Source organism: Ovis aries, chromosome 3 (genome assembly GCF_016772045.2).
Source record: "Ovis aries strain OAR_USU_Benz2616 breed Rambouillet chromosome 3, ARS-UI_Ramb_v3.0, whole genome shotgun sequence".
Lineage (NCBI taxonomy): Eukaryota > Metazoa > Chordata > Mammalia > Artiodactyla > Bovidae > Ovis > Ovis aries.
In genome coordinates this window covers 100938845-101083023 of record NC_056056.1, presented here as the reverse complement: position 1 = coordinate 101083023, position 144179 = coordinate 100938845, and the positions used below count along the sequence as shown (strand labels likewise).

At 49.1% G+C, this 144179-nt stretch overlaps 3 protein-coding genes across 4 annotated transcripts; 1 reads left to right on the top strand and 2 right to left on the bottom strand.

The window, feature by feature from the left end:
- Positions 1-31982: 31982 nt before the first annotated feature.
- On the bottom strand, positions 31983-107039 carry LONRF2 (LON peptidase N-terminal domain and ring finger 2). Its single transcript, XM_027967056.3, is given in 20 exon segments — positions 31983-81066; positions 86101-86116; positions 86118-86242; positions 88196-88227; positions 88230-88357; positions 88957-89115; positions 90292-90318; positions 90320-90431; positions 92084-92157; positions 92159-92194; positions 92733-92832; positions 94537-94738; positions 95499-95696; positions 96368-96490; positions 101191-101309; positions 105557-105706; positions 105709-105872; positions 105874-106132; positions 106233-106371; positions 106986-107039. Coding segments are annotated over 20 exon segments (2412 nt in total). The 3' UTR covers positions 31983-80871.
- LOC132659421 (uncharacterized) lies at positions 47505-49304 on the top strand. The gene is made up of 2 exons (XM_060412421.1): positions 47505-47681; positions 47841-49304. The coding sequence occupies exon 2, from the start codon at positions 47870-47872 to the stop codon at positions 48887-48889; it is 1020 nt and encodes a 339-aa protein (XP_060268404.1). The 5' UTR covers positions 47505-47681; positions 47841-47869; the 3' UTR covers positions 48890-49304.
- Positions 107040-118433: 11394 nt separating the features above from the next.
- Positions 118434-140598, bottom strand: CHST10 (carbohydrate sulfotransferase 10). Of its 2 annotated transcripts, none has more exons than XM_012173775.3 (7): positions 140313-140598; positions 138220-138286; positions 131042-131173; positions 125577-125668; positions 124562-124781; positions 121999-122104; positions 118434-120303 (listed from the first exon to the last, which is right to left on the bottom strand). In XM_012173775.3, exons 3-7 carry the CDS (start codon positions 131151-131153, stop codon positions 119766-119768), a joined length of 1068 nt encoding a protein of 355 aa, XP_012029165.1. In that variant the 5' UTR covers positions 131154-131173; positions 138220-138286; positions 140313-140598; the 3' UTR covers positions 118434-119765. The 2 variants fall into 2 exon arrangements, with proteins under 2 accessions (XP_012029165.1, XP_060268403.1); XM_060412420.1 differs by lacking the exon at positions 140313-140598 and adding an exon at positions 132582-132694 and having other exon boundaries at positions 131042-131169; positions 138220-138287.
- Between the last annotated feature and the right edge of the window lie 3581 nt (positions 140599-144179).

Genomic DNA, 144179 nt, shown 5'->3' with positions numbered 1-144179 from the left:
TGCACGGGAAGGTGGATTCTTCACCGCTGAGCCACCTGAGAAGTCCCTTAAGTGTGACTGTGGCTCATTTTCATCATTCTGGGCACCGAAACCAGAAGCTTATTTGTGACAAGCCCCAGAAGAGCTTCCATGAACACAGGATTGCACAAAGACAAAGGAAGAGTGGGTTCTTGCTCTAGAATGAGACATAAGGCAATTTTTTATATACTTAGCTTGAGCATAGACACATATAACAATCTCCGGGTAATATAAACAGATTCTGACATCAAGTTTCAACTGTCTGTGCTGCCAAAAGTAAGAACATTTTTAATGGCACATGGAGAGGAGCTGGTCTCTGCTCTAAGCTGAGCCAGATCCCTTGGCTTCAGCATTTTCTCCTCTCTGGATTTTGCTTGTTCGGCAAAGTTTGCGCTGGGACATCATTTCATTTGGGACACCGGGTTCAGGGTGAACCTCAGCAGTTTTATAGGAGGGACTGCAGAGAAGACTTGGTTCCGCCCAAGACTCTGCTATGTATCTCCCTCCATGTGGAGCACCCTGTCCTGGCGACCTGACCGCCTGCACAGCCTGGGCCCCTGGCTCTCATGGCCTCTGATCCCTCGCTCCCCACCTGAACTGTGGCCAAGACTCCAGATTCATCCTCTGCCTCTTTGGAGGGAAGAGTGTCTTCCTGACGAGGGTCTGAGCTAGGAGGGAACCCCCAGAGAGCAGGGGTCGACCTGTCCTCTCTCACACTGTGCTCAAATCACCTTCCCTCCCCGCCACAGTGTGGACTCTCCTGCCCGAGGCCCTGTGAGCGACAAGGAGATGGAGGCAGCCCTCCTGGTGGCATGTGGGTCCCTGGGCACCAGGTGAAGTGAGCTGATGAAAAGAACGTGAGGCGGGATAAAAGCGAATGGGAAAGGGGCGGGGGGCCACGGGAGGACGGACCTTCAGACAGCCAGTCATTCTTCTCTGGCTCCGTAGACAGCCTCGTGCAGGTGCTGGAACAAGGGAGGGGAGGGGAGAGGAAAGCGGAGAGGGGCGGAACTGAACCTCTTATAAATGGTCTAGTTCCCCCGGCTAGCAAGTATGTAAGATGTGAGCTGTTTCACCCGAGTAAGATAAAAACCCCATTGGGGACGCAGCCTGCAGGAGGCAGGATGCTTTCTTACCCCTCTTCACCGCCCCCTGCACTTACTAGAAAGCTCAACCTCGGAGTTTCCTAATTGCGGGCGGTGGGGTCACTTGGCTCTTTCCAAGGTAAGCAGGACATTGGCTTTAGAGCGCCAGCTGGAGGCCGAAGGGGCTCAGTACTCAGAGGGGCTCGGGTTCACTTATCCGCTCGAGGGAGACCAGGGGCGCCTCAACCTCGCCAGCCCTCCACCCCCACCCCACCCCCAGGACAGGCTCAGGCACAGCCAGGGCCCTTTAACACAATCCGGACTCAGGGAAAGGCTGGCAACCCCAGACCTCTCAGAGCTTCCTCTGGATTTTTTGGATTCTGTTTTTTCTTCCCATTTAGTCCCACCAAATGCATTCCAACCTTACAGACTCTCACAGCTCAAGGCAGAGTTGCTTATTTTTATGAACTGAGTCAACACAGAAAAGTGGGAAACGCACGCTTCTTAACCCAAATGCTATGGCTTCCCCTGATTCTTTTAAGGAGGTCATTGGGAAAAATATCAGCAACCTCAGATATGCAGATGATACCACACAGCCAAAGCGACTTAGCATGCACGCACACAAAGACTAGCTGAGTTCCTGTCTTTTGTACATGTTCCTGTGGTGCTCTGAAACATACACAGAGGTTGTTCACATTTCCACCTTTGTTTACTATCCCTCTTCCCCACAGGCTGTAAATTCCCTGAAGGCACGGCCCTGTCTCATTCACTGCTGTTCCCAGGCACTTGCACACTACACTGTCTGCGTTGGTTTTCAGGACCAGAAATGAACAGAATTGGTATCAGGTTTTCAGCTGATCACAGGAAGGGACACAGAGCTTCCAGGGGGTTGAAACCAATTCAGGGTGTATCTTCATGTGGCTCCCTCACTCCCGCCTCAGCTTTTTCTGATCATGTCCCTCCTTGGGCTCTTCATAGTGGTCAGAACAGCCATCATCAAAAGGACCACAAATAACAAATGTTGGTGGGGATGTGGAGAAAGGGGAACCCTCGTACATCGTTGGTGTGAATGGAAATGGTACAGCCACTATGGAAACAGTTCCTCAAAAAGCTAAAAATAGAATTACCATATGACCCACAATTCCACTTCTGGGTATATACCTGGAAAAAATGAAAACACTGACTTGGAAAAATACATGCACCCCAGTGTTCACAGCAGCACTGTATACAGTTGCCAAGATATGGAAGCAACCTGAGTGTCTACCAACAAATGAATAAATAAATAAGATGTGTGTGTGTGTCCGTGTGTGTGTGTGTGCGTGTGTGTGTATGGGCCTCCCTGGTGGCTCAGCAGTAAAGAATCTGCCTGCAACGCAGCAGGCCGAGGTTGGATCCCTGGGTTAAGAAGATCTGCTGCAGGAGGGCATGGCAGCCTGTTCCAGAGAATCCCATGGACTGAGGAACCTGGAAGGTTGTAGTCCATAGGGTCACACAGAATCGGACACAACTGAAGCAGTATACACACACACGCACGCTCACACTCTCGCACACACACAATGTAATACTACTCAGCCATAAGAAAAGACAAAATTTTGTTATTTGCAGCAACATGGGTGGGCTTGGAGGACATTATGCTAAGTAAAATAAAAGCCAGGTGGAGAAAGACAAACACTGCGTAATATCACTTACATGGGGAATCTAAAAAGTACCACAAACTAGCAAACGTAACAGAGAAGAAGCAGACTCACAGAGACGGAAAACAGACTAGAAGTTACCAGGGAGGAGGGGGGAGGGGCAATATAGGAATCGAGGATAAAGAGGTACAAATTGCTGGGTATGAAATAAGCTATACGGGTAGACCATACAACACAGGGAATAGAGCCAGTATTTTATACTCTATAGAGTATGACCTTTAAAAATTGTGAATCTCTATATTGTATACCTGCAACTTACATGTTTCTGTACATCAATTATACTTCAATAAATTTTAAATAAAAAGAAAGAAAGAAAGGCCTTTGAGTTTTAGGAGGCTGCCAGTCATGTGGGTTGACTCTGGAATACTGGGAGGATTCAGAGCCTTGGGATGGGGCCGATCTTAGGGGTGAATCTAGAGTGAGGAGAAACCTGGTTTTCCAGGCAGAGTATGGCCATTGACAGGGGGGACGCAGCTAAGAGATGAGCGGTCACCCAGCCCAGGTTAGGAGGCTCGTGGGCGTCTCAGGTATGCTGACAGCTGAGTGGAGCGTGGGAGCAGGGAACGCAGAGAGGACCCTCTGCAAACACTGACTCCTAGGGCAGTTGGTCTGCAAATGGCAAGACCTCATCCACCAGCTGGTGGGGCAGGTGGTTCCTCCCCCCTGCCTAGGGCTCCACACCACACCAGCCCCTCCACATCACACATTATTCACCAGATAAGACATGCATTCATGTGATATTTTCTTTGCAGTCACTTGCAGGTACTGTTTATACCAACATTTACTGAAGCTGCAGCATTTTAGCAGGATTTATGCCAGGCATTGCTAACATTCTCTCTGTCGCCCCCTGGAGGTCAGTCCTCCCCTCGAAGCCCAGGGAACGTGGAAGGTGAGGACTTGGCTCTCTCGAGGTGACACGGAGGGCTCAGAATCTAAGCCAGGGCACCTGAGCCTAAGGCACTAACGTGCCTGCCTTCTTGAGGAGAAGAGAGCTCTAACTTGGTTTAAAGAGTGTTTGTGTGTGCTGTGTATGTGTGTGTATACATGAGAGTGTGTGAGCATGTGAGACCTGTGTGTGTGTGTGTGTAGACTGTGAGTGTCTGAGACCAGGTATATATGTGTGATCGTTAGTGGTGTGCTGTGTGTGTGTACATGAGTGTGTGCAAGCGTGTGAGAGGCGTGTGTGTGCAAGTGTGTGAAACCAGGTGTATGTGTCTGCTCTATGTGTACATGAGTGTGTGAGCATGTGAGAGCCGTGTGTGTGTAGACTATATGTGAGGCCAGGTGTATGTGTGTGATTGTGAGTGTATATGTGAGTGAATTGTGTGAGTGTGTATGTAAACCTGAGATTATGTGTAAGTGTGTGAGGCTGGTGCGTGAACACGAGTGTGTGTGTAAGTGTGTGAGCTCGGGGCAGTCAGCCAGGGCCCAGGCACAGCCCTCCAAGGGGCTTCCCACAGCTCCTCGGACTTGCCAGCCCAGCGCACCCACACCATGCCCAGGACGGAGCTGAGTGCTGCGCCCAGGGGCTCCAAGCCTGGCTCGGTGCCAAGCCTCGCCTCGCCTCATGCCTCCTCCAGAGAACCCGGGCGCAGCACCGAACAGTCAAATATTTTCCTTTTCTGTCATCGCTAACGATAGCTCCGTAAGCTCCCAGATCACTGCCTTCGCTCATTGCCATAATTAGCAATTTTCTGATATCATATAAGCACTGGTTAATTATTTCCTAGGAGACAAAGCAAAGTCGTGGGATGCTGCTGTGCAGTGGATACATCCTGCTCCCGAGAGAAGCCCGGGCGCTTACACCGCAGGGCGGGCCCCAGAAGGGCACGGTGACCCCAGGCGGGCCACGGGGTGAGGGGGGTGGGTCCCAGCCCCACTGTTCACGGATGCATCAGGCAGGTCCACAACATTCCTGGCCAGGGTCCTAGTAGGATGAGAGGACATTTGTCCCCCTCCCCAAGCCACCTGTGCGTCCAGCATCATCCCCTTCCGCCGTGTTCCAACCCAGCTCGCCCATCTTCACCCTCACCCTTCACCCTCCTGCTCTGTGTCTGCTTCTTCCCCCGGGACCAGGGGAGCTGTAATCCCCTCCTGAGGGCAGGGCCTCCAGCAGCGGTCTGGACACGGGCCCCCTGTCCCCCCAGGGCCCCTGAGAGTTCTGGGGCATGTGGTCACCCAGGACACACCGCAGACCCTCTAAGCAGGTGGCTGGGTGAAAAGAAGGAAAACCACCTACGAGGCTATTTTTGTCCGGGGTAATTCTAGAGACTGGAGCGCGCACTGGGTTTCCCTCCCTGCCTTACTCAAATAACAACCCCAGTAGTGTCTTCCTTTTGCGAGCGAGAAAGTCCCTTCTGGGCGGGAAGTTTGGGCTTCTCTGTTCCCAGAACCCAGCAGGGGCCACAGGTGTGTCCTCCAGGTGCCTCCAGACAGACGGGATGCTTTCATCTCTCCCTGGCTCCCCCTGCCCCCACTCCCCTTTGCATGGGGCTCTGAGAGGCTCTCTTGTCAGCCGCATCCTGTTTGGTCGGGATGCCTCCACCTGAGCCCTGCCAGCCAGACCCCCTGGAGCCCTGTCTGGGGTGTCGGGGCTGTGCTGGGCTGCTTCCACGTGGCCCGTGTCCTGAAGGCCCAGGCATCTGGGCTGCTCCCTGACGGTCTGGGCACATGACCCGGTTTGCGGGGACAGCCCCGGCTGACACCTCCTGTCTGGGATGAATGGTTAAGAACTCCATGGAGTGCCACGGTTTGGACCACAATGACGGTCCCCCTACTGGTAAAGGGGACTTCCCAGAGGGAAAGAATCCACATGCCAATGCAGGAGACGCAGTTTCGATCCCTGGGTCAGGAAGATCCCCTGGACAAGGAAATGGCAACCTGCTCCAGTTTTCCTACCTGTAGAATTCCGTGGACAGGAGCCTGGCGGCTTACAGTCCACGGGGTCGCAAAGAGTCGGACATGACTTAGCAACTGAACAACAGCAACCTGGTGAGGAAGCTTCGAGCCCCAGCAGCGTCTCCTTGGCTCCTAAAGTCTGGCCAGCCTGCAGCACCTCCACCTCTGCTGGTGAGGGGCTGGAAGTCCTTCTGGAAGCCCGAGACGAACCGCTGTGGGCTGAGGAGAGCAGCCCCTGAGGCAGAGACCTGTAAGGCCATTGCTTCATGCCCAGCATCTGTTCAAACCTAGTTCAACCCTTCCCATGACACGGGAGTCCTGGAGCCCTGCTTCATGTCTCCAGCTGAGGCGTCCTCTCTCTGAGCCTGCAAATCCAGCCTGAGCTCCTTTCACCTCCATTGGCTCTGAGGGGCAATGTGACATCAGGCAGGTCACCTCCCTGCACTAAGCTTCCCTTCACCCACCTGTAAAACTAGAGGGTTAACAGTGCATGTCCCACAGGCTTCACTGCAGATGGCGACTGCAGCCATGAAATTAAAAGACGCTTGCTCCTTGGAAGGAAAGCTATGACAAACCTAGACAGCATATGAAAGAGCAGAGACATCATTTTGCTGACAAAGGTCTGTATAGTCAAAGCTATGGTTGTTCTAGTAGTCATGTATGGATGTGAGAGTTGGATGATACAGAGGGCTGAGCGCCAAAGAATTGATGCTTTTGAACTGTGCTGTTGGAGAAGACCCTTGAGAGTCCCTTGAACAGCAAGGAGATCAAAACCAGTCTGTCCTAAAGGAAATCAACCCTGAATATTCATTGGAAGGACTGATGCTGAAGCCAAAGCTCCAATAATTTGGTCACCTGATGTGGAAGGCCGACTCATTAGAAAAGACCTTGATGCTGGAAAAGATTGAGGGCAGGAAGAGAAGGGAGCAACAGAGGATGAGATGGTTGGATGACATCACCGACTTGATGGACATGAGTCTGAGCAAATTCTGAGAGACAGTGAAGGATAGGGAAGCCCGGTGCGCTATATAGTCCATGAGGTCACAAAGAGTCAGACACGACTTAGTGACTGAACAACAAGTACTCCCTTCCTTTCTAGACTATAAGCACCTTTTCTTTAAAAGGCAGAACCCAGAGTTATGTGTCAAGTAGAGACTGCATGCCAGTGTTTCACAGCTGCATCACCAATGCCTGGGTGTCATCAACCCATTTCACAGGTAGGGAAGAGGAGGTTCAGAGAGGTTAGCTTACTGGCCCAGGTCACACAGCTTAGCAGTTAAAAGCTCAGGGATGGTTTTGGACACAGGCCCTTCCTCCAGCTTGTCACACAATCCCATCTCCCTCCACAAAAACCTCACAATGACAAACAAACCTTTCTTCTGAAATCTACTGCAGGTTAGCCATGAAAGTGAAAGGAAGTGAAAGTGTTAGTTGCTCAGTCGTGTCTGACTCTTTGTGGCCCCACGGACTATAGCCCATCAGGCTCCTCTGTCCATGTGATTCTCCAGGCGAAAAGACTGGAGCGGGTTGCCATTCCCTTCTCCAGGGGATCTTCCTGACCCAGGGATCAAACCTGGGTCTCCTGCATTGCAGGCAATACTCCTTACTGTCTGAGCTACAAGGTTAGCCATGGAGGTGTACAACGGATGACATTTAAAATCAGCTGTGCTCTTCAAGAAAGATCGAATGGATTCCAGGCATCAACTGAAGAGAACAATCATTTACACAAGCCAAGAAACTTAAGAGCTTCAGCCAAAATCAATAGGTCACTGCTCCCTATCTTCTGCCCTTGAGAGTATGTGCCATTGAGTCTGCTCATGACCGTGACTTCTGGATCGAAGAAAAGATGTTCCAACAAGGTTTGCTATTTGCAAAAAGGGCCAGGGGATGTTGTTTCCAGGTACAAGGATTTGTGTCCAGAGAGGAAGTCTTGCCAGTCTATCCTCGACTTTGCCACTTCCCCTCTGGGCCTCAGAGTTCTCCTCTGTGCAACGGGCCTGGAGGAGCTCTGCTTCAGGACCCCTACGGCCTCCCCTCTCAGGGACCCCTGAGTCACACATCTTAGATGCTCAAGGTCTCTTCTGCTGTCTAGCAGGTTTGCATGAGCAAGTAGTAGGGTAGACTGATTGGTCCCTCCCCAAAGACAAGTCCACATCGTAATTCCCAGACCCTGTGAATATGACCTTATTTAGAAAAAGGGGAGTTTCCCTAGTGGTCCAGTGGCTAAGACTCCGAGATCCCAAAGCAAGGGACCCATGTTTGATCCCTGCTGGGAGAACTAGATCCCACGTGCTGCAAGAGTTGGCATCTTGCAGCTAAGATCTGGCACAGCCAAATTAAAAAAATAGAAAAGGGTCTTTGTGGATAAATTAATTTCAGGATTTTAAGATGAGACCATCCTGGATTACCAAAAGGGGTCCTAAATCCAATGTGGAGTATCTTTTAAGAGACACATAGAGGAGAAGGCCACGTGAAGACTGAGGTAGGGGCCTGGCTGATTTGGCCATGGATCAAGAAGCACCATCAAACCCCACCCAAAGCCAGAGGAGGCAGGGAAGACAGTCTCTCCCACAGCCTCCAGACCAACCCAGCCCCACGACACCTTGATTCTGGATTTCCGGTTTCCAGAATTGTGAGGGACTAAGTTCCCGTGGTTTCAGGCTGTCCATTTTGGGGTAACTTGTTACAGGAGCCATTCAGAAAGTAGATACCAAGAGTCTGCTATGAACACAACCCGAGGGCATGTGTGTTCACTCTCCAAATGTTGGTACAAGTCGCTTCATGGGTAAAGGTTTCTGGAAGGAACTGCTGGGTGGAATCACCGACCGAAATCAAGGTAAACCACTGCCTGTTAGAAAACCTACAGATGACCTCTAGTAAAAGGCACAGGGGCTGAACAAGTCCCTCCAGCCACTGGGTTAGTCCCCACCTTCCCCGAACACCCCCACCGCCCACTGTCATTGGGGAGCCGGCCCTGGGCTCACCTCGGACGGCTGAGAGGTCTCTCTCCTGCTTTCCCTGCTGGTCTGCGGAAAGCCCTGCCTGCCAGCCCTCCTCCTCCTCAGCCCAGCTCCTGCCCAGCACAGCAGGCCCTGCCGACCACTCCACCCAGGCCTTCGGGGACTTTCTTACGGCAAGAGCACAGGTCCTCAGCAGCCCCACTTTGCCCTGTTCCCTGGCACAGCTGGCCCTCCTTCCTTTCTGAAACCCCCCAGATCCTGATGACATGACCCTCCCCGCCTCTCAGCTGACCTGTCTTCAACCACCTTCCCAGTTTCTGTCTCCTCTGCTCCCAGCACGGTCTTCTCAGGCCTGCCCAGCCTCAGACTCACCTGGGGCAGGTGAGGGATTACTTTATGTCACCTTGCCTGGGCCATGGGGTGTCCAAACATTTAGTCAAAATTCCATAGTTATATACACGTGTATATGCAATATATGTATATATATGCACAATATATGTATATACACATATATTGTGTATATATATATATATATATATATATATATATAGTATTCACCTTCCCTCATAGCTCAGGTGGTAAAGAATCTGCCAGCAATGCAGGAGACCTGGGTTCGATCCCTGGGTCAGGAAGATCCCCTGGAGAAGGGCATGGCAACCTACTCCAGTATTCTTGCTTGGAGAATCCCATGGTCAGAGGAGCCCAGCAGGCTACAACATGGGGTTGCAACATAGGGTTGCAAAGGGTTGGACATGACTGAGCGACTAACACTTTCACTTCATATAGGTATATGTCTATGTACACATATATGCATATGTACATATAATGTTGTGTGTGCGCTTGGTCACTCAGTCATGTTCGACTCATGGACTGTAGCCCACCAGGTTCCTCCATCCATGGGATTCTCCAGGCAGGAATACAGGAGTGGGTTGCCATTTCCTTCCCCAGGGGATCTTCCCAATCCAGGGACTGAACCCACGTCTCCTGCATTTCAGATGGATTCTCTACCACTGAGCCACAGGGGAAGGCCATCTATATAAAACCAGGAGAACCATGATGTCAGCAGTCGGCAGGATTCTCGAGCGCTGCCTCAGCCCTAATGGACCCACATGTTTGGAGGCGCCCAGGAGTCTGCAGGCAGCTCAGCAGCTTCTTGTTCTCCTGTGAAGGGACACAGCTGAGCTTCGTGGCCAGCAGGGAGTCTCGGGGCTCAGGAGCCCCTCTTTCTCTCAGTCAGCAGGGCCGTAGGTCCCCTGTTGTCCCCTCTTCCTTCACCCAAAGAGGCCAGGATGGGGGCCCCAGGAAAGCAGTTAGACCAGACGTGGCAGGGCAGCCTGGGCCTGGGGTCTGCAGGCTTGGCCTCCGTTCAAGCCACTGGGGCCTCCCAGTGGAAGTCAAGAGATGGTCCATCTCTGACACTCTCAGCAGCTTTCAGGAGGATTGCCTTCTCACTGTTGACTAGACTCTGCCTTCCAGGAACACTCAGCCAAGTGGTAACACCGCCGAAAGAAAAAGACCTTTCTTCTTTGTAGGCTCGTAGAATCTGGTTGATTGAAGCCAAATGCTGCCACCACCAGCAACCCCGCCCCCAGCTGATTTCACACGCCCACAGGTGAGGCCACCACCCACAGGATGATGACGTCCACACCTGGGCCAACAGGCCAGGCTCCCCACTAATGTCTGGGGCCGAATTTCTTTCTTTTTAACTTATTTTATTGAAGTATTGTTGGCTTGCAATATTGTGTGAAGTTTCTAGTGTACAGCAAAGTGATCCAGTTATATATATATGTATGTTCTTGTTCATATTCTTTTCCATTATGGTTTATCGCAGGATATTGAATATAGTCCCCTGCACTGCACAGTAAACCTTGTTGTTTATCCATCCTATTAGTAAGAGCTTACATCTGCTGACTCCAGGTTCCCAATCCATCCTTCCCCACACCACCCCGTCTTGGCAACCACAAGAGGTTGCCTCCTAGAATTCTCCACCTGGATGTTCAGCCTGCATTCCACTCAGCATATCCAAACCCACTGTATCAGCTCCCTTCCCACGCTCTTCTCCAAGTCTGTACCTTGCTTTGGTTAATGGTAGCACCAGTCACCCACTGTTCCTGTTAACAATTCCACTGACATATTTTCTTCCCTTCCTCTCTTATCTCCCACAGCTGGTTGGTTACAGGATCTTGTCTGAGTCTCCCCTCCTCTCTCTGACACTGCAACAGCCAGATTTGGCTCAGTTCCCGTCACTTTCTGCCTGGATTCCCTATAAAAAAGGAGAGCTCTTTAAGAGGTTGTAGGTAGAGATCTGGGCTTCCCCAGTAGTTCAGGGGTAAAAACATCTGCCTCCAAGGCAGGAGAGGCAGGAGATGCAGGTTTGATCCCTGGGTTGGGAAGACCCCCTGGAGGAGGGCACGGCAATCCACTCTAGTATCCCTGCCTGGAGAATCTTATGGACAGAGGAGCCTAGTGGGCTATAGGATCGCAAAGAGTCACACACTGCTGAAGAGACTTAGCACGTGTGCACAGGTCGAGTTCTAGCATCAGACTAATCTAGGTTCAAATCCCAGCTCTGCCATTTACTGTGTGACTTTAGGTGGGTCAGTCAACTGCTCTAAGCCAGACAATTTCCTTATGTGGAAAATTCCTATTTCATAGGGTTCTGATGAGGATTAAATAGGACAGTGTTTAGCTTAGACCCTAGCACAGTGAGTCCATTCAAGGAACACCTGCACTAAATACCATCAGTTCTCCTGGGTAGACGAAGCCTTCCGCAGCCTGGATGTGGCCCTTCGCGCTCCACTGGAGCCCCCATGCTTTTCTCTCTGCCTGGAGCACCCACTCCATTGTCCATTCAGTTAACGCAGATGTGTCCTTCACAAACGAGCTTGGGTGTCACTTCTTTATGACAACATGTCAGGAGCTTGAAATTGACTGGGCTGGGAGTGTTTACACAAAGGAAATTGGCAAACACTGCAAACCAGGGGGTGATTCATTATTTGCATGATTGTCTAGACTTGAGAAAATACCGACAAACGCGTTAATAATGCAGACTAAATGTAAAAGGGGGCTGTGCCTGTAACGATTACACTGCAAATAGCTCAAAACCTGAGCAAATATTCTTCCAGTGTTTGCAAACTGTTATCTAATTCAGCAGAGAAGTTGCCTACATCACTGACAAATGAGTGACATACATCTTTGTTGGTTCACTGTCCCTTATAAACAATAGACATTTATGGTGAGGTTTTATTCATTTAGAATGATATGAGTGAGTTCTCTGCCAAATCAGATTGTAGTATGCACTTATCTGTAGCCTGATTTTGTGACACTGTTGTCGCTGATAAGATGATAAAGCCTAATAGTAGATTTTGCAAGAAATAGTGAGTCACTCGGAGAAGGCAATGGCAACCCACTCCAGTATTGCTGCCAGGGACGGGGGAGGCTGGTGGGCTGCCGTCTATGGGGTCACACAGAGTTGGACACGACTGTAGCGACTTAGCAGCAGCAGTGAGTCACTGAAGTTACAGGTATAAGCTGAAAAATAAAGTTTCTTAAAATCTATATCATTTCTAAATGTAAATAACAAGATCACAAACAGAAAACTTCGTAAATCTTCAATTGGTCTCATGAATTTCACTCACAATGTAGAATTATTTTTCAGTTTCCAGTCCCCGAAATGTCAAATGACATGGGACTTCCCTGGTGGCTAAGACTCCGCTCTCCCAGTGCCAGGGGCCCAGGTTCGATCCCTGGTCAGGGAACAAGATCCCACATGCTGCAACCAAATATTACACATGCCACAAGGAACCAATGAAAATCAAAGATCCTGAGTGCCACAACTAACACCCGGAAAGGTCAAATAAATAAATACTTAAAAAAAAGAAAAATATTTTAAAAATATCACATGACAGAGAAATTGGCTAAGCTGTTTAAATGCAAGCAAGATGAAGAGAGACAGAAAACAAGAACAAAAATCATGTAACACATCGAAACCCCTCCATTTATCACATCATCGCTGAGATTTGACCACAGGGTGGCCAAAGGTACAAGAGTTCCAGAAAAACATTCCTAGGAGTCTGTGTGGATCCCTAGCTATATAGGTTCTGCAGTAGAAGTACTGTGTATGTTATAATTTCTTTTAGATTGTGTGCTGGGGATCCTTTATGTCAGTAAAATACTCACATGGGTGAGAACTCCTTGCTGCTGTGTGTAGCCGCCAGACTTTGTACTCGGTGGTAATCATTCCTGGGATGCCTTTTACAGCTTCTTACACAGGGGGAAAACACAAATGCAATAAGTTAGACAGCAAGTGCATTGAACTTGAGTATAGTCCTCAATGTATTGGCCTGGCCAAACAGTTTGTTCGGGGTTTTCCATACGATGTCATGGGGAAATCCGAACAAACTTTTTGGCCAACCCACTATATCTATTCATACAATGGAATACTACCAGCAACAGAAAGGGCAGGACGTCCCGGGCAGAGAAAGACACGAATGTGGCACAGAGGTGCAGTGAGGGGGAGAACGGGCACAGAGGCATGCGTCCTGTGTAATCAAGAAGCTCACCGCCTCTTCCCTGAAGAATGTGACACTCTTGCCGGGGTCCTGGACTCCAGCTGATTTGCAGCTGACTCCAGGGTTGCCATGAAATGACAATGCCCGGGCATCTGTGGCGGCAGAGGGTCCACAGCAAAGCGACCAGTGGACCGCCGGGTGGGAACTCAGGCCTCACTCACCTGCCCGCAGAGGCCTCTTGGGTGAGGATTAGCCGCCTGGACCCTCGGGGGAGAAGTCCGGCTGGGACGGCCAGGATGCAGCCTCCACTCCTGCCGTCCATCCACGTCTCGGAGGGAGAGTCCCCAGACAGGGTAGGGAGAGGGCACAAAACGGCCCGGAAAATGACTACTGGACACTCTCACGTCCCTCTTCTCCATGTTTGACCCAGACAGGAGGGCAGAGAACCATGGGGGCAACTTGGGCAGTGTGGTTCCGTGGCTGACCCCCCGTCTGTGCTTCCCAAGTCTGGGCAGGTCCTCAGAGGGAAGGGCCCACCTGGCAGGAGAGCTGAGCATGCAGAGCCCTTGCTCCCCAGAATGTGGGTCTTGGGGAGCAGCGGGCAGGTGTCCCACAAGGTCGGATCTCGCCTTTCGCCAGGAAGAGACAGGAGGTCACATACGGCTACCGCCCAGGGGCTCAGCTGCCTCGGGCCCCTAGTGGGAAAGAGCTGCTCTTCCATGTAGGCGCTCGATCCCTAGGGTCTACTGAAGCCCACAGCCCAGCACGACCCTGAGGCCAGTTTCTTCCCCAGAAGGAAGCAGCGTGTGCTTGGAAACTAAACAGCGCAAACAAAGATGGAGAAGCCAAGGAGCGCCCACCAAGAGCCAAGCCTTTGGTGAGCCCGCCCGCCCCGGCCGCCCGCCCCGCCTGCTCCCATCACTCTGCTGGGAGCAGGCTCCTGCCTTTGGATCATGGGCACCGAGACACAGTAGAAACACTCCCCTTAGCATCTACCCTTCCACCCTAGGAGGCCAGCATTCTGCTTGTGCTTTTGAACCCAAGAGAATTTGCTCCCCTGGGGAAAATGGCCACGTGTCTTCAGAGCTAAATGGTACATCCATATGTCCTATTAAAAAATAAAACCACGCCAGTCAGAATGGCTGTGATCCAAAAGTCTACAAGCAATAAATGCTAGAGAGGGTGTGGAGAAAAGGGAACCCTCTTACACTCTTGGTGGGAATGCAAACTAGTACAGCCACTATGGAGAACAGTGTGGAGATTCCTTAAAAACTGCAAATAGAACTGCCTTCTGACCCAGCAATCCCAGTGCTGGGCATACACACCGAGGAAACCAGAATTGAAGGAGACACATGTACCCCAATGTTCATCACAGCACTGTTTATAATAGCCAGGACATGGAAGCAACCTAGATGTCCATCAGCAGATGAATGGATAAGACAGCTGTGGTACATACACACAATGGAGTATTACTCAGCCATTAAAAAGAATACATTTGAATCAGTTCTGATGAGATGGATGAAACTGGAGCCGATTATACAGAGTGAAGTAAGCCAGAAAGAAAAACACCAATACAGTATACTCACACATATATATGGAATTTAGAAAGATGGTAATGATAACCCTGTATGCAAGATAGCAAAAGAGACACAGATGTATAGAACAGTCTTTTGGACTCTGTGGGAGAGGGCGAGGGTGGGATGATTTGGGAGAATGGCACTGAAACATGTATAATATCATATATGAAATGAATTGCCAGTCCAGGTTTGATGCATGATACTGGAGGCTCGAGGGTGGTGCGCTGGGACGACCCAGAGGGATGTTACGGGGAAGGAGGAGGGAGGGGGATTCAGGATGGGGAACACGTGTATAACTGTGGCGGATTCATGTTGATGTATGGCAAAACCAATACAATATTGTAAAGTAATCAACCTCCAATTAAAATTAATAAATTTATATTTTAAAAAATCAGGGCTTCCCTGGTGGCTCAGCAGTAGAGAATCCGCCTGCTAATGCGGGAGGCATGGGTTCGATCCCTGGCCCGGGAAGATCCCACATGCCGTGGAGCTACTAAGCCGGTGGACCACGCCTACTGAGCATGCATGCCCTAGAGCCTGTGCTCCGCAACCCAGGGAATAGCCCCCACTCGCCACAACTAGAGAAAGCTGGTGCAGAGCAACAGAGACCCAGCACAGCCAATAAATAAATAGATAATTTACAACAACAACAAAACCAAGCAAACAGAACATCTCCAAGTGGTAAGGAGCTCTAAGCAGCCCCAACTTGACTGAGACTCATTCCACCAAGGGGTCAAGGCTTTGGGGTTTGTGGATTCTGAAGCTACTTTACACATCTGGCTATTGAGCCCATGAAGGGTGTCATGTCCCAGCCGAGATGGGTGTTGAGTTTAAAATCCATACTGGATTTCAAGTGAAATAACTCATTCTTAGTTTTATATGGATGATATATTGAATTAACATACCAAGTTAAATAAACTAGATTGTTAGCATTTATTTTGCCTGCTTCTTTCCATTTGTTAAAAGTATGACCACCAGATTACCCATGACTTGTACTATGGCTGATATTCTATTCCAGTTTTAAGGGAACGTTTCCCCACATATTCCAAGGGAATCGGGTTTTTAAAAATAACCAGAATAGTAAGAAACCAAACGAAACACTTTATTTCAATGACCTGGACATTCTAAGGGCTTCTCACCAAGGATGGTCGGGGCGTGGGGGGTGGGGGTGGGCCCTGGTGTGGGCCTCAAGGGATGCACTGTCTGCGGAGAATTTGAAAACAATGACAAAACCTAACCAGAGATCAGTCTGCCATTTATTATTGCTACTGTGTTGCTCCCGCAGTGACAGACAGTTCCCAGAGTGCCAAACCCCTCCCCAGGCGCACACGGGGATTTACCTCTGGGACACTCGCTTCTGCTGCCCGCTGCCCCCCGGGGAAGCCCCCGCCACGTGGCACACAGCCTGCCCTCTGCTTTGGTCAACAGTGACAAGGATCAGTATCCAGCCTAGGCCCTCTCGGGGCCCACAGGCCGACTTCCTCTCTGCCTTGCCCTGACCCTCACTGGTCAGGCACTCGTGTCGCGCTCCCAGGGCCTGCACCTCTCTCCACCAGCCCGCAGGGGTCGGGGAAGAGCAAACGCCCTTCTCAGGGGTGAGGGTCCACTGCACGGGGACCCCTGGGCTCACAAATGCTTCTGTTGCCCCCTGAGCTGGGTGCTACACCGATGCCCTGGAGCTACCAAAAGCATAGACTTTGCAAAGCGTTCTAGTAGTCAGGGTTCTCCGGAGCAACAGAACCAGCAGGATGTATACACGCATAGAGAGAAGGAAAGAGGCTTGTTAGAAAGAATTGGCTCAGACTTCCCTGGGGATCGAGTGCTTAAGAGGGCTTCCCAGCTAATGCTAGTGGTAAAGAATCTGCCTGCCAATCCAGGAAACATAAAAGACACGGGTTCAGTCCCTGGGTCTGGAAGATGCCCTGGAGAGGGGCATGACAACCCACTCCAGTATTCTTGTCTGGAAAATCCCCGGACAGAGGAGCCTGGCCAGCTACAGTCCACGGGGTCACAAAGAGTCAGACACAGCTGAAGCGACTTAGCACGTAGTGCTTTAAGAATCTGCCTGTCAATACAGGTTCGATCCCCGGTCTGGCAAGATCCCACAAACCATGGAGCAACTAAACCTATGCACCGCAACTACGGAGGCCACGTGCTGCAGGTACTGAAGACGTCGAGCCCCTGAACCCATGTCTAGCAGCAAGAAAAGCCGCCGCTCGCTGCAACTGGAGAAAGACCACACGCAGCAACAGAGACCCAGCACAGCCAAAGATAAATAAATAAACTACTTTTAAAATTACAAAATACAGAATTGGCTTACGTGCTGGAGGCTGTCAAACCCCAAATTTGCAGACCCACTGTCCTAGGTCAGGTCCAAAGGCTGGAAGCTACGTAGAACCAAGAGGAGCTCATGTTCCAGCTTGAAGACTTCAGGTGAGAGGTAGTCTCTTTCACTGGGGGTGGGGGTCGTCTTTTGTTCTACTCAGGCCTGCAGCTGATTGGAGGAGGCCCCCCTCACATGACTGAGGGAGGGCCCCCTGCTCTACTCACGATCTGTCAATCAAACGTTAATCTTGTCCAAAAACACCATCACAGACTCATTCAGAATAATACCTGCGCGTCATGGCCCAGCCAGGTTGACATGTAAAATGAACCCGCATAGCTCCTGAGTGCTGGAGAAGACTCTTGAGAGACCCTTGGACTGCAAGGAGATCAAACCTGTCAATCTTAAAGGAAATCAGTTCTGAATATTCATTGGAAGGACTGATGCTGAGGCTGAAGCTCCAACACTTTGGCCACCTGATGCAAATAACTGACTCATTGGAAAAGACCCTGATGCTGGGGAAGATTGAAGGCAGGAGGGGAAGGGGATGCCAGAGGACACGATGATTGGACGGCATCACTGGCTCAATGAACATGAGTTTCAGCAAGCTCCAGGAGTTGGTGGTGGACAGGGAGGCCTGGTGTGCTGCAGTTCGTGATCATGCAGATTCGGACATGACTGAGTGACTGAGCAACAGCCGAGCTCCTTACAGGTGAGCACCAGGGCAGAGATGAGAAAAGGAAGAGGCGGCTGTACGGGCGCAAACGCGGAGCTGCACCACCCCTGTTGCACAACCTCTCTGGGCTGGTGCCCCTTCCATAGACCACACCCGCCGGTGGAGAAGCTCCCGCAGCATGCCCAGGGCCGTCCTTGGCACTAACTGCTGCCACTGTTAGCTTTACACTGTGGCTGGGATGGTGGTCCCAGGAGGTGAGGAGCCGGAACAAGACAGAAGGGTAAACCAGGGAAGGCGCCCTGGGGGAGGCGGACATTCTACGTAAGCTCAAAATCACTTCCCATGGCTTTGTGGCTTATTTTCTCTCATTTGCCTCTTAACTTTTAGATCTAGGACCTTATGAAGGTGAGAATTTCATCAGCTCCCCAGAATGAGTGCAAGACTTGCTTTTCCTGGATTAAATCCACGTTTGTGGGTCAGGTAGCCAGCAGGCTGGGAGTGCCTCCCTCCACCAGGCAGGGCATTCCTGCCACTCCTGCACCTCCCAGGACCCGGGTCCTTCTAAACCTGTGTTTACTCCGGGGCTGCTGAGCTCAGATCATCTCGAGGCTCTGATCTGAGGCCTTCCCGGCTGAGTGTCTGAACTGATTCGACAGAGCGGCTACACACAGGCGCTGAAGCTAAAAATAGGCACCTTTTCAGAGCGAGAGGAGGCAGAGTCCTTAGAAGTCCCGCAGCAGGAGAAAGGCAAGCCCTGGTCCAGGCCCCCGGGGCCGCGGGTGGATGAGCGCGGGGGTCCAGTGAGTATTCATGGAGCAGTTACTGCACACGGGGTACTGAGGCCGGCGGGGGCGCGGTTAGTTCTTCCTTTCCTGGGGGCTCCGGGAGGAAGGACTCGCCCATCCTTCCTCAGGCTCCTTGACAGACGCATTGGTTAGGCCTTAGCATCCGCTGGGCCCGTTCAGTAGTCACCGTGCTCCCACCCCTCCTCTGCTCCTCGGGCCCTAACCCTAATTCTATCCCTCCTGACCAAGTGCACGGAAAGTCGCTTCAGTCGTGTCCGACTCTGTGCGACCCTATGGAGGAGCCTGCGAGGCTCCTCTACCCGTGGGATTCTCCAGGCAAGAATACTGGGGTGGGTTGCCATGCCCTCCTCCGGGGCGTGATTCCTGACCCAGGGATCGAACCCTAGTCTCTTACATCTCCTGCACTGGCAGGCGTGTTGTTTACCACTAGCGCCACCTGGGGAGCCAAGTGCAAACACGCCCATGCTCAGATTGAAATGGAGCAGGAGCCTATGGTCCTCGCCCGCCTCCCCCCCCACCTCATGACCTCAGCCTGCCTTTTGTCTGTGAAAAACTTCAGCCAAAGAATAAGTTTAATCAGAGAAGCGAGAAAATGCAGAAACAAAGGAAAACAGTCTAAGAAGATGAAATAATAATAGTCATTAAGCAAAGTTAAGGACCTTCAGTTCCTTCTCAGAGGCCATAGATAATATTCTGAGCCAGGCCCTGTGAGCTGTCTCGTAGATTCTGAAACCTCCACCAGGTGGAAGAGGTTAATTTCACGATGGCCAGACTGTAGCCATGACGTGAACTGCCACAACTCCCAGAACTGGCCTCAGAGAAGTGGAAGCAGACTGACCCTGTAACTGAAGACTCACTGTGACTGAAGACGGTTTCTGCATGTGCCCACCTCCCTTTGCCTATAAAAGCTCTTGCCCTTCGATTGGGGGAGGGCAGGAGGAGGATTGGGGGAGGGTGTCAGCCTTTGGACATGAGGCTGACCTCCCCTCCAATCTCTCCACCCCCCCACGCAGCAGAGTCAGATAGGACTGAGCATGCCTGCATCCCCTGGGCTGCTGGCTTGTGAAATGAAACAAACTTTCCTTTCTACCAACTTCCCCTCTTTGTTGGCTTTTGAGCTGGGAGAAGCCAGACCCCACTTTCAGTAACCACATCCCAGCCCATGGACTTCTCCCCAAGCCTCTCCTTCCTGAGTGCCCAACCTTGGAGGCACATGGTCACCTACTGATGGCTTTCCACGTGCTTTAGCAAACTTTAACTGCAGACCAAGGTGGAGCTCAGCGTTCCCATTTTATGCTGCTGCTGCTGCTGCTAAGTCGCTTCAGTCATGTCCGACTCTGTGCAACCCCATAGATGGCAGCCCACCAGGCTCCCCCGTCCCTGGGATTCGCAAGGCAAGAACACTGAAGTGGGTTGCCATGTCCTTCTCCAATGCATGAAAGTGAAAAGTGAAAGTGAAGTCGCCCAGTCGTGTCCGACTCTTAGCGACACCATGGACTGAAGCCTACCAGGCTCCTCCATCCATGGGATTTTCCAGGCTGGAGTGGGGTGCCATCACCTTCTCCCATTTTATAATAAGAAGAAAATCTAGTCTCCAGTAAGTGAAGTGGGCCATGCTGCCCGTGTGGGATTGAAAGCCATCCGCAGTGGCTTTGTGGGTCTCTTCATCCAGTCAGCAGGGGGCGATAGAACCTAAACTTACCATCAGGACCCTCTGAGCCACAGGCGTTCCCCTTGATTTTTCCTAGTAGGTATTTGATCTTTTCAGAGAGAGAGTGGGGTTTCCCAGGTGGCTCAGTGGTAACGAATCAGCCTGCCAAGGCAGGAGACATGGGTTTGACCCCTAAGTCGGGGGAAGATCTCCTGGAGGAGGAAATGGCAAACCACTCTAGTATTCTTACCTGGAGAACCCCATGGACAGAGGAGCCTGGAGGGCTACAGTCCATTGGGTCACAAAGAATCAGACACGACTGAGCATGCATGCCTGCGAGAAAGGATCTATAGCTTTCATCAGCTGTGAGCCAGAAAAAGATTACACAAGAATTCCAAAATCCTATAACGATGAAAACAGTAACAGTAAAACCCTGCAAGCTTGCTTTTTAGGTCAAAGACAACACTGAGACTCTTTCCTCCTGGCTGCAGCGGGGGCTCAGCTGTGCAGAAAGGAGCATCTTCCGTCCCTTCCAAGGGCAGCTCGGGCCCCAAATCCATCTCTTCATTTCTGAGTGCGCAGCGACACCGTGTGGCCATTTCTCAGTACAGCTTCTTGCTGCTCTATTATTTCATTATTTTAAAAAATCACCAGATTGATGTTTTTGCTAGACATTTTGCCTTCATCCCACTGCACAGGAGAGGCAACGGAAGCAGCTGTGACTGGGCAGAGGTCAGCCAAGCTTATGGGGACAAATGTCCTCCTGGCATGCTGCCCATGGAGACACGAGCTCAAGAAGCCGGCCGGGGGCGACCCCTTTGGGCACTGTTTGGGGGGACAGCAAGGTGGTGGTGGGACTTCAAGGTACTGAGCCAACGTTTAACCCCAAGCTGCGCTGCTGCCCTCTGCTGGCCCCTCCACGTGCCCCCTTCTTCCCCGCCTCCCACCCCGCCCCCCAGCGCTCCCCAAATCCAGGCTGCTGAAACTTGGTGGAAAGATCAAGGCAAACAGGTGAAACCAGGCCAACTCTGCCTTGGTATAACCTCCAGCCTCAGGAGGTGGAAATGGGGGCTTGTTACGTGAGAGGGGACGGTCTGGGGATGGGTCACAAAGCCCCTCCTTTATTTTAAATGTGAGTGAGGGAAACGACTTTCAGCGGTCTCTCCTGAGGGAACTGCACATGGCCGTCTATGGGGTCGTACACAGTCGGACACGACTGAAGCGACTTAGCAGCAGCAGTACTGGGAAATGGCCACACGGGGTCGCTGCCGGCATAGAGATAATGGGACGGGCTCCGGCAGGCGGGTAGAGGGAGGCTGTCTAGGTGGCTTTGGATTTGAGGAAGGATTGGCCCCTGGAAGGGATGGAAGACGCTCCTTTTGGCACAGCTCAATCCCGCACTGCAGCCAGGAGGCAAGAGTCTTAGTGTTGCCTTTGACCCAGAAAGCAAGCTTGCAGAATTTTCCCGTTTTCATTGTTATAGGATCTTGGAATTCTTGTATATCTTTTCAGGCTCACAGTTGATGAAACTTGTAGTGCCTTTTTCTCAGAAACCCACTACAAAAAATCAAGGCTGTGGCTAACATGCTTCAAGGCATGGTGGCTTAAACAAGGTAGGGTGTCGGGGGCCAGCGTGAGGAACTCCGCCCATGACAAAGGTCATGAGGAAGGAGGCTTGGCATATGCAAAGGCGTGATCAAGCCTCAGGAAACCCCTTGTTCCCGAGCATCTACCCCAAAACCAGAGTCTGTTTTATGCTCTCCCCCATAACCATTTCTCTCAGAGAAGGAGTTAACTTGCAGCTCCAAGTCAATAAAAATTCCTGGGCGTGACAAGAGTGTTTCAGCTTACAGACTCCTCTGAAGTTTATCTAGCCTGCCTGTATAGGTTCGTCCAGCCACATGTGATTGTTTACAGCCTCCCAATCTGAGAGGCATGAGATGTTTTAGACTTACTAAAGGCAAATTCTTTTGGGGAGTTGGAAATTATTAGTATAGTGGGTTGGTTAGGAATTATATTGGTGAAAGGATTTTCATTTGTTGGGCTGATGTTTGCTGCTAAATCTCCATATTCCCTGCCCTTATAATGAATATAACTAACATATAGAAGAAATAAGTATTAACCTTTAAGATTAATCATGTTAACCTTGGGTTAAATAAATTCCTTTCTTGATTGTAACTCACTACACCCTCACCCTATAGGAATGTAACTTTATTTGGAGGGTGGTGCCTGGTTTAAGAAAAAACACCCTTGGAAGAAATAAGTTTTTTTGTTATCAGAAAGAAAGGATCATAAAATGTCAGCAGGTCTCACTCATGGCCAGAAGATGATGTAAAATCCCTAAGACCTTTTTATGTGAAGCACCTGATTTTGATAAAGGTCAGGACTGCTGACCCCTGCGTGACTCTATTCATCCCTATGTGAACAAAAGGTATATAAGCAAACCCCAAAATAAAGAAATCGGATCAGTTTCCAGAAAGACTGATTCCCCCATGTTGTTTCTCCCTGTTTTTCTGGCTGAATTCCTATCTGGAGCATGGATGCTATTCCACGTAAACCAAGTTATTCAGCCTTTTTTTCTCCACTAATTTTCCTACTACACTATCTGTTTCAAACCTTTCTATATATCTGTAATTACATATGTATTTTTCCAAGGACGCCGACGCCGTCCCCACCTTCGAATCACCCTGGATCCACCGGGGCTGGACCCCGGCAGTAGGGGGTGTTTTCTCTTACATAATCTAAAGTCTGATAGAGGTACAGGTGACCCAAGGTTGCTATGGTGACTCCACCATGTCATGAGACCCTAACTGCTCTGCTTTCTGCTTCATCAATCCTGAAGTAGGTCTTCTATCCACAAGGTTACATTATGATCACAATAGGGTTGCTGGAGCTCCACCCATCAATTCTGAGTTCCAGGCAGAAAAAAGAAAGAAGTCTCGTCTGTAGTGGTGGCAATAGCTTCTATGTATTCCGTGCCTACTGTGTCTACAGGCACTGTCTCGTCTCGTCCATTCTCATAATAACCCTTCCAGATGGTGTTTATCATTCCCATCTCACAGGTGAGGGAAATGAAGTGTATTGAGGCTGTCGCTCTTGTGCCCAGTCGCTTCGGTTGGGTCCAACTCATTGTGACTCCAAGGACTGCAGCCTTGGATTCTCCAGGCAAGAATGCTGGAGTGGGTTGCCATGCCCGCCTCCAGGGGATCTTCCCGACCCAGGGACTGAACCTGTCTCTTATGTCTCCTGCATTGCAGGCGGGTTCTTTACTGCTGAGCCACCAGGGCGGCCCAGTGAGGCCGTTACCTGCACTAGGTAGCGCGTGATGGAGACAGCACCTGAGCTAGAACTGACTTCAAATTCCACGGTGTTTGCACTAGCACCAGATGAACGGGAGGAGCCACAGGACCCAGCCAGGAATTTTGCCCCAAGGGCCACCTTTCAAAGCTCCTTGCTTGGCATAGTTACTAAAGATCCTTAATTGTAAGTAGAAACGGCACCAAAATATTCTTTTTGAGGAGGAGGTTGTTGCTGCTGTGCCACCGTGGGGAAGATGGGGGAGCATTAAATAGAATGGCTTGCTGCAAAATCAGCAACTTTGCCGGGTACATCTCGCGGAGACCGTTCATCCTCCTTCTGCTCTGCTGCTGACTTGGTAGCCACAGGTGGGACCTTCCACATGACCCTGGACTGGGACTGCTCTGGTTAACATCCCATCATAGTGTCATCTTTCACTATTTGTACAGTTAGGTTCAGAGTTTTGTGAAACGCATTTAAATGTGTCCATGTGTGTGTGTTCAGTCATGTCCAGCTCTTTGAGACCCCATGGACTGAAGCCCACCAGGCTCCTCTGTCCATGGGATTCTCCAGGCAAGAACCCTGGGGTGGGTTGCCATGCCCTCCAAAAGGAAAATCCTTTTGTTTGGTTAAAAACAATTTACTCGAAGGTTCCTTTGACTGACACTCTCCAGTACTTTTAAATATATTTTTAAGGATTAACTTGGCAAAATGGTTTCCCCAGTGGCTCAGCAGTAAAGAATCTGCTGCATTGCAGGAGACCCAGGTTCAGCCCCTGGGTTGGGAAGATCCCCTGGAGGAGGGAATGTCAAACCACTCCAGTATTCTTGCCTGGAGAACCCCATGGACAGAAGAGCCTGGTGGGCTACAGTCCATGAGTTTGCAAAGAGTCAGGCACAACTGAGCACCTCATTGCTCAGAAGACAGATTCAAGAAACGCCTGAACTGTGTTCTGCTGGTCTGCAAAGTGGAGGAGGCTTATAAAGGAAAAATCCACAAAATACATAAATTGTCAAGAATAATAACTAGAGCTGGCAAGAAGGAAGGGCACTCATTAGGCAAGGGGTCTGGAATGGTTGTAGTTACAAGGGTGAGACCTTGAGGCCTTAAGGCTGCAGGTGGCAGCTGCTGGCAGATGTTTTGAGAACAGCTGGTGGTGTCCTGGAGTCTGACACAGTTCGGGAAACGTCAGTTCTCAGAGAGGCAGGAACGTGCTTGAAACCATATCCACAATGGGCACCCAGCTTCATTTTCGATGCCTGAACCACAGTGACTCCATTTTTATTTCTTAAATGCATCCTTTCCTTTCATAGTTAAAGCAGGTGTACAATGCATGTCTGATGGACCACAAAACAAACTGTTCTAGTGATCATAAAGCTCAAGCTAAATCATGGGTAAGCCAGAATGACTTCCCCCACCTGTCAACATGAAAAGTCCTTCTGTGAAGGTCAAATGTCACATAGGTCTCATTGGGCTAAAATCAACGTGTCATCAGGACTATCTTCCTTTGGAGGATCTGGGGGACAATTTGTTTCGCTGCCTTTTCCAGCTTCTCAAGGCTCCCCACACTCCTTGTTCAGGAGTCACTTCCATTTTCAAAGCCAGCTGTTCTATTGCTCTGACCTCTGCCTCCATTTCCATTGCCCCCTCTTCTTCTCTGACTTCCCTGCCTCTCTCTCTCTTTTAAGGACCCTTGTAACTGTGTGGGCCCATCTACGTAATACAGGATCATCTCCCCATCTCAAGGGGTGTATGTGTGTGTGTGTGTGTGTGTGTGTGTGTGTGTGTGAGAGAGAGAGAGAGAGAGAGAGAGAGAGAGAGTTGGTTAGTTGTGTCCAACTCTTTGTGACCCCATGGACTGTAGCCCACCAGGCTCCTCTGTCCATGGCATTTCCCAGGCAGGAATACTGGAGTGGGTTGTCATTCCCTTCTCCAGGGGATCTTCCTGACTCAGGGATCGAACCCAGGTCTCCTGCATTGGCAGGCAGATTCTTTACCACTGAGCCACGAGGGAAGCCCACGGGCCTCTTGGGGTGTCATCCTGCCTACCACCCAGGACCTCAGCACTCACCCAGTCTGCTGTGGCCAGCTGGCCTGGCCCTGAGCCCTTAGGCTCCAGGCAACAAGGACTTGGGAACCTAGGCAAGGCTTTCCTGCATGGTCCAGCCAGGTCTCTGGGTTTGGAGAAACTCTTGTTGGCCAGGGGAAGCCCACCACCCCTGCCTTGGGCCCTTGGTCTGTGCCCAGTTGCTAAGAGGCTGGCATTCTCATTTGCTCACCAGACATGCTGCCACCAGATACAGGCTTCATCGCTAACACGTCCTGCAGCCATCTATTCTACTGTTATGAGAGATGCTGCAGGCTGGGTTTTCGGAAACAGACTCTGAGATGGAGTCTTGGTGTGTGGGATGCTTGTTAAGAAATGCTCTTGGACATAGGTACATCTCTGGTTAATTTATGATGATGTACAACAGAAACCAAACCAATATTGTAAAGCAATCATCAATCAATTAAAAATAAAAAAAGAAATGCCCTCAGAGTCAACATCTACAGAAGGGAAAGGCAGGAGGCAGAAATGGGCAGAGCAGCAAAACCACAGGCTGGGCTGACCCCACGGGGAGTGCTGGAGCTGGAATGACCTCTCACAGGTGTCCTGAGCTAGGCTATGCTCACTCCCGGGTCTGAGCTGTGGGGACTCTGCAGTCAGGCAAGCCCAGAACAGGCAGAGCTGAAGGCTGGGGGCGGAGGGCACTTCCAGCCCCCAGAGCAACCTGTCCTTCGCCGAAAGGGGCCTGGGCGGCAGCACGTGGAAATGCTCACCACAGCCCACCCTGCGCCTCTCAGACACACCGCTTCCACCCTTCTTCCACTGTATGTTCTAGAAGCAGCTCCTTCAAGATTCCCACGGCCCCCTTCCTGGGGACACTTTAAAGGAGGTTCTGTGCGTGTGTGTAGAGTCACTCAGTCGTGTCCAACTCTTTGCGACCCCACAGACTGCAGCACTCCAGGCCTCCCTGTCTATCACCAACTCCTGGAGCTTACTCTAACTCATGTCCATTGAGTCAGTGATGCCATCCAACCATCTCATCCTCTGTCATCCCCTTCTCCTCCTGCCCCCAATCCCTCCCAGCATCAGGGTCTTTTCCAAGGAATCAGTTCTTTGCAACAGGTGGCCAAAGTATTGGAGTTTCAGCTTCAGCATCAGTCCTTCCAGTGAATATTCAGGACTGATTTCCTTTAGAATGGACTGGTTTGATCTTGTAGTCCAAGGGACTCTCAAGAGTTTCATCCAACACCACAGTTCAAAAGCATCAAATCTTCAGTGCTCAGGTTTCTTTATGGTCCAACTCTCACATCCACACATGACTACTGGAAAGACTATAGCTTTCACCATGCAGACCTCTGTCGGTAAATGTCTTGCTTTTTAATATGCTGTCTAGGTTTGTCACAGAGTTTCTTCATAAGATGTAAATGAGACCCTGATGCTGGCAGAGACGGAAGAGGGTGGCAGAGGATGATAGTATCACTGACTCAGTGAACATGAAATTGAGCAAACTCCAGGAGATAGCGGAAGACAGAGGAGCCTGGCATGCTGCAGTCCACGGGGTTGCAAAAGGTGGGACACGACTTAGCAACTGAACAGTAAGATGCCTCTGGTGCTGCCCTCGAGGCCACATCCGATGACCACGGTCTCCCTCCTGGACCATCCACTCCAGGCTCCCCTCACCTCGGTTAGCAACTCTGCTGGTCTCAGAGGCTTCACCGATGTGATGACCAGAACCTCATCCCTGAGACGTATGAGCCCTAGTTTACAGGCCCTTCTCAGGCTGGAGCTGATGCCTGTTCATTTACATCAACACTAAGCAAGGGGTTCCAAGAGTCTCCCGTCCGTGTGCCTCACCCGGCTTCACGTGCATCCCCCTTCTCCCCGTGTGCAGCCGCCCTGCCTCCCGCTCCTGGGCAAATACCCCCTTCAGGACGTGCCCCTGACGTGTCCAGATACAGTGACAGCTTGCGATTCAGTGAGTCTCACATGTTCCCAGGCAGAGATCTACCTTTGAGAACACAGACATCTCAATCTGCAGAGCTGAGAATTAGGAGTTTTTTCCCCTTGCTACCATTTCAAGGGGCTTCTCTGGTGGCTCAGTGATAAAGAATCTGCTTGCCCATGGTGCAGACACGGGCTCAATCCCTGGGTTGGGAAGATGCCCTGGAGAAAGGACTAGCCATGCCCTTGAGTATTCTTGCCTGAAGAATTCCACGAATGGAGGAACCAGGTGGGCTATACAGTCCATGGGGTCACAAAGAGTCGGTCATGACTGAGCTACTAAAAAGCTCTTTCAAGACCACCCTTGACTGTAGGAGTATAAAGCTGCCATCTGTTTCAGCTTCCACATGTGTACCAAGCCCACAGGACCATGGATGAGAGTCAGACTCTTCCTCCTCTGCCTGGTCGCACACAAGCTCCCAGTCAGTGTCAGGAAGGTGCTAAGGAGTCTCGCTGGCAGGAGGACGGTGGAGACAGAGACCCGGGCTATGGGTCGCATAGTTTGCTGTCCCTCTGATCCGGCTTGACTGTAGACCACGTCTACCGTAAAATGAATCTTTGTGGGCCCACCCAACCTTGTCCTGGGGCAGGTGTCAGAACCCAGCTTGTCACAGTCGTCTGTATAGCCACTATATGCTTCTTGGTCAAAGGTTCCATCTCTACCAGCCTCCTGCAGCACACTAGAACTGGTTTTGGAAAGATATGAGGCACAGGCTTGCTCTGCAGAGCAAAGGTGTGCTGTGCTTCTCCTATTGTGATTTTCCATAAACACAGCTCCTCTCCCATCGACGATACATCCGCCAGATTATACAGCCCAAATGCCAGGGATCCTTGTACCACCGCCCAGACCTCCCCACAAAGTCTGCAGGCATCTGTTTCATCTTGTCTGCAGGTGGGAGCCGAATCTCCAGATATGGAACCTGCTGCCTCCAAACCCAAGGAGGGTAACAAGATGCCATGCTGCTTTCTTCACTGTGGGAGGCACAAGATGGTGTCATGCACCCTCTCCAGGTGGGCGGTCCTGCTCTAGCACGTCTCTCACCAGCAGACTGAGGTGGCAGGCCCTGAATCCTCGGAGGGTTTATCTCCCACCTTCTGCAGTGTTTTACCCGGACCTCCCACGCACCGGCTTCTCCTTCACTCAGGTTGGTCAGGACGCTCTCAGTGGTAGTGGGTGAACGCGACGCTCTGCCCAGCTTCCACGTGGTCCAGATCTCTTCAGACCATGTAATGACGGCGGGCAGGCCAACGTTAGTCCTGGGACAAAACCCTAAGTGTGCATGTTTGCTTCGTGTGAACGCAAACTGCCTCTCTTCTGATAGGAAGTGCCAATGTCTGCACACCAGCTGCCTCCATCCAAGTTCCTACGTCCTGGCAAAGGAACAGCAGACTGGTACTGCAGGCTGCGATCGGGGTGAAAGCTCATTTCCGTTCAGGAGCATCTACTCTCCTTTTCCAGGATCCACCGGGATTTTTCAAGGGCTTGACTAGGAAGTTAAATGCAGAGTTGGTGGGACCACTACCTATGCATTCTTTTGATACTTAATGCTGATCTGTCCCTCCCCACTGGATGCGGTATTGTTTCAATTCACCATCTAAGGGAGGGGGATAGTTTCAGCAGTTTCTGATTGCCCCTCCCTGCTATCACAGCTCTTACCTCTCAGGCCAAGAGCCAACAACAGGTCTAATCTGATCACACATTCAGGAACCAGGAAAACGACCACCAGGGTGGAGGGAGTTTGTGAACCAATGGACCCAGAGGGAGCTGAGTCCTGACCAGGACTGCACACACCCCACTGCAAAAGGGGTGCCAAGGCAATGTTTGATGTACCTGGACAGGGGCTTCCCAGGTGGCACTGTGGTAAAGCATGCCTGCCAACACAGAAGATGCAGGAGGCTGGGGTTCCATCCCTGGGTTGGGAAGATCCCCTGGAGGAGGAAATGGCAACCCACTCCAGAATTTCTTTCTTAAAAAATCCCAAGGACAGAGGAGCCTGGCAGGTTAGGGTCCATGGGGTCTCAGTCAGAATACAACTCAGCGACTGAATACACACACACGCACACACAATCCTGGACAGCAAAAGAAATATGGATCCTACATGCAAGAATCTTTAAAATGTGAGCTGCTACTCTTCCCACGTTGCACTGTTGGCTGAATGACTGGCTGAAGCAACCTCTGCAGGACAGGAGAAACTTACCGTGGTGTGATGGTCCCCCTCTTCCTGGGGAGCTGGTCTCGTCTTCATTCAGCAGGTTCTGGGTATGAAACTGACTCAGATATGGAAACTGGGCAAAGGGATGTGAATTTCTACTGGGGCAACTCCCCTTGACCTCTTGGTCATCGCGCCGACTCCTCTGAGTGGTGCAGGCTGAGTGGCTCCCGTGTGGCTGCCCACCCCGGGGGCGCTCTGCTGTAATGCATCCTGTAGCCCTCTGCGGTCGGCAGCGCCTCTCCTGCACTGTGACGGCCCTCCTGCTGCCGGAAGGGGCGTGTTCCGTGGCCTCTCCTGCTTCGGAATTCTCTAATCTCAAGTGCCGTCGGTGGCATGGGTTCTGTATCACACTTCCCCACGTCAGCCCTGGGGTGGATTTTAGGGTTTCTAAAACCTCGTTCATCAAGCCACTCTCCCATTCCCTGGAGTCCTCCCAGCGTGTTTAATGGATCTGGAATCCCAACAGATTGCTCCCAGTCGTCAGCTCTCTCTTACTCAACTTCATGCTCCAATCCCTTTGTTGAAGCGCTCACAGAATCACGCACTGTCTTCCGCCTTCTGCTGGTATACGTGGATGAGGTCTTGTCCCTAGTTGGGTTTTATAGTGATTTTAACCCTAGTTATAGGCTTAGTGGGGCTTCCCAGGTACCACAGTGGTAAAGAACCTGCCTGCCAATGCAGGAGACACAAGAGATGCAGGTTCAGTCCCTGGGTCAGGAGGATCCCCTGGAGAAGAGAATGGCCACCCAATCCAGTATTCCTGCCTGGAGACCCCCGTGGACAGGGGAACCCAGTAGGCTACAGTCCACAGAGTTGCAAAGAGTCGGACCCGACTGAGCCACTGAGCACACCACCTTAGTGACAAGGAGGACAGGTGGGGTGGATTCTGAGGGGCCCATGGTGTCAGCTGCTATAGGAAAGAATACTGGCATCATCTTTAAGCTACTTCTGTAGCTAGGTCCAGGAGGAATTCCCCAGGGATTTTTATTGGCAATAAACAGTTCATAGCTTTTATCTTTGTCTAGAGCATCCGTCAGTCTTATCAATAGCTACCCAATTCCACTGTCCTTACCCAGTTCCAATGCCCTTCACCCGCATTTCTCAAAGGCCTGACAGATGGCATGAACCGGTCCTTCTGCTAGGACACCAGCTCAGTCCACCACCAGGGAAAGTTTCACAGTTAGACGGTCACTTCATGCAAGGGGCTCTCCAGCCAGGGGCAGGGATCTTCCTGCAAGAAAGTGGTGAATAATTCAACTCCAACACCTCATTTTTTTTTTTTTAATTTACAATACTGTATTGGTTTTGCCATACATCAACATGAATCTGCCACAGGTGTACCCGTGTTCCCAATCCTGAACCCCCGCCCCCTTCCTCCCTCCCCATACCATCCCTCTGGGTTATCCCAGTGCACCAGCCCCAAGCATCCTGTATCCTGCATGGAACCTAGACTGGTGATTCGTTTCATATATGATATTATACATGTTTCAATGCCATTCTCCCAAATCATCCCACCCTCGCCCTCTCCCACAGAGCCCAAAAGACTGTTCTATACATCTGCTTCTCTTCTTCTGTCTTGCATACAGGGTCATTACCATCTTTCTAAATTCCATATATATGTGTTAGTATGCTGTATTGGTGTTTTTCTTTCTGGCTTACTTCACTCTGGATAATCAGCTCCAGTTTCATCCACCTCATTAGAACTGATTCAAATGTATTCTTTTTGACGGCTGAGTAATACTCCATTGTGTATATGTACCACAGCTTTCTTATCCATTCATCTGCTGATGGACATCTAGGTTGCTTCCATGTCCTGGCTATAATCAACAGTGCTGCGATGAACATTGGGGTACACGTGTCTCTTTCAATTCTAGTTTCCTTGGTGTGTATGCCCAGCAGTGGGATTGCTGGGTCATAAGGCAGTTCTATTTGCAGTTTTTTAAGGAATTTCCACACTGTTCTCCATAGTGGCTGTACTAGTTTGCATTCCCACCAACAGTGTAAGAGGGTTCCCTTTTCTCCACACCCTCTCCAGCATTTATTGCTTGCAGACTTTTGGATCACATTCTGACTGGTGTGAAATGGTACCTCATTGTGGTCTTGATTTGCATTTCTCTGATAATGAGTGATGTGCCCAACACCTCATTTTAAGACTTGATTTCTTGGCCTGGTATGAAACCACTGCAGGCTGGCTCTAGGGAAGCAGGCTCTGAGACAAGAGTGTATCCTGCAAGACATTTATTAAGGCAGGCCCTTGGGAACAATGCCTGTGAGATCCACACCGAAGGAAGGAAGCGGGAATGGGCAGAGAGGGACATCCAGCCGGACCACAGGTGCAACAGCAGCCTCAGCTGGGCTCCCACGTGGGACCCTCTGTTGGGCTGACGCAGCCTAGACCCTTTACCCTATCACTCTGATCAGTCACTGAACGTGAGTCTCCCCAGGGAAGGATGAGACCTGGTGGGACACGGCCATCTGAAGGGGCCGACAACCAGACACTCTCCCAGCAGAAGGCCACCAGTCTCGAATTAAAGAGGACTTGGGCCACGCATCGCGGGTGGCCACCATGCATGCCTATGACACATAGGTAAAATAAATACATGACAACCTCTGCCATTTGAAGACAGTGAGGTCTGGGGGCATGCCCGTTACTGCAGCATCACTTGGTCTATCCTGAAAGATATACTGAACCTCATGCTTTCAAAGAAGCCTCAAGAATATGCAAAAGGAGCTTGTTCTAAAACTCCAGTTTCAACAGTCATTCTGAGCACACAAAGGTGGTGAGGGAGACAGTTCTTTTTGGACCTCCACATCCTCGGTTGGTTCGCCAAAGTCACTGGCTCAGGTCCCCAGTCTGCTGACACAGTCACTGGGTCTGGAGGGGGCACAAACAGAGGTGGGCCCTGGGGCTGGAAGGGGCAGATTTCTGGGTGAAAAGCCAAGGGTTAAAATGGAATTAAACAAAAATTCAGTTTCTTGGCCATACTAATTACACTAAGCGCTCAACCACCACTTGTGGCTAGCAGCTACCATATTAGCATCAATAAGCAACATTTTCGTCATCATAGAAAATTCAACTGGACAGTGATGAAGGATTTAAGGTTAGTCATCACTATACCTTGATAAAGGCCTAAATCTTACAGCTCATATATAAAAGAATCTCAGTTTAGGCTTTCCCAATGACGACAACAATCCTAACAATTTTAATAATATTACAAATAACTATTTACGAGGACTGAAAGTTCTAAATTGTGTTTTTCAACAACCAAGCTACAGACAGAATTAAAGTATCACTGAGAAACTAATACAGTACAAGGCTGCCTCAAGGAGGAGGCGGCCAAAGCATATGGAACCAACTAAAGAGGGAAGGAAAAGTATCAAAAAGGTGTCAAATAGTTAATAAGAAGAGCTTACAGTGTTTTGTGATGAGTGTGGTATGCCAGCTTTATATTTTTTTAATTCTTTAAAAATTCTAAATAAATATGCATTGTTATACCTAGCTCTGTACCTGGAATTTTATATTCCTTTTCTTAAGAAACATGACCCCCCATCCCTGGAAAAAAAAAAAAAAAGCATCAGTCTCTTATAAAATTTTTCTGTAAATCCTATAAAATAAAACCTTATCTACGCTGGACAGAACTGATTTTAACTAGTGGTTTTTGTTTTTAAAGCAAAGTCACTGAGAGCCTCTTCCCTGAGGCTCTGTGTTCCACATCTGTGCTGAGTTGCATAGTGTTCCTCCAAATTCATGTCCAACTGGAACCTGTGACTGTGACCTTCTCTGGAAACTGGGTCTTTGCCGATGTAATCAAGTTAAGATGAGGTCATGCTGAAGTGAAAATGTTAGTTGCTCAGTCATGTCTGACTCTTTGCAACCCCATGGACTGCAGCCCTCCAGGCTCCTCATGGAATCAAGTTGAGAAGAGGTCATGCGGGATCAGGGTTGGCCCTGCATCCAATGACTGGTGCCCTTCCGTAAGAAGAGGCAGATTCGGACACACAGACACTACACAGTGAAGGCGGGCACGCTGAGGACACAGATGAGCTCTGCTGCCCACAAGCCCAAGTGTGCTGGCAGCCACCAGGAGCTGGAAGATGCAGAAAACACTCCTCCAGAGGGGCCTCTGGAAAACCATGACCCTGCTGACACCTTGGTTTTGGACTTTTAACCCCAAGAACTTGAAAATGATAAATTTCTGTTGTTCACCACCACCAAGTTTGTGGTAACTGGTTGGACAGCATCCATGGAAAATCATACAATATCCTGCATATTGATTTGATCTAATTTCCATTCTATCCTATGACTTGGGTACAATTATTTATTAAAGGACATTTACAACGCTTTTATTTACAACAAATACCACATGTTAGATATACATTTCCAGTGAAAGAAAGTGAACAGGACAAGAATACATGAAGTAAACATCACAACACTGAAGTCTGGTCTCGCTTAAGCAACAAGAAGTGTCACATACTGTCATTACACCCTGAATTCTGATTTGAACTCAGGAAATAAAAGGAAAGCCAGAGGAATCATCTACATTTTATGAACGTGAAAACACATTGCCTATCTCTGAATAGAAAAAGCATGATTTGTGAGTTTATCTCCATTGACTTATGTTCAAACATGCCCTTCTGATTAAATAGAAAAAAAAATACACATCAAATTCTTAACTTGTAAAATCATTCCAAAACAATCAAATTGAGATGCTATGATGACACCATCCTCTGCTAGCATGAAAAAAGCAATATACAAATACAACTCTCTGACCTGGTAAGTTTTTTTCCCCAGAGTTCAGTGGGAAATTGTGTGTATGGGACAGGGGTGGGGAACGGGTCAGCAGGATGAGAGAAGATACGCCAGTGGGAAACTTGATCAAACCGTTCACATTACAAGAGCATATTAAACAATGAAGGTCAACCTGCAGGGTTTTAAAAGATTCCTAGAGGTAGAACGCTAGAGGTAATCCACGTTGCAAGCTCCATTCCTGCCCGTAAGGGCCACAGAGCCAAGTCAGCCTCATGAGCCAGGCCGGCTTCTTCAGGCGGCGCTACTGTCATCAGGCCTGATCTTTCTGCCCAGCAGCACCCCGCTCTGCAGAGCTGTCTCTTTGCTCCCCAACTGAAACAGTGGGTCTGCACCCACAGAGGGGGGTGCCCCAGGCTCACCCCCTGCAGAGAAATACTCATTTTGAGAGTAAAAACCTGTAGCCAGAATGCTATAATGAGCTTGTTTAATAATGTTTTTTGTATTTTGCGACACTTTGATATTTTGGGACCCTCCCTGACAGGGAAGAGATGGCCCTTCCTTGGCAGCAAATTCTTTTGGGGGGGGTCTGAATTTTTTAAAAACTCTTTTTTTGTATTGGGGTATAGCCAGTTAACAATGCTGTGACAGTTTCAGGTGAACAGCGAGGGGACTCAGCCGTGCACGTACATGAATACATTCCCTTGGCAAGCAACTCTGAGAGACAGCATCAAGAACCCATCAAGAACCATGACTCTCACAGGAAAACCAACCAATCCAGCACCCACACTCTGAGCCACCTCCTCTAATGGCTCTTACTTGCCAGGAGGCAAGACTGCTCTGCCCGAGTCACCCAGGGCCGGCACCAGACAACTGGAGGCCACCCTGCAGCCCAGGGCCCCCGACATTATTCAAACCAGCCCGCACCTTGCTGTCTCCCTGCCTTCATAATACAAGCTCCGCCCGCTCTCTCCCCTCACTCCCCTCACTCCAGGCCCGGCCTCCGCTGGACCTGCTGCTTCTCCCTGTGGCCCTGGGCAGCACGGCACCACCCTCTCCACGCTGCCACTCAGTCACCTCCGTGTCGGTTGGGACTTCCCAGGCGTTCCAGTGGTAAGAATCCACTTTGCCAGCTTCCCTGGTGGTCCAGTGGGTGGGAATCTGCCTGCCGATGCAGGGGACACAGGATCAATCCCTGGCCTGGGAGGATCCCACATGTCTCAGAGCAAGTAAGCCTCTGCACCACAGCTACTGAGCCCACGTGCTGCAACTACAGAGGCTCGCATGCCCAGAGCCCATGCTCCACCATCAAGAGAAGCCGCTGCAAAGAGAAGCCTGTGCACTGCAGCCAGAGCAGCCGCCACCGACTGCTAGAGAAAGCCCTCGTGCAGTGAAGACCCAACACAGTCAAAAAAAAAACCACTTAGAGAAATCCCCCTGAATAAATAAATCTTAAAAAAAAAAAAAAAATCCCAGGGGACCTTCATTTCATCTCTGGTCAGGAACTGAGATCCCACACACTGCGGGGCAACTAAGCCCTCATGTCACACCTAGAGAGCCTGCACTCTGCAAGTAAAGGTTCCCACATGCCGCAACTAAGACGCAATGCTTCCAGACATCTTCGTAAAAAATCCTGGGGTACGTTTTAACACAGCTGGTGCAGCGGGCAGGGCGACTCTGCCCTTGACAGAGTGGCATGCCCATGACTGCTCCTGACTCACTAGGCAGACGCCTCTGGGGGCAAGGCCAGCTGCTGGCACCCCTGGGCTCCACCGCTCCGGCTGCCATCGCTGCCGTGGTTTTCCAGCCTGAATCGTGGGCGGACCCCGCAGCCTGGCCCTCTGCGACCCTCACGCACTCTCGGGTGCTGTAGTCCAGGCTGATGTTAAAGGTAAACCACCAGTTGGCCCCCTCTGGGGTACCTACCGTCCCATTTGATTCTCTACCCAGACAGCCTCACTTCTGGGCTGGTGACCCCAAGGGTGACTAGGATAACTGGCTGACAAGGCAGCCTCCTTCCAAAAGGAGGGGGGACCTCCCTGAGCAGTCTGTGCCTGAATCTGAGTCTCAGCAACCAAGGCAACAGCCCAGCTAAGTACCCCCACCCCCCCCGTTCTATGAGTGACGGGCCCCTGCCCTGCCCTTTCAGGGGTGTCCCCAGCACAAAGCCCAGGTGTTGGTCCAGTGTGGGCAAGGCCGACACGGTGCCAGCAGCCCTCCTCAGGGAAGCCACAGAGCCTAGACGTGTAAGACTGCTTCCAGAGTGAACCTCTGCCATCGCCTGCCTTGCTGCTGCGTGGCCTGTCCCTAAGCCAGCGGGATGTTACAGATCCCTTCTGAGGAGAGCGGCAGCTCAACATCCTCTGCTCTGTGTAAACTGTAACTCAGTTTCCTAAAACAAGGAAAAGGAACTGGGGAAGGAGTGCTTTGTCCCCAGTCCCCCGGGATCTGAGGATGCTTCCCAGCCCGTGTCTGCTCCACCGAGCTCTTTGTGACCCTCTGGACTGTGGCCTGCCATGCTTCCGCTGGGCATGGAATTTCCCGGCAGTAATACTGGAGTGGGTTGTTATTTCTTCTCCAGGGGACCTTCCTGACCCAGGGATTGAACACAACTCCTGTGTCTCCTGTATTGGCAGGAGGATTCTTTACCACTGAGACACCTGGGAAGCTTCTCAGCTCATACGAGACGGCAGATCTCCTGGCCGACGTGTCTGGGCATCACGCGTGTCACTGCCTATGAAGATGCTATGAGCTTCCTCCCAAATCAGGATGCTGCACCTCCGCTCTCACAGCCCCTGTAATGTGGGCTGGGGTACCCTAGAAAGGGGGCCTCTCAAGACCATGAGGAGCTGATCAGGCCACACCAAAGGAAAAAAACGAAAAAAAGAATCATGCACAGACGACCAAAAAAAAAAAAAAGAGAAGAGAGAGAGAGAGAAAGAAAAGAGATACAAGGCATCCTGAAAAATTTTAAAGAAAAAGGGGTAAAGGGGATGGATGATGCTACAGTCAGCAGCTGTCCTGGGGAGAGGCTTCTGCCCGAGGCTCCAGGTCTCTTCTCCAGCCCCTCTCCCTCCAGTCAGACAGAAACTAAAAACCTCAAGTTCAGGGGCTAAAGGCTTGAAAGAGAAAACTATTTTTAAAAAAGAAAAACAGAAAAGGAAAAGTATCCACCTAGACACAGAGGAGAAAATAAAAGATAACTGTATAGATCTATCTGCCTATATGTGTATGTATATGCATTTCTGCATTAAAATTATATATAATTATATAGTAATTATAGGACTCCCCTGTAGCTCAAACAGTAAAGAATCTGCCTGCAACGCAGGAGACCTGGGCTTGACTCCTGGGTCAGGAGGATCCTCTAAAGAAGGGAATGGCAATCCACTCCAGCATTCTTGCTTGTAGAATCTCATAGACAGAGAAGCCTGGAGGGCTATAGTTTGTGGGGTCACAAAGAGTCGGACATGACTGAGCGACCAACACTATATATTAATTACACTATAAGTATTTTAGTTATATCATATATAATTTTAATGCAAATAAAATATATACAGTGAAACTTTTTAAAGGGAAACTTCACTAAAGTGGAGTCAGGAGGCCAGAAGGGCTGCTCATGCCATACCACTCTGACATTAATCACAGGAAGTGCCATCAATTACAGACCCCAACAGAAGAATCACCAACAAGAAGGGATCAATTCCAGGCCCCAACTGGGACAGATGTACACTGCATCTACCGGACACTGACTGCCGATAAACCAAAGTCGCTGATAAACCCCTGTTTATTTTGAAGGTCACCAGCACATATACGCAGGCTTCCCTGGCAGCTCCACGGGGTCACGAGAGAGTTGGAGACGACTTAGCTCCTGACCAACAGTCCATATACGTATGTAACTACACTAAAACAGAGGTCTACGACTTGGTCCCGTTGGAAATCCAGAATCCATACACTAAAAGTTTATATCACAAATTATCCAATTAGCGGTATTTGGTCCTGTCCAAAACACCCATGTGGACATCTGGTCCACACTCAACGGTCTTGTCAAAAACACGTTTGGTCTTGTCAAAAAACATCCAACCTTAGGAAACATCCCTGGGTTCAAACAGTCAGTAACATGTCTTTATACTTCTGGTTTACAGGATTAATACCTGAAGAATACTATCATGTTTCATTAGTCCAATAATTGTGCCGTAGCTATATTGCTGACAGTATCGCTTCTTGCCCAGTAGCCCAGCTGGTAACCGCACATGGGGTCGGGCTCAGACCCTGCAGTAGGAGCTGAGACTGGGAGCTCATGAGACATGGCGAACTAATATGTCACTGGGCTATTTTTTTTTTTTTTTGGCATTTCAATTGTGTTTTTACCTTTCTTGAAATAATAAAGCACAATATGCTGAAAATGTTGCTTTCTCTGTGATAAGGAACCCATCTGCCAACGCAGGATAAACAAGAGATGTGGGTTCAATCCCTGGGTCAGAAAGATGCCCTGGAGGAGGGCAAGCAACCTATTCCAATATTCTTGCCTGGAGAATCCCATGGACAGAGAAGTCTGGGGGGCTATAGGCCAATCAGTTGCAGAGAGTCAGACATGAGAGAAGCAACTTAGCATGTACACAAAAATTCACCAATTTCAATACTTTTTTTTAAATGCATGCTGATATGACAGCTGTCACCATACAGTGTAACAAAATTATTCTGAACGAAGTTAAAGACAACTAGGGGCTACCTGCATTTGCATGGGAAAGAAATCACATTAACCCTTTATTGTGCACGGCAGATCTCAAGATTGCAAGTATAAATGTTATTAGACAACTACCAAAAACAGAAACAAAAGGATGCTTGTTTCACTGTCACAATCATGTTGGTAAAAAGTATCTCCTTTGGGTCTAACACAAGAATATGTGACAACAGAAAGACACTCCCGTAGTGACTGGAGACTTCCACTGATGCCTTTGGAAGATGTGAATGGCCCTTCGAGTACACTGTGGAGAATGCAGAAGAAAACGTCAACGACTGAATGAATAATGCTGAAAGCGTGTACGTTTGTGGAAGGCGTGGCAGAGGCAGAAAACCGGAGCTCCAGGATTCCACTAGAAACCTGAGTGTTTATACAGCAGGACTGAATGGTGGTCAAGGGGTAAACCACACCGTGGAAGGCTGGCAAAGCACATTTCTAAAGCTGATGGCAGCGCATCCTCCTTCAGTGGAGAGGGCTACTGAAGCTGAAAAGATGAAGAGCAAAGCAATGAACAAGTCATCATCCAGACTCTTGGTGGTCACACTCAAAGACGGGCATGAACTTCATAACGATACCAACAAAATCAAGTTCACATAACCAACATTTTTAACATATGTAACTAACATAAAGCCAACAATCAGGTGAGTATGTGCGTGAGCACAGCAACTGCTCATCCACTGAAGAATAACCTCGCTGAACTTCATGATGAGGAAGAACAAGAATAAATGTGAAATCCCAATCATCATGAGCTGCAGTAAAAATAATAAAATTTTAACAAAGTGAAATGTTTGCGTTATTTGACAAATCATAGACCAAATGTCTCAAGGGACGTTTTGAGATTGTTGTTCAGTTGCTAAGCTGTGTCCTCCTCTTTGCAACCCCATGGACTGCACACACCAGGCCTCCCTACCCCTCATTATCTCCCGTAGTTGGCCCAAGGGATGTTTTGAACAGGACCAAATGTTCTGCAAGGGGTCTCTGTCATTACTGCAAAAAGCCAGGACCTTGAAAGAAATACTGCTCCATGTTTAAGTGCTCCAGGTACCTCCAGCCCTCCAGCCAGCCTCCCCAGTGTTCTCCTGTCCCCAGTGACAGGTCTCCTGAAAGGCTCCAGGGGCTCTTCCCAATCCTTCTACCAACTGTCTTGGAGAAACACCACTCTTCAGACTGGAAAAGACTCTTTCTGTCCCTACTGACACCAGAGCTACACTCTCAGTGCTCAATACTATTACCATTCAACAGTCCCTGCTTCAGAGTTCTGAACAGTTCAAATATTTGGGTCTCTAAAAAACCTCACCAGGTTTCCAGCTCTAAATTTACCCCCCTCTGCTTAGGCCTTTTTGGAGATACCCATCCTTTTCTCCTTAGCTCCTCTGCTCTTATTCATTTATTTGGTTGAGATTTAAGAAAAATATCATAACAGAAGAATATTCTTCTCCCAAAAGGTGGAAATAATTCTAGAACTTGACAGCAGCAGCAACAAAAAGAGCCGATTAGGTGAATCAAATGCCCCTTCGATATCTTTAATTTGCTCTGTTTCTAACGGCCAATTAAAGAACACTAATCATATATATCCCTATTGGATCAGCTACCACCCTCCTTAGGGACAAAATCCTCAAATGATATTGGCAGAATCCACAGTGCACCTCCTATGGAGATCCAAACAGATCCCTCAAAACCTTTCCCCAGAATTAGTTAGTATCTTATAAATAAAGAGGCCCTTTAAGACACTAATTCAGGAATACGAGACTGTAAAGGCCAGGATCTCATTATCCATTGCACCTTTCTCCACATCACTCCTATTTCACCTGTGAAGAAACCAAACAGCCAGCGAGGCAGGTTTGTCCGGGATCTCTGAGACATAATCAATATTGCTGACTATGATACTGCTGTCCTCGGCCCCACACTTTATCAGCTTTCATCCCTACCGACAACAATTTTTTCTGTGACTGATTTATGTAATGCTTTCCTTAGTACCCCAGTAGATAAAGCCAGACAGTATCTTTTCACCTTTACTTGGGAAGGACAGCAATACACCTGGAGAGTAATGCCCCAGACGGTCACTGCAAGCCCTTCTGATTTCTCATAAACTTTAAAGGCTGATCTAGATGGTATCAAGCTCCCTGAGGGTGACTTATATTTCTGCTCCCCTCCACGAGTGTTCTCACAAGAAAACATAGCCTCTATTGGCTAAACTTCTAGTCTGAAAGCGACAAAGTCTCTTGGGAAAAACGACAGTTTGTTCACACTCAAGTTCACTATTTAGGACATTTTATCTCAAAACAAGGACTGCATTTAGACAGCTTCACTGCATCCTGAACGCCCTAAAGCTCAAAACCAACTGCAAGGTTTTCCAGGATTGGCAGGTAACTGTCGCAACTAGATCCCAAACTTTTCCCTTATGAACCAACCATTATATACCTTGTTAAAAAACTACTGAACTTAACCCTATCTTCTGGGAAGATTCAGATGGCATGACTTTTAAATCTTAAAGGAATGTTTAATAAATCCCCCTGCCCTTGGATATCACAATTATCGACTTCCTGTAAGAAAGACACCCCACGTCTGCTGCTTGGCACTGAAGCGACTGTGAGGAGGTACCCCATGTCCAAGGGCAGAGAAGCACCAGCAAGACAGTAGGGGCTGGAGCAGCAGCTGCGCCAGGGTTGGAGCGACTCTGAGGAAATATCCCACGTCCAAGGGCAAAGGAAAAGCTCCAGCAAGACAAAAGGAGGGGCAAAATCGCATTTAGAATCAAACCCCATACCTGCCAGAGAGGCTCACAGGGCTCAAATATGACCTTCTGCACAACAGGACCCAGAAACTGAGCCAGAACTGTGTTTGGGTGTCTCCTGTGGGGTACGGGTCAGCTGTGGACTGCTGCAGGGCCAGGGACTCTGGGTGCTGAGACTTGGGTATGGCATGAGCCCTCTTGGAAAAGGTCGCCATTAACCCCAGCATAGAGCTGCCAGAACTTACACAGGGCTGGGAAACAGACCCTTGGAGGACACAAACAGAACCTTGTGCGCACCACCCAGGGAGAAAGGAGCAGTGATCCACAGGAGACTGTCCCGGACTTGCCCATGAGCGTCCAGGAATACCTGGCGGAAGCGTGGGTCGGCGGTGGCATGCTGCAGGGTTGGGGGCACTGAGTGTAGCAGTGTGTGCGTGGGACAGTTTAAGGAGGTCCCCACTAGCTTCACTGCCTCCACCACGGTGTGGCTTCAGGTAAAATAATGGGGAGGGAACATGGCCCTGCCCTTCAACGGAAAATTGGACTGAAGATTTACTGAGCATGGCCCTGCCCAGCAGAACAAGATACCGTATGCCCTTCAGTCAATACTTCCTACTGGGAGGTTTCCATAATCCTCTAGTCCTTCTCCATCAGAGGGAAGACAGAGAATAAGAGTCAAAGAAAATTAACCAATTTGGTCACATGGACCACAGCCTTGTCTAGCTCAGTGAAACTGTGAGCCATGCCCTGTGGGGCCATCCAAGACAGACGGATCATGGTGGTGCGGGCTCACAAAGCGTGGTCCACTGGAGAAGGGTGGCAAACCACTTCAGGATTCTTGCACGAGAGCCCCAGGAACAGTATGAAAAGGAAAACAGAAAGGACACTGAAAGATGAACTCCGCAGGTCAGTAGGTGCCCAATATGCTACTGGAGATCAGTGGAGAACTAACTGCAGAAAGAATGAAGAGATGGAGCCAAAGCAAGAACAACATCCGGTTGTGGATGTGACTGGTGATGGAAGGAAAGTCCAATGCTGTAAAGAGCAATATTGCACAAGAACCTGGAATGTTAGGTCCATGAATCAAGGCAAGTTGAGCAGCGAGCAGCCGAGATGAGATACCCCACATCCAAGGTACGGAGCGCCGGCCAAGAGGAGAAATCCCATGTTCAAGGTAAGGAGCAACTACAGCGCTTTGCTGGAGCAGCTGCGAAGAGATACCTCACATCCAAGGTAAGCGAAACCCAAGTAAGACGGTAGGAGCTGAGAGAGGGCATCAGAGGGCAGACAGACTGAAACCACAATCACAGCAAAGTAGCCAATCTGATATCATGGACCACAGCCTTGTCTAACTCAGTGAAACTAAGCCATGCCACGTAGGGCCACCCAAAACGAACGGGTCATGGTGGAAAGGTCTCATAAAATGTGTCCACTGGAGAATGGAATGGCAAACTTCTTCAGTATTCTTGCCTTGAGAGCCTATGAACAGTAAGAAAAGAAAAAAGATAGGACACTGAAAGATGAACTTCCCAGGTTGGTAGGTGCCCAAAAGGCTACTGAGATCAGTGGAGAACTAACTCCAGAAAGAATGAACACAGCCACTACAGAGAACAGTGTGGAGATTCCTTTAAAAACTGGAAATAGAACTGCCTCATGACCCAGCAATCCCACTGCTGGGCATACACACTGAGGAAACCAGAATCGAAAGAGACACGTGTACCCCACTGTTCATCACAGAACTGTTTATAATAGCCAGGACATGGAAGCAACCTAGATGTCCATCAGCAGATGAATGGATAAGAAAGCTGTGGTACATATACACAATGGTACATATACACATATACTCAGTCATTAAAAAGAATACATCTGAATCAGTTCTAATGAGGTGGATGAAACCAGAGCGGATTATACAGAGTAAAGCCAGAAAGAAAAACACCAATACAGTATACTAACACATACATATGGAGTTTAGAAAGATGGTAACAATAACCCTGTATGCGAGACAGCAAAAGAGACACAGATGTATCGAACAATCTTTTGGACTCTGTGGGAGAGGGAGAGGGTGGGATGATTTGGGAGAATGGCATTGAAACATGTATAATATCATATAAGAAATGAATCACTAGTCTAGGTTTGATGCAGGATACAGGATGCTTGGGGCTGGTGCACTGGGACGACCCAGAGAGATGGTATGGGGAGGGAGGTGGGAGGGGGTTTCAGGATTGGGAACACGTGTACACCCATGGCAGATTCATGTTGATGTATGGCAAAACCAATACAGTATTGTAAAGTTAAAAAAAAATAATAATAATAAATTAAATTAAAAAAAAAAAAAGAATGAAGGGACAGAGTCAAAGCAAAAACAAAACCCAGTTGTGGATGGGACTGGTGATGGAAGGAAAGTCCAATGCTTAAAGAGCAATACTGCACAGGTACCTTGAATATTAGGTGGCTTCCTAGTGGCTCAGAGGTTAAAGCGTCTGCCTGCAATGTGGGAGACCTGGGTTCGATTCCTGAGTCAGGAAGATGCCCTGGAGAAGGAAAGGGCAACCCACTCCAGTATTTTTGCCTGGAAAATCCCATGGACAGAGGAGCCTGGTGTGCTGCAGTCCACAGGGTCACAAAGAGTCAGACACGACTAAGCAACTTGACTCACTCACTCACCCACCTTGAACGTTAGGTACCTGAATCGAGGCAAACTGGATCAGGGAGCAGCCGAGAGGAGACACCCCATGTCTAAGGTAAGGAGCAGCAGCCGAGAGGAGACACCCTACATCCCAAGTAAGAGAAACCCAAGTAAGATGGTAGGAGCTGAGAGAGGGCATCAGAGGGCAGACAGACTGAAACCACAGTCACAGAAAACTAGCCAATCTGATCACAAGGACCACAGCCTTGTCTAACTCAATGAAACTAAGTCATGCCTTGTAGGGCCACCCAAGACGGACAGGTCATGGCGCAGAGGTCTCACAAAATGTGTCCACTGGAGAAGGGAATGGCAAACCACTTCAGTATTCTTGCCTGGAGAACCCCATGAACAGTACGAGAAGCAAAAAGATAGGACACTGAAAGATGAATTCCGCAGGTCAGTAGGTGCCAAATATGCTACTGGGGACAGTGGAGAACTAACTCCAGACAAACTGAAGAGACAAAGCCAAGGCAAAAACAACACCCGGTTGTGCATGTGACTGGTGGTGGAATGACAGTTCAATGCTGTAAAGAGCAATATTGCTAGGGACCTGGATTGTCAGGACCATGAATCAAGGCAAATTGGAGCAGCGAGAGGCTGAGAGGAGATACGCCTTGTCCAAGGTCAGGAGTGGAGGCCAAGAGGAGATACACCATGTCCAAGGACAGGAGCGTGACCAAGAGGAGATACACCATGTCCAAGGACAGGAGCGTGACCAAGAGGAGATACACCATGTCCAAGGACAGGAGCGTGACCAAGAGGAGATACCCCAGGTCCAAGGTCAGGGGCAGCGGCTGGCTTTGCTGGAGTCCCGTGAAGAGATGCCCCAAGTCCAAGGTAAGAAAAACTGCATTAAGGCAGTAGAGGCTGAGAGAAGGCTTCAGAGGGCAGACAGACTGAAACCACACTCACAGCAAAGCAGCTAATCTGGTCACATGGACCACAGCCTCATCCAACTCAAAGAACTGAAGAGCCATGCCCTGGAAGGCCACCAAGACGGACGGGTCATGCTGCAGCGTTCTGACAAAAAGTGGTCGACTGCACAAGGCAATGGGAAACCACTCCAGTATTCTTGCCTTGAGAACCCCATGAACAGTATGAAAAGTAAAAAGACAGGCCACTGAAAGATGAACTCCCCAGGTCAGTAGTTGCCCAATACGCTACTGAAGATAGGTGGAAAACTAACTCCAGAAAAAGAGTCGGAGCCAAAGCAGGAACAGCCACCAATTTGGATGTGACTGGTTATAGAAAGAAAGTCCAATGCTGTGAAGAGCAGTACTGCATAGGATCCTGGAACGTTACGACCAAGAGTCAAGGGAAAATGGAGCAGCGAGCGGCTGAGAGGAAAACCCCTTGTCCAAATTCAACCCCAGTGGCCGAGAGGAGATACTCAACGTTCAAGGTAAGGAGCCACGGCTGTGCTTTGCTTGAGCAGCGGTGAAGAGATACCCTACATCCAACATTAAGTGAAACCCAAGTAAGATGGTAAGAGCTCAGAAAGGGTATCAGAGGACAGACAGACTGAAACCACAGTCACAGCAAAGTAGCCAATCTGATATCATAGACCACAGCCTTGTCTAACTCAACGACACTAAACCATGCCATGTACGGTCACTGATGACGGACGGGTCAAGGTGGAGAGGTCACACAAAACGTGTCCACTAGACAGGGATTGGCAAACCACTTCAGTGTTCTTGCCTTGAGAACTCCATGAAGAGTATGAAAAGGAAAAATGACAGGATCATGAAATTGGAACTTCCCAGGTCAGTACGTATCCAATATGCCACTGGAGATCATTGGAGACTGAACTGCAGGAAGAATGAAGAGACGGAGCCAAGGGAAAACACCACCCAGCGGAGTGGTGAAATTCCATTGCTGTAAAGGGCAATATTACATAGGTACCTGGAATGTCAGGGACACGAATCACGGCAAATTGGAGCAGCGAGTGGCCAAGAGTAGACACCACACGTCCAAGGTAAGGAGCAGCAGCTGTGCTTTGTTGGAACTGGTGAGAAGAAATACCCCACGCTGAAAGTAAGAAGCGGCAGCGGCGCTTTGCTGGAACAGATGGGAAGAGATACCTCGTGCTCAAAGTAAGGAGCAGCAGCGGCGCTTTGCTGGAACAGATGTAAAGAGATACTCCACACCTTAAGTAAGGAGCAGCGACGGTGCTTTGCTGCAGAAGCCGTGAATACCCCACGTACAGCGTAAGAGAAACTCAAGGAAGACGGTAAGAGCTCAGAGAGGGCATCAGAGGATTGAGAGACTGAAACCACAGTCACAGCAACGTCGCCAATCAGATCACACGGACCACAGCCTTGTCTAACTCATCAAAAGAAGCCAGCTGTATAGGGCCACCCAAGTTGGACGGGTCATGGTGGAGAGTTCTGACAAAATGTGGTCCACTGGAGAAGGGAATGGCAAATCACTTCAGTGTTCTTGCCTTGATCCCCATGAACAGTATGAAAAGGAAAAAAGATAGGACACTTAAAGATGTACTCCCCAGGTGAGTAGGCGCCCAATATGCTACTTGAACGGTCGGGCATGTTGAGGCAAGCCCAGACATGTTGAGGCATGCCCGGGTGTGTTGAGGCATGCCCCGAAAAAGTGCCGCAGACAAGTCCCGGAGGCGGGCCGACAACCAAGCCGTCCAATCAGGTGCCGACACGGAGCCCTTGGACACCAACCACCGCTGAGCCCGCGCTTTCTTCCTTATATGGGAGCCCGGCCCTGGCTATAAAACCTTTCCCCACCCCTCATACCTCGCAGACTCCCTTTGCTTCCTTGCTCACCCGCCCCCGGGAGTTCTGCCTGAGAGCGACCGCCCAATAAAGGCTCTGATCAACGGTCCATAGAGGGGGCTCTTTCTTCCCGCGGCGTTTCTTACATCTGGCACCCAACGTGGGGCTCGAGGTGAGGGCCCCCGGCACTCGCCGTTGAGGCCCCCTCGAGCTCCACCGCCGCGGAAGCCCCGGACCCAGGCGGCTGACCAACCCCCCGGACGGCAGGATACGGGGTAAGTCCCTTCGGCTTTGGGGCCCGCCCTCCCTGGCGACCACCTCCTAGGGCCCGGTAACGGGTGTGCACTTACTGGGCCCTCCCGGTCACCAGCTTGTAGGGGAGACGTCCCCAGCGGCTGAGTAGACCTCTGGCTTCGGCCCTTCCCGGTCCCCAGCTCGTGAGGAAGACGTTCCGAACGGCTGCATGGACCTCCGGCTTCCCTTGGCACGTCCGAAGACGTTTGGGCAGCGGGGGTTGCCTCCACACTCTGTGGTCGCCATGGGATCGACGGCCTCCAAACCCGATCCCCAATACTCCACCCCTTTAGAGTGCCTGCTGGCTAACCTGAGGACCCTAAGACTAAAGGGATATATCCGCCCCAAGCAGCTCACTTTTCTGTGTTCACAAGCCTGGCCTCAGTATCCCCTAGATAATGGCTCGCAGTGGCCAACCACAGGGACATTTGACTTTGACGTCCTCCGTGATTTAGATAATTACTGCCGGAGAACGGGAAAATGGTCTGAGGTCCGCTATGTTCAGGCCTTCTGGGCGTTGCGCTCTCGCCCCACCCTCTCTGAGTCCTCTGCTTTCTCTGTTCCCCCGGAAGACCTGGTGGCCCCTCCTCCCTATACCTCTCCCACGGCCCCCACCCCTTCCACTCTGGCCCCTCCTACCTCCACTCCCGCCCCCGAGACTCCACCACCGGCCCCGGATCCTCCGGCCCTTAGCCCTATCTTGTATCCTCCTCTTCCCCCGGTCACTCCCTCGCCTTCTCCGGTTAGCTCCCACACCCGCTCCCACAGCAACCCTCCGGGAGCCTCCCCTCCCCCTCCCCCAGCCCCGCTACTCCCTCTTCGACAAGTAGCCGGAGCTGGAGCTGAGGGTCTAGCCCAAGTCCATGTCCCCTTCTCCCTCCAAGACTTAGCACAGATTGAGGCCAAACTGGGTTCCTTCTCCTCCAACCCCACTCAGTACATTAAGCAGTTTACTGGTCTGACCCGCGCCTACGCCTTGACATGGCAGGACATATATGTCATCCTGGGGTCTACCACCACCCCCGAAGACAGGCAGGCCATCTGGACGGCAGCCAAGGCTCAGGCCCACCAGCGGCACTATGCCAACCCCTTCCCCGAGCACCCCCCGGGGGCCCAGGCGGTTCCTGACACTGACCCTGGAGGAACTACCAGGAAGGGGGTGGCGGCCAGCTGCGAGTACGCTATATGATAGAGTGTATCCTCGATGGGATGGAAACGTCCTCTCATAAGTTTGTAAACGTCCTCAAACTAGATGAGGTGACCCAGGGGCCCGACAAAAACCCAGCCATGTTCCTTAATCGGCTGACCGAGGCCCTCGTCCAATACACCAGGCTGTCCCCTGAGTCCCCCATCGGGACGGCCACCTTGGCCAATCGTTTTATCTCCCAGTCTGCCCCCGATATCCGAAAAAAGTTGGCCAAGGCCGAGGACGGCCCTCAGACCCCTATCCCAGACCTGGTAAAAATGGCTTTTAAGGTCTACAATGCCCGCAAAGAAACTGCTGAGGCCAGCCGAAAGGCAAGGCTCAAGCAAAAGGCCGAATTTCAGGCAAGCCTCCCAAACCAGCAAACCCAGGCCTTGGTAGCGGCCCTGCGGCCGGCGGCGGGCTAGGGGCCCCAAAACCCCCCTCCGGGGGGCTGCTTCAAGTGTGGCCAAGAAGGGCACTGGGCCAAGATGTGCCCCAATTCGCGGCCTCCTTCCAAGCCGTGCCCGTTGTGCAAACGATGAGGACACTGGGCTAGTGACTGTCCCCAGGCCTCTCGGGCCCCGACCTCTAGGGGCCGGGGACCAGAGCGCCCCAGGGAGACCTCCTGCCCTCCTCCGGCTTTGGAGCTGCTGAGCTTCGACGGTGACTGACACCGCCCAGACTCGGGGACCCGAATAACCCAAGCCGAGCCCAGGGTAACACTCCAGGTAGCGGGTAAGTCCATCGATGTTTTGGTTGATACAAGGGCTACTTATTCGGTCCTTCCCTCTTTCGGAGGCACTCTACGTCCTTCCCAGGTTTCGGTTATGGGCACTGACGGCCAACCCTCGTGTCCGCTCCAAGCCCAGCCACTATCCTGTCAATTAGATTCCTGTCTATCTACCCACTCCTTTTTGGTCATCCCCTCCTGCCCTACTCCTGTCTTGGGAAGAGATATACTTGCTAAGCTCAAGGCCACTCTTCAGCTAGCTCCAGGGTCGGCTCCCACGTCAGGGGCCTTCCTAACGCTACTGGTTGACCTTCCAACCCCTTTTGTTAATCCTGAGGTCTCACAATCCAAAGCCCAACTGACTCAGACTTCTGTCGTCTATCTGGGTCTCCAAATCACTCCGACCACTAAAGCCCTGACAGCAGACCGGTGTAGCCTCCTCCAGTCCATCTGCCCTCTGGCCGACGGAGACCAGATATTGTCCTTCTTAGGACTGACGGGATTCTTCCGACACTGGGTCCCAAATTATGCTACCCTGGCCAAACCTCTATATGCGGCAGCTAAAGAGACTCCCACAGGGCCGCTGTCTTCCCCCACCGAAGTGACTCAGGCCTTCCACGCTTTACGCTCAACCCTATTGGCTGCACCTCCTCTCTTTCTCCCAAATCCCAACTATCCGCACCATCTATACACTGATGAAAAGGGAGGGATAGCCTTTGGAACCTTGGTGCAACCGATTGGCCCCGAATTGCTGCCTATTGCTTACATATCCAAACAACTTGACCCCACAGCCAGGGGATGGTTCCCCTGCCTGCAGGCACTAGCGGCAGCGACAACGTTATACGCCGATGCTAAAAAGCTGATTCATGGCCAACCCCTGACCATCTTCTCGCCTCACCATCTTGGTGACCTTTTAGCCTCTAGATTTCTTTCTGAACTCAGCGAGTCCAGGCTCCAACAATTTCAACTGGTATTCCTGGACAATCCTCAGGTTTCCGCGGGCCGCTCCCCACAATTAAACCCGCTTTTCTCGCTACCCTCACTCCCTCTCTCCTCAGAACCCCCAGCCCACTCATGCTCGGAGGTCCTTGAGTCCCTTATGCAACCACCCCACAACCTGTTCTCCAAACCTCTACCAAATCCAGAGCTAACTTTGTTCGTCAATGGGAGCTCAAAGCGAGACCCCAATGGAAACCGAAGGGCGGCTTATGCTGTGGTAACCACCCGGGAAGTCCTAGAAGCTCAGCCCTTGCCACCTGGGACGACTTCTCAGAAGGCTGAACTAAAGCCCTAACTAGAGCCTTACACCTGGCAGAGGAAAGAGGGCCAATATTTACACAGACTCCAAGTATGCCTTCTTGGTTGCCCATTCTCACGTGGCAATCTGGAAAGAACGGGGCTTCCTGACCACTAAAGGATCCCCCATCTGTAATGCCCCCCACATTACTCGACTGTTGGATGCCTTATCCCTGCCCAAAGAGGTCGCTATCATACACTGCAAGGGACACCAGAACACCCATGACACTGTCACTCTGGGTAATAGTATGGCAGATCAAGTGGCTCGACAAATCACCGTACAACAAGCCCCCGAGCCCCTGCTGACTTTGAGATCCACCCTCGACCCAGATTATTCGAGCAAGGAAGCCAGAGCCTTGCTGGCGCAAGAAGGGGCTCAGAGGCGCCCGTCGGGATGGACACTACTCCATAATAAACCGGTGCTTCCTGAGCACCAGGCTAAGGCCATAATATCCCAAATCCACAATACCCTCCATATCGGACCAAGGGCTCTCTTTTCCTTTCTCAGCCCTGTCTTCTCTCCCCAACATCTCAGACAGACCATATATACTGTCCACCGATCCTGCCTAACATGCACCTCCACCTCTCCTCAGGGAGGACTCCGACCCCCACAGGAGACTCACCAGTTTAGGGGACATATGCCTGGGCAGGATTGGCAGATAGACTTCACCCACATGCCCAGACATCGAACCTACCGCTGTCTGCTGGTCTTGGTGGACACCTTTTCAGGATGGGTCGAGGCCTTCCCCACCACCCGGGAGACGGCAGCGGCGGTGCCAGAGGTCTTGATGGCCCATCTCATTCCCAGATTTGGGTTGCCAAACTCTCTCCAGTCTGACAACGGGCCTGCATTTATCTTGCAGATCTCTCAGCAGGTGGCTGCGGCCCTGGGTATCGGCTGGCATCTCCACATCCCCTATCGGCCCCAATCGTCAGGCAAGGTAGAGCAGATGAACGGCATCATCAAGACGCATCTGACCAAGCTTGCCTCAGAGCTGCGGCTGTCTTGGGTCGACCTCCTTCCTCTGGCGCTCACTCGCACTCGCACCACACAACACTCCAAAACAGGTGTGACCCCTTTTGAACTGCTCTACGGCAGGCCCTATCTCCTGACTCACCTCCCAGAGGGAGAGGCTCCCCCACTCATGGGGTACCTCCCTGTCTTCTCCCTCCTAGGATCCTTGCTGAGGGAACACGCAGACCGGGTCCTGCCACGACCGACAGACGACGAGGGGGCCACCCAGCCTCTGGCCCCAGGAGATCAGGTACTCTAAAAACCCGAGTCCCCGCCCACTACAGCCTCGCTGGACGGGACCCCATACTGTAATCCTCACCACTCCTACAGCAGCCAAACTCCTGGGACACGAGCCCTGGTACCACCTGACCCGACTCAAACGAGCTCCCACGGGTCTCCCAGAGACAGAGGTGGCCCCGGCCCCGACCCCTTCTCCCGATCACTCCTACCGCTCCACCCTCACGGGGCCGACCAAACCGACCATCACCCGAACCCCTCTGTCGCCGATTCCTGAATGACTGAGAGACCACAGTCCAATTCGATCCGATGCTGGTCTGGCATCACCTGCTGTGGTGCTGACAATTACAGCTCTGGCCATACTTTTTACCTATACTTTCACCTCCAACAGCTAACCGAGACCTCGTGGGCCCGGGGCATATCTCAGAAAGGTCGGGTTTTACGCCTGCCCGGGACATCAGCGGGAAAACATAAAGACCTGTGAGGCAATGGTGAGCCGCTACTGTAAATCCTGGGACTGTGTCAACACGGTCCAGCTGATGGTGCTGTGACGGCAGTACCAAGGGCTTCCAACAAGCACTCCGTGACAAAATTAACGGCAGACGCCCCCTGTCATCCCGGCCACACCCTACCCCTCGCCACCCCCGTTCAGCAGGAAGTAGCCAGAGAGAACCGTCGCCCCTTGTCCTATATCACAAACGCCGGGATGAAAGGTCGGGCAAGGTTGGGCATGTTGAGGCAAGCCCAGACATGTTGAGGCACGCCCGGGTGTGTTGAGGCATGCCCCGAAAAAGTGCCGCAGACAAGTCCCGGAGGCAGGCCGACAACCAAGCCGTCCAATCAGGTGCCGACACGGAGCCCTTGGACACCAACCACCGCTGAGCCCGCGCTTTCTTCCTTATATGGGAGCCCGGCCCTGGCTATAAAACCTTTCCCCACCCCTCATACCTCGCAGACTCCCTTTGCTTCCTTGCTCACCCGCCCCCGGGAGTTCTGCCCGAGAGCGACCGCCCAATAAAGGCTCTGATCAACGGTCCATAGAGGGGGCTCTTTCTTCCCGCAGCGTTTCTTACACTACTGAGATCAGTGGAGAACTAACTCCAGAAAGAATGAAGAGACAAAGGGAAAGCAAAAACAACACCCGGTTGTGGACGTGACTGGTGATGGAAGGAAAGTCCAGTGCTGTAAAGAGCAATATTGAATAGGAACCTGGATTGTTAGCACCACGAATCAAGGCAAACTGCAGCAGCGGGAGGCCGAGAGGAGATAGGCCATGTCCAAGGTCAGGTGTGGCGGTCGAGAGGAGATACCCCACATCCACGGAAAGGAGCAGCGGCTGCGCTTTCCTGGAGCAGCCGTGAAGAGACACCTCAGGTCCAAAGTAAGAGAAATCCTAGTAAGATGGAAGGAGCTGAGAGAGGGCATCAGAGGACAGACAGACTGAACCCAGTCACAGCAAAGTAGCCAATCTGATCACATGGACCACAGCCTTGTCTAACTCAATGAAACTAAGCCATGCCGTATAGGGCCACTCAAGTCAGACGGGTCATGGTAGAGAGTTCTGACAGAATGTGGTCCACTGGAGAAGGGAATTGCTAACCACTTCAGTATTCTTCCCTTGAGAACCCCATGAACAGTATGAAAAGGAAAAAAGATAGGACACTGAAAGATGAACTCCCTAGGTCGGTAGGTGCCCAATATGCTACTGGGATCAGTGGAGAACTAACTCCAGAAAGAATGAAGAGACAAAGAGAAAGCAAACCACCACCCGGCTGTGGACGTGACTGGTGATGGAAGCAAAGTCCAGTGCTGTAAAGAGCAGCACTTCATAGGAACCTGGAATGTTAGTGTAAGGCCGGACCCTGGGGCCATGATGGGCCACCCTCCTCTCTCCCGCAGGTGAGAAAGTCCCTAACGGAAGGATCCTCCCGGATCCCAGGGAACCAATGACAGCACATTTTGCCAGCTAAGCCGCCCCACCCCAGCCACGTAGAAGGACCTATCAGCCCGCGCAACACCTCGACCTAACAACCTGTCCGAACCCCCGTCCACTAACTGTACCTTTTCTGGGTGATCTAGCCTGACCATCCCTCGCAACGAACGCATATAAACCACTCCCCAGCACAGTCCGGGCGTGGACTTCCTCGACCTGCCTCGTTCGGGTCCGGGAACCCCGCCCGGGAGCGCTTCACCATTAAAGCCTGTTAGACACTCCTTTTGGTGTGCTGGTCATCTTTTACCTAACATTAGGCGCCGAACATGGGGCTCGAGGCGAGGGCCCATCCTGGGATTTGCAGCCCCCTCGGGTCTGGCCTGCACCTGACCAGGTCACCCTGCCACCCCGCCGGGACCATCCAACCATCTGGCAGGATACGGGGTAAGTTCCACTGGTCGGGTTCTGGGGGGTGTTGCTCCCATGGCGATTATTCCTAGGGTGTCTCGGTCCTTTTAAATTGCAGCCGCATCCAGACCCCTCCACAGGCCAGGCCTGCCATTCCTTGGTGCCAGTCAACTCGGAGACGTCTGTCTTGGCTGAGTGGCCCTCTCCTCGCTGGGTTGACGCCCCGTTTGGGGACGCCTGACCGGACCACTCCCAGCCCCGCTAACGACTGGTCCAGGACCTTCATTTCATATTCACCATGCGGGCAGCTGCCTCCAAGGCCGACCAGCCCTGGTCTACACCGCTAGAATGTGTACTCGCCAACCTCAGAACTCTACATATCTCTGGAGAAATTCGCTCCAAACGCTTAGCCTTCCTCTGTTCTGAGGCATGGCCCCCATATTCTTTAGATAACGGCTCACAGTGGCCGCCAACCGGAACTTTCGATTTTAACATCCTCCGTGACTTAATTACTGCCGGAGGACGGGAAAATGGTCTGAGGTACCCTACGTACAGGCTTTCTGGCCGTTGCGCTCCCATCCCACCCTATGTACCCACTGTTCCCCTTCTGAAATTATCCTAACCATGGCTCTCCCTAGCCCTACACCACGAAGGAGGCCATCAGCGGCCCACCCAGGGATGCCCGAGGAGGAAACTTCTGCCCTCCCAGTGCCTCCAGAAGACCTGGTGGCCCCCCCACCTTACACTCCAGCCCCTGCTACTTCCTCGACCCCCTCCACCCCTGTGGGGCCCCAAGTGGAGAAACCCTTGGGCATAAGAGTAACATGCTAAGCTTGGGCTTAAAGAAAACACACGCATTGTGGTGAGAAGCTAAGATGGCACCTGCAGGGAGGAGCGAAGGCGTGGTCTATATTGTGTCAAAATTTTTGATTGGCCCTCTTGATTTCCGTGCTCGTGGACAACACGTGATCACCAGAGACCCATCATGATGTAAGCGCATGGTAATCTGACCTTTAACTTGATTAGTAGAACTATGGAAAGTCCCTTGCAAACCCCCCCACGCTTGCCTTTATAAACCAAGAGCTTACGACAATAAAGTGGAACTGCTCAGACAGAACCCCTGTCACGTCTGATTGTCTCTCGCTCGCCAGGGGGCTGGGTTGGCGGACAGCAGGCTCACCTCTCCTCGGGACCTCTCGGCCTTGATGAGGGAAGTTCCACGGCCTCTCTCTTTTTGCGGCACACCCCCCGCAAAAACTGGTGCCCAACATGGGGCTCGAAGTGGACCGACTGAGGCTGTGACACCGTGCGGCTCTGAAAGAAGAAGCGACCAATGGCCACTAAACGGGCCCCGGCGCGGCGTTTCCCTGAAGAGAAACGACACCCAGGTAAAGCCAGACTTCAAGGTGAGTCCCCCGTATAGGACAATTGGCGAAACCCTCTCTGCTCACTTTCCTTCTTCTTCTCTTTTCTGATTTATCCTTAGTTTCTTTTTTCGGGAGTTTCAGTGAACAGGCAAATGGTTGTGGAGGCAATTGACAAGTCCTGGCTAGGGCCACTCTCTGGTGGACTTTGAAGGCCCCACGACGGGTAAGCCTCAGTAGCTAGAGCCCGATCGGGTGAAACTCTCCTTCAAACATTCTGAACTGAGGACTTGGCCTAGAATCTTCCCTGTGGGCACGCGTCAGGCACTTAAAGGCCATTAGGGCGCGGGCCACTTAAAGACTCCCGTGACAGGACAAGGGGGTCATGGAACGGGCTGGAGACCCTTAGGGTGCCCGCTCCCAGCAAGAAAACTTCCGTGCAACGGTGTAGGCACATAAATAGTTCCAAAAGCATACCACAAACCCAACTTCCTGGCCGCCACCGCTCCCGGTAGGATTTCTGGTGGTTGTCCTCAGTGACTCTTCTCTCTGCTCTCCCTCGGCAGCATGGGAAGTAACATCGGCAAGTCTGATGAGCCTGCACTCACGGCACTGGATGTACGTTCAAAAGCAGGGAACCTGAGATTTCCGACGCTCAGGCCATCAAGGTCTGGGGGACCGTTGTACGGTTGGACCCCTGGGTTGCTTCGGCTAATTTGTTCTCACAAAGGTGGTAAACCTCCTCAAACTAGATGAGGTGACCCAGGGGCCCGACAAAAACCCAGCCATGTTCCTTAATCGGCTGACCGAGGCCCTCGTCCAATACACCAGGCTGTCCCCTGAGTCCCCCATCGGGGCGGCCACCTTGGCCAATCGTTTTATCTCCCAGTCTGCCCCCGATATCCGAAAAAAGTTGGCCAAGGCCGAGGACGGCCCTCAGACCCCTATCCCAGACCTGGTAAAAATGGCTTTTAAGGTCTACAATGCCCGCAAAGAAACTGCTGAGGCCAGCCGAAAGGCAAGGCTCAAGCAAAAGGCCGAATTTCAGGCAAGCCTCCCAAACCAGCAAACCCAGGCCTTGGTAGCGGCCCTGCGGCCGGCGGCGGGCTCGGGGCCCCAAAACCCCCCTCCGGGGGCCTGCTTCAAGTGCAGCCAAGAAGGGCACTGGGCCAAGATGTGCCCCAATCCGCGGCCTCCTTCCAAGCTGTACCCGTTGTGCAAACGACGAGGACACTGGGCTAGTGACTGTCCCCAGGCCTCTCGGGCCCTGACCTCTAGGGGCCGGGGACCAGAGCGCCCCAGGGAGACCTCCTGCCCTCCTCCGGCTTTGGAGCTGCTGAGCTACGACGGTGACTGACGCCGCCCAGACTCGGGGACCCCAATAACCCAAGCCGAGCCCAGGGTAACACTCCAGGTAGCAGGTAAGTCCATCGATTTTTGGGTTGATACGGGGGCTACCTATTCGGTCCTTCCCTCTTTCGGAGGCACTCTATGTCCTTCCCAGGTTTCGGTTATGGGCACTGACGGCCAACCCTCGTGTCCGCTCCAAGCCCAGCCACTATCCTGTCAATTAGATTCCTGTCTATTTACCCACTCCTTTTTGGTCATCCCCTCCTGCCCTACTCCTCTCTTGGGAAGAGATATACTTGCTAAGCTCAAGGCCACTCTTCAGCTAGCTCCAGGGTCGGCTCCCACGTCAGGGGGCCTTCCTAATGCTACTTGTTGACCCTCCAACCTCTTCTGTTAACCCTGAGGTCTGGGACACCCGAGTCCCGGTGGTGGCTCGGCACCACCCTCTGGTCCTCATCCGGCTAAGGGACCCCACCTGTTTCCCAGCCCGGCCCCAGTTTCCTTTGTCTACTCGCAACCTCAGGGGGCTAAAGCCCATCATCGACCGTCTCATGGGACAGGGTCTCCTGATCCCCACGACCTCCCCCTGTAACACGCCTATCCTCCCTGTTCGGAAGGCTTCAGGAGGCTACCGGCTAGTGCAGGATCTCCGCCTGATCAACGCGGCGGTAATCCCTGCCCATCCACTTGTCCCTAATCCCTACACCCTCCTTTCTTCCATACCTCCTCAGACTTCTCATTTCACCGTTATTGACCTCAAGGACGCCTTTTTTACCATCCCACTCCACCCCGACTGCCAATTCTTCTTTGCGTTCACCTGGACTGACCCCAACACCCAGCTGACCACACAACTCACATGGACCATACTCCCTCAGGGGTTCAGAGAAGTCCCCACTACTTCGGGCAGGCTCTGTCCCGGGACCTGGCCAGATGCTCGCTTCGCCCTAGCACCCTCCTCCAATGCGTAGACGACTTGCTCCTTTGCAGCCCCTCAGAAGAGACCTCCCGACAACACACTACAACGTTCCTCAATTTCCTTGGTTCCCAGGGTTATAGAGCCTCACAATCCAAAGCCCACCTGACTCAGACTTCTGTCGTCTATCTGGGCCTCCAAATCACTCCGACCACTAAAGTCCTGACAGCAGACTGGTGTAGCCTCCTCTGGTCCATCTGCCCCCCAACCGACGGAAACCAGATACTGTCCTTCTTAGGCCTGACGGGATTCTTCCGACACTGGGTCCCAAATTATGCTACCCTGGCCAAACCTCTATATGCGGCAGCTAAAGAGACTCCCACAGGGCCGCTGTCTTCCCCCACCGAAGTGACTCAGGCCTTCCACGCTTTACGCTCAACCCTATTGGCTGCACCTCCTCTCTTTCTCCCAAATCCCAACTATCCACACCATCTATACACTGATGAAAAGGGAGGGATAGCCTTTGGAGCCTTGGTGCAACCGATTGGCCCCGAATTGCTGCCTATTGCTTACATATCCAAACAACTTGACCCCACAGCCAGGGGATGGTTCCCCTGCCTGCGGGCACTAGCGGCGGCGACAACGTTGTACGCCGATGCTAAAAAGCTGATTCATGGCCAACCCCTGACCATCTTCTTGCCTCACCGTCTTGGTGACCTTTTAGCCTCTAGATTTCTTTCTGAACTCAGTGAGTCCAGGCTCCAACAATTTCACCCGGTATTTCTGGACAATCCTCAGGTTTCCGTGGGCCGCTCCCCACAATTAAACCCGCTTTTCTCGCTACCCTCACTCCCTCTCTCCTCAGAACCCCCAGCCCACTCATGCTCGGAGGTCCTTGAGTCCCTTGTGCAACCACCCCACAACCTGTTCTCCAAACCTCTACCAAATCCAGAGCTAACTTTGTTCGTCAATGGGAGCTCAAAGCGAGACCCCAATGGAAACCGAAGGGCGGCTTATGCTGTGGTAACCACCCGGGAAGTCCTAGAAGCTCAGCCCTTGCCACCCGGGACGACTTCTCAGAAGGCTGAACTAACAGCCCTAACTACAGCCTTACACCTAGCAGAGGGAAAGAGAGCCAATATTTACACAGACTCTAAATATGCCTTCTTGACTGCCCATTCTCACGTGGAAATCTGGAAAGAACAGGGATTCCTGACCACTAAAGGATCCCCCATCTGTAATGCCCCCCACATTACTCGACTGTTGGATGCCATATCCCTGCCCAAAGAGGTCGCTATCATACACTGCAAGGGACACCAAAATACTCATGACATTGTCGCTCTGGGTAATAATATGGCAGATCAAGTGGCTCGACAAATCACCGTACAACAAGCCCCCGAGCCCCTGCTGACTTTGAGATCCACCCTCGACCCAGATTATTCGAGCAAGGAAGCCAGAGCCTTGCCGGCGCAAGAAGGGGCTCAGAGGCACCCGTCGGGATGGACACTACTCCATAATAAACCGGTGCTTCCTGAGCACCAGGCTAAGGCCATAATATCCCAAATCCACAATACCCTCCACATCGGACCAAGGGCTCTCTTTTCCTTCCTCAGCCCTGTCTTCTCTCCCCAACATCTCAGACAGACCATATATGCCGTCCACCGCTCCTGCCTAACATGCGCCTCCACCTCTCCTCAGGGAGGACTCCGACCCCCACAGGAGACTCACCAGTTGAGGGGACATATGCCCGGGCAGGATTGGCAGATAGACTTCACCCACATGCCCAGACATCGAACCTACCGCTGTCTGCTGGTCTTGGACACCTTTTCAGGATGGGTCGAGGCCTTCCCCACCACCCGGGAGACGGCAGCGGCGGTGCCGGAGGTCTTGACGGCTCATCTCATTCCCAGATTTGGGTTGCCAAACTCTCTCCAGTCTGACAACGGGCCTGCATTTATCTTGCAGATCTCTCAGCAGGTGGCTGCGGCCCTGGGTATCGGCTGGCATCTCCACATCCCCTATCGGCCCCAATCGTCAGGCAAGGTAGAGCGGATGAACGGCATCATCAAGACGCATCTGACCAAGCTTGCCTCAGAGCTGCGGCTGTCTTGGGTCGACCTCCTTCCTCTGGCGCTCACTCGCATTCGCACCACACAACACTCCAAAACAGGTCTGACCCCTTTTGAACTGCTCTATGGAAGGCCCTATCTCCTGACTCACCTCCCAGAGGGAGAGGCTCCCCCACTCGCGGGGTACCTCCCCCTCTTCTCCCTCCTACGATCCTTGCTGAGGGAACACGCAGACCGGGTCCTGCCAAGACCGACAGATGACGAGGGGGCCACTCAGCTTCTGGCCCCAGGAGATCAGGTACTGCTAAAAACCCTGAGTCCCCACCCACTACGGCCTCGCTGGACAGGACCCCATACTGTAATCCTCACCACTCCTATAGCAGCCAAACTCCTGGGACACGAGCCCTGGTACCACCTGACCCGACTCAAACGAGCTCCCCCGGGTCTCCCAGAGACAGGGCTGGCCCTGGCCCCGACCCCTCCTCCCGATCACTCCTACCGCTCCACCCTCACGGGGCTGATCAAACTGATCATTACCCGAACCCCTCTGTCGCCGATTCCTGAATGACTGAGAGACCACTGTCCAAATCGATCTGATGCTGGCCTGGCATCACCCGCTGTGGCTGCTGACAATTACAGCTCTGGCCATACTTTTTGCCATTGGATTAGCGGCCGCGGCCCCCCGCGATTGGTCCCTCTCTCTTCGACTGTCCCTGGCCCTCACATACCTAGTCACCTGCTTCCTACTCCTGGGGTGCTATTCCCTTGGGACACCCTGACCTGGTTACCAGCTCCATCCTTACAGGACCCCCGAGGCTGGTTGTCCGCCGCACCCCTTTCACCCCAACCTCAGAACGATGCGGGGCTCTCTACTCTGGGTTACTCTGGGGGAACTGGGGGTCCTGGAAAAAGGGGGACACACCAACCAAAACCCCCACCAGCCCTTTCAGGTCACCTGGATCTTAAAAAATGGAGAGATCTACGAAGAGCTAAACCGGACCATAGCCACCCAACCGAAAGATAAGTGGTGGCCTGACCTATACTTTCACCTCCAACAGCTAACTGAGACCTCATGGGCCCGGGCATATCTCAGAAAGGTCGGGTTTTATGCCTGCCCGGGACATCAGCGGGAAAACATAAAGACCTGTGGGGGAATGGTGAGCCGCTACTGTAAATCCTGGGACTGTGTCAACACGGTCCAGCTGATGGTGCTGCGACAGCAGTACCAAGGGCTTCCAACAAGCACTCCGTGACGAAATTAACGGCAGACGCCCCTGTCATCCCGGCCACACCCTACCCCTCGCCGCCCCCGTTCAGCAGGAAGTAGCCAGAGAGGACCGACGCCCCTTGTCCTATATCACAAAGGCCGGGATGAAAGGTCGGGCAAGGTCGGGCATGTTGAGGCAAGCCCAGACATGTTGAGGCATGCCCTGAAAAAGTGCCGCAGACAAGTCCCGGAGGCAGGCCGACAACCAAGCCGTCCAATCAGGTGCCGACACGGAGCCCTTGGACACCAATCACCGCTGTAGCCCGCGCTTTCTTCCTTATATGGGAGCCCGGCCCTGGCTATAAAACCTTTCCCCACCCCTCATACCTCGCAGACTCCCTTTGCTTCCTTGCTCACCCACCCCCGGGAGTTCTGCCCGAGAGCAAATGCCCAATAAAGGCTCTGATCAACGGTCCATAGAGGTGGCTCTTTCTTCCCGTGGCATTTCTTACACAAGTGAGATGGAAAGACTCCATCACTGGCCAGTGGAAGGGGCCTGATCCACTCCTTACAACAGGAAGAGGATTCGGATGCGTATTTCCCATCGGGGACTCCAGCCCTATACGGATACCAGCAAAAAACCTTAAATTATACCACAGGATAGAGATCAAATCTCAAATCTCAAAATCTGACACAGATTAAAGAGACACTCACGTACTGAGCCCAAGAACAAAAAGTTCCTGAGGCGATCTTTCCTTCCCTTTCAGATCACCGATGCGGCGACCCTGGTGGACACTGCTCCTGGCGATCGTCAGAGTACCTATCCTCTCCTTGGTGACCTTCGTCATTGCCACAGCTGTGCAAGTTTTTAGAATCTTTGAAGCCCGGGTTTAATGACACACAAGGCCATCAACCATGAGGGTACAACAGTGTCAGCATCCGTGCTGAGAGTTCAACAAGCTCAGACCATCAAGGTTATAAACAACACATCCACTGCCTCTGCTCAAGGATTTCAAACCAGCTCACACCAGCTCAAACACCTGAGATCTTCTGGAGGAAGAGATAGGGGCATGGTCTATGTTAAAGTTTTTGATTGGCTCTCTTGATTCTGTACACGTGGACAGTGCGTGATTACCATAGACTCCTGTTAAGCTCATGACAACTTGACCTTTTATGCATATTATAATTTGGCCTTTAACGTGATTGGTGCAACTATGGCACATTATAATTTGACCTTTAACGTGATTGGTGCAACTATGGGAGGTCCCTCGCAGAACCCCCTTGCTTGCCTATATAAACCAAGAGTTTGTGGCAATGAAGCGGAACTGCTCAGATGGAACCCCTTTCGTGTCTGATTGTCTCTCGCTCGCCAAGGGGCTGGCTTGGCGGACAGCAGGCTCTCCTCTCCTCGGGACCCCTCGGCTTTGCTGAGGGAAGATCCACTGCCTCTCTCTTTCTGCGGAGCGCCCCCCGCAAGCTCCAAGAGGGCATCAGAGGACAGACAGACTGAAACCACAGTCACAGCAAAGTAGCCAATCTCATATCATTGACCACAGCCTTGTCTAACTCAATAAAACTAAGCCACGCCTTATAGGGCCACCCCAGTCGGATGGGTCATGGTGGAGAGTTCTGACACAATGTGGACCACTGGAGAAGGGATTGGCAAACCACTTAAGTATTCTTCCCTTGAGAACCCCATGAACAGTATGAAAAGCAAAACAGACAGGACACTGAAACATGAACTCCCCAGGTGGGTAGGTGCCCAATATGCTACTGAGATCAGTGGAGAACTAACTCCAGAAAGAATGAAGAGTCAGAGCCAAAGCAAAAACAACAGGCTGTGGATGTGACTGGCGATGGAAGGGAACTACCAATGTTGTAAAGAGTAATACTGCATACGAACCTGGAATGTCAGGTCCATGAATCAAGGCAAATTGGAGCAGCGAGCAGCTGAGAGGAGAACCCCATGTCCAAGTTCAACAGCGGCGGCTGGGAGGAGATACCCCATGTCAAAGGTAAGGAGCAACAACGGTGCTTTGCTGAACCAGCTGTGAAGAGATACCTCACGTCCAAAGTAAGAGAAATCCTAGTAAGATGGTAGGAGCTGAGAGAGGGCATCACAGGCAGACAGACTGAAACCACCATCACAGCAAAGTAGCCCATCTGATCACATGGACCAGAGCCTTGTCTAACTCAGTGAACCTAAGTCATGCCGTGTAGGGCCACCCAAGACAAACGGGTCATGGTGCAGAGGTCTCACAAAATGTGTCCACTGGAGAAGGGATTGGCAAACCACTTCAGTATTCTTGCCTGGAGAACCCCATGAACAGTATGAAAGCAGAAAAGATAGGACACTGAAAGATGAACTCCCCAGGCCGGTAGGTACCCAACAGGCTACTGAGAAGAGTGGAGAACTATTCCAGAAAGAATGAAGAGACAGAGCCAAAGCAAAAACAACAGTCAATCTGGATGTGACTGCTGATGGAACGAAAGTCCTATGCTGTAAAGAGCAATACTGCTAGCGACCTGGAATTTTAGGACCACCAGTCAAGGCAAACTGGAGCAGCCAGAGGCCGAAGGAGATACGCCATGTCCAAGGTCAGGAGAGGGGGCCGAGAGGACATACCCCCCGTCCAAAGTAAGGAGCAGCGGCGGCACTTTACTCAAGCAGGCATGAAGAGATACCCCACGTCCAATGTAAGTGAAACTCATGTAATACGGTAAGAGCTCAGAAAGGGCATCAGAGGACAGACAGACTTAAACCACAGTCACAGCAAAGTAGCCAATCTGATCACATGGACCACAGCCTTGTCTAACTCAATGAAACTAAGCCATGCCATATAGGGCCACCTAAGTCAGACGGGTCACTGTGGAGAGTTCTGACAAAATGTGGTGCACTGGAGAAGGGAATGGCAAACCACTTAAGCATTCTTCCCTTGAGAACCCCATGAACAGTATGAAAAGCAAAAAGGAGAAGACACTGAAAGATGAACTCCTGCTGGGATCGAGCCCAGGAGATCCCACCCATGGCAAGGTCATGCGAAGGAGACCTGATAAGCAAGGCACAGGACTCGAGGGACTCCCTTGGCCGATCCCACCTGTGACAAGGTCATGCGGAAGAGTCCAGATGAGCAAGGCAGATCAGGACTCGAGGGACCCCTGGACCTGCTTGAGCATCTACCCCAAAACAAGAATCTCTCTGTCTTACTATTTTATGCCTTTCACCAACTCTTCTGATATTAACGGCGGGGGGTGGGGGTGGGTGGGGGGCTATCCCTGACCACCTTTCTCTGGAGAAAATCAACTTAGGGCTCTAGTTGATACATCTCCTGGGCATGAAAGGAGTATTTCAATTCAAACCCCCTGTTAGCCTTCTAGCTTACTAGGCAGGCTTATCCAGACTCTTGCAACATTGTTGAGCCAATGCTTGCTGCCAAGTTCCCTCATCCCTTATGCATTGTGTTCCTGGGAGTGCACAGAGTTAGGATGTAGAAAAAACAAGTAGTAGCCTTAGCATTAGCAACATTAGACTTTGAGTTAATAAGTTTTCTTTGCTGTAACCCACTGAACCTTTGCTCCATAAAAATGTAACTGTATACTTTAAGGGTGACGCAGGCTAAGGAATTTAAGAGAAAACATTTCAAGGGAAAGTAAGTGTTCTAGCTGACCAACCTTTATCAAAAAGGGGTCATAAAATGTCAACAGGCCTCCAGGCCAGAAGATAATGTACAAAAAATAAGACCCTGGTTTATGAAACGGTATGCAGAAAGAAACCTGGTATCGATAAAACTTAATACTGATGGAATGTTGAGCTGACTCCGCATTTTTTCACATTGCTCAATGTACAACTCAGTGTATAAAAGCTCCCTCTGAAAATAAAGTGACAGGCCTTGCTCACCAAAGCTTGGTCACCCCGTGTCATTCTTTCATTCTTTTCGCCAACGCCGTCCATCCTGATGTTATCCCTGGACTCTGCTGAGGCTGAACCCCAGCAAGTGGCGCCCGAACAGGGACATCCGAAGGTAAGCTCCCCCACCGTGCAGTTTTTCGGGATGGCTAGGACCCCACTCAGGGTGCCGTGGACCCCCCTGCATAAGATAGGTAGGTTGAGTAGGAGTGGGTAGTGTTGAATCTTTCTTTGCAGACAGAAATCTCTGACATGGGTAACAACGAGTCAAAAGAACGACAAGTCTTTATAGAGTAATTTTGCAACTGTTAAACAAAAGGGGAATTAAAGTTAAGGCTAATGTTCAATCCTTTTTTACATTTGTACAAGAGCAATGTCCTTGGTTTCCAGAAGAGGGCATTGTTGATTTAGATACCTGGGAGAAGGTTGGGAAACAGTTGAAAACTTATTATACTTTGCATGGGCCAGAAAAGATTCCTGTAGATGCTTTTGCTCTGTGGAATATGATTAAGAATGTCCTGGACCCCCGTCATGAGGCTGTTAGACAGCCTATGGGGGAAGCTATAGCAGTGGATGGTGGTGGGTCCCCACCTTCTGCGCAGATCATATTTTCTGCCATTGACAAAGAAAAGGAGGGAGACTGTGCTCTGCCTCCCGAGGAAGGAGAGGGCTTGCAGGACGCTGCGGCCAGGCGCCCTGGCGAGCCCCCTCCCCCTCTATGCAAACCTTTAAAAATTTATCCACCACTTTCTGATTTAAGGTGACCACTACCACCTCTGCTTGTACCTACCAGGGCCCAGGAGTTCCCCACTTTGCCTCCAAAGCCTCCCAGAGCATTGCATAAGGCTAAGAAAGATAAAGAGGTTTTTTTTGAAACAAAGGAGTTTTTAAAGCAGACAATATTTAAATGCAAAATTTAAATGCACAATATACAGAGCCTGCTCCTTGGAGAAAACGCCCTCAGGGGGGCCTCACCCAGGCTAAAAAAAAAAAGAAAAATAATCATAATAAAAAAGATTCTACAAATAAAAAATGTTTCTCTTGTGGCCAAATGGGGCATTTTTGCCAGCAATGTTCTGCCAAGCAGGGACAACAAGCCATGCCAATCAACCCCACGTAGCTCAGGACTGGACAGCAAGCCATGCCAATCAACCCCAGGTAGCTCAGGACTGGACCTCAGTTCCACCACCACACAATATTAACCCCTGATGTGCAGGTCACTCCAACGGGAGTGGCCGGCCCCCTGCCTGAGGGCACTATAGGACTTGTGCTAGGGCGTAGCTCGCTTTCTTTGCAAGGTATTTCGGTGGTGCCTGGCGTAGTCGATTCTGATTATACTGAGGAAATTAAAGTTTTGATCTTGCCGCCTACTAAAACTGTACAAATTAATAAAGGTTAAAGAACAGCACGGCCTTTGCTTTTACCTTATTATCAGACAGGAAAAACCTTGACTTCTCAAGCTAGGGGCCCCAGAGGATTTGGATCTAGTGACCTAGTTTTTTGGGTGCAGGAAATTACAGCTTCTAGGCCTTTAAAAGATCTTTTAATTCAAGGAAATAAAATGTCAGGGCTGTTAGATACTAGAGCAGACATCTCTTGCATTGCTGGAAAAGATCAAAAAGACAATTAACTGCTGAAGCTCAAGAGGCTTTACATAAGGTAAAACAGGCTTTGTCTAATAGCTATGTAAAAATAATTAACCTCATAGCCCCTTGGCAGTCTGTTTGCCTAGCTACTCCCATTGCACCACAGGTGCCTTGTGGCAGGAAGGCCCTCTAGAATGGGTTAATCTTCCTGCTCAGGCCAAAAGGGTGGTAGCCTCATACCCGGGACTCGTGGCTGCTCTTATTTTAAAAGGGAGAAGATGTAGTCTTGAATTATTTGGCAAAGAACCATTAGATATTGTAATTCCATATAACAAAGAAAAGCTTGATGCTCTCCTAATGTTTGATGAAAATTGGCAGATTGCTATAGGAAACTATTTTGGTCAAATTCTACAGCATTTACCCTCACATGCTTTGTTAAACTTTATATCTAAACACCCAGTTATTTTCCCTGTTAGGTACAAACAATTCCCTATTCCAGATGCTCAAATGGTCTTTACTGACAGGTCAGCTAATGGCAGAGCTTCTGTAGTTACAAGAAATCAGCATAAGGTTTTACAAACACAGAAAACTTCAACTCAAAAAGCTGAACTCACAGCTGTTATAGAGATTTTCGTTCTATTTGCAGAAGAAAAATATAACCTTTATTCTGACTCTCAGTATGTGGTCAGGCTGTTTCCACACACTGAGATTGCAGTTCTGCCTGAAAACAAAACTACAATATTCCACTTATTAACTAAATTACAACAACAAATTTGGAAACGGAACCAAGCCTTTTACACTGGCATTGCCAGCCCATTCTGGATTGCCCGGACCTTTAATTGTCCTAAATGATCCGACAGATTCGTTAACCAAGGTCACAGTGACACCTGCCTTTGAAGAAGCCCGAGCCTCTCACTCACTTCATCATCAAAATGCTACCGCATTAAGGTATCAGTTTCAGATTCCTCGAGAATCTGCTCGAGAGAGTGCTCGTTCCTGTTCAAATCATCCTACTATGAAAAATCTGCCTATGAGAGCTAACCCTCGTGGTCTTAAACCTACTATGCTCTGACAGATGAATGTGACTCATATTTCCTCATTTAAAAACCTGTCTTTTGTTCATGGAACCACAGATACTTCTTCTCATGTCATCACTGCAACTGCCCGCACGGGGAAAGCGTGTAAAGGTGCAGTGCAACATCTCTTTACCTGTTTTCTCATATTTAGGCTTACCAAAGGCTTTAAAAACTGACACGCTCCTGCTTACACTTCCAAGGCTTTCCAAAAATTTTATATAAAGTTTCAAATAAAACATAACACAGGCATCCCTTATAACCTGCAAGGACAAGCTATAGTAGAAAGAACACATCAAACATTAAAAATACAAATCCAAAACCTGCAAAAAGGAGAGTTCAAATATAGTTCCCCCATCAGATTCTTCAACATGCTCTCTTTGTAATAAATAACCTAAATGCTGATTTGTCCGAAACCACTGCAATGCTTCATCACCGGTATCCAGAACAACAAAATAGAAAGCCGTTGGTGAAATGGAAGGACCTCCTCTCCAGACAATGGAGGGGTCCTGACTCATTGTTAACTAGCAGTTGAGGATATGCTTGTATTTTTCCACAGGACGCAGATTCTCCAATTTGGATCCTGGACAGACTGATTCATCATGTTGCAGCCCCCCAGGCACCCGGTTCCCCCACTGCCTTGACCACAAAAGAGGAAGGTCACTCCTCTGCCCCTGCCTCTGCTGCCCACCTGGAAAGTCCAGCAGAACCCAAGACAACCAACATCAGAGATCCTGGATGAACAGCGAGTGGACCCACCCACCAGACAGTTGTCACAGCTCCATATAAGAGATCATGTTCCCCCTATTCCTTTATGCCGCGAAAAATCACCAAGATGCCCTGCTTGGGCGACTCGGCAAGCCTCCATACCTACCTGGGGGCAGATTAAAACACTCTGCCACCAGGCACAGGGGATAGCTTCTGCACAGGGATCTTCAACCTCCCGAGAGAGTGTTTATTGCTATGCTTGCCTTACTATCTTGCCAGGTAAGCGCCTCCTCTTCCACACCGGGAAATTACTGGACATACTTCCCTGATCCTCCTACTTTTGAAGTAGTTACATGGAGCAGTGACCCTATAAGGGTTAATACAGACCAACCTCGTCTTCTGGGAGGATCTTATACTTCCTATGTAAAAGGCCACTACCCTATTAATTTCAATTATACCTTCAGGGGATTGGCAGACGATCATCCTGTTTGCTTTAACTTCCCCTTTAGCCATACAGACAACTTTATTACTCCCACTATAGAGGGATATATCGGAGCCCTCCAGAAAGGCAATTCTGACAGATTCCCCAACCTCAAGATTTACATTTAAAGGGGATAGGTCAGTTTGGATATTACAAGCTCGTATGCCCAGGGTCCTTGACCCCTATAAATCCTTATTCCTCAAAGCTCCATCAAAATATCCAAATCGTAATGATGTTGCTCCCTCAGATGTCATATGGAAAACTACAGATGACCGTTTAGGGTATCTGATTTGGAAATCTTGTACTTATAATTAGAAAATTGATTACAGAATACCAGGAGGAGGAAATTATACAATTCAGGACTGGAACAATCCAAATCCAGGTCAGGACGCAACATCTGACTGTGATTTTACCGAGAGACTTGCCAACTGGCAGGAATATTCGGTTCTGTGGCCATTAACCGCCAACAGATGGCACCATCATCAATTGGTTCCTCCTATGTGGTCCTGTGCGACCAAAGACAGAACCTTTCGGCATCCGGAGACTGGGAGAGCCCTTGCCGCTACTGCCTCTATTACTTTAACCCAGCCAGAAAATGATTCTATTTACCCTATTTTAGCTTGTCTACCCTCTCCCTATGTTTTCTCTTCACTAACGATTCCGGAAGACTTAATATACAAGTGAATTACTCAGGTGGACCTAACGTAGTATCTTGTGAAGAATGTATGCTCTCATCTTGTCTGACCCCTCAATATAACGTTTGTTCCTTTGTGGTGTTACAACGTCCACCCTGTATTATGGTGCCTGTGACTGCAGCCACTTATTGGTATAACTATGGTCTTGCTGTGTTACAACAATTACAAGATTTAATGCGATCGCAACGGTTTGTGGGCTTACTTATCTTGGGAGTATCAGCTTTAATGACTACAATTACTTCTGTTACTGTGGCAGCGATAACACTGCCTCAACAAGTGCATACTGCTCAATATGATCATGTCTGAAAACGTTTCTGTAACACTGGCAACACAGGAAGTTACAGATAAAAAGCTGTAAATGAAGGCAGATGCCCTGGAAGGAGGGGTAACCATACTGGGACTGAATCACAGACACTAAAAGTGAAGCTGGCACCGTCCTGCCATGCCGACTGCCGGAGGGTTTGTGTAACACCCCTAACAGTGAATGAGACAGATTATAACAGAGAGAAAATTAAAAACCACATTTCGGGGGTATGGAATAGTTCCAACATTAGTCTAGATTTAGGGAAACTTCATAATCAGATGAAGACCATGGAACACTCCTGATTAGATTTTACTGTCACAGGAGCAACAAATGACTTTTCCATACATTTTCTAACTTTATTTCAGGGAAAAACATTCTGTCTAGTATTTTTAGCTATGCTGCCGCGGCCGCTCTATTTCTACTTCCATAATTATTCTTCCTTGTATTGTTAAAACTCTTCAACAGAACACTCAGAAGCTTGCGACTGAATTACATCTGGCTGTCTTAAAAAATAAAAAGGGGGAGATGCCAGGAGCCAGCACAGGAGATCCCACCCATGACAAGGTCATGCGAAGGAGACCTGACAAGCAAGGCTTCAGGACTTGAGGGACTCCCTGGGCCAATCCCACCCATGAGAAGGTCATACGGAGGAGACCCGATGAGCAAGGCACATCAGGACTCCAGGGCACCCCCGGACCTGCTCGAGCGTCTACCCCAAAACCAGAATCTGTCTGTCTTACTCTTTTATGCCTTTCACCAACTCTTCTGACATTAACAGGGGGCTATCCCTGACCACCTTTCTCTGGAGAAAATCAACGTAGGGCTCTACTGATAAATCTCCTGCGCATGAAAGGAGTATTTCAACTCAAACCCCTTGTTAGCGTTCTAGCTTACTTGACAGGTTTATCCAGACTCTTGCAAAATTATTGAGCCAATGCTTGCTGCCAAGTTCCCACATCCCTTAGCCACTGTGTTCCTGGGAGTGCATATAGTTAGGATGTAGAAAAAACAAGTAGCAGCCTTAGCATCAGCATCATTAGACTTTGAGTTAATACGTTCTTTCTTTGCTGTAACCCACTGAACCTTTGCTCCATAAAAATGTAACTCTGTACTTTAAGGGTGATGCAGGCTAGGGAATTTAAGAAAAAACATTTCAAGGGAAAGTAAGTGTTCTAGCTGACCAACCTTTATCAAAAAGGGGTCATAAAATGTCAACAGGCCTCCGAGCCAGAAGATAATGTACAAAAAATAAGACCCTGGTTTATGAAACAGTATGCAGGAAGAAACCTGGTATCGATAAAACTTAACACTGATGGAATGTTGAGCTGACTCCTCTGCATTTTTTCACACTGCTCAATGTACAACTCAGGGTATAAAAGCTCCCTCTGAAAATAAAGTGACGGGCCTCGCTCACCGAAGCTTGGTCACCCCGTGTCACTCTTTCATTCTTTTCACCAACGCCGGCCATCCTGAGGGTATCCCTGGACTCTGCTGAGGCTGGACCCCGGCAAACTCCCCAGGTTGGTAGGTGCCCAATATGCTACTGAGATCAGTGGAGAACTAACTCCACAAAGAATGAAGAGACAGATCCAAAGCAAAAACAACACCAGGCTGTGGATGTGACTGGCGATGGAAGGGGAAGTACCAATGTTGTAAAGAGCAATACTGCATAGGAACCTGGAATGTTAGGTCCATGAATCAAGGCAAATCGGAGCAGTGAGCGGCCGAGAGGAGAACCCCATGTCCAAATTCAACCCCAGTGACCGAGAAGAGATTCCCAACATTCAAGTTAAGGAGCCACGGCAGTGCTTTGCTCGAGCAGCCATGAAGAGATACAGCACGTCCAACGTAAGTGAAACCCAAGTAAGACGGTAAGAGCTCAGAGAGGGCATCGGAGGGTAGAGAGACTGAAACACAGCAAAGTAACCAATCTGATACCATGGACCACAGCCTTGTCTAACTCAGTGAAACTAAGCCATGCCATGTAGGGCCACCCAAGACGGACTGGTCATGGTGGAGAGGTCTCTCAAACTGTGTCCACTGGAGAAAGGAATGGCAAACCATTTCAGTATTCTTGCCTTGAGAACTCCATGAATAGTATGAAAAGGAAAAAAAAGATAGGACCATGAAATATGAACTTCCCAGTTCAGTGGCACCCAATATGCTACTGGAGATCAGCGAAGAAAAAACTCCAAAAAGATTGAAGAGACAAAGCCAAAGCAAAACAACACCCGGTTGTGGATGTGCTGCTGATGGAAGGGAAGCACCAATGTGGTAAAGAGCAGTACTGCATAGGAACCTGGAACGTTGGATCCACAAATCAAGGCAAACTGGCCCAGTGAGTGGCCGAGAGTAGACCCCACACGTCCAAGGTAAGGAGCAGAGGCTGCGCTTTGCGGGAAGAGATGGGAAGAGATACCCCACATTGTAAGTAAGGAGCAGCGGCGGTGCTTTGCTGGAGAAGCCGTGAAGAGATACTCCACATACAGCGTAAGAGAAACCCAAGATGGTAAGAGCTCAGAGAGGGCATCAGAGGACTGAGAGACTGAAACTACAGTCACAGCAAAGTAGCCAATCTGATCACAGCCTTCCCTAACTCATCAAAATAAGCCATGCCGTATAGGGCCACCCAAGTCGCATGGATCATGGTGGAGAGTTCTGACAAAATGTGGTCCACTGGGGAAAGGAATGGCAAAACACTTCAGTATTCTCCCCTTGAGAACCCCATGAACAGTATGAAAAGCAAAAAAGACAGGACACTGAAAGATGAACTCCCCAGGTCAGTAGGTGCCCAACAGGCTACTGAGAAGAGTGGAGAACTAACTCCAGAAAGAATGAAGAAATGGTGCCAAAGCAAAAACAACAATCAATTTGGATGTGACTGCTGATGGAACGAAAGTCCAATGCTGTAAAGAGCAATACTGCTAGGAACCTGGAATTTTAGGACCATGAGTCAAGGCAAATTGGAGCAGCCAGAGGCTGAAGGAGATACGCCATGTCCAAGGTCAGGAGCGGTGGTCGAGAGGAGATACGCCATGTCCAAGGTCAGGAGCAGCGGTCAAGAGGAGATACGTCATGTCCAAGGTGAGGAGCGGCGGTCGAGAGGAGATACGTCATGTCCAAGGTCAGGAGCAGTGGTCAAGAGGAGATACGTCATGTCCAAGGTCAGGAGCGGCGGTCAAGAGGAGATACGCCATGTCCAAGGTCAGGAGCGGCGGTCGAGAGGAGATACGCCATGTCCAAGGTCAGGAGCGGCGGCCGAGAGGAGATACGCCATGTCCAAGGTCAGGAGCGGCAGCCGAGAGGAGATACACCATATCCAAGGTCAGGAGCGGCGGATATAAGGAGATACCCCGCATCCAAAGTAAGGAGCCATGGCGGCTCTTTGCTAGAGCAGCTGTGAAGAGACACCCCACGTCCAAGGTAAGAGAAACCCAAATAAGATGGTAAGAGCTGAGAGAGGGCATCAGAGGACAGACAGACTGAAACCACAGTCACAGCAATGTAGTCAATCTGATCACATGGACGACAGCTGTGTCTAACTCAATGAAACTAAGCCAAGCCATGTAGGGTCACCCAAGACGGATGGGTCATGGTGCAGAGGTCTCACAAAATGTCCACTGGAGAAAGGAATGGCAAACCACTTCTGTATTCTTGCCTTGAGAACCCCATGAACAGTATGAAAAGGAAAAAAGATAGGACACTGAAAGATGAACTCCCCAGGTCCGTAGGTGCCCAATATGCTACTGGAGATCAGTGGAGAACTAACTCTAGAAAGAATGAAGCTGCTAAATCACTTCAGTCGTGTCCGACTCTGTGTGATTCCATATACAGCCTCCCACCAGCCTCCGCCTTCCCTGAGATTCTCCAGGCAGGAACACTGGAGTGGGTTGCCAATTCCTTCTCCAATGCATGAAAGTGAAAAGGGAAAGTGAAGTCACTCAGTCGTGCCCGACTCTTAGCGACCCCATGGACTGCAGCCCACCAGGCTCCTCCGTCCATGGGATTCTCCAGGCAAGAGTACTGGAGTGGGGTGCCACTGCCTTCTCCAAGAAAGAATGAAGAGACGGAGCCAAAGTAAATACAACACCCGGTTGTGGATGTGACTGGTGATGGAAGGAAAGTCCAATGCTGTAAAGAGCAATACTGCACAGGAACCTGGATTGTAGGTCCATGAATCAAGGCAAATTTGAGCAGCGAGCGGGTAAGAGGAGATACCCCACATCCAAGGTCAGGAGCGGCAGCTGAGAGGAGATACCCCACGTCCAACTAAGGAGCAGCAGCTACGCTTTGCTGGAGCAGCCGTGAAGACACACCCCACGTCCAAGGTAAGAGAAACCCCATTAAGACATGAGGAGTTGAGAGAGGGCATCAGAGGGCAGACAGACTGAAACCGCAATCACAGCAAAGTAGCCCATCTGATCACATGGACCACAGCCGTGTCTAACTCAATGAACCTAACAGCCAAACCCTACAGGGCCACCCAAGATGGTTGGGTCATAGTGGAGAGTTCTGACAAAAAGTGGTCCACTGGAGAATGGAATGGCAAACCACTTCAGTATTCTTGCCTTGAGAACCCCATGAGCAGTATGAAAAAGGAAAAAAGATAGCACACTGAAAGAATGAGTCCCCAGGTGGGTAGGTGCCCCATATGCTACTGGAGATCAGTGGAGAACTAACTCCAGAAAGAATGAAGAGATGGAGCCAAAGCAAAAACACCACCCAGTTGTGGATGTGACTGGTGATAGAAGCAAGGTCCAATGCTGTAAAGAGCAATATTGCATAGGAACCTGGAATGTTAGGTCCATGAATCAAGGCAAATTGGAAGTGGTCAAACAGCAGATGGCAAGAGTGAACATCGACATTCTAGGAATCAGTGAACTAAAATGGACTGGAATGGATGAATTTAACTCAGATGACCATTATATCTACTAAGGGTAAGAATCCCTTAGAACAAATGGAGTAGCCATCATGCTTAACAAGAGTCCGAAATGCAGTACTTGGATACAATCTCAAAAACGAGAGTGATCTCTGTCCATTTCTAAGGCAAACCATTCACTATCACAGTAATCCAAGCCTATGCCCCAACCAGTAACGCTGAAGAAGCTGACGTTTAACAGTTCTATAAGACCTACAAGACCTTTTAGAACTAACACCCAAATAAGATGTCCTTTTCATTACAGGGGACTGGAATGCAAGAGTAGGAAGTCAAGAAACACCTGGAGTAACAGGCAAATTTGGCCTTGGAATGCGGAATGAAGCAGGGCAAAGACTACTAGAGTTTTGCCAGAGAACGCACTGGTCATAGCAAACACCCTCTTCCAACAACACAAGAGAAGACTCTACACATGGACATCACCAAGCTGCTTCCCTGCCCTGCCTGGCCTTGCCTGCAGAAACATCAGTACAATGAAGGCCCTGCCCCCTGCTTTCCCTTCACTCCTGTGTCTGCCTCCCCGACTGCTGCTTCCCCAGAGCAGTGTGTCCCTCATTTCCAGCAAACTGTGAGTAACAATGAAACTTCTTTCAATGGCACTGACCCTCTCTGTGTTGTCACTCAGTCACTGTTGCAAATTAAGACCCAGGCACAAATCAGAGCTACTGCCCCCAACATGGCCAAGTACAATGGCAGCACTTTCATTTCTTCGTTATTTTATTCTGCCAAAATATCCTAATTCAGTTTTTGTTGTTCAGTTGTTCAGTCGTGTCTGACTGCTTGTGACCCCATGGGCTGCAGCGTGCCAGACTTCCCTGTCTCTTACCATCTCCTGGAGCTTGTTCAAATTCATGTCCACTGAGTCGGTGATGCCATCCAACCATCTCGTCCTCTGTCTCCCCCTTCTCCTCCTGCCCTCACTCTTTCCCAGCATCAGGCTCTTTTCTAATGAGTTGGCTCTTTGCATCTGGTGGCCAAAACATTGTCTTTTTGATACATACTTAAGATTCACTACTAAAAGCTACTTTATAGCATTCAGCAGCTTTTGGTACTTTGTTGTTTTTTTTTTTTTTTTTTTTTAGCGCTAAGTTGAGAGGTGAAAGTCCAGGTAAGGAATTGTGAAGGTGAAAAGACCTTCTTCTGGGACACAGAAGTCAATGGCTTAGAGTTAGGCATCCAGGCCTAGTGGAGGGGAGGTGGTATCTGGCAACTTTCAGGGTACCGTTTCTCCTGTGTGGCTGGTACAGATGTCCCTACCATTCAAATCTGGCTCAGATGATAAAGAATCCACCTACCAACGCAGGAGACATGGGTCCAACCCCTACGTTGGGAAGATCCCCTGTAGAAGAGGATGGCAGCCCACTCTGGTGTCCTCGCCTGGAGAACTCCATGGACAGAGGAGCCTGGCAGGCTACCATCCATGGGGTCGCAAAGAGTTGGACATGACTGAGCAACTAACACTTTCCTTGGGAATTAGGTGTTGATGAACCATAGAATCAGAACAGGGCCTTTCAGGAGGGATGGCGCACTAAACACAGAGAGCTTCTTCCTGCGAGCTGCCACTGCTACTCACGTTAAAATGGGAGAAGGGAAACCTCCCTACCCGACTCCAGGCACAGCTGCATAAAATGAAACCCGTGCTTTACACAAAAAGAAACCACCCTCATTGATTTTCCTCCTAATGAGCTATATTCATTCTTCTCCATATTTTTTAGATTTCTTTACTATTTGAAAGACAGCATCTAAATTTTAAACAGTAATTTAAGTGGTGGGAGAAAATATAAAGACAGACAAGAAGGAGAAGAAACAGATGAATATTTTTTAAAAAGCAGGTCATAGATCCGAATGACTGTATGTAATATAGCTAGGTCAGGCAATGGAGTATTTTCGTTGTATCAATGGCCAACTTTCAAATAATTTTATGACAAAATGGTAATATCATGGTTCACAGCAATTTTACCATCTATAAATTTGTTCTTTGATGACTGAAAAGCCTTGTCCTAAGACTTGACATATGTTAAGAGTTGAGTTACAACTTACTAAATGTTTTCTTGGCATTTTCTTGGTGTGGGTGAAAGAAGCAGTTCAAGCAAAGACATCTCTTTGATTATAAGGATGTGATCCTTATTATATAAAATGGGATCACCTTTCAAAATTTGGCATGTGAATTGGTTAGAACCTATGGTGGTTGCATGGATAAACCTGGAAACTTTAAAATTTTTTTAAATTTGGAACTTAAAAAAAGATTCTTTCAATTCAGATGACAGGGATACATAGGAAACAAGATACCCACCCCCGACCCCAGCAAAATTGCCTGGACTTTCAGAATACTGTCTGTCACGGTATCAGCTGCATTTCAAAGACACAGGCAGGGATGGAATTATGAATCAAGTCACGCAGGAGAGTGACTGGAAAAATATCTAACAGAGTGTACTATGCTTCCAGTGTTAAATTAAAGGAAGAAAAATTACTCCCCTACACTTTTATCACTCTAAGCAGATTCTGGTTTTATTCTGATGTAACTAGAGCATTAGGACCAGAAAGTTTTCAGTGAAGTTAAACTGGAATGCTCTGACTTTGAACAAGGAATTACATTATTTTCTGAGATATCCACAGGGAGGCATGTGGACCACTCTGTTTTAACTAGACTTGTAGCAAACCAGAGCTGGGATTCCTGGAAGTTTGTAAAAGGAAGCTTTCCTCCTAATACGACTTGGGATATTGTTTCTTTCATTTGGCTTCATGATAAATAACGTAATCCAAGTGCTCAGGAAGCACCCCTCTCCGTCTGTTTTGAATGATGTGGAGGTGTGAGGCTCCACAGAGCATGAAGCGGCGGCAGTCCCTTCCCTTTGGTGTCAAAAACCAAAAAAATAAAAAAAGAAGCTTTTGACTTAGAAAATGAACTTACGTTTGCCAGGGGAATGGATAATTAGGGAGTTAGGGATGGACATGTACACACTGCTATATTTAAACTGGATAACCAACAAAGACCTACTGTGTAGTACAGGGAATTCTGCTCAATGTGATGTACTAGCCTGGATGGGAGCAGGGTTTGGGGGAGAATGGATACATGTATATGTATGGCTGAGCCCCTTCAATTTTCACCTGAAACTATCACAACATTGTTAATCTGCTATATCCCAATACAAAATAAACAGTTCAAAGCTAAAAATAAAGGAAAAAATTTCTGCTGCTCTGGTCTGCATCATCACTGCTGACCAGGCTTTCATATGAGAACACTCGGAATGACAATACGGCTCAGAAAGGGGCAGACCGAATCAGGACGAGGTAACAATGACTCTGGTTAAAGAACTGCGTGAGTTACGACATTTCAAGCGTGAGGCTGAGAAAGCTATAGCATCCAGCTGGGAGGAGGAAACTCTTATACTCTGAGCACAGAAACTTAGCTTCAGGACATCTCCTGGAGAAAGTAGGATCACACTGTGGTTATCTGGACACCCCCACACAGAACAGCAATGGTAAGGCTTTAAAAGATTTTCAAGAAGAGAAAGACCACGGTCAAGGAACACCCACGGCGGCCAAGAACCACTTCTAACAGAGGCTGCTGGCACACTGCAGCTTTGCTTTCTGTTCAGTGATCAGCTTAGGCTGTAATGCCTAAAAATGGTGACCACTACTGTCCATGCAGGGGCTTCCCAGGTGGTGCTAGGGGCAAAGGATTCACCTGCCAATGCAAGAGACGCCTGGGGCGGCGAGATTCCCTGGAGAAGGAAATGGCAACCCACTCCGGTATTCTTGCCTAGAAAATTCCCTGGACAGAGGAGCCTGGCGAGCTACATATAGTCCATGGCATCGCAAAGGGTCGGACATGACTGAGAGACTGGGCACACACATTGTCAATGCATGAATTAATAGCATATTTTAGAAATCGCTTGGCCAAATTGCCTTTAAACCATGTTTAAGATGAGATTTGAGATACACAGTGTGTAAGGCACTGGAAACAGGGATTGGAGAATACCTTCAAATTTTCTCTTTGTGATTAAGATAAGTATTTGCTCACTCCATTATGAAACTCGAGTTTTAGCCACTGAAACCTCCTACAACTAAAAACAAATATGACTATGAAGTCTTTCTAATAAAAATGCTTGATGGATTGATGAGCCAACCACCACTGGCCATCATTAACTGCATTCTTTAAAGCTCAAACATCGCATATCTTGAATGAATAATAAAGCAAAACTCAAAGCTGTGATAACTCTCCGGTGTGGTTTTCATCATCTCGTCATTAAAAACATCCAACTCACAGACCAAGAAGCCACCTAAACATACCAGCTGTTAGGCCAGTGAGAACGAGTCAGCACATCATGTTCAAATGGTTATTCCAACGAACATCATCAATGTGCACTAGGGGGTTGGAAGTTATACACTGTATTTCAATAGATAACAACTAGTCTGATCACAGTAAAACTTAAAAAAAAAAAAAAGAATTTTTAGGCTGGGTTTGGAAAAAAAACTTGCTAAATATTTACATCCCATACCCACCTCCCTCTCTCTGTATATTGTCCTGGTATGCTTTCTTGGGATAAACAGATACCGAATTCATAGCAGCTTTTTAATGTCTATCGGTGGATGGATTACTACTACTACTAAGTCACTTCAGTAGTGTCCGACTCTGTGCGACCCCATAGACAGCAGCCCACCAAGCTCCCCCGTCCCTGGGATTCTCAAGGCAAGAACGCTGGAGTGGGGTGCCATTTCCTTCTCCAATGTATGAAAGTGAAAAGTGAAAGTGAAGTCGCTCAGTTGTGTCTGACCCTCAGCGACCCCATGGACTGCAGCCTTCCAGGCCCCTCCGTCCATGGATTTTCCAGGCAAGACTACTGGAGTGGGGTGCCATTGCCTTCTCCAAGTGGATGGACAGTGAGCTCAAATTTACTGATGGGTCTAACATCTAATGCCATTCTGCGTAGAAACACGACATTTTCTAAATGCGTCACACCCACTGGATTAACAAGGCACTGCGTTTCCAAGGGGTTCTCTGCACTGTTTTGGTTGTATTCTTAACATCCCAATATGGGTAGAATTCTAGCTCCCTTCATTCATCCTGTGGTGTGTGGGCGTGCATGTGGGTGTGTATGCATGCACAAATACATATCCTCAAATCAACTACACTGTTTCCAGGTTTTTCTACATCCAAAGTACACCTTCTTATATTCTGATATTCATTTAGTTAAAATATGGAATTTACTACATTCGACACAAGAACACAGCTCTATTTGGTTCTATACTACTTCGTGGATAAGGACTAACTTCAACCCCCACACTGGACAACGGTTTGCTTCCTCCATTTCACAGTGACACACAAAGCATGTTTTCAGCTAGCCCGGACTCCGAGAAATATGCTTCCAGATAACAAGACAGTTTCCCTCTTACTATCCACCCACCCAAGCGAGCTGTTCCCATCTGGAGGAGCAAGACACTTCACTGGGAAGGCAATCTTCTTTCTGGCAAAACCTAAACCACTCTTCCATCATCTTTAGTGTGCTGAGACTGGATGCATCTGTTCCAGAGAGATTTTTCAGGTTGTTTTCCAACCATGAGATCCATTCAGATTTCAGGCTCACCTTGTGTGAAGTCAGATTCCATCTAGAACAGACTTAACTTCTGAGTAGGAGACAACGTCTGCCAAGTGTTCCATTCTGAAGCCCTATCAGCAAGCATTTTACAAAGCATGGTGGATGGATGTTAACTCGTCCGTGCCCGGCACGCCTCATAAAAACTCAAGGCGTTCCAGAAACCTCGACAGAAATCAACTACTTCTCTCCCTGCTATTAACGCGCTCTTGCCGACTATTCCTCTTACGCGTGATGATGACTAATATTCGCCGAATGGCAAGCAGGTGCTCCTTCAGCGAGATCATGCCCAGTGTGGCCAGTTGAGCCTTCCGTGCCAATGGCAACACCGCCAGCATCCACCAGGACCACGCGGGACCACCAGGGTCACTCTGCAAAAGAAAGGAAGACAAAATCAGCAGCTCAAGTAGAAGCCTGTTCTCAGTGTGGTCTTCTGTCTCATCGACACGAGCAAGAATTAAATGCTGCCTTCTCTTTGAGGTCTACTGCACCGTTCATTCAGCCCTGAGACACAAAGCTTACTTTTTAAGAAGCTTTTTATAATTTATTTATTTCTGGCCGTACCGGGTCTTTGCTGGTGTGTGGGCTTTCCTCCAGCTGCCGAGACTGGGGGCTACTCTCTGGCTGCAGTGCGCGGGTTTCTCATTGCTGTGGCTTCTCTTGTTGCGGAGCAGGGGCTCTAGCGTGCACAGGCTTCAGCACTCGCAGTTTCCAGGCTTTACAACACAGGCTCAGTACTTGGCACACAGGCTTAGCTGCTCTGTGGCATGTGGGGTCTTCCCGGATCAGGGATCAAACCCGTGTCTCCTGCACCGGCAGGCAGAGTCTCTACCACAGAGCTACCAGGGAAGCCCGGACAAAGCTTACTTGTATGTCACACACTTAAATGGGGGACATTCACATAAGGAAGAACCTGCCAAGAGACGCATCTTCCACAGGAAAACTCTTCATGAATTAGTCGTTCTTAGTCTCTTAAAGGTTAAAGGTGAAGAGCTGGACATCAGGTAGAGATGCTATCAGGTCTCCCCCTGGTACATCTCCATCCCATCTCGGTGGTAGAACTGGGAGGGTCGAGATGGTACCTGTGTCGGTAAGGGACAGACTAAGTCCAACCAGGAAGGAAAAGCTTTTGGTGTAAAGTCTGTCTACACCCCCATCTAGAGCAGGGAGGGACACCTCCGGTAGAAAAATGGCACTGGTCGCTTTTTTCTCTCTAACAGATGAGAGCTAACAATTCCAGCCTCACTCCTTTGAACTGTACCCTGAAACTGGGATAGATCTGACCCCGAGGGCTTAAAGACACACCTGGTCTTCCTATGGGACACTGCATGGCTACAGCAGTCACTGCAGGACGGCGAATGGTGGCCGGTTGGAGGGTCTCTTAAGTATAATACTGTTTTACAATTAGACTGGTTCTGTAAGGAACAAGGGAATCGAGTAGAAGTAGCATATGTGTGGAGAAGGAAATGGCACCCCACTCCAGTACTCTTGCCTGGAAAATCCCATGGACGGAGGAGCCTGGTAGGCTGCAGTCGATGGGGTCACTGAGAGTTGGACACAGCTGAGCGACTTCCCTTTCACTTTTCACTTTCCTGCATTGGAGAAGGAAACAGCAACCCACTGCAGTGTTCTTGGCTGGAGAATCCCAGGGACAGGGGAGCCTGGTGGGCTCTCGTCTATGGGGTCGCACAGAGTTGGATATGACTGAAGCAACTTAGCAGCAGTCTCTTAAAGCTCTAATTCACAATTCCCCTGGTGGTTCAGTGACTAAGACTCCAAGCTCCCAATACAGGGGCCTGGGTTCAATCCCTGGTCAGGAAACTGGATCCCACATGCCACAACTAGTAAGACCAAGCACAGCCAAATTAATAATAATAAAGCTCTAGTTCAAAGTCTATGACCCATTAGAAGAAGCAATCATAATGTTTATCTCTACTCTCCAATGTTCTGTTACTGTTTTCTAAACATGCTATACAAACCAAAATGTTTATAAAGAAACAGTATAGGTACAAATTTGATTATAAATCTTATAATAAAGTCAATGAGACAAATATACATATATATGAAATAGTTGTATGTATGAGTTACTGTTAAATATATATGTGTGTGTGGTATCGTGGTTTAATTGCTAAGTCGTGTCTGACTCTTGTGACCTCATGGACTGTAGCCCACCAGACTCCTCTGTTCATGGACTTTTCCAGATAAGACTACTGGAATGGTTAGCCATTTCCTTCTCAGGGTATCTTCCTGACCCAGGGATCAAACCCAGGTCTCCTGCATTTTAGGTGTATTTTTTTTTTTTACCAACTGAGCCACCAGGGAAGCCCATTTAATGAGTTACTATTAAATATACATATGAATTATTATGCCTCCTGATAGCCTTTATTTCATAACCAAACAGGCACTTCTGGATTGAGCTCTGAGCAAAACGTAACCACAGAATTGTTTTTAATATTCCCGGAACTGAAACCAAGATACCCAGGTCTCCCTGCTTCTCCTCCATCCCCACTCCAGAAGCAAGCAGAATCCAAACTGGGGACCAGGAAGGGTGGCTCCGGGCTCACCTTAGCTCAGGGTGAGAGATGAAGAATGGCACTAAGGTCAAAGTGTATGGTGCAGCCCACATCACCGTGCAGAAGGCACCCACCTCCCCTCCAAGGGAAGACGGCACAAGTGTTGGACAACACAACCTTCTGTATGGTTCATACTCTCTTTTCTCTCCTCACTTTACTGAATAGGGAGACACTGAGTAGCAGGCTTAATGGGGAAGCCTCAGCATAAAGGGGCTTCCCTGGTCGCTCAGACGGTGAAGAATCCGCCTGCAATGGAAGAGACCCAGGTTCGATCCCTGGGTTGGGAAGATTCCCCTGGAGAAGGGAATGGTTACCCACTCCAGTATTCTTGCCTAGAGAGTCCCATGGACAGAGGAGCCTGGCGGGCTACAGTCCATGGGGATGCAAGGAGCTGGACACAACTGAGTGACTAATGCTTTCACTTTCAGCATAAAAATACCTCCCACATAGGACCTAAAATCCTCCGCGGCGGGAAGACAAGCGGTCTCCCAAAGGTGTTCACCTTTCGGTTCCTGAAGCCCATGACTATGCAGCTTACACGGCGGCAGGGACCCTGCAGATGCGACTGAGTGAGGGACCTGGAGGAGTGCAGAGACGATGCTGAATTGTTCCTGGCGGGTTCAACCTCATCACAAAGGTCCTTCCAGCAGAGAGCTGCTCTGGGCTGTGGTCAGAGTGGGGTAATAAATTATGGAAGAAGGGTCAGAGGTCAACTCTGCTAGCCTGGAAGATGGAGGAAGGGGCCAGAGCCAAGGAACACCAGTAGCCCTTCAAGCCCAGAGAAGGGGAGGAAATGGACTCCCCTTCAGAGCCTCCAGCAAGGAATCAAGTCTTGCCATCACTTTGATCACAGCCTGGTGGGACCTCTGAGGGATTTCTAATCCCCAGACTGTACGATAATAAATTTCTGCTGTTTTTAAGCCATGACAATCATGCAATGTGTTACAATTAGAGAAAAATTTGGGTTAATAGCAAAAGCACCTAGAAAAAGGGTAATTCACACTGTCATCAAGGTAGCCTAATCACCTTGCTTTCTGAATCTGAGCTACAAAACAGAGGAGCAGCAGAGATTATAATAGAGCGGAGGGTGAGGAATGCCTGAGGGTGACTTTTGACTGAAAGCATTTTCCTGGGTTTGGAAAAGATAGAACTCACACGAGACACAGCCACCAAGAGACACGGAAAGAAAGGAAAATTGATAGAAACAATACAAAAGACACTTCGCCTGACCCTAAATCCGCCGAGACCTGGCCCTGTCCCCTCCCCTGCCTCCAGGACAGGTGAGCGGGCACAGCAGGAGGAGCTATACACTCTCAGTCACAAGCCCGCACCATCCCCTCTTGGCTCCATCGTCCAAACACAGGGGAGACGAGCCATTTGCACTTAGCGATGCTTCACAGACCTGAAGCCTGGTCATAACTGAAATACAACGGAATATTACTCATCCATAAGAGGAACAAAACTGGGTCCTCTGGAGTGATGTGGATGAACCCAGAGTCTGTCATACAGAGCGGAGTAAGTCAGAAAGAGGAAAACAAACACTGTATATTAACACATGTACATGGAATCTAGAAAGATGGTGCTGATGGACCTATCTGCAGGGCAAGAATAGAGGAGCAGACGTAGAGAACAGACTTGTGGACACAGAGGGGGAAGGAGAGGGAGAGACGAATGAGACAGGAGCACTGAAATAGACCCACTACTATGTGTAAAAACAGGTAGCTAGTGGGAATGTGCTGTGTAACACAGGCGCTCAGCTCGGTGATCTGATAACCTAGGGGGTGGGATGCTGGGGGAGAGGAAGGAGGCTGAAGAGGGAGGGGATGTATGCACTCATGTGGCTGATTCACTCTGCTGTGCAGCAGAAACTAACATAACACTGTAAAGCAACTACACTCCAATAAAAACAAAACCCTATGAGAAGCCATAATGGAAAAGAACACTAATCAAAGAGTGCACACACAGGTATAACTGAATCGCTTTGCTGTATCACAGATTAACAACACTGTAAGTCTACTCTGCTGCTGCTCCTGCTAAGTCGCTTCAGTCGTGTCCAACTCTGTGCGACCCCATAGACGGCAGCCCACCAGGCTCCCCCGTCCCTGGGATTCTCCAGCCAAGAACACTGGAGTGGGTTGCCATTTCCTTCTCCAGTGCAGGAAAGTGAAAAGTCAAACTGAAGTCGCTCAGTCGTGTCCGACTCTTGGCGACCCCATGGACTGCAGCCCACCAGGCTCCTCCGTCCATGGGATTTTCCAGGCAAGAGTACTGGAGTGGGGTGCCATTGCCTTCTCTGGTAAATCTACTATACTTCAATAAAAATAAATAACTAAGAAAAAGAAAGAAAACTCAGCATCACTGGAGCACTCCTGGGAGCAGAGAGAAAGCCTGTGAAGATGGACAGAGGACAGGGAACACCTCTAAGTTAATGACAGAGAATTTCCTCATTTACTCAACGCCTGTTCAGTAGGGGTAAGGCAGGATTAGGTACAAAATGCAGAGTCTATCCTGCTGATAGACGACAATTACCAAACCTTCTGATGCTGGTGAGAGAAGTACAAAAGAGACAGCCAACCAGAATAAACCAATCTCTGACAGAAAACAAATTACCTTCGCATAATATTTATCAGAAAGCATTTATCATTTTTGCTCCACAAGGCACATGCTACTCTACCAGGTGTCTCTCTGGGCTGTTGATAAATCAAACGGTTCATAAACAGCCGTAATGGAGTCGGCAGCAGAGCAGGCACTGCCAAGCTTTGCTGGGGTGTGATGTGTCTCAGCACACGATGGCAGGAAGTATCACCGCTATGAAATATCAGCACAGCATACCTGAGGCTCAGGTTCTCACTGACCCACAATGGCTTAGAATCTGCTCTTTCATGGGATCCTGAAGTGATGCGAACCAGGACACAGACTGCTGATAAACTGAATCGCGCAGCATGCCAAGTTCCTCGCACTCTGGGCCTTCCACCTGGTCAAGGAAGAGAGACAGCCTTTTCAGCGATTCATTAGCACACTTGTGTGTCCATTACACAGTGACCACGGCCACGTCTGTTGAGCAGATTCCTGGCATTAGCACTTCAGTGATTCATCAGCATTTCAATAAACGGACAGGTGGCGCTACTGGTAAAGAATCTGCCTGCCAACGCAGGAGATGTGGGTTCCATCCCTGGGTCGGCAAGATGCCCTGGAGAAGGAAATGGCAACCCACTCCACTACTCTTGCCTGGGAAATTCCATGGACAGAGGAGCCTGGCAGCTGCAGTCCTCGGGGTGCAAAGATCGGACAGGACGGAGCACACACACACAGGTACACAAGCTCAACGTAGAAGTCTGCACTGTTACACAGCGGTGCCCGGTCTATCCCATGTCCATCGGCAACACCCAGATGCTTCTCTCACTATCTTAATAGAAAAATGCATCTGAAATTATCAGGAATCATTTTTAATGGCTACATGCAATCCTACACTTGAAATATACCATAACTTATTCAACCATTCACATAAGACGTATTAATAAGATGACACAAATAATACTGAGTAATTATGCAAAGTGGTTTTTTTCATATGTGCTTGAGAAGGGGCTCTCATTGCCTCAGGACAGATTCCCAGAAGCAGAATTACCAAGTCAAAGAGTGTTGTTTAGTTGCTTGGTACGTATCTGACTCTTTGTGACCCATGGATTATAGCCCACCAGGCTCCTCTGTCTATGGGATTTTCAGGCAAGAATACTGGAGTGGGTTGCCATTTCCTTCTCCAGAGGATCTTTCCAATTCAGGAATGGAACTCTTGTCTTCTGCACCGGTAGGCGGATTCTTTACCACTGAGCCACCAGGGAAGTTCAAGTCAAAGAGTTACAGCAGTTTAAAACCTGTATCTCATGCCACCAAACTATACTTTAAAAGATATGCTACGGCAACAGTGCACTCGCAGCCTGAGCCTGATGCCGGGGAGATCCTACGGCTTTAGAAGGACTCACCTGCTGCCTGGGCCCCTCTCACTGCCCAAGGCTCCGTCCTACGTAGGGACACTGAGCAGAAACAGCTCCAGGGGGCCCGGCTTTGTTCTGGCTTCATCCCTGCCTCTCATGTGGGAATGCTAGCCAGTTGTTCAGTTGCCTTAGGGTAGAACTTCCTCATCTGTAAAACAGGAGTAAACTACTAACGTCCTTTCTGACTGCAAGACTATAGCATTTATGAAAACTGGGGTAGACTCTGGAATTAGACTATAACACACAACCATTCTTAATTTGATTAAAAAGCGAAGACATCATTTTGCCAACAAAGATCTACACAGTCAAAGTTATGGTTTTTCCAGTAGTCATGTACAGATGTGAGCTGGACCATAAAGAAGGCTGAGCGCCAAAGCATTGATGCTTTCAAACTGTGCAGTTGGAGAAGACTCTTGAGAGTTCCCTGGACAGCAAGATCAAACAAGTCAATCCTAAAGGAAATCAACCCTGAATCCTGTTTGGAAGGACTGATGCTAAAGCTTAAGTTCCAATACTTTGGCCACCTGATGTGAAGAGCCAACTTACTGAAAAAGACTCTGATGCTGGAATAGACTGAAGGCAGGAGGAGAAGGGGATGACAGAGGATGAGACGGTTGGATGGCACCACTGATTCAATGGACATGAACTTGGACGAGTTCCAGGAGATGGTGAGGGACAGAGAAGACTGGTGTGCTGCAGTCCATGGGGTTGAAAAGAGTCGGACACGACTTAGCGACTAAACAACAACAGCAACAACAGAAGAGGAGCCCCGAGAGCTGCCACACTCAGCCATCATCTTCCAACCAGTTCCCCGTGCCCCGGACCTCGCCGTTCACCTGGCTGCATTCTGCCCTCTGGCCCGTGAGGCCCGGTGCCCACAGGGAAAGAGCGGCTGGAGAGGGGACGGGGCTGGCCCTGCAGGTGTGACTACCCACCCTTTCATCTTCTGAGTATTCAATGGCTGCCTGTTGTAGCCGTCTCCGTGACGGTGGTTCAAAACCCGGAAGCAGCTGATCCCCACGGCGTCAATGAGAGAGCCGCCATCGGGGAATGTCCTGACGTCCTTGACTGCCAGCATGCAGCCGTACTCTGAGATCCTGGCAGGACAGGTGGGAGAGACAGTCAAGAATCAGCAGCTGTGATGTTCAAGGGGAAGGAGTGGGAGCCGAGACTAGAATGAAAGGTGGAATCACAACACAGATGTCCCCAGGCTTATACTTCATTGTGTAATAGGAGCCACTAGGGATTACCAACATCATCTTAAGTTGTTCTCTAACAAAAACGAAAAATGATGCATTTAATTATAAGCCCCCTCCTCTTTTCAATCTTTTGGCTGCACCACACAGCATGTTCACAATTACACAGTGTTAGTCGCTCAGTCCTGTCCAACTCTTTGTGACCCCACGGACTGGACCGCCAGGCTCCTCTGTTCATGGGATTTTCCAGGCAAGAATACTGGAGTGAGCAGCTGTTCCCTTCTCCAGGGGAATATTGCCAACCCAGGGATCAAAACCAGACCTCCACGTTGCAAACAGATTACTTACGATTTGAGCCACCAGGGAAGCCCCGCCACTCAGCATGCGGGATCTTGTTTCCCCAACCAGGAATCAAACCCGTATCCCCTGCATTGGAAGCATGGGGTCTTAACCACTGCGAAGTCCCCAGAACCTTCTCTTTGAATACTGGTAACTCTTACCCTGCATGCTCAGCAGATAAACACAGGCCACTCCGTTTGGCACCTGTTTCCAGACATCTTCGTATCATAAGCCGATAGCGGGGCTCAAAGACGTGGAGCAGGCAGGGCATAGTGGGGAAGGCTATGGCGCACACAAAGATGGGCACATCTCTGGTCAGACTGTGGGGTAAGAGGAATGTTAACTAGATGCGGGAGCTCACAGACAAGAAGGGCGTGACAGCCGCGGTTCTCTTAATGACAAAACCCTTGGGCTTGCCTAAGCCTTAGGTGGGAAAAGAAAGTCAACAGTCACAGCATGAGAAGCGCTCAGCAAGCCCTCTTATTTAATCTAATGAGAGAACTTAAGATCACTATGAACACATTCTCATGACCTTGAGGGCACAGCACTAAGTGACGTACGTCAGACAGAGAAAGAAAGAAACTATATGACCTCATTTAAATATGGTATCTAAAAACAAACACAACCAAGTTCACAGATACAGAGGACAGACAGGGTTACCAGGAGAGAGAGAGAGAGAGAGAGTGAGTGTGTGTGTGTCTGTGTGTGTGTATCTGTGTGTGCAATGGGTGAAGGGGGTCAAAAACCACGAAGTTTCAGTTATAAAATAAACAAGTCCTGGAGATGCAATGCCCAGCATGGTGACCATAGTTAATAATACTGTATCGCATATTTTAAAGTTGCTGAGAATAAATCTTAAAAAGCTCTTATCACAATAAAAATATTCTGTCTGGAGACAGATGTTAACTTAGATTTACTATGGTGATCATTTCACCAAATTCACAAATGTCAAGTCACTCTGTTGTACACCTGAAACTAGTATAATGTTAAACGTCGGTTACATCACAAGAGAAATAAATGAGAAAAAACTCTGATGAAAGCAAAAATGACAGACGTCAAAAGTAATGCGTTCTACTAATAAATAAAAAAGTCTAGAAGAATGATAAGATCTCAATACAGGGTACTACAACACAAAACTTTAATCACTTTAAAAGAAGAAAAAAACTGTCAAACCTATTTTGAGGGGGAAAAAGCCTGTTTTCAAATACCTTCTGTTTTGAGTGAACTGTGCCTTTTCAGTTCTGAAAAATTCAGTATTGCTTATTTAGATATAAAAAGCAGCCATATGATTTTGTCAAAACACGCTTTGGGAATATTTCTTACAACCTTCTTCAATTAAATTCCATAAACTCTTTGCAATTAATTTTTTTCTTTTTTGAGGCCAATTTGTCTGCCAAAGAGGGGGAAAAATAACTGAGATAGAGCTGTGAGGTTAGCCAGGATTTCCTTCTTGTAACCGCAACCCAGCACGAAGCACCTAGAGCGCGAGGACTTACTGTGGCAGCTCCGTCATTCCGTCATCGCAGCTTCTCTCTGTCAGAGAACGCATCTGAGAAACACCGAAATACTAATTCTTCGGCCAGAGTGGTTGTATTAAATTTTCTGCTTGCTAACAACTGTAACAAAACAAAGTTAACTAACAATGCCATTTTCCAAGATTTCTCTTTTTTTGACGTGGACCATTTTTAAAGTCTTTATTGAGTCTGTAAAAATATTGTTTCTGTTTTACATTTTGGTTTTTTGTCTGCAAGACATGCCAGATCTTAGCTCCTTAGCCAGGGATGGAACCCACACACTCTGGAGGGGAAGGTGAAGTCTTAACCACTGCACCACCGAAGGAAGTCCTATGGTAATCAGTTCTTAAGGGAAAAGAGCTCTCTTTCCTAGGGAGCTGGGGTCTCAGAAGACAAAAGGGACTGAGGAGAGAGAGACGGACGGTCGGCCCGTGAGGAAGGGGCGGGCTGTCCCTCCCCCAGGAAAGCAGCTCAGGAGACAGGGTTTGCCTGGAGGAAGGAAGAGGCAATTCCCATCTTGCTGGCGTCTACACTCCATGGAGAATCAGGTCAGGGAGGGTAGACGGAGTGAGTAGCAGGTGGTGGAACACAAGAGAAATACCAAAGAGTCGCCCTGGAGAGTGAAATGCTGAAGCTACCAGAGCAGCACAGCAAAAATGACTAATGGTGTTTCAAGTCTCAGATTTAAGACTGTGAATTTCTTTAATCCTCCCTACTTTGTGGGCCCTTTCCCAATAAAATCTCTTGCTTTGTCAGCACGTGTGTCTCCTCGGACAATTCATTTCCGAGTGTTAAACAAGAGCCCAGTTTCGGGCCCTGGAAGGGGTCCCTCTTCCTCCAACAAATGGTGGCTCTGGCGGAGACCCTTCTTCACTGAGACTGACATCCTGACCACTCGGGGTACTAAGGGGCCAGCTTGCCTGCCGATGGACCAGACCCAGCAGCTGCAATTGGGACCCTTTTGTCCCTGGTCTCCTCTTGATGTGGACAACTGGCCAGAGTGCCCTGACCGGTAAGGAACAAGAGACTTTATTGACCTCTCTCCCCTTCCCTCTCTCTTTCCTCTCCTTAACTCTTCCTATCCTTCCCTGTTTTTCTAGTCCCCCGGTCCTGGACGCAGCAATCTGGTTGAAGGGCCCTCAGCCTGAGCTGAGGATTGGAGACTGATTACCTCCTCTTGGCAGAGAACTCGAATTCTGCTTCTGGTCTGGTCTAATTTCTGACAGGGCCAAGTTCCAGTCCTCCCTTCTCTGGAGGCCCAGGGAAAAGTCCCATAACGCCTGGGCATCTGTAGGTGGCAGGAGACGTCTGTAAGGCCACCCTTTCGCCCCCTTCTTCCGCCTCCTCCCCCTTCTTCTTTCAACCTGGCTTCCTTTCCTCCCTTGAAATCTCTGATGTTAGTACTTGGATTCTTGTATTTAAGGCCTTCCCTGGTGGTGCAGAGGTTAAAGCGTCTGCCTGCAATGTGGGAGACCTGGGTTTGATCCCTGGGTCGGGAAGATCCCCTGGAGAAGGAAATGGCAACCCACTCCAGTACTCTTGCCTGGAGAATCCCATGGACAGAGGAGATTGATGGGCTACAGTCCACGGGTCGCAAAGAGTCAGACACAACTGAGCGACTTCACTTCACTATACAGACACACACAAAAGCAAAAAGAGCTGACTTTGTCAGGACTGAGAATGGGAGCTAAGGGACCAAGGAATTAAAAGCTGCATGTGAAGGGAAAGGAGGTGGAGGGCAAATTTTAGAAGTGCCCGGATTTGTCATTTCCACAGAAATACTTACTTCTGCACAAGGGACAATGCAGGGCATGGTCCAGGCAGCGCTCGAGGCATTTCAGGCAAAACGTGTCCACAGGGCGAGGTCACAGGTTCAAAGAGCAACCTGCAGAAACATCTGGGTTTTCAGCAAGACATGTCCACAACAGACTTTCAAAGAATCCATTCATTTTATAAGAACTCTAGAAACCACTTATACCCATTTTCCATTTTTATCTTATCAGATTTTTATAAAATAAAGCAATTGTTATTGAGGTGTACGTAATTTCTCTGACAACAGGAGACACAGAGGTAAAGAGCAGACTTTCTGACTCAGTGGGAGAAGGAAAGCGTGGGATGATTTGAGAGAACAGCACTGAAACACATACATTATCGATGCAGAACAGATGACCAGTGGAAGTTTGACGCGTGAAGCAGGACAACCTGGAGGAATGAGGTGGGGAGGGAGTTGGGAGGGGGTTTCAGGATGGAGGAGACACAGGTGTACTTATGGCCAACTAGACAGATGGGTGGCAAAAACCATCACAATATTGCAATTATCCTCCAATTAAAACAAACACTTTTTAAAAAGCCCATTACGTTTAGGATACAAAGTTCAGAAAGGCTGGATTTTTCACAGTGGCATAGATGCTATGTCACCATACCTCATACAAAGGGCACACTCAAAGTCAGCCACCTCTATGGGGAGTTCTTCACTTTCTCCTGTGTTACAGTTCACATTTCTTTGGGGTAAGGAGTTGGCCTCTGAAAAAATTTAAATGCTATAATTAACACTTGCACATCTGGGTAAAAGAAAGCAATAAAAAGTATTTCCTCTGGCTAAAGTGTGTTACAGGCTTCTCTGGTGCCTCAGATGGTAAAGAACATGCCCACAATGTGGGAGATTCAGGTTCAATCCCTGGGTCAGGAAGATCCCCTGGAGAAGAGCTATCCACTACAGTATTCTTGCCTGGAGAATTCCATGGACAGAGGAGCCTGGTGGGCTACAGTCCACTGGGTCACAAAGAGCTGGACATGACTGAAGCGACAGAGCACGCACGCAGGGACACATTTAGATGAGTTTTAAATGTCCTTGACAGTTCCGGGCCCCCCAAGGATGCCAAGATCCCTGACGCTGGATGGAGTCCCTTACAGAAAATGGTGTGGTGTTTGTGAATAACCTAAGCACACCGTCCCACACACAGACACAGCCCAGAGGCATCTCGGGGTCCATTCCAGTCCACCGCAATAAAGCCAACACTGCAATAAACTGAGTCATACAAACTGTTTTTGGTTTCTCAGTGCATGTGAAATTTACATTTGGCCTTCCCTGGTGGCTCAGGGTTAAAGAATCTACCTGTCAAGACAGGAGACATGAGTTTGATCACTGACTCGGGAAGATCCCACCTGCCAAGGAAAAACTAAGCCTGTGCACCGCAACTACTGAGCCTGCGCTCTAGAGCCGGGGAGCCGCAACTACTGAAGCCTGAGCACCCGCGAGCCCGCTCTGCCACAGGAGGAGCCGCCGCAGGAGGAGTCTGAGCACCGCAAAAGAGTAGCCCTCACTCCCCACCACTAGAGGGAGCCCTCGAGCCGCAACACGGACCCAGCACAGTCAAAAATAAATAAAGTTAAAAAAAATCTTATGTTTACACTATATTGTAGTGCGCTAAGTGTGCAGCAGCATGATGCCTAAAAAGCAATACACATACATTAATTTAAAATAGGGTTAGTCACTCAGCCGTGTCTGACTCTGTGACCCCATGGACTATAGCCCACCAGGCTCCTCTGTCCATGGAATTCTCCAGGCAAGAATACTGGAGTGGGTAACCATTCCCTTCTCCAGGGGATCATCCGAATCCAGGGATCAAACCTTGGTCTCCAGAATTACAGGCAGATTCTTTACCATCTGAGCCACCAGGGAAGCCCTAATTAAAAATAATTTATTGCTAAATGGGCTAACCGTTTCCTGACAACACAGGTTTGCCACAAACCTTTAATCTGGTAAAAATAATAATAATAATCTGCAAAGCACAATAAGTGAGGCAGGCCTATACCTTAAATCATCTTCAGATTACTAAAACTACTTATAGCAATACATGTAAACGTTATGTAAACAGTTGCTACACAGGTTTTTGCTTTTTGGCACTTTCTGAAACTGTTTTCCCAAATATTTTTGATCCGTGGTTGGTTGAATTCACTTGTACTGAAGCCTGGCTGTATATAGCCATTACGTATCTATAAGCCATGAATAAAAGGTAAAGTTATACCTAAATTTCTCTGCTTTTTTTTTTGGCTATGAAGTCTTTATAGAAGTAACCACTGAAACTGGCCTATAATCTGAAAGGTGATATATTCATCTCACTATTCATCTTAAACTGCCTGCATAAATTTTGTAAAGTGTATTCAGCATCAGCCAACCGTCTCTCACTCTTCGGTCACATACTCCAAGACAAACGGCCTACTGACCTTTCCTGGGAATCTTCCCAGGGGCACTCACAGCACGTGCATCCTCTGAGTCATTCGGAAACTGTCTCTTTAAACCAGCGCTGGGCTCCGCTGGAAGGATGCCGTCTAACACCTCCTGATCCTCTTCACAGGGTCAGCCCAGGATGAAACGCAAAACGGAGGAACTGCTATTTCTAAACACATCAGGTTCCTCAGATGGATTCTGATAAAAGTACGAAAAAAGGATCCTGAATATTAAAGACATCATAGCGTAAGAAAAAAAGTTCATGCAACAGGGAGCAACTGAATACCAGTATTCATATATTCAAATTATCCCTGTGCTTTCTTTTCTCTAAGACAAAATAATTTCAAGTCTCCTGCGGTTTGGGTGTTTTGGACTGTTCTAGAAGTCTCTTTTAACCTTCAGTGGCTTTCTTCTCCTTAAACATTTCATCTATCTACTTGGCTGCCCCCTCTTAGCTGCGTCATGTGGAATCTTTAGCTGCAGCATGTGGGGCTAGTTCCCCGACCAGGGATCAAACCCAGGCTCCCTGCACTGCAGGCACAGGGTCTTAGCCACTGGACTACTAGGGAAGTCCCACCAATCTTCAGCGATTTTCAGTATTCCACCAACATCTTTGGAAAGTTTTAACTCTCAAGAGGAGAAGCCACAACTGGTCTTGAGAAGTACTAGCTAACGGAATGTCAACATCTGAATAACTTGTAAATGTTCAAAACTGTATTAAGCTTAGGCGAGATAATTTTGACAGTGACTTCCCTGGTGGTTCGGTGGTTAAGAAGCCACCTCTCAATGCAGGTGACGTGGTTCCATTCCTGGCCAGGGAACTAAGCAAAGCCCAAGAGCCACAACTGGAGAGGCCATGTGCTGCAACAAGAGATCCTGTGTGCTGCAACTGAGACCTTACGCAGCTCACTTTAAAAAACAAAAAAAGATAATGTTGACAAGTACGTGCACTTCCTACCTTAGACCCTCCTGCACTGCCACCTTCCTCCACAGGACCCTGGCTGTTCACATGGCTCTGCTATTGAGACTTTAGTCTCTCTCATGTTCAACAGTATACTTTGGGTGGAAGATGTTAAATTCTTTTTTTTTTTTTTTTTGAAGATGTTAAACTCTGAGGCATGTATTCTAAGGCTGGGAAAAACACCTCACACAGTACCTACAAAATTGCCAAGAGGAAAAAAGCATTTTTTAAAACACTTTTGAAAAATACGTAACAAACTAACTTAAAAGATTCAGAGGAAATGTAACAACAAGAACTCACCGTCACTGGAAATGCTAAGGCTGTGTAACTACCACTTACAAGCTTTTTTAACAGGGCAGATCTTTACACCAAGTGTGACTGGATGACCTCTAATAAGATGAGGCTAAAGATCTGCATAAAAGAGTAGATATTTCTGCATCTTGTTGGTGAAGCTTTGCTGAAAATTTCAAGTAAAGCTATGCAGCTGAATTGACAGATTTTGCACATAGCACAATGTCTTTTATGTGGCCCCTGCACCAACTATAACATCTGAATTACAAACCCTACGTTAAATCACCTTGCATCCCCAGAGTCATACATTAACCTCGTCTCACTGATACATGTCATTAGTTCAGCAGAGGTGAGATATCTATGCCCTGACTCGTGAAATGTGCTGCATTACCCATGGATGACAGTTATCAAACGTGTGAACTCATCATTATCACTGTGCATTTGAAATCACACTGTCATGAATATTCAGAGTTACATTTCTCGCTTATTTTACACAAAGGAGCTACTCAGCATGAATACAAAGGCAGAAAGTAAGACTCAAAGAAGCAAAGCAAGTCATTGAAAGGGAATCACACCTTCTGGACTGCTTTCTTCACTGAGTTACACTCAAGATTTAGAGGAAGGCAGCAGAGAAACTCCCTCCACGTCTCCTTACTTCTTCCCAGTCCAGAGAGAGCCTGGGCTTTCACACGATGCCCCTGGATGCATCCAAAGACAAACATTTGTAAAAAAACAGTGTGATGATACACTTGCGTACAAACAGCCCTGAAAAAAAAAATCGCTGCAACTGTTTTACTTTCATATTAAATAGAATAAACACAAGCCCACGGAGGATGGCTTCAGATCGACCACTTTCCAAATCGGGCAAACCTGAATGTCCCACAAGTATGATCCATGATCAGAACATCAGAGTCCACACTTGGAGTCTGATCCCAAAGCAGATCCAAGGGACCGGCTAAGAGAGCACTGGACGTCCAGCACCTTTAACTCACTCAGTGATCAGCGGTCACTACCATGTCCCCATCTTCAAGGTGCATATGGTCTTGTGGGAGCAGACACACATGACAGAAATAACTATAAAAGTGTTGGCATACAGAGTGCCACAACAGAAACTAACAAAACACAACATGGGCCAGTGTTTCCCAACAGCATTCTGTTTTTGCTTTATGGATGCAGTATTTTCTCAAATCACTGTATATATTGTGCTTTGTTTGACTAGTTCACGTGTTACATTTCCATTGGAGTCAGTTGTTTCCATCATTTAATCTTTCTCTTCTGCACTGCTGAATTTTTTTCTTTTTGGTCCTCAGTTCTTTGCTCATATTTAAGAAAGATGAATTACTTCCAGCAGGTTTCCCCTGACACTGAGTCAGTTAGAGCCTTGGATGACTGGATGGATGGATGGATACTGGATAGATGGATGGATGGATGGATGACTGGATGGATGGATGACTGGATGGAAGACCATATAGATGGGTGGATGGATGACTGGGTGTATGGATGACTGGTAGGTGAATGACTGGGTGGATGACTGGACAGATGGACAGGTGGATGACTAGATAGACAGACGGATTGATGGATGAATGGATGGGTGGATGAATGGATGGGTGGATGAACGGACAGATGGGTGGATGAATGGATGACTGGATAGATGGATGGATGACTGGATGGATGAATGATTGGATGACTGGACGGATGGATGTCTTGCTGGCTGGATGACTGGCTGGATGAATGGATGACTGGATGGTTGGATAGATGAGTAAATGAATGGATGGATGGATGACTGGGTGGATAAAATAAAGGAAAAAGGGAGAACAAGCTACATATTATCTATTAACCTCGGTTACTGTTTCTTGAGTGTATCTAAAACAAAGGTAATTGGAAAGTAATACAGCAGGAGGAAAAATATCTTAATTATTAAATAGAGAATGCTATAGGTGTTCATCTCATCATAAGTTCTTTAAAATTTTAAAATCTCTTAAGGTGTTTAAAATTCAAAGATTCATGAAGAAAGGTACACCTTTTATTCTTTGGCTTATAAATCTTCTCAAGGACAACTTAAGCTATCATTGTTAGGTCAGTTCAGTTCAGTTCAGTTGCTCAGTCATGTGCGACTCTGTGACCCCATGAATCGCAGCACACCAAGCCTCCCTGCCCATCACCAACTGCTGGAGTTCACTCAGACTCACGATCATCGAGTCAGTGATGCCATCCAGCCATCTCATCCTCGGTCGCCCCCTTCTTCTCCTGCCCCCAATCCCTCCCAGCATCAGAGTCTTTTTCCAATGAGTCAACTCTTCTCATGAGGTGGCCAAAGTACTGGAGTTTCAGCTTTAGCATCATTCCTTCCAAAGAAATCCCAGGGTTGATCTCCTTCAGAATGGACTGGTTGGATCTCCTTGCAGTCCAAGGGACTCTCAAGAGTCTTCTCCAACACCACAGTTCAAAAGCATCAATTCTTCGGCGCTCAGCCCTCTTCACAGTCCAACTCTCACATCCATACATGACCACAGGAAAAACCATAGCCTTGACTAGACGGACCTTAGTCAGCAAAGTAATGTCTCTGCCTTTGAATATGCTATCTAGATTGATCATAACTTTTCTTCCAAGGAGTAAGCGTCTTTTAATTTCATGGCTGCAATCACCATCTGCAGTGATTTTGGAGCCCCAGAAAATAAAGTCTGACACTGTTTCCACTATTTCCCCATCTTTTTCCCATGGAGTGATGGGACCGGATGCCATGATCTTCGTTTTCTGAATGTTGAGCTTTAAGCCAACCTTTTCACTCTTCTCTTTCACTTTCATCAAGAGGCTTTTTAGTTCCTCTTCACTTTCTGCCATAAGGGTGGTGTCATCTGCATATCTGAGGTTACTGAGATTTCTCCCGGCAATCTTGACTCCAGCTTGTGTTTCTTCCAGTCCAGCGTTTTTCATGATGTACTCTGCATAGAAGTTAAATAAGCAGGGTGACAATATACAGCCTTGATGCACTCCTTTTCCTATTTGGAACCAGTCTGTTGTTTCATGTCCAGTTCTAACTGTTGCTTCCTGACCTGCATATAGGTTTCTCAAGAGGCAGGTCAGGTGGTCTGGTATTACCATCTCTCTCAGAATTTCCCACAGTTTATTGTGATCCACACAGTCAAAGGCTTTGGCATAGTCAATAAAGAAGAAATAGATGTTTTTCTGGAACTCTCTTGCCTTTTTCCATGATCCAGCAGATGTTGGCAATTTGATCCCTGGTTCCTCTGCCTTTTCTAAAACCAGCTTGAACATCAGGGAGTTCACAGTTCACATATTGCTGAAGCCTGGCTTGGAGAATTTTGAGCATTACTTTACTAGCATGTGAGATGACTGCAATTGTGCGGTAGTTTGAGCATTCTTTGGCATTGCCTTTCTTTGGGATTGGAATGAAAACTGACCTTTTCCAGTCTTGTGGCCACTGCTGAGTTTTCCAAATTTGCTGGCATATTGAGTGCAGCACTTTCACAGCATCATCTTTCAGGATTTGAAATAGCTCAACTGGAATGCCATCATCTCTACTAGCTTTGTTCGTAGTGATGCTTTCTAAGGCCCACTTGACTTCACATTCCAAGATGTCTGGCTCTAGATGAGTGATCACACCATCATGATTATCCTGGCCATGAAGATCTTTTTTGTACAGTTCTTCTGTGTATTCTTGCCATCTCTTTAATATTTTCTGCTTCTGTTAGGTCCATACCATTTCTATCCTTTATCAAGCCCATCTTTGCATGAAATGTTCCCTTGGTATCTCTAATTTTCTTGAAGAGATCTCTAGTCTTTCCCATTCTGTTCTTTTCCTCTATTTCTTTGCACTGATCGCTGAAGAAGGCTTTCTTATCTCTTCTTGCTATTCTCTGGAACTCTGCATTCAGATGCTCGTATCTTTCCTTTTCTCCCTGGCTTTTCGCTACTCTTCTTTTCACAGCTATTTGTAAGGCTTCCCCAGATAGCCATTTTGCTTTTTTGCATTTCTTTTCCATGGGGATGGTCTTGATCCCTGTCTCCTGTACAATGTCATGAACCTCATTCCATAGTTCATCAGGCACTATATCTATGAGATCTAGGCTCTTAAATCTATTTCTCACTTCCACTGTATAATCATAAGGGATTTGATTTAGGTCATACCTGAATGGTCTAGCGGTTTTCCCTGTTTTCTTCAATTCCAGTCTGAATTTGGTAATAAGGAGTTCATGGTCTGAGCCACAGTCAGCTCCTGGTCTTATTTTTGTTGACTGTATAGAGCTTCTCCATCTTTGGCTGCAAAGAATATAATGAATCTGATTTCGGTGTTGACCATCTGGTGATGTCCATGTGTAGAGTCTTCTCTTGTGTTGTTGGAAGAGGGTGTTTGCTATGACCAGTGCATTATCTTGTCAAAACTCCAGTCTTTGCCCTGCTTCATTCCGCATTCCAAGGCCAAATATGCCCGTTACTCCAGGTGTTTCTTGACTTCCTACTTTTGCATTCAAGTCCCCTATAACGAAAAGGACATCGTTTTTGGGTGTTAGTTCTAAAAGGTCTTGTAGGTCTTCATAGAACCGTTCAACTTCAGCTTCTTCAGCATTACTGGTTGGGGCATAGACTTGGATTACTGTGATATTGAATGGTTTGCCTTGGAAACGAACAGAGATTAGTCTGTTGTTTTTGAGATTGCATCCAAGTACTGCCTTTCGGACTCTTCTGTTGACCATGATGGCTACTCCATTTCTTCTGAGGGATTCCTGCCTGCAGTAGTAGATATAATGGTCATCTGAGTTAAATTCACCCATTCCAGTCCATTTTAGTTCACTGATTCCTAGAATGTCGATATTCACTCTTGCCATCTCCTGTTTGACCACTTCCAATTTGCCTTGATTCATGGACCTGACATTCCAGGTTCCTATGCGATATTGCTCTTGTGATATTTTGTATCACAGAGAAAGAGATATTGGAACTTTCCAGCCAAGACACAGAGATTAAAATTATTCCAGAATATATACAAAACTCATTCTTTCACTAACATTGCTTATATTCACCATGTATATTAGGGCTCAACTGCTAGACATGATTATTATATGATCTTCCTATTTAAACTGTAATTTTAAACATATATTTTAACTCACAAATTTATAAAGTTTTTTTCAGTGCATAAGGCATATTATTGAGTTAATCATCTACCTGGTAATCTAAATTAGTGTTTCTTATCTAGATCCAGTTGGAAACTTGGTCTTTTCAACTGTGCTGGATTATTATGAAGTAGATTGCTACATTTAGACTACCCATAAACTGAGAGAAATGTACACTGTCTATAGCTGCCTGATCACAATAGTCTTATTTATTAAGAACATTCCATAAATTTACATTTATTATCTCCAAAGCTGACCCATACAAATACCTTAGACAAGAGAGGTTCATTCTGACAAACTTCACCAGCATCCTGCAGAGCCTGTTCATAGTTCTTCATGGATAAATACAACTCTGCTCACAGCAGCAATAATGAATTATCACCAGGAGCTGAAAGACATCAGGGATGGAAATAAACAAATATGACTGCACTTTAAGAAATCATCTTTAAGTGATTAGAAATATTAAATTAGAAAACGAACATAAAGGTAACCCTATTTTGTTGGTGGGAATGTAAACTAGAGAATGCAAACAGCCACTATGGAGAACAGTGTGGAGATTCCTTAACAAACCAGGAAGAAAACTACCGTGAAAGTGAAAAGTCTTCAGTCGTGTCCGACTCTTCATGACTCCATGGACTACACAGTCCATGGAATTCTCCAGGCCAGAATACTGGAGTGGGTAGCCTTTCCCTTCTCCAGGGAATCTTCCCAACCCAGGTCTCCCGCATTGCAGGCGGATTCTTTACCAGCTGAGCCACAAGGGAAGCCCAAGAATACTGGAGTGGGTAGCCTATCCCTTCTCCAGCAAATCTTCCCATCCCAGGAATCAAACTAGGGTCTCCTGTGTTGCAGGCGGATTCTTTCCCAACTGAGCTATCACAGACAATAAGAAAACTACAGTTCATAAAGACATATGTAAAACCCTGGTGGTCCAGTGGCTAAGACTCCAAGCTCCCAATGCAGGGGGCCCGAGTTCAATCCCTGGCCTGAGAACCAGATCACATGCCACAACTTGAAGGAAAAAAAAAGGGATCCCACATGCTGCAAAGAAGATCGAAGATCCCACAGGCTACAACTAAGACCCAGCCCAAATAAATTTTTTTAAAAAAGACACAAGTATCCCAGTGTTCACTGCAGCACTATTTACAATAGCCAGGACATGGACGCAACCTAGATGTCCACTGACAGATGAATGGATAACGAAGTTGTGGTACAAATATACAATGGAATATTACTCAGCCATAAACAGGAATGGATTTGAGTCAGTTGTAGTGAGGCAGATGAACCTAGAGCCTGTTATACAGAGTAAAGAAAGTCAGAAAGAGAAAAACAAATATCATATATTAACACATATATATGGACTCTAGAAAAATAGTACTGATGAACCTATTGACAGAGAAAAAATGGAGATACAAATGTAGAGAATGGACTTGTGGACAGAGCAGGGAAAAGAGAGGCTAGGAGAAGCTGAGAAAATACCATTGACATATATACAAAAGCATATGAAAAACAACTAACAGGAAGCTGCCGTATAACACAGGGAACCCAGCCTGGCACTGTGTGATGACCTAGAGGGGTGGGATGGAGGCAGGAGGCTCAAGACGGAGGGAATATTTTTATAATTATGACTGGTTTGCACTGATGTATTGCAGAAACCATCACAACATTGTAAAGCAATTGTCCTCCAATTTAAAAAAAAAAAGGTAAAATAAATAATTTCTTCTCAAATCATATGTAGAGTTTCGTAGTTTGGTAAGTATATTTTACACAGCTTCTCTCGGGCAATCAGAAACGAGAATGAGGGATATCTCAAAATGCATCAGGAAAACAGACTGCTACACACACAGTAGCTACAACATAATTTCCACTGAGTAAATGCTGAGCCATCTTAATGTTATAACTAGGCACGGAAAAATAAAAGATTTAGAGTAATTTTCTTGAAAGTACACAAGGAAATTTGCGCTTAAAAACATAGCAAAACATAATTTGTTTTTCTATACAACTGACTGGGTGCAGATTCATGACCATAATTGTTCTCATAATATGTTCATGTAAGTGGGAAAAGAAGGAAAAAAAAAAATCTTTTCCCTAGAGTCTTCAAACAGAAGAGATCTTGAGAATTACTCATATGCTACTAAGGACCTAAGCCCAGCTGCACAGAAGCCAAGAGAACTAAGGACAGTGTTGAGAAGGCAGGGCACCATGGAAGCACGACACAGCCAGAGCTCCTGAAAGCAGAACCAGTACGGCTATTTCTTCTGCTGCTGGACATGATTCACTCTACCCGTACTCGTGGTAGGATCTCTGAAACAGGGCTGAAGTGTGCCTTTTAGTTGATCGATAAATATTCCGGGCACCTAAGATGTGTTCTCATCTCTCTACTTCACACGTTTTCAGCTTGCTCAAAATCCTTGAGCTTGATTTTTTTTCAAAGTGAGTACTTGGTGCTTTTGAAACCCTGCTCTATATCTTCTTAGTTTACACAGTTAACTGGGAAAACAGGCATAAAAGAACTCATGCAAAAAGATAACTGTATCAAGACATGGTGAGCAGGCACTGCTCATAAATGTGTTATTGCTACAAGTGTATAATATACAGAAGGGTATGACAGGGGCAAAAGGGGGCAGAGGGGAAAGGGACAGCAGGAATGGAAAGCCAAACAAGAAAAAGCTGAATTTTTAAAAAAGACATTGACTAGCTACGACAGAGATCAGCATCTTTTTCTTCTGTAAAAGGCCAGGTATTAAATACTTTAGGCTTTGCAGGACAAGCAGTCAACTTGAGGATATGCAGGTATTTATATAACAAAAAAACAAATTTTTATAACTTATTTGTTGACAAAATTAAAAATATTTTTGTAATATAGGTTCACGGAGTCACAAAGAGTCGGACATGACTGAGCGCGCGCGCACACACACACTCACACACACACAATTAGAAAAATGGAATTCTCTTCCAGAAGGTAAAATTTTCTCAATTCAGGTGCAGAGTTAGTGTCCCTTGTAATAAAAATCAACTGAAAATGTTCACCGCCTGATCTATAATGAAATTTTACATATTCATCTTTGAAAATGCTCACAGGTACTATGCAATATTGATGTCAGTCCACAAATGTGATTTTAAGATATTCTTTTGATGTGGACCATCTTTATAAAGTCTTCACTGAATCTGCTACCATACTGCTTCTATTTTATGTGGTTTTTTTGGCTGCCAAAAAACTACCTGGGTAGTTCCCCCACCAGGTATTGAACCCAAGGCCCCTGAGTTGGAAACATGGAGTCTTAACCATTGGACCACAAGGGAAGTCCCAAACATGTGATTTTTAGTTGAGTATTTCACTGCCTGGAAGGTGTTCATAGAATTCTGTTATATTCGTCTCATGATATTAGCCTCTGTAGTCAGTCTACCCTGAACATAACTGCAGATTAATCTTTTCACACCCAATATCAGGTTAAAGTGCAAGGGCATAGTTAAATGCATTTTGAAACACAGAAATCTTTAGAGATTTTTGGAAATCTAAAACAAACCAAAAAAGAAAAGAAAAACAGAGAGAGAGAAAGAAAATGCTGCTGGAAATATATTCTGAGCTTGGGAAATATACCTACTGCAAATCTATGTGAGAATGGACATTTCCATCTTGTTCCCACTTTGCTATAAGCTGATTCTCTGGAATGCTCTAAACAATCACATCTGCTGAAAAAAATAGCTGACTCTTGCATTCTAGTATTTGTAGTTTCCCTCGATGTTGCAACAACAGTGGTGGTAGTGAACATTTTTCTTATTCTTGAGTTTTTTTAAAAAGTGTCTAATGTTTTAACATGAAGTATGTTTGCTAAAATCTTCCAAAAGAGATTATTTATCAAATTAGGTTAAGCTGCCTCTTATTTCTAGTTTCTTACAAGGGCATTATAACATGCGGGCATGTTACATATAACGTCTCCCCGCTGGTATTACTGAATGGTTTATCTAATGTTGAATTACCCTTACATTTCAGGGGTAAGCCTTCCCTCTTGACCTTAACTCTTACTACATAGCTGGATTCAAAATACTAAGAAATTTAAAGTTTTGGCATCTATGTACCTAGATATGTACCACTATGGTGGTAGTGGTTTAGTCGCTAAGTCTCGTCTGACTCTGCGACCCCAGGGTCTGTAGCCAGCCACACTCCTCCCTCCATGGGGTCCTCCAGGCAAAAATACTGGAGTGGGCTGCCATTTCCTCCTCCAGGGGATATATAACCATCTAAAAAGCTAATTACACCCTAACAACACCTAATGGCCTTTGAGAGAGGAGAGAGTTCAGAGTCTGACTGCAGAGCGTAAGAACACCCTTCCTGGGTCCACCCGCTGAATCCCCAAAGCAAACCCGGCCCCACCGCAAGGTTCTCTTCTGCGCCCTGCCCCAGAGCGTGAGCCATCTGCATTTCCCTGCATGACCACCGAAAACCCTTCACTACACTCCTAAGATAGGGTGAAAAAACAGCCTTGGCCTCACAGGACGGTTCAGCAATGCCACGGAGGTCCTGGAAAAGACGGCCGCGGGTGGACTCGGCCTCTGCTCTTCGCCTCACCACCTGCAGAAAGCAAGGTCTCCCGTCCCGGGCCTGCGGCTCAACAGGCGCCCGCGCCCACTTACCCGGGTCCAGGGCTTGCTGACACCTGGCGAGCGCGGCCTCGGGGTGCCGCTGGCGCTGCAGGTTCCGCGCCTGGCTCGCCAGCCTGCGCGCCCAGCACTCGCCCGGGAAGGACTTCTCCAGCAGGCCGCTCAGCACCACGATGACCCGGGGCGCGGGCCCGGCTCGGCGAAGCGCCCGCACGCGGTGAACCCGCACGGTAGCGTCACCGGCTTGTGCAGCAGCCGCCGGCAGCGCGGGCAGCCCAGCAGGTCCCGGGGCGCCTCCCGGGGGGCAAGCCCGGGCTTTCCCGCAGTTCGCGCGGGCCCAGGGCGCGCGCAGGCTGGCCGTCAGTTCCCCCAGCTCGTCCAGCCGCTGCGTCCCCAGGCGCGCGGCGCCGCGGAACGCGCCCAGGCACTCGGGGAGGCGGCCCGCGCGGGCCAGCGCGTCCCCCACCCGCAGCCACAGGCCGCGGTCTGGCTACGCCAGGCCGGCCCGCGTCGAGCGGAAGAGCTCGGCCGCCGTGTCGTACTCGCCCGCGCGGAAGGCCTCGTCGCCCTTGTCCACCGCCGCGACAGGGTGGCGGGACCGGCTCGGGGCTCAGGCCGCACTGGCACCCTCGGCGGCGGGCGCAGGGTAAGCCCGGCACAACCGGCTTCGGGCAGCTGAGACAGCCCCGCCCTGTGCAGGCCCGCCCACCAGCCGACCCGCAGTGCCGGCGGCTCCCGCAGACCCTCCTCTCCTCGCCCCGGGCGACCCCGCGCGCGTCTACGTGCGCGCTCGTCTGCGTCTGCACGCGCCCCCCGCCCGCACGTTCTCTGCACGCCTTCCGCGACGTCTAGGGCCCGCAGCCACCTCCGCTCTTGGAACAGGTGCTCTCAGCCCGCCCGGCGCTCAGCTCCGCGCGCTGAGTGCCACCCTATCTCCAAGGCCTGGCCAAGACCACCACCGGCGGCTGTGGTTAAAAAGAGAACAGATAAGTACCAAGGGTGTAAGGTGTAACATGATTACTATGGCTAATGCGGCCGTACCATGCACAGAAAAGCTGTTGAGAGCAAATGCAAGAGTTCTTATCACAAGGAGGAAATTTGTTTTCCCCTTCTTTTCTTTCCTTTCTTTCTATCGCATCTATAGGAAAAGATGGAGAAGGGAATGGTTACCCACTCCAGTATTCTTGCCCAGAAAATGCAAGGAAAGGCCTAGCAGGCTGCAATCCATGGGGTCACAGAGTCGGACACGACTGAGGCGACTCTGACCGCACACAAGATCACATTCTGTTTGAGAGGAACTTAAGGCATCACAGTGGATGCTGCCAATTAGGAGAGGTCACTCAGGTTACACAGCATGAACATAGCCGAGGTCAATGGGCTTGACCCCTCCACATCATCTGGGTGGAGCACTAGTTGAGCACTCTAGGCCAGATGGGTCATGATGGGTTCCTAAGAAGCCCACCTTCAAGACCATTCTATTGAGTTCCATCACCTCTGCATTGTTTGGGGACCACATGTAGTGGATTATCTATTGATAATGATCAATACATAATTGAGGCTCCAAAGGATCTCTGCTGGTGAGTGCTCATGGCTAGTTCCAGCTCCTCCCAGAACAGCCTGGGCTGGCTGGGCTTTAGGTCTTATCCCCACCCCCATTCTAATAAACTACTGCCTAATTATGAGCCTAATTAAGCTCACCTACTGGGGAATCAGCGCCTCTGATCCAGGCTCCTGTTGCACTGGACACAGTTACTGTGTCCCTAGATGATCAGGGCTGACTCGGGTTTTCACCGTGTTTGGTTATCTGTAAACTGGCCTCCAGTCAGTCACCTGGATAATGGGGAGTAGACTGTGCTGTGGGGCAGGGGGCACAGCTCCCAGACATTGCTGCTCTAAAGATGCTCTGCCAGCCAGCGGCACTGACATCAGCTGGAGTTGATTAGAAAGGAGAAATCTGGGGCCCCACTCAGAATAGGCCCTTTAACAAGCTGCAGGCTATAGGAGACACACTGCCCAAGACCCAGCTGTACCCCTCAGAGAGTGGGGGAGGGGGAGCCACCTTCAGGCATTTACCTCCTCTGGAGTGAAAAGGAGACCAAGTGAGCAGCAACCAAACTGGAGGAGTGAAGGGGAATATAGGGACCTGATACTACCTGATAGACTGCTCCCAGCCCTTGATGGACACTGAGTATATTGTTGTTTAGTTGCTCAGTCATATCCAACTCTTTGCAAACCCATGGACTGCAGCCTGCGATGCTCCTCTGTCCATGGGATTTCCCAGGCAAGAATACTGGAGTGGATTGCCTTTTTTTTTTTTTTTTCCAGGGGATCTTCGTGACCCAGATCTCGAACCTACAGCTCCTGCACTGGCAGGCGGATTTTTTACCACTGAGCCACCTGGGAAGCCTGGGCACTGAGGATGCTTGTTCCTTATTTTCACAATTATATTCACACTACCATTATACTGAGAAAACATCAGTTCAGTCGCTCAGTTGTGTCCGACTCTTTGCGACCCCATGAATCGCGCAACGCCAGGCCTCCCTGTCCATCACCAACTCCCGGAGTTCACTCAGACTCGCGTCCATCGAGTCAGTGATGCCATCCAGCCATCTCATCCTCTACCGTCCCCTTCTCCGCCTGCCCCCAATCCCTCCCAGCATCAGAGTCTTTTTCAATGAGTCAACTCTTTGCATGAGGTGGCCAAAGTACTGGAGTTTCAGCTTTAGCATCATTCCTTCCAAAAGAAATCCCAGGGTTGATCTCCTTCAGAATGGACTGGTTGGATCTCCTTGCAGTCCAAGGGACTCTCAAGAGTCTTCTCCAACACCACAGTTCAAAACCATCAATTCTTTGGCGCTCAGCCTTCTTCACAGTCCAACTCTCACATCCATACATGACTACTGGAAAAACCATAGCCTTGACTAGATGGTCCTTTGTTGGCAAAGTAATGTCTCTGCTTTTGAATATGCCATCTAGGTTGGTCATAACTTTTCTTCCAAGGAGTAAGCATCTTTTAATTTCATGGCTGCAGTCACCATCAGCAGTGATTCTGGAGCCCAAAGAAATAAAGTCTGACACTGTTTCCACTATTTCCCATCTATTTCCCATGAAGTGATGGGACTGGATGCCATGATCTTCATTTTCTGAATGTTGAGCTTTAAGCCAACTTTTTCACTCTCCTCTTTTACTTTCATTGAGAGGCTTTTTAGTTCTTCACTTTCTGCCGTAAGGGTGGTGTCATCTGCATATCTGAGGTTACTGAGATTTCCCCCGGCAATCTTGACTCCAGCTTGTGTTTCTTCCAGTCCAGCGTTTTTCATGATGTACTCTGCATAGAAGTTAAATAAGCAGGGTGACAATATACAGCCTTGACGCACTCCTTTTCCTATTTGGAACCAGTCTGTTGTTCCATGTCCAGTTCTAACTGTTGCTTCCTGACCTGCATACAGATTTCTCAAGAGACAGGTCAGGTGGTCTGGCAGTCCCATCTCTCTCAGAATTTTCCACAGTTTATTGTGATCCACACAGTCAAAGGCTTTGGCATAGTCAATAAAGAAGAAATAGATGTTTTTCTGGAACTCTTTTGCTTTTTCCATGATCCAGCGGATGTTGGCAATTTGATCTCTGGTTTCTCTGCCTTTTCTAAAACCAGCTTGAACATCAGGAAGTTCACAGTTCACGTATTGCTGAAGCCTCGCTTGCTAAAGCCTCACATTACTTTACTAGCATGTGAGATGAGTGCAATTGTGCGGTAGTTTGAGCATTCTTTGGCATTGCCTTTCTTTGCGATTGGGATGAAAACTGACCTTTTCCAGTCCTGTGGCCACTGCTGAGTTTTCCAAATTTGCTGGCATATTGAGTGCAGCACTTTCACAGCTTCATCTTTCAGGATTTGAAATAGCTCAACTGGAATTCCATCACCTCCACTAGCTTTGTTCGTAGTGATGCTTTCTATGGCCCACTTGACTTCATATTACAGGATGTCTGGCTCTTGATGAGTGATCACACCATCGTGATTATCCTGGTTGTGAAGATCTTTTTTGTACAGTTTTTCTGTGTATTCTTGCCACCTCTTCTTAATATCTTCTGCTTCTGTTAGATCCAGACCATTTCTGTCCTTTATCGAGCCCATCTTTGCATGAAATGTTCCCTTGGTATCTCTAATTTTCTTGAAGAGATCTCTAGTCTTTCCCATTCTGGTCTTTTCCTCTATTTCTTTGCACTGATCGCTGAAGAAGGCTTTCTTATCTCTCCTTGCTATTCTCTGGAACTCTGCATTCAGATGCTTATATCTTTCCTTTTCTCCTTTGCTTTTTGCTTCTCTTCTTTTCACAGCTATTTCTAAGGCCTCCCCAGACAGCCATTTTGCTTTTTTGCATTTCTTTTCCATGGGGATGGTCTTGATCCCTGTCTCCTGTACAATGTCATGAACCTCATTCCATAGTTCATCAGGCACTCTTATCTATCAGATCTAGGCCCTTAAATCTATTTCTCACTTCCACTGTATAATCATAAGGGATTTGATTTAGGTCATACCTGAATGGTCTAGCGGTTTTCCCTACTTTCTTCAATTTGAGTCTGAATTTGGTAATAAGGAGTTCATGGTCTGGGCCACAGTCAGCTCCTGGTCTTGTTTTTGCTGACTGTATAGAGTTTCTCCATCTTTGGCTGCAAAGAATATAATCAATCTGATTTCGGTGTTGACCAAAACATGGTAATGTTCAAATAAGTGTTGTTCAGTCTGACTCTTTGCGACCCCATGGGACTACATCACTCCAGGCTTCCCTGTCCTTCACCAACTCGGGGAGCTTGCTCAAACTCGTGTCCATTGAGTCTGTGATGCCATCCAAACAGCTCGCCCTCTGTCATTCCCTTCTCCTGCCCTCAATCTTTCCCAGCATCAGGGTCTTTTCTAAGGAGTCAGCTCTTTACATCAGGTGGCCAAAGTATCGGAGCTTCAGCTTCAGCATCAGTCCTTCCAATGAATATTCAGGGTTGATTTCCTTTAGGATTGACTGGTTGCATCTCCTTGCAGTCCAAGAGATTTTCAGGCATCTTCTCCAACACCACAGTTTAAAAGCATCAATTCTTCGGTGCTCAGCATTCTTTATGGTCCAACTTTCACATGCATATATGACTACTAGAAAAGCCATAGCTTTGACTATACTGACCTTTGTTGGCAAAGTAATGCCTCTGCTTTTTAATATGCTGTCATAGCTTTTCTTCCAAGGAGCAAGCATCATTTAGTTTCATGACTGCAGTCACCACCTGCAGTGATTTTGGTGCCCAGGAAAATAAAGGCTGTCACTGTTTCCCCATCTATTTTCCATGAAATGATGGGACCGGATGCCATGATCTTAGTTTTTTCAATGTTGAGTTTTAAGCCAGCTTTTTCATTCTCCTCTTTCACCTTCATCAAGAGGCTCTTTAGTTCCTCTTCGCTTTCTGTCATAAGGGTGGTGTCATCTACATATCTGAGGTTATTGGTGTTTCTCCCTGCAATCTTGATTCCAGCTCAAATGAGTAGGACTCTCTAAGCACTGGAGCTAAATGATGGATGAGGGATTCCTTTAGGATGGTGAAGTGAAAACGTAGGAGACATCAATGTTCCTGAATCCTATATAATGGCCATGGGCAGACAGTTTTTAAACATCAGGCAAGATACTACAGGATTCATGGAGATAAAAATAAACCATGGGAAACGTTCCAGCCATCTGTGGCACAGATGCACAGTGAGCAGCAATGGTGTGCCTTTCTGCAGAAAATGACCATCAGTCCTTTCTTGAAACTTCTTGCTGAAACTTGTTGCTGAAAGCGGAAACAAGCCATCATTAGTGTTAATGGAGTTACTGGCTGACAGGTAATGAGCTATTGATCGGATAAAAGCTCTGTGGCCTTTTTCCTCCTTGGAACTCCCTGATCCTGAGTGGGTGCAGGATTCCAATGGAAATTTCTCTCAACAAGTCCTTTCCAGTAAGACCCAATAAATCTTCACAAGTTGTCCTCAAATATATAACTTAGTTTCATATATCATCTAACTATGGTTTCCACTGTCCAGAAACATCTGGTGAAAAGACAAGCAAGTAGGCTAAAAAGAAACTTAAGACATAAAGCCATTCTACCCATTCTGCATTATCTGTTCTCACAGCTAATTTCTTAGGTTCCCTCACTATATACCTTCCTGTTCTTCACTCTTGGCTGTGAAAGATTTTACCCACCAAGGTCTCCCCAGTGACTATGTTCACATGTGGGTTCCAACCTACATTTCTAATGACGTTTTCCATCTATACAGCAAAGGCAGAAACAAGATGCCTTGACTTCCCTGCACAGGACAATTATCTCAGGCGCTATGGGTTGAAGCTTGTCAGTGAAGTATGTACATATAACAGGGGATGATTTTCCAGTAGTCATATATGTATGTGAGAGTCAGACCATAAAGAAGGCTGAGCGCCAAAGAATTGATGCCTTCATCAATTGTGGTGCTGGAAAAGACTCCTGAGAGTTCCTTGGACTGTAAGGAGATCCAACCAATCAATCCTAAGGAAAATCAACCCTGAGTATTCATTGGAAGGACTAATGCTGAAGCTGAAGCTCCAGTACTTTGGCCACCTGATGCAAAGAGTTGACTCACTGGAAAAGACCTTGATGCTGGGAAAGATTGAAGGCAGGAGGAGAAGGGGACGGCAGAGGACAAGATAGTCAGATAGCATCACTGACTTAATGGACGTGAATTTGAGCAAACTCCAGGAGATAGAAGAGGGCAGAGGGGCCTGGCGTACTGCAGGCCATGGGGTTGCAGAGAGTCGGACACAATTTAGCGGCAACAACAATGAAAATTTCTGGTCAGTCCCAGTGAGGTAGCTTCTGTCTCCCATAGGTAGCTTACCTAAGCCCGAAATAATCCACTTTCCCTCCATCTGCTTATTACAGCCTTCCATTTTATACAGCTTCTCAAAGCTCCTCTCTGCTTGCTAGAAGGAATGCTGCCCAGTTCATGAATCATTTAATAAAACCAGTTAGACCTTTAAATTTTACTGTTAAATTGTTAACTATGTGTGTACAGACAGACACACACACATGCACACACACGTCTGTCACACCCAAAGTTTTTCCTGCATATCTTGATTTTACTGTTCGCAGAATATTAAGCAGGAAAAACTTTCTGCAGAATAATTGACCTGCAAGTTCAAGCAGTTGTGGAATAGAAACCTGATCATGAAAACATTATACTCTTGGGTTTTGTTGATGCAGGAAGGGAATAGGGAAGATTTCTTTTTCTGCAGTTCCCACCAAAGCACCAAGGAGTGTTTAAGGTCCAGGTGGGCTGAGTCCTCCGTGGTACACGGTGGCTGGTGAGGACAGCCCCTAGCAAAGAGAACAGCTGCCTTGGGCTCACAGCAGGTCCCCATTCCCTTTGGAACCAGAGAGTTAGCTGGAGTTGCTGCCACTATCACTGAGGCAAATTTCAAGAAAATTGGGTGACATCGTACAAAGACCAGAGCATCCCCGATGGCTCATCGAGTAAAGAATCTGCCTGCAATGCAGGAGATGCAGGTTCGATCCCTGAGTTGGGAAGATCTCCTGGAGGAGGAAATGGAAACCCACTCCAGTATTCTTGCCTGGGAAATCCTGTGGACAGAGGAGCCTGGCGGGTTAATGTCGTAAGGGTCACAAAGAGTCAGACACGACTGAGCGACTAACACATACACACACTCATACAAAGACTAAAGCAAGAGGTCCCCGTCTTTTACTAAGAATTATCTTCTGCGAGAAAAGCTTTCTGTTTTAGAGCTTATGACTTAATAAATTAATAGACAAAATTTCCATTTCTATGGCTCAGAGACTTTTGGCAATCCGTCTGTAGACTTTGTTTGATTTCCTATCTTTTACCTGCTCTTCTGCAGAGAAAAATCTGACTACGTACATCCTGGACCTAATTTCAGAGGAGTAGTGTTTTGTAACCATCCTTACTGTAGCTTCTAAGCCTACCTTAGTGAGTTTTCCTGTCTACATAAAGGGAACCTGGGTTTAGCGGGTGCTAGAAGAGACAGTGCCCGCCCCACCCCCCCGGAGGAAGATGGTGAACAAAGCTGGCAGAGAAACTGATGACCAGAAGGCTTACGATGACCCAAGGCACCTTTGATGTCCCAGTGTAAACTGGATATTCTCATCATCCTCAAGTCATGGGATGTGAAGGGTGGCAAGGAGGAAAGGTGAAAAGGAGAAAAGCAGCAGCTTAGTTCATGACTGGCGGCCCGCTGAATGCTGGGAGCTGGGGATGAGGGAGGTTCCATGCTGCTGCAGTGGTGCGGCGTGTACAGCAGATGGGCAGCCACGGGGGTCAGCGAGCATCCCTGTAGAAAAACGCCACGCTCAGAACGACCCGGCCAGGTCTTGAGGCAACATTCACTGAGTATTTGTTCAGGCTCAGGATCTATGGTGATAAATGCCAACACTTCCTGCTCATGAGGGGCACACGATCTTGGGGATGCGGGTCGGGGCGGGGGGTGAGTAGTAGGAGGTGAAGGAGAGTGGGACACATGAGGATACAGTTCCATGTACAACATTCTTTCCTATAACAGATCACTGACCTGAGCCATACTTCCTTGCATTGGGAGGAGTTAGGTTTATTTAGTCCAATATTCTGTTGGCCGTCCTAGCAAGCCCTCAAGGACTTGCAGGAGAAGGAGGCCTCGTTTATCTCCTTTGACATAAATGTTGGAGATGCATGGAGGCTGTTTTTCCTAGCAGCTGAACTTGGCTCTGTAAGTAATTCACTGACGGCTTGTGCTGTGGGAAGAGGACACGCAATTCAAGGTGAAGAATGAGGGTTCGCTAGATCCTCACTAGTTGTATGATCTTTGTACTTGGAGTGGGTTTACTGCACACAACGTGTACCTGGGCCCGTGTGTTGTTTTTTTTTTTTTAATCCACTCTGTCTTTTAATTAGTGTATTTTGACCATTCACATTTTTTTCCTTTTTAAAAATTTTAATTGCAGGATAACTGCTTTACAACATTGTTGCTTTCTGCCATACAGCAATGTGAATCAGCCACGGGTACATGTATGTCCCCTCCTTCTTGGATCTCTGTTACACTGGGTTTCCGGCATTTCCTTTTGATTTTTCTTAGTTTCTGTCTCTCTGCTCTTACTGCTCATCTGTTCTTACATGATGTCTACTTTTTCCTTTAGAGCTCTCCACATATTAATCAGTTATATTAAATTCTCTGCCTGATAATTCCAACATTTGTGTTATACCGGAGCCTGGTTCTGATGCGCTTCATATTATTATCTTTTAGCATGTCTTGAAATTTTTTTTGTTAAAAACCAGACATAGCAGGTAATAGGAGCTGAGGTAAAGGCCTTTTGTGTTATGTTAACTGTGGAGGGGCTGGGCTGTTTAAGGTTTGTTGCAGCCACAACCTCTCCACATTGCAGTCAGAGAAGGCAATGGCAGCCCACTCCAGTACCCTTGCCTGGAAAATCCCATGGACGGAGGAGCCTAGTGGGCTGCAGTCCACGGGGTCAAGAAGAGTCAGACATGACTGAGCAACTTCACTTTGACTTTTCACTTTCATGCATTGGAGAAGGACATGACTGAAGCGACGCAGCAGCAGCAGCAGCAGCCACAGGTGCCTGTCTTCTAATTAGTGTATTTTGACCATGTTTTCCCCTTTAAAATTTTGGTTTTAACTGGAGAATAACTGCTTTTAATTCATTAGCCGGAGGCGCTCCAGCTTCCTCGTGTCCTTGTTGCTGCCCACTCTGTCGTCTCTGGGCTTCCCAAGTGACTCCTCCGTATAGAGCCCGCGCTTGCAACTCTTTCAGCTCTAACTCACTGCCATTATACTTGATTTCTGGTGATGTGGTGGCTAGGTGTTGGGGAGGGGCAGCATTCTATAATCGTATGATTAAATCTCTCAGTGGGCCCATGTCTCTGGGCTGTGACCTGTTTTTTCACCCTTGAGGTGAGACAGAAAGGCTTGAGGGGTAAATGCCTGTCTCCCATGCCTCTAGTAAAATCTTTCTCTGTAGACAGTAGCCCATGTTATGGAGGATATTCTGGGCATATTTCAAAATGGTTACCTTTTGCATCTACCTGAAGACCCAGGAGATTTTTCTTGACTTTTCATGGTAACGATGTCTGGTAGCTCACAGTCAACGTCCAGCAACTTGTCAAAATTATAAGTGATCCTGCTGGTTCATGGATGGCATTTTTGAAATATGCCCAGACCATCCTCTATAACTTAAGGGATTCTCTTGTGGCTCAGAGGGTAAAAGAGTCTGCCCACAATGCGGGAGACCTGAGTTCAATCCCTGGATTGGGAAGATCCCCTGAAGAAAATGGCACCCCACTCCAGTGTTCTTGCCTGGAGAATCCCATGGACGGAAGAGCCTGGTGGGCTACAGTCCTGGGGTCGCAAAGAGTCAGACACACTGAGCAACTTCACTCTCACTGAGGAAAACGGCACCCCACTCCAGTACTCTTGCCTGGAGACTCCCATGGACGGAGGAGCCTGGCGGGCTACAGTCCATGGGGTCGCAGAGTCTACACACTGAGCGACTTCCCTCTCACTGCTTCACGGCTCTGGTGGCTCTGCTACAGGTAAGCTGGCCTCTGCTGAGATTCTGTGTTCACCCATTTCTCAATTCTCTGATGAGTATAAGGTGTTGGTTTTCAGTGTTTTTATTAACAATAGGAATGACAACTTCCAGGCTTTTCACACATTGGACCTGAAACCAGAAGTCTAGCTGTATAACCTTGAGCAAGTTAATTCCTTTGAAGTCATTTCTCCCTTTATGATACGGTGATTGTAAGCCCTTTAGGCCTATTTCATGACATTATTTAAATCAGATAGTAAAGCACTCTACTTCCATAAGGATTATCATCAATTTATCGATGTTCACTGCAAATTTGTGGAGTTGTCACTGCATTTCCCAGTTCTGGTGAAACTGCTTGGATGCTGTGAAAGACAAGTGTCCCAGTTCCATGACTGGTTCATGATGATGCCCCCAGTGGTCCTCCTACTCTTCTCCTGGAAGCAGAGGAACATGTGACCTTTGGGCATAATGGAACCACAAGAAGGAAAACTCCCTGCTTATGAGGAACAGACCATTGGGTTATTGTGTGTGCAAGAAATAATCACATTATTGTCTTCAGACACTGCAACTTTGGTTTTTGTTAGGACAGCTGATGTTACCCTAGTTAATAAACAGTCATCCTGCTATTGGGGCTGCAGTTGTTTTGTGCTAAGTTGCTTCAGTTCTGTCCGACTCTCTGCAACCCTACAGACTGTAGCCCACCAGGCTCCTCTGTCCATGGGATTCTCCAGGCTAGAATACTGGAGTGGGTTGCCATGCCCTCTTCCAGGGGATCTTCTCGACATGGGGATCTTCTGGACCCAGGGATCGAACCCATGTCTCCTGAGTCTCCTGCATTGGCAAGTGGATTCTTTACCACTGAGTTACCTGGGAAACCCTTTCATTTTTAGGCTGAACTAATACGGGGCTGCAGTCACAAAAACCTAGACTATGTGTTTTTCATCATATTAAGTGTTCAGGAGCTGGGTGGCTGAAAAAATAGATATGGTAGTCTGGAAAGATTGAGACTCATGCAGCGCTGAAGCGCGGTATTCAGTGAAGTCGCCTGTGGAGAACACAGAGACTGCTGGGGAAAGTGGAGGGGAAGGGGGAAACGGGCATGCGTACTAACTATTCCTCTCTGTATTTCCCAAGCAGAGAGAGAGGTGGGGAGGGAGGAGTGGCTAGCTGAAATTGGCAAGCACAAATGAAAAGTGCAGAATTTTCTTGATGTCATAAAAACTGAGTGTATAGATTCCAAGCAATAGGGTGTAAGACTGAAGAAGGCTCTGTGCAAAGGCCCATTAAGACTTACCAGGTGAACTGACTCGGCCTTGAGGACAGTACAGATTGTGAATATGATGTTGCTGTCCAAGTCTTGGTTTAGACAGTTTCAAGGTAACTGCTGTTAACCAGACAGAGAGACTGGCTTGAAGGCGAAGAAACAAACATATTTTTCCTCCTGTGTACCAGCCACCCCTTCCCAGCCTCTCCTCCTGTGAGGAGAGGGTTCTGCTTAGCTCTGGAACCCCACAACCCTGGGGCAGGGCTTGGCATGTCCAAGGGGCTTAGAAAATGTCCTGTGAAATACATATTTTATGGCAAAACAAGAAAAATTTAAACATAAAACATTTTCTCTGCCATCATCTCTTCCCTCCACTCTGCACTGGGCATTGACCACACCTCCCCATTTGCAAAAATACCTGTTCAGCCATAAAGAGCAACTTTCTCCCAGCTTCATCAAGAATGTTATCCTTAAAAAGAGAACATGCCTTCTTAATCTTGCCAGGGGTCACGACGATCCACCACTTTGTACCTGAAGATCTGGATTGTGTAAACTGTCAATAATACATCATTTAATGTGCAACCCTCTGTCTCAAAAACATAACTGTGCTTTGACTTCTAACACGGGGAACAGCTCTGGGAGCTTTTTGAGAGGTTCCCAGGTTATGTCTGATTCCCTGGTGGCTCAGTAGTAAGGAAGCTGCCCTCGATCGGGAAGATCCCCTGGAGAAGGAAATGGCAACCCACTCCAGTATTCTTGCCTGAGAAATCCCATGGACAGAGGAACCTGGCAGGCTGGTACATGGGGTTGCAGAAGAGTCAGACACGCCTTAGCAACTAAACAATCATTCTGTGCATCAGGCGTGAGATGATTCCAACAAGACATTGCTAAAACATGATAGAAAGATGGTGCTGCAGCCTTTGCAGGCAACAGGCCACCTCGTGGGCTGCCCCCGTCAGCGCTGCAGGCGGGCACGTGCCCCTCACTGTCACCAGCCCTCGGGACACAGTCCACGCGGCACCTCCCTGGGAACCACAGCCCACATCAGGTTGGCACGTGTTTTTTATTTTGTGTTACTTTCACATTTACAAACTCAGGAAGTCACACTGAGAAAGGGACGGCGGGGGCTTCCTGGAGGAAGAGCTGGGCTCCCGAGCCCTGTGTGGCCTGGTTGGACACCTGGGACTTTCTGCAGGGAGACTGTCCCAGACCTTGAGGGGCCTCACTGTCGGACGGCACATGAAGTGGTTAGTGTGGCCCACTGCTCCTCAGTGCCTGGAGATGCGTTACATGGGCTGCCTCGACCCAAGGTTTTATTGCTGGTGAATCTGATTATCCAACTTGGGTCAGGATGACGGCTTCATCAGAAGTGGGCCTGGTGGGACGTGTTCTGCTGAGATGAAAGGAGACTGAAATGTGTCCACTGCACTGGTCTGGCGATGCTGGCATGCTGCCCGTGCCTGCCTTCAGCCCCCAGGAGAGACTGGTCCTGGACGAGACGGGTGAAGACCTCTGTGCCCACCCACGCACGTCCGTCAGAGACAAGAGGCAGACAGTCACTGGGAAGGACATGCCCAAGTCCAGGGCAGCCTGAATTCCAGCACCCAGCCAGCCCTGCCTCTTCCCAGGCCACGCTCCCTTTAAGGCCCCCAAAGAGGCTCCCTTCCTCGGGTGGGAAGAATGGACACTCCCCTCACTTCCCAAAACTGGATCTCTTGGACTGAATGAGATAATCACTTGGCAGGTAAAGGTGTGGAAATCTGGCCGAGGAGCACACAGCATGTATTCTGAAAAGGTGAACGGCGGAGGAACACCCCTGGGTCATTCCTGAACTTCTTGGGAACTAGAGAGCCATGGAGAGAAGGGTTTGGCTCTGTGATGACAGCGGCAGCCAAGATGAGAGCCAGAAGCGTGACTTTATCACGCAGATCTGATCCTGTCTTGGCCCCTGGGATGTCTGCAGGGTACCGGCTTGTCCACCTCTCTTAAAAGTGCTGGGTGCCATGCCTGCTGTCCCCTGGGGACAGACAGGACAGCCCACCCTGCAGGTGTCTGACAACCGAGGGAGACAACCAAGGCCGTCTGATATTCCCCCGGCTCTGTTTGACTGCAAATGTTTAATGCTATCCCCACCACCCTAGGGACAGCAGAGGCTCGGTGGCACTGGAGGGTGGGGGCCAGGACCCTCCATGTACCTTATGTGCAGACTACGTCCTAACAGTCAGGGTCCAGCTTCACTGGGCAAGGTGCACCCCAGTCCTCAGGGAGTGGCTGTCTTCAAGAGGAGGGAGATGGAAGAAGTGTCATTTCTGTGCCTGAGCTCCACCTGGTTAGCCTCTGGTCTAACGAAGATATCTGAACGCATGGTGCTACACGTTAGTTTAGCAAAAACTCTGGTTTCTGGTACCCAAAGAGCTTAAAGTCCCCCTCAAACCGCGCATACAGGCGCCGGATGTCTCGTTTGCTGATGCCCAGGAAGTAGTGCTCGACCTTGGTTCTGTTGTACGCGGTGATGCCCAGCGGGATGGTGGGGTAGGACACCAGGTGGTCGATGCCCGCCTCTCTGAGGATGTATGGGGCGTCGTCCTCCAGGGTCTCGTGGTGCCCAACAACGCTGTACGTGATCTCACAGGGTGCACACAGCTCCACGTACGTCACCCAGTGGATAATGTGGTCCCCGAACTGGAGGTCCAGCCACCTGTGGTTGGGGTCACCCAGGTAGCGCACGAAATCCTCAAACTGGATGCCCCGGGTCTCCGTCCGGTTCCTCCTGTACTTTCTGATGATGCCGGGGGCGATCTCGTGCCTGTACCAAGGCTCAAAGCGCGGGTTGTGGACAAACTTATCCTTAAACGCTGAGATCAGTCTCTCAAAAGGATCTCTTACGATAAAAAACTTGAAGTATGTTTTCAAGCTAAGGAAAAAGGTGGAAGATAAAGAAGAAGTTAACCCAATGCTGCTGGTGGTGCTGGCCATGGGGTGTGAGGCGGGGAAGAGTGAAGCGTGATGGCTGGAGCAGCAGCAGCCGCCAGGCTGGGCCCTGTGCCAAAGGCATTGCACACAGTTCTTACTGAATTCACACAGCCACCCTTGGAGGCAGATCCTCTTGTTAACCATTACCCCATATTAACTTCAGGAATGTTTTTAAAAGTTTGTTTTGGGGCAGAAAACCGAAAGAGTAGAAACCTGCTTGATCAAGTGAGGAACAGCTGAAGCCAGAGGAAGTGAGTGACTCTATTCAAAATTGCCAGGGGAAGGAAAAATGGGGGGTGGGGGGGAAGTAAGAGAAAATGGGAGTCACCAGGCTCCAGCTGGCAGGAAGAGGGTCTGGGGGAGCTCCCGGAGGGGGCGGTGGTGGCCCAGGGGTACCTGTGTGATGAGCCTGTAATGATGATGACAGTGCTGTGACCCAGGCACTCCCCCAGGCCAGGCGCCCTCTCAGCGCTACTGCTGTGACCCAGGCTCTCCCCCAGGCCAGGCACCCTCAGCGCTACTGCTGTGACCCAGGCACTCCCCCAGGCCAGGCACCCTCAGCGCTACTGCTGTGACCCAGGCACTCCCCCAGGCCAGGCGCCCTCTCAGCGCTATAGGCACTCCCCCAGGCCAGGCACCCTCTCAGCGCTACTGCTGTGACCCAGGCACTCCCCCAGGCCAGGCCCCCTCTCAGCGCTACAGGTCCCGGTTCGGCTGCTCTCACAAAAGCCCCACAAGACCAATGCTGAGGTGGGTGACAGAACCACCTGCCCCCAGGACAGTCTCTGATTTGGCATTTGGCATTTCTGAGGCTGTACAAGCTGGAAAGAGTGAACAACCAGAGCCAGAAGCAATGGAAGTGAAGCAGCTGAAAAGCAAGGGAGCTCAAAGACCACTCGGTGCCCTGACACTGGCTGGCATACTGTGCACGTGTTCCTTTTAAACCTCGTCTTTTGGGGCCATTTCACAGCTCTCAAGAGAACTGTCCAGTCAGCTCCGGAACCTTCCCTGTGCCAGTCTCCGTCCCGGCTGTGGCCAGCGAGGCTGGCCTCCCTCTACCGCTGCTGGGTCTAGCCCACCTGGCCACTCATTAGGGGACTGCTGCCCCGGAGGCCCACGCAGCACCGCAGAAGGAAATGAGAAACAAAGCGGGTCTACCTGCAAGCCAAACCCCTTTCTTAGGAAACAAAGGTCATGCTCAGAAAGAAACCCATAAAACATTACCAAAGCAAAGCAGAACAAAAACGACCAGTCATTTTCACTAAGACCGCCATGTAACTTTCATTTTGATGGCCTGTGTGAAGGTTAGGGTGGAGAAATTTCGAAATTCTCATGAAAAATGTGAATTTAAATGCACTGAACATTGGGTGTGTGCCTGGCTGCCTCTCACCAACACAAATGAGCAGCTCTTGGAGATGTCTGGGTAATGCAACGAGTAGAGGAGCGGAACCTGGGCTTTTATCAGCGTCCCCCTTTCCCCACCCCTGCCCACCCTCCTCCCCATCCCTCCCCACCTTCCTCCTCCCGACCCTCCTCCTCCCCACCCCTGCCCACCCTCCTCCTCCCTATCCCTCCCCACCCCTCCTCTTCCCCACCCCTGCCTACCCTCCTCCTCCCCACCTGTCCCCACCCCTACCGCTTCTGGATTTCAGCCTCGCTGAAGGAGGAGAGTCGTGGGAGGCCGTTCTTCTCGTGGTCATGCACCACGTTCTCAGGGATCTCCTCGATGGAAGGGAAGGCTCCTGGGAAGCAAACGGGGGGTGGGGTGGGGAAGTTGTGTTGGCCTGGTCGCCTCTTAAGCTAGCCACTGCTGCCCTTAAAGAGAGATGCCCATCTCAGAATGCAGGTCCACACTCCCCACAAACCATCCCCCAGTATCCACATGTAGGTCTCAGCTCCTAATTTCAACTGCTCCTGTGGCAGGGTGAGACTGAAGAGCAGCTTTTGGTGATCCAGGAGCCAACGGGAGGAAACGGAGGAGTCAGGAAGAGGGAGTTAGGCCTACAGGCAGGAGCACCTGAATGATGCTCAACCTGCATGTAAGAAAGATCACTGCCTGCAAGCAGGATGCCTGAAACCTGCAAAGCTTCCTCTCCTCTGAAACTGGGGGCAGACATCAGAGAAGCAGGACCAGGAAGCGCCCGGCTGATCCGCTCCATCGCTCCCAGCACCAGAGCACCCGGGCCTAAGAGGCTTCTGGGGAACCTCACAGCATCCCAGGCTGGCAAGTGGCCAGCGTGTTTGGTGCTGGATCAGCCAGGCTGATGCTCGGGTGAAGGGATGCAGATGAAGCAGGGCTCAGAGGAGGACAAGGAGCATCAGAGGAGGCAGGGCGGGACCAAGAGCCACAGTGCTGGACCCAGGCTGCCGACTGGAACCTGGGGGGCTCCTCCCAGGGTTGGGGGAGTTGGGTAGGTGCTCCCTCATTTCTCAACTCCGGCAAATGGAAATAAAGTGTTGGTGTGCTGGGGTGCTAGTCAAGGCCTCGCCACCCTTCACATCCACCCATGTATTAATCCTTCCCTGTTAGACTCATGGTCTGGCAGGGAAGGCTCTCTGCTGGGCCTTCAAAGCAGGGACTGCAGTCTCTCCAGAATATTTAAGCCCTGACCCAGAACCCTGCGCTAAGCACTGAGACTGGACGGTTGTAAACGAGCAAGGTGTCCCACCTACTCCCAAGGCTGACAGGAGGGCAGCTCTGTGGGTCTGCACCTGGACCTGCTCTGGTACTTGTCGCCTTGTGGGTGCGTCCAGGGACAGCCGAAGGCAGCCTCAGGACTGTCGTCCTCCTGCTGTGCCAAGTCGCTTCAGCCCTGTCTGACTCTTGGCCACCCCATGGACTGTAGCCTGCCAGGCTCCTCTGTCCGTGGGGTTCTCCAGGCAAGAACACTGCAGTGGGTTGCCACGCCCTCCTCCAGGGGATCTTCCCGACCCAGGGATGGAATCCGTGTCTCTTGTGTCTCCTGCACTGGCAGGTGGGTTCTTTACCACCATGCCACCTGGGAAGCCCATATATGCACTGGCAAACTGCGCCCATTTGTGTCCTGCTCTCATCAACGGATTCTTCTCCTTCAGAGACAAATGCTTCATACTGTGGCAGCAAACGTGTAAGACTCTGGTACATCTGTTGTTTTAAATTTGATCTGTAACCTCATTCTCCAATGTTAAAAGCCAACATACTGTCAGATTACTCCAGAAGCATGTTGATGACCACCAGAAGATAAAGCAAGTGTCTCCTTTCCTTCCCCAATCAGCCAGTGAAAAGGTCAAATGACACCAGCTCTAACCACTGCCTCTGAGAGCAGCAGTAGGCCCAGGGACAGGGGGACGCAGACCCCATGGGGCTCCGAGGTCCGATTCTTGATTCGGAGTCACACTGCTGTCCATTATGATTATTTTTCTTTTGAAGCTGAATTTAATACAGCCCATAATTATCATGGGCGGTTCAGAGTAACTAGAGTTTAAACAAACAAACACGGCATCTGGAAACAGTGGTAAGGAATCGAAACATGCAGAGCATGAGGGCACTTTCCAGTGATTTAATTTGCTCCTGAGTAAACACTACATTTCCTGAAGCAAGTCAATTAAATCCTCTGAACATGGCTGCTCGTTGTAAGATGGGGTTGACTGTGGGTGGGGAGACCCCCAGACCCACTGACAGGGGTCACCCCACCCCAGGCACTGGCTGTGGGTCCTTCTCCGCACAGGAGAGCAGCTGTGAGGGCAGCTGCCAGGTGACTCAGTGAGTGTAGAGCCTTGACCTCCTAAGACAGAGCGAGAGATTCATAAGAATCAACGCAGTGACTGCAGGGAAGAAAAGGGATGAACTTGGGGGGCGGGGGCGGCAGGCAGAATTGGAGGGAGCCGGAAGGCCCTGATGGTGGGTGTGGACTGCCTAGGTGAACCCTGCCAATATATAATGTGAGACAGGAATAGGAAAAACACCAGGGAATTTCCAGGTGGTCTAGTGGTTAAGACTCCTCACTTCCACTGCAGGGGGCACAGGTTCAAGGCCTGGCTAGAGAACTAAGATCCCACGTGCTGCACAGCGTGGCCATAAAAAGGAAAAACACCAGCGAGCTGTCTGTGAGTTGCCGGCCCTCCCGGGTCTCCCTGGCTGCCCTTCCCAGCCCCTCCAACCCCCTCCCCGCAGACCCTGAGGTCCGGGCGGGACGGGCCTCACCCAGCACTGCACACACCATTCAGCACAATGAGCACTTTCTTCCACTGGGTGTTGCCCACTTTGGGGGTCTGGCAGAAGAGAATCTTGTGCTTGTCACAGACGAAAATCCGGTCGAGGACAAACTTGGAGATGGCGGTGTGGGAGAGGTTCCTCAGAGTATCCTCCCGGCACACGTTCCTCATGAGCTCCAGGCGCTGCGTGTAGACCAGGGGCTCAACCAACATCTTCCCCGTCGGCTGCAGGGAACAAGGCAGAACGGGCACCGGGGCAGCGTGAGCGCCTGTGGGAGGAGCCCTGCCCTGCCCTCATGCCAGGCGTTAACTTGTGGAGGCCGGGGCCGCCCGGCTGAAACAGCTGGACAGCAGGCGCGAGTTTCAGGGGCCCAGGGCTCAGGCTGTGGATGTGCCAGACCACAGAGCAGCCAGAGGCTGCTGACCCCGTCTCTCCTCAACCTCAGCCTGGACAACCCAAGGGGCGGGTGGGCTGTCTGTCTGCCTGGCACTGTGCTGACCGCACGAGGGCCCCTGATGCCCTGGCAAAGGCAGGGTCCTCGTCATTCAGGACTTTTAGGGAGACCAGCTCTGCTCCCTTGCTCCCCACCTCCACGCAACCTGAGTGTAAGCATGCGAGCCGCACCTAAGGACCTGCTGTCTACACAGATGGTGGCTGTTCAAGATAAGCTGGTGCACTGCTGTATCTGCTTTATTAATTTAAGAAAATGCCTTAGGCCACTCAGTATGGGTTTTTCAAAGGCAGGAGCCATCATTCCACCTCCTCAGTGCTGAGCATGCAATTTTGCTTCTCTGAAATGTAGCCTGAGACACGTGGAAGGCAATGCCTGGCAGTCGCATCAGGGTACCAGAAGTTTAGCCTCTGTGAGCAGGTAATGGAGCTCACCAGCCCCGGTCCTGTTCTAAGGAGTCCGATGATGGGAGAGCCCCTTGGGGCTGCAAGGGAGAGCAGGTGAGAGGGAGATGCTCTGGGAAGAACGGGCAGGGGGGTCAGCGCAGGCAGGGCCTGGCCATGCTCACCTTCAGCTCCTCAGGCAAGTGTGTCTCTCCTGGCGACCTCCCTGTGTCAGGCACAGCAGTCAGGAACAGAAACTCCTGCTTGGCGCTATAGGCTAGGAGACGGAGAGGTTAAAACGTCTTCCTGTGCAGGGGCAGACACACGGAGCAGTGCCACAGCCCAGAGACCCCAGAAAGAGACCCAAACAAACACTTCCAAGTGACGGCTGACAGGCGATAAGGAGCATCTTCTGAACAATGGACCCAAGGACCTGGACACCCCCAGGCACGAAAGGAGCATCTCCCTAAACCTCAGTCTTTATTCAAGAACAAACTCAAAACGGATCAGCATTTAAATGGGAAACACAAAACTAGAAAAGTTCTTTAAAAAGCATAATGTAAATCTTTGGAAAAACTGATAAACTGTATCTCATCAAAACTTAAAACTTCTGCTCTGCAAAAGACCCTGTGAAGAGGATGGAAAGACAAGCTACAGACTGAGAGAAAGTATCTGCAAACCACACATCTGACTGAGGACTGGAATCTAGAATAACGAAGTCTCAAATCACAGCAAAAAATGCAAACCATCCAGTTAGAAAAGGGGCAAAACAGGAACAGACATTTCACGAAAGAGGCTCTGCAATGGTAGGTGAACTCAGGAGAGGATGTTCAACGTCCTTAGCCATCAGGCAAAGGCAAATCCAAACCACAGTGAGATACCGCGACACCTAGCAAAATGCCTGAAACAAAAAAGTGAAAACCCCGAGAGCTAGTGAAGACCCAGAAAAATGCAAAAAGGTGCAGCAACTCTTAAAAACTAAGTCTTCAACTACTGTATGACCCACTCCTAGGCATTTATCCCTGAGAAATAAAAATTTATGTCACAAAAAACCTATATGTGGGACTTCCCCGGTGGTCCAGTGGATAAGAACCGCCTGCCAATGCAGGGGACACGGGTCGGGGGAGATACCACATGAGACTGAGCAAATAAGCCCATGCCCCACAACTAGTGAGGGCGTGCTCTAGAACCTGTGAGCTGTAACTACTGAAGCCTGGGTGCCTAGAGCCCACGCTCAGCCACGAGAGAAGCCGCTGCAATGAGCAGCCCACTCACTGCGACAGAGCAGCCCCTGATCGCAGCCACCAGAGAAGACCTACACGCAGCAACCGAAATCAAGCACGACCAAAACAAAACACTTACATGCGCACATGCAGTGCAGTTTTATTTCTCACCGCCCCAAACAGAAAGAACTCAGTCCTCCTTTAGCACCTGAGTGGTTAATCAAAGACGGGTACATCCAAACCATGGAGCACTGCTTAGCACTAAAAAGGAATGAGCTACCGATACGCATGATAAGCTAGATGAATTTCCAGGTTACCGTGGTGAATTGAGTCCATCGCAAAGGGTCGCATATACAACATTCTTGAGAGGACAAAATTACGGACAGGAGAAGACATTAGTGGTTACCAAGGCCGGGATCGGGGGGAGAGGGGCTGGGGGCTGGGGAGAGAGGAGTGGCTATAAAAGGACAACCCAAGGAATCTTTGTGGTGATGAAGATGCTCTGCGTCCTGGTCAGTACCCCGCCTGTGACTCTGCACTATAGTTCTGCAAGGCATCACCCCCGAGCAGAAGAGAAAAGGGCATGAAGGACCCTCTGTCTTACGTACTTACAACTGTGGGTGACTCGAGTGATCTCAAAATTGAAGGTTTAATGAGACAAGATTCAGGTCAGCAGTCAGGTTAGTGCTTACATGGTATTTTTGAAGCTTATGGGAATTGATGACTTCCCTGGTGGTGCAGTGGTAGAGAACCTGCCTGCCAATGCAGGGGACATGGGTCCAATCCCTGAATCGGGAAGATCCCCTGGAGAAGGAAATGGCAACCCACTCCAGTATTCTTGCCTGGGAAATCCAACAGAGAAGCCCAGCGGGCTACAGTCCACAGGTTGCAAAGAGTCGGACACGACTGAGCGACTATACGACACAGGAGTTGATATTCAACTAGAGGAAGTCTTACAGAATGCTAGAGCACAGTAACCATTTGCAACAAACTGATTTGGGGGAAAACTCTGGGTAGAATTTTGAAGAAAATTTTCAAATCTCTACAATCAAAGAAACATTGCTTTCAAAATTTTGCAAAGCCTAAATACAGAATTAGAATGAAAAAAGTAGTTATCAAAAAAAGCACAGAAATCAGCCTAATAAAGCGTAAGCAAAGGCACATTTCACTTTTGTTATAAACATCGAAACCTACTCCTCTTGGGTCATTACCACCAACACTCTGCAGGCTTCGCTGCGGCCCCCACTTCAGTCTGGCTGTTTAACTGCACCCCCAACTCTCCGCCTCACCCCCCACTCCCCACCTCCCACTCCCCAGCCAGCCCCGCCGAGGACAGGCACCAGCCTGACGTCCTCCCTGCCCAGTGGGGAGGAACCCATCCTCCTGGAACCTCACCAATGATAATAACCCATCTCCCACTCCTCACGCCTCTGAGTTCTCCGACTCCAGTAGAAATCTTGGCCACACACCTCCGTGAATCCCGAGGAAACTGTTTCTTCCTTTCTCCTGCCTTTGAGTTGAAATGCAGCCCAAACCAGAGGAGCCACTCTGCGCCTGCTGTGAGGCCAGGGACGGTATGAAGACAGAGAGGCAGTGCCCTGGGCCACCAGGCTCTGAAAGGCACCCAGAGGGCCAGGAGGCCAGCGTCCGCCCTCTCCGTCCTCCTCAGCCTCATCCCCAAGCACCCACGTGCTCAGGGGGACGTCACCTCCTACTCAGGCCCGGTCACCTCACGTGCCCACGTCTGTGAGCCGCACAGCAACGCTCGGCTCTGCCACAGGCCACGTGGGTTCCTAGAAACCTAAGCCTCCTCGGTGACATTCTAGATGTAAGATGTAGTCTGAATTCTAAACAACTGACTTACTAGTGAATTTCTGAAAAGTGTCTTATTTCACACACTCAAGAGCATGGAGAATGACCTTGGTAAGCTACAGGACAGCTCACCTGCCAGCCACACATACCAGCCAGCCATCCACCAATTCTTAACAGCTTCTTTTACTGTCAACTCCTGGTATTTACTCCCCAACCTTCCTTGAGCCCAATTCAACTAGATTCGAATAAACCCAACAGCACAACTTAATGTCTGGTTTTGCTTTTCAGTTGCTCTGCCCACAACTGTTTATTTTCACTGGATGCCTGCTGTCACCACTGTGGCCAAAGATCACACCCGTCCCCAACCCTCAGGGGCAAGGCACCAGCGCCAGGCCCAAGGGTGATCAGCAGGTATGACCAGGCGTCAGAACATAAGAGCTCACTCTCCTTAGAGGCGTCATCATCTCTGCTTTACAGAATGTCCCGGCATTGCCAGGTGAGTGCTGCCTTGTTCTTCTAGACGTGACCACATCCCCTCGTCCCCTGACCTCTCTGTGTGTCCAGCTGCCCAGGGTACCCACTGCATCACACGCCGGACAGAGGGCATGCAGACATCACATCATGGGTTCTGCCCTTAAGGGGCTGGCAGCTGAGCTGAGGCAGAAGATTGGAAAGAGCGGTCAAACAGAAGCGAGAAAATCAGCTTCTACGCCTACCCGCCAGATTCACAAGGATGTCGCTTCTGAGTTCAAGTGTCTACATACCATGCTGTTAGTTCAAAACAGCACTGAAGTCTGTTAACCACACTGAATCACTGCCACAAATGTCACTGTGGCTTCACTGCTGAGTCAGAGAGATACACACACACACACACACACACACACACACACGGCTTTAAACCACAACATGCTCTTCCTATCCACCGGGTGGTAGGAAAGCCGTTAAGAATAGGGAGGTACAGGACTCCCCTGGTGGCGCAGAGGATAAAAATCTGCCTGCCAGTGCAGGAGACACGGGTTTGATCCCCCACCCTGCCCCCGTCCAGGAAGCGCCCACGTGCCATGGAACAACTAAGCCCTTGTGTGACAACCTGTGAAGCCCGTGTGCCTTAGAGCAACAGGGGAAACCACCCCAGTGAACAGCAGCCCCTGCTGGCAACTGGAGAAAAGCCTGCAAAGCAAGGGAGACCCAGCACAAAACAAACGATTAAAAATAGAACAGGGAAGCCAGAAGCAAGCCCCTTCATCCGCTGACTGGGAAGCTGGGACAAAGCTCACCTCCTCGGGGTCAAAGCTCACCTCCTCGGGGTCAAAGCTGGAAGGAGCCGCCCAGGGACTCCGAGCACACTGGCTCCCTGAATGCTGGGGCCGGGGATCGGCACCCACTGTGCACGGGCGGGCTTCACCTCGCAGGACACCCCTGCACGTCAGGGACTCCCTGGTGACGCCAGCTCACAGTGCGCTCCTGGGTCAAGAGCAAAAACACTGAACGCCAGTGAAACAAACTCCAACCCAGGACAGAAACCGCCAGCTGAGAACAGTGCTGGTGGCTAATTTCAGCGCCTCCTTTTCTTGCCAGCCCGTCTGCCTTCCCACCTTGCGCCTCTACAGGGAGGATGGAGGCGGGGTGGGGCATCGGGCAGCCTCTGCACAGTCGGGGCAGCCTCTGCACAGTCGGGGCAGCCCGGGGGCGCTCTCCAGGGCGAGCAGGGCCCGGAGCCCGCTGGCCACACTGCCAGCACAGGCTGTGCAGTGCACGGGTGGGAATCAGGGCGACAACCATGGGATCCTTTTCTACTTCCCCTCCCTAAGGGACACACCTGCACATGGACATGTCAGATCCTGCGTGGAATAAGCACACCCTGCAATCCCTCCCTGTCAGGCTGCTGTCCCCAGGCCAGTCTACAGCTGCTCACAGGCCCGCCCTGGGGGCCCGGCCTCCCACCATCCCTGAAGGAGTCGTCGCCTTGGGGTTCAAATGCCCATCCGCGCAGCTCCTCAGTCACGCCCAGCACCTCCTCACAGGTCTCTTTCAGGGCCTCAATGTGCTGGGGTTGGGTTTGGAGCTGTCAGACAGCTGTCAGCTGTCAGAGCAGGGAGGACGCTCACTTCACAGAGAAAAACAGTAAGGCCCAAGCAATGGACAAGGGCGTGAACCAGACACAGCTCTTCAAAGACTGGATTGGGTCCTCTTTACATGTCCTCATCTGACATCGAGTCAACGGGAGTTAAAAATCCCAGCACACATCTATTTACACCAAATTCCTTCCGGAGCCCTGAAGGTGACCTTCAAACACGCTGCCCCCAGCAGGCAGCATCTCACCAGGACACCAAGCAGGGCTGGTCCCCAAACCCGGAGCCTGAGAGGATGTCGAAGAAGCCCCTAAGGAAAGTGTGCCCCCCCCCCCCGCCCCTAGGGGAGATGACAGGCAAGGACCCCTTCGTCTCTGTCCACCTCCCCTCCCGAGCCTCAGCACATCACTTGGACACAACAACCTCCTTCTGGCGTGAGAGTCCTTTGATTCTATGTCACTGCTCATCTGGGCAGGTACCCGGGAGCAGTATCACAGCAAGGTCTGAATTCACCAAATCCATTCCACGCGGTGGCGTACCTACCGTCAGGGTCTTTGAAGGTCAGCGTGATGAACTTGCTGGCCACCATGAACATGAAAATCACCCAGAAGCACGCGGCCAACAGAAGCCACTGGTGGTGCATGTTGTCAGACATCAGCCATTCAGCGACTCTTCCTGGAAAACACAGCCAAATGGCCCTGATGCTTACACATCAGTCAGTTACGCCAAGGACAACAGAAAGAACAGGCAGCTTCAGTTAACAGCCTCCATACAAATGTTTTAAGATTCTTTGCTACTGATACCATGGGTATTTGAACTTGGCAACATTATATTTTTAATTCATAACAATTTATAAAGTTGATGGGTTTCCCAGGTGGTGCTAGCAGTAAAAGATCCGCCTGCCAATGCAGGAGACACAAGAGATACACATTTGATCCCTGGGTCAGGAAGATCCCCCCAAGAAGCACATGGCAACCCACTCCAGTATTCCTGCCTGGGGAATCCCACGGACAGAGGAGCCTGGCGGGCTGCAGTCCATGACTTTGCAGCGTCGGATATGACTGTGCATGTGTGCGATAAAAACTTCATAACAAATCAAATTTTAATGGAAAGGAGCCATTTCTATTTGGTTTTAGAACACATGATAAGCCTTTACTCCTGCAGCTGTGCCTGCTGACTCTTTCTGGCCCAGGCACCTGCCAATGCCTAGAAGCCAGGGCATGACGGGGCTCACTTTGGCCTGGACTTTTGCTGTGGCTAATTCTCAGAAGGCAGACACCATCCTGAGGAAATTCGAAGCAGGTTGTGTTTTTTTTGTTTGTTTGTTTAATTTAAATTTATTTTAATTGGAGGCTAATTACAATATTGTATTGGTTTTGCCATACATCAACATGAATCCACCACAGGTGTACACGTGTTCCCCATCCAGAACCCCCCTCCCACCTCCCTCCCTGTACATCCCTCTGGGTCATCCCAGTGCACCAGCCCCAAGCATCCTGTTGACAAGCTTCAGCCACACCTACAGAAATGAAGTGTGGTGCATGCATGCTCGGTCATGTCCGACTCTTTTGCGACCCCACCAGGCTCCTCTGTCCATGGGATTTCCCAGGCAAGAAAACCGGAGTGGGTTGCCAATCCCTTCTCCAGGGGATCTTCTCGACCCAGGGTTAAACTTGGCATCTCCTGCATTGGCAGGTGGATTCTTTATCACTAGTGCCACCTGGCGGAGCAGGCAATGGCACCCCACTCCAGTACTCTTGCCTGGAAAATCCCATGGGCAAAGAAGCCTGGTAGGCTGCAGTCCATGGGGTTGCGAAGAGTCGGACACGACTGAGCTACTTCACTTTCACTTTTCATTTTCATGCATTGGAAAAGGAAATGATAATCCACTCCAGTGTTCTTGCCTGGAGAATCCCAGGGACGGGGGAGCCTGGTGGGCTGCCGTCTATGGGGTCACACAGAGTCGGACACGACTGAAGCGACGCAGCAGCAGCAGCAGCAGTGCCACCTGGGAAGCCCTGTAGAGATGCAGAGAATCTCTGGAACCCTAGAAATGAACTCTGGAGCATCCAGCTCCATGCACTTGCCTGCCAGGGCCTGGGAGGAGCCTTGGGGGTGGGCGTTTCTCATGTTATCGCCACCCGGGAGCGATGTGGGGCACTTGGGTCCTCAGTGGGTCACATGAGCCACACGCTGCTGCAGGGGACACAGAAGAACTGGAAGTTGCGCTCAATTCTTGGCAAGAGAGACAAAAGAGTCTCTTTATTCACATGTCACCTTTAAAACAGGACTTCCTGAAGCCAGACCCAGCCACACAGAGAGACTATACTAGGCTGGGTTAGTTTCTGTCAGCTGACAGGCCCGCTCATCACTCCCGGGCAGCAGGGAGATGTTCTATTCCACATAGACCGTCTGCCAATGGCAGATGACTTCAGAAAGCCTGTGTGCGCTGGTGGACTGAGCTCACCACAGCCTGGATGTCAGCTCTCCACCTGTCTCCACGGCAGATCCCTGCCTCCCAGACCTCACTGCAACTCTGAATTCCCACCCCCAAGGGCCTCTCAGCTTATGAGGGGGGCTCCCCCCCCCCGCCACTGGCCTGCATCTGTACCTTCACCCTCAAGTCCCCACAAAGCAGGTGCACTGTTTTCCCGGAGTCCCCTGGTAGAAACAGAGGGGGAAAACAGAAACAGTGACAGGCTTTATTTTCTTGGGCTCCAAAACGACCACAGGTGGTGACTGCAACCTTGAAATTTAAAAACGCTTGCTCCTTGGGAAAAAAAAAACTTATGACAAACCTAGACAGCACATAAAAACCAGAAATGTCACTTTGCCTACAGAAGTCCGAATGGTCAAAGATATGGTTTTTCTAGCAGTCATGTATGGATGTGAGAGTTGGACCATAAAGAAAGCTGAGTGATGAAGAATTGATGCTTTTAAACTGTGATGCTGGAGAAGACTCTTGAGAGTCCCTTGGACAGCAAGGAGATCAAACTAGTCAATCCTAAAGGAAATCAACCCTGAATATTCATTGGAAGGACTGACGCTAAAGCTGAAGCTCCAAAACTTTGGCCACCTGATGTGAAAAGCTGACTCATTAGAAAAGATCCTGATGCTGGGAAAGATTGAGGGCAGGAGGATAAGGGGGCAAAAGAGAATGAGATGGTTGGAAAGTATCACCAAATCAATGGACATGAGTTTGAGCAAATTCCCAGAGACAGTGAAGGATAGGGAAGCCTGGCTGATGCAGGGGTCACAAAGACTCAGACACAACTAAACGACTGAACAACCACCTAGAAGAGCTGCCAGATTAAACAGATAAACACACAGGATGCTCCATGAAGTTTCAATCTCAGATTAAACACTAATTTTCCAGTTAAACTCCTCTGTCCATGGGATTCTCCAGGCAAGAATACTGGAGTGGGTAGCCCTTCCCTTCTCCAGGGGATCTTTTCAACCCAGGAATCGAACCCAGGTCTTCTGCATTGCAGGTAGATTCTTTACTATCTGAGCCACCAGGGAAGCCCCAAATTTTTAGTACTTTAGTATAAATATGGCCCTGATATTGCATGGGACACACTTAATACTTCAAAAAGTTACTCGCTGTTTCTCTGAATTTCCAGTTTACTGGGGTGTCCTGCGTTTTCTCTGGCACCACCCAACAAGAGGAGCGCGCTCCCTCTCTGGCCTCCTCAAGCAGCTGGCCTGTCTCCACAGGGTCTTCCCGTTCCCTCCCGTCACTCCTCCTCTGGGACCTCCCAGCACAGAGCCCTGGAAGGCCCCAGCGCTCGCCAGCTCTGGGCCTCGCAAGGTCACTCAGCCTGAAAAGCTTAGACAAGGCCCGCCCCCTTCCAGGATGGCCACGAGGACTAGGCAGCAGACTGCGCCGAAAGGACCAGCTGCCCAGGAGCAGACCCTCTGAGAGCAGCAACTGGCCGCTCGCTCGGCGTCCCTTGTGACCTTCCTGTTTAATCTCCACATATCCAGAAAGGTGGCTCAGTGGTAAAGAACTGCCTGCCAGTGCAGGAGACTCGGGCTCAATCCCTGGGTCGAGAAGACCCCTGGAGGAAGAAATGGCACCCCACTCCAGTATTCTTGCCTGGAGAATCCCAGGGGCAGAGCAGCCTGGAGGGCTACAGTCCAGGGGGTCACAAAGGGTCGGACAGGATGAGGGACTGAGCAACAAAAGGAGATGCAGACTCGGAGAGCAGACTGTTGGGCAGGGGCAGGAGAGGGTGGGATGAAGGGAGCGAGCAGCGTGGAAACACACACACCACCACACGTGAAACAGAGAGCCAGTGGGGATTTGCTGTATGACTCAGGGAGCTCAAACTGGGGCTCCGTGACAGCCTAGAGGGGCAGGGAGCGGTGGCAGATGGCAGGGGACATATGTCCCCCTATGGCTAATTCATGTTAATGTATGGCAGAAACTAACAGATTACTGTAAACCAGTTATCCTTCAATTAAAAATAAGTAAGTAGAAAAAAAACTACAGCAATGTCCTGGGCCCCAAGAACACCTGAGCCAAGACTGCACAGACCTGTGGCGAAGGCTGCAGACCAACTGGCGAGGACGAAGCTGGGCGAACCATTATGCGGGATTTGCAAGCGTCTGATGAAGCTCAACACAGGATTAAAGAGGTGTGCTGTTATTCAGTCAGTAAGTCGTGCCTGACTCTTTGTGATCACATGGACTGCAGTACCCCGGGCTTCCTTGACCTTCACTGTCTTCCCGGTGTTTGCTCAAACCCATGTCCATTGAGTCGGTGATGCCATCCAACCATCTCATCCTCTGTCATCCCCTTCTCCTCCTTCCCCCAACCTTTCCCAGCATCACGGTCTTTTCCAATGAGTCAGCTCTTCACATCAGGTGGCCAGTCATTATTAGTCCTTCTAATGAATATTCCAGGGTTGATTTCCTTTAGGACTGAGTGGTTTAGTGAAAACAAAGACCTCCTTGACACAGATACACTACCCTGTATAAAACAGACAGCGGCTATACAGCACAGGGGGCTCAGCTCGGTGCTGTGACGATCTAGAAGGGAGGGAGGTCCGAGAGGGAGGGGACATATGTATGCGTGTGGCTGATTCATGTTGTTTTGCAGCAGAAACCAACACAACATTGTAACACAATTATTCTCCAATTAAAAATAAATAAAAGTGATAAATAAAAAGACCTCCATCACTCTTTCCATTTACTCCTGTTTTAGCCTTCCCAGCTATAGGTAACTAGCCCCTGTAGAATTCTGGGCTGACCTTGGAAAAATCAGCATAATTTGCCCCATTTTTTTTTTTTTAAACAAAAAGAAAGTCATTTCAAATTCCCGTAGTCCCAGCTCCTCTCGGCCTGCCCACCGCCTGTAGTGTTTCCTTGAATGCACAAACTCCCCACAGGTCTGCTTTCTGTCCAAGAGCAACGGGCTCAAGGCTCACCATTTCTGTCTGCAGAGAGGCTGGGGCCTGCCCCACAGACAGTCCTCTCCTCACTCCCGAAGTCAGGGGACAAATGGCCTTTCAAAAGCCAGACACTTTCTGTATTTAATTCTCCTTTGTTCAAGGAGCCAAGACAGCTCCCAAGGTACCTCTTACAGATAACAGAGGTGAGTTTGAGTGTGCACCCCAGTGGAGGAAGGGGCAGCCCAGCTGTCTGTAGAGCCTCCCTAGTTCAGACCATTATGTGAGATTTGCAAGCGTCAAGGTGTCAGGCCAGGAGGCCAGCTCTTTGAAAACCCATAGGGCAGAGGTGGAGGATAAAGAATGATGGACAGATGGGGAAAGCAGGGCCCAGGATGCAGGAAGGTCACTAAAGATGCAAGAAACCCTAACCCGTCTCTCTCTCTCAGTGAAGAGGAAGACAGCACACACATGACGCATCTGTAGTAATAACAACCCCTCTGGCGCTATTACCAACTCTGCCGCAAATCTTCCCTGCCCTGCACTTTCAAAAAGATGCTGTCTGAAAGCATCCATTTTTGCAGCTGCCAGTGGCTCCCCACACCCCGTCTGAGCTGTCATCCAAAAGCAGTCTTTCTGAATTTGTGCTAAAGAGTTTGACTCCCCCTTCCCCTACCATCTAATTCAACTTTTTTCCTAGTTCTACTTTTACTATACACAATCACTCAACCTGTGGTAAATAAGCCCATTTAGCTTTCTAAAACAGTTAAAATTTTTTCAAAACCTATTGCTCTAGACAGGGCCGAGTGTGCACACAGCAAGAGATAAACCTCAAAACCGCGGTGCAAAAGGAATACACCAAGAATAGAATGAGATATATGACACAGTGCCATTTACGTAAATTAAAGACACAGGCGCTAAAACCAAAAATACATGTTCTACGAAAACACAGGGAAAGAAAGAAAAGGATGACCTTTCCAGTGATTTCCTATGTGGGTGGGGTAGAGTAAATGAGCTTGAGGAAAGGGAATTAGAAAGGAATCTCCAAGTAAGCAAAATGAGAGAGGGGCCCTGGAGACATGAGAGACAGTATCCCAGGAGTTAGCACCCACTTAGCGCCTTGAATGGGAAGGAGACAGAGGGATGGACAAACAGACAGAGGAAGGAGATGAGGTTTAAAGAGACCACAAAACAGCTTTCCCCCAAATGTCATTCATCCAGTTACATTTACCAAGGGCTTACTCTGAGCCAGGAGCCATTCCAGGCTCTGGGAATCCAGCAACCAACCTACCCTGCTCTCCTGGTGCTTTGTTCTAATAGAGGCACACGGGACATAAACAGAGCCATTAACGTCCAAGATCACACAGGCGCTAAGTGACGTGGTTTATAACACAGGAGGGTGAGGGATGAAGGAGGACCTGGGAGGAGACTATGTTGAGAAGATGCTCAGCAAAGGGAGGAGACCCATCACAGAGCACCTGGCAAGGAGCTCAGACTGGGTCCAGAATCACCAGAGTGGCAAGGAGTGAGCAAGAGGGCAGGGGAGTGGCCCAGATGAACAGTCCTGTCCAAGGCCCTTTACTGAGATGGAAACTGACTCCTGGACCCTTGCTCCCATCACACGTGTACCCTGAGGAAAGGATTCCCTGTCCGGGGTTCAGTTTTTAAAACACTCATTCAAAACCAATCCAGACACTAAAGGAAATGTCACAAAAATAATCTGATCATGCACAATTTCCTGTCTCAGAATGACTGCTCATCCTTAGTGACCTGGAGGGAAACACACTCTTCTCTCTGGCAGGTGGAGAACCAGTAAGAGGTGAAGACAGATTCTCATTAATGACGATGACAAACAGCAAACACGTCTGCAGAGGGCGCCGCAGGCCACGCACTGCTTTCTACAGATACTAAACTCGTCTAATGCCCTGCCTGAGTTGTGTCTGTGCATGCGTGCATGCTCAGTTGCTAAGCTGTGTCCAACTCTTTGCAAACCCATGGACTGTAGCCCACCAAGCTCCTCTGTCCTTGGAATTTTCCAGGTAAGAATACTGGAGCGGGTTGCCATTTCCTCCTCCAGAGGATCTTCCCAACACAGGGAGTGAACTGGTGTCTCTTGCATTGGCAGGCAGATTATTCACTACCGCACAACCTGGGAAGCCCCTGCCTAAGAGGGCACTCCCATTATCATTATGGTTAAGAATACATTTCTAAGAATACATGCACAAACTCCTGTTTACGAGTTTAAGCTTCTGTAAGTCTCCATATGAGCAAGAATGGAAACTGCTATTACATGACACGGAGTTCAGATAACTGGTGAGGTGTCCATACCTTCTGAGCCCGATCCACATTTCCTTGCAGTATCTGCTTTGCCTGAAGTTCTCGGCTCCTCCTGTAACTGTAGGGGACAATTAAAAAAAAAAAGGCACCATTAAAAGTTACAAGACCAACTTACTGAACACAACTTGCTTTATACTTGGGAAACAGTTAACCAGTATTAACAGCTAACCACTTAGGTTATTCGAGTATATTTCGCATACCAGGTCTCTTACAGAGAGGGGTTATCTTTGGGGATGGCTTGGTAAATGAATAAATTATTCTAAACGTACCAAAAGAGCTAGCTGTTTAAAAAGATTCTTCCCTGTAATTTAATATGAAAATGAAATCATTTTTGGAGCAAAAATAATACAACCCAATTATACCACTTTTATATGTTTGATATTGATTTCTGTATAAAATGATCAAATCTTTCAATGCAAGATTTTCGCTGGGTTTTGTATTTCTTCATGCTTTAATGACCTGGCAAATTCGAGGCAAATGTCATAGCATGAATGAATAATTGGGAACAAGCCAAACTCATGGAATTAGAGAGATTACAGATTTAATAGAGTGAGCTGGCAAAGTAAACATCCAACCCACTGAAAACACAATACAGCCCAGCAGTCTGGGATGGTCAGAGAAGTCTAGCTATGCTTCCTTTTATGCTTATGAACTCAATATTAAAATGAAAAGCAATTTCATATTACAAAGATGGAAGGATTACGCTTTATGTACTCACATGCAGATTCTTCTAGACCTGTGTCAAGACAAAATACTCTCTTGGTTTCTGTAATCCTTCAGGCCCTTTCCTCTCATCCGCCTTTCTCCCTTGTTCCTATTCTATCATATAACCTCAAACATTTGAAAAATGTTCTAAATATAACTGAGAATTGCCCAGGATAGTAACTAGTTCCTCCCTTCCTTTGTTCAGTTCTGCAAGAAGTCCAGTTTCCATTCCAGGGAAGAAGAGACTTTCTCTCTCAGGTATTTCTTGGAGATTTTTATTCTTGAGGGTTAAGAGCAAATATGGAAAGATTTTTTTTTCCCCCATGCTGAAATTCCTATTTCAACCAAGATGAACTATGCCCTAATTATAATGGGGGGAAAAAAGACAGAAGATCATTTCAGTCTTCGTGTCTCTTCTTAACCCAGCCAATGAAAAGAGTGAATACGCCTGGAGCAGAGCTGCCTGGTTTTAAGAATATCTGAGACATTCTTCACTCTGACAGTGAAAACTGTCCAATGACCAACTCTTCAGGGCCCAAGGTCCCTGACTTCGGGTGTTTCAGACAAAAAACCCCTTTGTGACGATCCTCGGGCTCAGCTAACCAGAACCTCGCTGTACCGTTTCCCATTCAGTGGCTGGCCCTTTCTCCTGCCTTTCGCAGACTTGGAAAGTAACAAGGCAGCTTTTGGAAGATCTGGTTCATCTTCTGGTCCAGACGTGCAGAAATGAATGCCTCCACCTCCAACTTCTGACAGGCCCCTTATGTCCAGATTTGAACTGAGGGCACCCTGGAGCCTACCTGGCAGGACACAAGTATTTCCAACCATCCTTTTCCCTCCTACCTACCAGTGCGCGCGTGCTCAGTCGCATCCGACTCTTTGCGACCCCATGGACTGAAGCCTGCCAGGCGTCTCTGGCCATGGGATTCTCCAAGCAAGAATTCCCTCCTCCAGGTCCACCCACCGGAGACGTGCTTAATTGTGCACTTAGAAAACTGCACATGGTCCTTCTTTCCTGGCCTCTCTCTCTCATCTCTGCATGCCCCCTGTGCCCAAGTGGAACATTTTCTTCCTCTTTCCGCTCCCAATGACAAATGCAAATTCTCAGGCAAGGATGAAAGTAAACTATGGATCACCGAGAACCGGTGATGCCGCGACTACAGCATCCCCAGCAAAGACGCTGCCTTATTGCATAATTAACGTGTTGAATGCTCTCCCCTTTCATTCCACGAACGAGGGAGGCCTCAAGTCGCCGAAACACACTGGGATGTCGCTGGCAAGGAGAAGCCGGTTCCCTCGGTTTTCCCGTCCACCCGGGGTGGGGCAGGGGTCCAGGAAAGTGACGCCCACCCCCCGCCCTCGCGCGTCCCCGAGCTCACCCTCAGCGGAGCCGGAGCTGTCGGGGTCCTCGGGCCCGTCTGCGGTCTCGGGGGCTTAGTTCGGCGCGGGCCTCGCAGGCCTGGGGGCGGGGCGCAGGGGGCCCAGGCGTCCCGGGAGCGCGGGAACCCGGCCCGGAGGCCTGGGCGCCGCCACCAGCCCTCCCGGCCGGGAATGTGGCGGCGGCGGCGCCGGAAGGAGGAAGGCTTACTCGCGAAGCTCTCTCTGGAGGCGAGGCCGCCGCCGCCCCCGCGCCGGTCAGCGCCGTGCGCGCTCCTGCCCCGCTCTGCGCGCCCCCGCCGCCGTCCCCGCCGTGCGCGCCGCCGCGTCGACCAAGGGGAGGCGCAGGGAGGCGGGGCCAGAGACCCCAGGACCCGGCTCCACGCCTGGCCCTTGCGGCCGAGTTCCAGTCCCACACCAACCCCCTCCCCAAAAGTCCACGAGAGTGTATCCCAGGAAATGACAGAGGGACGTATGGCCAAAGCTTATTCCACCAGGTCACCATCCATAAAACAGGTTGGGTGTTTGAGAACGAAAAAAAACCACACAAACTTGGAAAAATGAAAAAGAAAAAAATCTAAAAGTGGAAAAAGGCAAAAGTGTTTGGGGTGCCTCCCAGCATTCCTAATCAGCCTGCATAGTTAAAAAAGAAAGAAAAGGAAAAACAGAGCCATCAACAGGGCCTTTTCAACAGTCCCCCCTCTTGACTAACAGTCTGGAGGATGTCACCCCCTTGTCAAGGCATGAAAAAAAAAGTGAAAGTGTTAGTCGCTCAGTCGTGGCCCACTATTTGCTACCCCGTGGACTGCAACCCACCAGGCTCCTCTGTCCGTGGGGTTCTCCAGGCAAGAATACTGGAGTGGGTAGCCATATCCTCCTCCAGGGGATCTTCCCGACCCAGTATAGGGGTTCATATACAAGGCACAAAGACCAGGTCAGACTGCAGTCCAGTAGACCTGTAACTTCTTAACCTGAGGAATGTGGTAAGGCTTGGGGTTTTAGGGAAATCATTTTTAAGATTTTTGATGAAGTAAGCCCCAAAGGTGATTCGAGTTTTACTGCACTAGAAAACGTAAACCAGAAGGCAATGGCACCCCACTCCAGTACTCTTGCCTAGAAAATCCCATGGATGGAGGAGCCTGGTAGGTTGCAGTCCATGGAGTCGCTAAGAGTCGGACACGACTGAGCGACTTCACTTTCACTTTTCACTTTCATGCTTTGGAGAAGGAACTGGCAACCCACTCCAGGGTTCTTGCCTGGAGAGTCCCAGGGACGGGGGAGCCTGGTTGGCTGCCGTCTATGGGGTCACACAGGGTCGGACACAACTGAAGCGACTTAGCAGCAGCAGCAGCAGCAGCAGCAGCAGCATGTTTGTTAACTACCTAAATATATATATCCATTTAGTAAACAGGGTAATATGTGTGTACATACATGCATGCACCTAGACTCATAAAATTTTGTCAAGCTTTTCAGGAACCAGGTTTTTTGTTGTTGTTAACTTTTTATTTACCCTGTTGATGTCTTCCTTAATGACTTAAATACGATATTGATGGGGCTCAGTATTATAGAATTTCACTTTTAACGTGATTACTAACTACCCATGACTTAAAGATGGCAAGGCGGTTTAAGGGCGACTTGCTAGGTTTTTTTGACCACTTGTTCAGGTATTTATTAAGCCCTTTCTTGGGGCAGTACGTTGACAAGAGACATTTGCTTTCTCCTTGAGGATCTGAATGGAAGCATATACGTGACAGAAGCGCAATAAATGAATTTGGAGCTTAGATGTGACATTGAATAATATGCAGGGTTAAGGATCCAAGCTCTGGGAGTTAGAGCTCGTGGGTTCAAGTCCTTATTTCACCACAGAAAGCTCATGACCCTGTCAAGTTCTTCTGTCTCTCTGTGCTCCTCGTTTCCTCATCTACAAAATGGGAATATTATCTAGTGTTTACCCTGGAGTTTGATTGTAAAGAAAAATATAAATAAATGCATTTAAAGTACATAGCACATTTCTTCCCAGTAGTAAACATTACAGTAGACATAAACTTTCATTATTATTGTTTACTTTTTATTGCAAACCTAAGATGCTGTTCAAACAGCGAAAGATACAATGCTTTCAGGAGGCTTATGCATTGGTGACTAAGGTAGCTGAATATTTTTGTTGGGGTTTTTCCAAATTTTTCTAGTTCTCCTTTTTGTTTCTGTAAATGAACTTAAGGAAAGTATTAGTATTCAGTCTTTATAACAGCAGGGTACTTCCTAAAATAGCAATTCTCAGAATGTGATCTGTGGACTCCTGAAAGTCTCCAAGATCCTTTCCGGGGATCTACAATATCAAAACTACTTTCAAAATAATATGAGAACGCTAGATGTCTTCACTATTTTTTTTTTTAACATTTTCAAAATTGAAGTATAGTTCACTTATAAGTTTGTCTTAGTTTCAGGTATATGGTAAAGTGATTCTGTTATATATAGATATATGTTCTTTTTCAGATTCTTTTCCATTATGGGCTATTATAAGATATTGAACGTAGTTCTCTGTGCTATGCAGTAGATCCTTGTTATTTATCTATTTTATGTATGTGCTCAGTTGCTCAGTCATGTCCGACTCTTTTGCTTTCCCATGGACTGTAGCTGGCCAGGCTCCTCTGTCCATTGGATTTTCCAGGCAAGAATACTGGAATGGGATACCATTTCTGCCTCCATTTTATGTATAGTAGTTTGTTAATCCCAATTTCCTAGTTTATGCCTCCACTGCTATCCCCTTTGATAACCAGAAGTTTGTTTTCTATGTCTGTGAGTCTATTTCTGTGTGTTTTTTTTTTAATTTTACATCAGAGTATAGTTGATTAACAATATTGTGTTAGTTCAGGTGTACAGCAAAGTAATTCATTTATACACATATATGTATCTATTCTTTTCAAATTATTTTCCCATTTAGATTGTTACATAATATTGTTAGCAGAATTAATAGCAGAGTTCCCTGTGCTATACAGCAGATCCTTGCTGGCTATCCATTGTAAATACAGCAGTATGTACATGTCAATTTCAAACTCCCTATCTCTTGCTGTCACCCTTCCTCCTACCATAAGTTCCTTCTCTAAGTCTGTGAGTTTATTTCTGCTTTGAAAATAAGTTCATTTGTATCATTTTTTAAGACTCCACATCTAAGTGATAAATATTTGTCTTTTTCTGACTTACTTCACTTAATATGATAATCTCTAGGTCCATCCATGTCGCTGGAAATGGCATTATTTTATTCTTTTTAATGGCTGAGTAATATTCCACTGTATATACGTATACATGTGTGTGTGTGTATCACATCATCTTTGTCCATTCCTCTATTGATAGACATTTATGTTGCTTCTATATCTAGCTGTCTTCACTGTTTAGACATTTGCTCTGACGGCACAAAGGCGTGGTGGGTAAAACTGATGATACGTAGCATGAACCCAGGCAGTGGTGCAAAGCTGAGCTGTCCGTCATCGTGCTCCTCGCCATCGTGCACATGCAGTAAAAACAAGCATGCGAACGAAAAGCGCCACTGCAGACTGGAGCAGCTCTCCTTTTTGGGATGCGATGGTAAGTGCTCAGGAGCGCTCCCAGGGATGGGGATTGTCTGGAACCAAAGCTCTGGGGCCGTGATTTGCAGTTCAGAATGCTAAGCTGCTTCTTTTCATTGAACACCATTTTTTTTTTTCATTTGCCAAGGTTAGACACTTTATTCAACAAAAATCAATTCTACTCAAATCAATTCTACTCATTGCCTTTCTGCAACTTCCACAATTGTCAATACTCTAGTTCACATACAAGTTATGCGTTTGGAATTTAACATCTCAAATGCTGTCCCCTGGAACATTTCTTGAGTG

Coding starts and splice junctions, on each gene's coding strand:
- LOC132659421 (XM_060412421.1), top strand. CDS start 47,870: ATGGACCTCCGGCTTCCCTTGGCACGTCCGAAGACGTTTGGGCAGCGG.
- CHST10 (XM_060412420.1), bottom strand. CDS start 132,628: ATGAGAAACGCCCACCCCCAAGGCTCCTCCCAGGCCCTGGCAGGCAA. Junction 125,669..131,041: donor GACCTTCAAAGACCCTGACG/GTAGGTACGCCA, acceptor TCCGTCTCCTAG/CCTATAGCGCCAAGCAGGAG. Junction 122,105..124,561: donor AGTGCTCATTGTGCTGAATG/GTGTGTGCAGTG, acceptor TTTGCTTCCCAG/GAGCCTTCCCTTCCATCGAG.